The 144,179-nt window shown below is 39.0% G+C and overlaps 4 protein-coding genes, 1 non-coding gene and 1 pseudogene across 9 annotated transcripts in view; 4 read left to right on the top strand and 2 right to left on the bottom strand.

The window, feature by feature from the left end:
- The window catches only part of ZFX (zinc finger protein X-linked), a 56,022-nt gene extending 42,668 nt beyond the window's left edge, over window positions 1–13,354 (bottom strand). Inside the window, exon 1 of one of the 4 annotated variants that reach the window (XM_023249490.2) lies at window positions 13,234–13,354. The gene's annotated coding sequence lies outside the window, so the exon portion shown is untranslated. Of the gene's footprint in view, window positions 1–10,549; window positions 10,889–12,680; window positions 13,113–13,233 lie in introns of those variants that run through there. The other 3 variants (XM_023249493.2, XM_023249489.2, XM_004000365.6) reach the window with 3 other exon arrangements.
- LOC123383483 (formin-like protein 5) lies at window positions 11,788–12,648 on the top strand. Its single transcript, XM_045051097.1, has one exon. The coding sequence runs from the start codon at window positions 11,788–11,790 to the stop codon at window positions 12,646–12,648; it is 861 nt and encodes a 286-aa protein (XP_044907032.1).
- A 12,300-nt stretch (window positions 13,355–25,654) lies between the features above and the next one.
- On the top strand, window positions 25,655–25,756 carry LOC111558808. The gene has a single exon (XR_002739947.1). It is a non-coding gene; the product is annotated as a U6 spliceosomal RNA (small nuclear RNA).
- Window positions 25,757–33,882: 8,126 nt separating this feature from the next.
- On the top strand, window positions 33,883–33,977 carry LOC111558839 (annotated as a pseudogene).
- A 41,820-nt stretch (window positions 33,978–75,797) lies between these two features.
- EIF2S3 (eukaryotic translation initiation factor 2 subunit gamma) lies at window positions 75,798–93,906 on the bottom strand. Its single transcript, XM_004000364.5, has 12 exons — window positions 93,755–93,906; window positions 93,187–93,250; window positions 91,145–91,272; window positions 90,936–91,057; window positions 89,209–89,303; window positions 87,743–87,901; window positions 86,181–86,315; window positions 85,050–85,144; window positions 84,352–84,496; window positions 82,996–83,165; window positions 82,422–82,594; window positions 75,798–76,219 (listed from the first exon to the last, which is right to left on the bottom strand). The coding sequence occupies exons 1-12, from the start codon at window positions 93,821–93,823 to the stop codon at window positions 76,156–76,158; spliced, it is 1,419 nt and encodes a 472-aa protein (XP_004000413.1). The 5' UTR covers window positions 93,824–93,906; the 3' UTR covers window positions 75,798–76,155.
- A 12,595-nt stretch (window positions 93,907–106,501) lies between these two features.
- Window positions 106,502–142,428, top strand: KLHL15 (kelch like family member 15). Of its 2 annotated transcripts, XM_045050493.1 has the most exons (4): window positions 106,502–106,629; window positions 107,211–107,410; window positions 119,837–120,548; window positions 137,272–142,428. In XM_045050493.1, exons 3-4 carry the CDS (start codon window positions 119,844–119,846, stop codon window positions 138,379–138,381), a joined length of 1,815 nt encoding a protein of 604 aa, XP_044906428.1. In that variant the 5' UTR covers window positions 106,502–106,629; window positions 107,211–107,410; window positions 119,837–119,843; the 3' UTR covers window positions 138,382–142,428. The 2 variants fall into 2 exon arrangements, with proteins under 2 accessions (XP_044906428.1, XP_011289936.1); XM_011291634.4 differs by lacking the exon at window positions 106,502–106,629 and having other exon boundaries at window positions 106,935–107,410.
- Window positions 142,429–144,179: the final 1,751 nt, after the last annotated feature.

Genomic DNA, 144,179 nt, shown 5'->3' with positions numbered 1-144,179 from the left:
ACCCAGGCACCATCCCCCGCAAAGAATTTTTTAATAAAGGAGAGTTGTCTCTTACCCTTTCAAAAAGCTCTAGGTTTTCCCCAAAGCTATCTGAGCTATGCCAGGACAGAGGAGAAAAGCTTTCTTGATTCCTTTTACAAAATTTTACCATTTTTAAAACCCCTAACAAAAATAATGTAATCAAACTACAAATTTGATTAATTATGAATCCCAAGTGACTTGTTTGTAAATGTGATCCATCTTGTAAAAAATATGTATGCGCTCACTCATGCACATGCACCTTGACAAAGCATGGTTAGTCTAGAATTCAAAGACAGAGCCAAATAATGGCCTGAATTAACAAGTTAAAAAAGGAAAAACCTAATTTTCTCAACAGATGCCAAAAAGTTGAAATTCAACATCCATTTCTTTTGTTGTTATTTTGTTTTTGGTAGTATTCTCTCCAGGTTTCGACAGGGTAGAAATAATTTTAAACAATGAGTTAGGATGCCTTTTTTTGTCCCTTTTTAATTTCCCATACTCTGAGAACATCTATTTTTTTTACTTAAGGCTATTCAAATTGGAATAGAAAAACATTTTAACAGTTAAAAAATACAATAGGAATGAAATACAAATACATGCTACAACATGGATGATCCCTGGAAAGAATATGCTAAGTCAAAGAGGCCAAACACAAAAAAAACACATAATAAATGTCAAGAATAGGCAAATACATAAAAATGGAAAGTAGATTAGTGGTTGTCAGGGGTGGGGGGTGGGGGTAGTGATTGCTAATGGACACAAGGTTTCTTTTGGGGGTGATAAAACATCCTAAAATTAGTGGTGATGATTTCACACCTTTGAATTTAATAAAAACCACCCAACTGTACATTTTTAAAGGGTGAATCTTATAACAATTTTATAAATTATAAACAACAAAGAAGTATATGCAAATCTTAAACTAGTTCATGTTACAACATGTGTTTTTGGATAAGAGAATGATGTATCAATTTATACAAAAAGGCATGGATTAAAACTAAGGTAAAACACTAAAAGTATTTCTTCTAAAGTCAATTAAGACAAGGATACCCATTATCACTCTTATTAAGATTATATGGGAACTTACAGCCAATATGATTAGGTAAGATAATAAAATGCAAAATATAATTATTATTTGAAAGAATTAGACTTATTTATACATGATCTATCTAGGAAATCCAAAAGAATCAACTGAAAAATTACTATCAGTATGATTTCATAAACTGTGCTGGTAGAAAATTAATATACTTGAAGACAAAAGCTTTCCTACGTAACACATTTAAATCCCATTGATAAAAATACTTGAAAACTCTAAGTGGGGTTAAAAAACACAAATAGGGGCGCCTGGGTGGCTCAGTCTGTTAAGCGTCTGACTCCTGGTTTCCTCTCAGGTCATGATCTTGTAGTTCATGGCTTCGAGCCCGACAGCAGGCTCTGCACTGACAGTGCGAAGTCTGCTTAGGATTCTCTCCCTCTCTCTCTCTGCCCCTCCCCCACTCACACTCACTCTCTCAAAAAAAATAAAGAAGATGTTTCCATTTTAAAAAACACAGATAGGGGTGCCTGGGTGGCTCAATCGGTTAAGTGTCCGACTTCGGCTCAGGTCATGATCTCGCAGTTTGTGAGTTCGAGCCCCGCGTCGGGCTCTGTGCTGACAGCTCAGAGCCTGGAGCCTGCTTCAGATTCTGTGTCTCCCTCTCTCTCCTTTCCTCCCCCACTCACACTCTGTCTCTCTCTCTCAAAAATAAACATCAAAAAATTTTTAAAAATAAAATAAAATAAAAAATAAATTAAAAAACACAGATCTATAAAGAAACCAATCTTGCTCTTCAAATCCACAACTACATTGTCAGCTAATCTTTGACAAAACAGGAAAGGATATCCAATGGGAAAAAGATAGTCTTTTCAACAAATGGTGTTGAGAAAACTGGACAGCAACATGAAGAAGAATGAAACAGGACCACTTTCTTACGCCAAACCCAAAAAGAAATGCAAAATAGATACAAGACCTAAATGTGAGACCTGAAATCACAAAAATCCTAAAGGACAACACAGGCAGTAGTACCTCTTTGACATGGGCCACAGCAACTTCTTTCTAGATATGTCTTCTGAGGCAAGAGAAACAAAAGCAAAATTAAACTGTAGAGACTTCATCAAAATAAAAAGTTCTACATGGCAAAGGAAACAACCAGCAAAGCTAAAAGGCAACCCATGGAATGGGAGAAGATATCTGCAAGTGACAAACCTAATAAAGGATTAGTACCCATAATATATAAAAAACTTATACAACTCAACACCCAAAAAACAAATAACCCAATTTAAAAATGAGTAGAAGACATGAAGACACTTTTCCAAAGATGACGCACGGATAGCCAACAGACCCATGAAAAGATGCTCAACATCATTCATCACCAGGAAAATGCAAATCAACACCACAATGAGACAGCACCTCACACCTGTCAGAATGGCTAAAATCAATAACACAAGAAACAACAGGTACTGGTGATGACGTGGAGAAAGGGGAACACTCTTGCACTGTTGGTGGGAATGCAAACTGGTATAGCCACTCTGGAAAACAGTATGGAGGTTCCTCAAAAAGTTAAAAACAGAACTACCCTATGATCCAGCAATCACATTCGTGAGTACTTACCCGAATACGAAAATACTAATTCAAAGGGATACATGTATTCCCATGTTTACAGCAGCATTATCTACAATAACCAAATTATGCAAACAGCTCAAGTGTCCACTGACTGATGAATAAAGAAGATGTGAATATATATACAAGGGAATATTACTAAGTCATAGAAAAGAATGAAATCTTGACATTCGCAATGACATGAACAGAGCTAGAGAGTATATGCTGAGCAAATTAAGTCAGAGAAAGACAAATACCATATGATTTCATTCATATTTAAGAATTTAAGAAATGAAACAAATGGGGGGGTGGTGAGGCAAACAAGAAACAGACTCTTAACTATTAGACCAAACTAATGATTACCAAAGGGAAGGTGGGTGCAGGGGTGGGTTACACAGGTGATGGGGATTAAGGAGCACACTTGTTGTGATAAGCACTAGGTGTTGTATGGATTTGTATGGGAAATTACTGTATTATACACCTGAAATACTATATTCTATTATTTAACCAACTGGAATTTAAATAAAAACTTTTAAAAAATCTTGCTTTTCAGTATGATGAGTCAATAGTATCAATTTTCCCTTAATTAACCTCTACATTCAATCCAAATCCCAATACACTGTTGTTGTAAATCAGGTGACCTTATATATGTAGGTCTACTTTCAGACTATTCTATTCCACTGATCAATCTAGCTTTGTGCCCACTGTTTTAATCACTATAATTTTATAATAAACTTCGATACATAGTAGGGTATGTCTTCCAACTTTTTATTCAAGATTGTCTTTGCTATCCCTGGCCCTTAACATTTCCACATAAATTTGAGAACTGGTATATCCAAAAAAAAAAAAAGTCCTGTTGGTATTTTGATTGGCATTCCATCAAATCTCTATATATCATAACTGATGTCTTTATATAATATTGACACTTCTCATCCATAAACTCTGTTATTTCCCATTATTTTAATTCTTCATTAAGTTCTTAGTAAGGCATTTTGCTAAAGATCTTAGTAAAATTTTTATTTATTTATTTTTTTACAGTATTATTTATTTACTTTTGAGACAAAGAGAGAACACGAACAGGGGAGAGGCAGAGAGATACAGCAAGACAGAGAATCCCAACCAGGAGATTGACAGCACAGAGCCCAACGTGGGGCTCAAACTCACAAACCGTGAGATCACAACCTGAGCCGAAACCAAGAGTCAGACGCTTAACAGACTGAGCCACCCAGGTAGCCCAGTATGTTTTTATTTAAATTCCAGTTAACATACAGTGCAGTGTTAGTTTCAGGTGCACGATACAGTGATTCAACACTTCCATACAACACATGCTACTTCACCACAAGTGCACTCCTTAATCCCGATCATCTATTTAACCCATCCCCTCAGGTAACTATCAGTTTGTTCTCTACAGTTTAGAGTCTGTTTCTCGGTTTGCCTCTCTTTCTCTCTTTCCCCTTTGCTTATTTGTTTTGTTTCTTAAATTCCACTTATGAGTTAGATCATATGGTATCTGTCTTTGACGGACTTATTTCACTTAGCATAACACTCTCTAGCTCCATCCATGTCATTGCAAATGGCAAGATTTCATTCTCTTTTTTTACAGCTGAGTGATAGGTACTGGCTTTTAAATTCGATTTTCAAATTGTTTATTGTTAGTATAGACAAATACAATTAATTTTTGCATATCAATCAATGCTCCCCAATTATAATGCAGTAAAATCAAAAATGTCCCGCGATAAAACAGGGGAAAAAAGAATCCCATAAATTTGAAAACAAAGTTCTAAAAAATTCAGTGGGCAATAAGAAAATTATGAAAATCACAATATATTTAGAACTAAATAATAAAAATTAATTCACGTCAAAATCACAGCATCTGGTTATAGTTCAGAGGGAAATTTATAGTCTTAAAGGCATATAAGAGCACAGATTAAATATTAATGAGCTAAATCTTCAACTTAAAAATTTAAAATATCAGAATAAATGCAAATAAAACAGAGTGAAAGAAATATTAATCATATTGGCAGGAAGAGCAAGGATCAATAAAAGAACTATTTGGAAAGCCTTAATAATACAATCAAGTTACTGGTAGTACTGATCAGAAAGAAAAGAAATAAATGAAATCAATATTTTAAAGTCATTAGAGAAGCCTGTATTTTATACCAATATATTGGAAAATGTGTATTTTTCTGGAATATTGTTCATTCTGTATAAATAAACAAAAAAAAGAAAAGCCAAAATGACTTATCACCATGAAAGTATTACTATATTAAAAACCAAATCAGAAAAGACATCAATTAGACATGAGTTAGACATGAATTCTAACTTTCAAGAAACATAGTACCTCTATTAAATACAAGTTGTTTCAAAAAAATAATTCATCTTATCAAGTTAGCATAACCTTGTTATCAAAACAAAACAAAGACTACATCAAAATAGACAGGTACATGGCAATGACAAAGGGATGCCAATATCCAGGGAATCCAAAGACAGTTTAAAATAAGAAATCTATTAATGCAATTTATCACACCGACAGATGCGGCAAAAGCACTAAAAAAATCAACTCCTGTTCGTGACGAAAACTCTGAAATGATAAGAAGATAAACTAATAAATAATAACTAGCCCGTCCAAAAACAAATCAATACGGTATGGTATTTGATGATAAAATATTAGAAGCACTCCATTAAAGTACCTAGACAAGGATGCCTGCTATCAATGCTTCCATTCAACACTGTGCTAAAGGCATCGGTCAATGCAGTTCCAAGAAAAATAAAAAAAGAGACACGAGGCAGAAAAGTCATGGAAAAGAAGAAACAAAACCTTCATTATTCACATACAACTACTTAGAAAATATAAAAGAATTAGCAACTATTATTACTCACACATTTCAGTGAATCTAAAGATACTACCAACAAGAAGTTGCATCCTTGTTTTACATACAAAAAAACAAAAACAAAAACCCTGACAAACTGATGCCGTACTTTGTTATTTAGAATGTTCAATTTAGATTGAGGCCATTCTTTTAGACTTAGACGTATTTTATCAGATCCTGCACATACATAGAAAAGTAGAAGCAAAAAGAAATTGGTAGGGTATTCTTAAAACTTCACATTCAGGGTCCTACCACGGATTGCTCTTCTACTCAAAGCCAGTCAGTCTTTCTCAACAATATTGCCCTCTGTCAAAAAAGCGTTGGTGATACAGCACTTCTTAAAATGCTCCATTATTATCTATAGGATATTCCTTCCAGTCAGACATCCACTTCTCAATTTATTCTGCCTTCAGTTGTACTGTCTGGCATGAAATAACACCACAGGGTACACGCTCATTTAAGTGGGGACAAAATGAAGAGTCCTGACCAAGTATGTGCACGTGTAGGCAATAATAACTGCATCGGACGACTGCTTGAACAACAGTGTTTATATGGTGATCTACGTCTACTAAAAACCTATTTTGATTTCAGAAATGCTAAAATGTAGAGGGGAAAAGGGCATCTCATAATCTATAAAACATAGTAAGAGAGAAGATCAGCAAGGTTACATGATCAATACATTTAAGTCTGCAGTGTTCGCTATGCATTAGCAGTAACTAAATAAAAATATTAATTAGTAACAAAATCCTATTCACAATAAGAACTGTGTAGTATCTAGCAAAAAAAAAAAAAAAATCAAAAGTTGTGCAAGAGTTTTATGAAAATCACCAGACCATGCTCAGATTCAAATCATCCCATTTCCACTACTTAGCATATATGTATCTATATATTTACTCTACAAATTTGATGGAACTACAAAAATCCAACAGTTTTTCACAGACATTGACAAACGGACCCAAAAATAAACAAAGGAAAGAGCTTTAGAATTTCTGAAGAAAAAGAACCTATTATAAAGAAAAAAAAAAGATTTAGTTATAAAGCTATCATTATTAAATCAGAGTGGTAGAGTCAAACAGACCAATGAAATCAGAAGAGACCAACGAAAAACGGATGTGTCTACATGAGACTACAATAAATCTCAGGAGTTTCATTAGGAATCAGGGGGCAGAAAGGCTCAACGAATCCATATTAAAAAGATAAAATTAGATTCCTACATCACACAATAGAGAAAAAAAATTCCAGAAGAATTAAAGACCTAAATCTGAAAAACACAGCATGGGTATGACTTTAGGGTAAGGGAACAATTTCTTACAGATACCAAAAACATAAGCCATAAACGAAAAAAAACCTGAGAAGACTACCTTCACCTTAGGAAGTCCTACACAAACAAGCTAAAAAAAAAAAGCCACAGACTAGGAAATGGTATTTTCAGGATGTATAATTACAAATCATTAGTATTCAAAGTATAAAAAGACTATCCATCAACCAATGAGAAAAAGGAAACAATCCAATAGAAAAATGGACCAAAGATACGCACAAGCAAGTCACAGAATATTCAAATGCCCAATAAATATGGGGGGCAAAAAGCTCAGCCTCAATAGTAATCTAAGAAATGCAAAATGAAAACAGCAACGAGACACAATTTATACTCAACAGATTGGAAAAACTTGCAAAGGCTAATCTTTTGGCAGTAGTCTGGAGAAATACAGGCTCACACGCAGCTGGTGGGAGTGTCAGATGGAACACAATTTGATGATTAGGCAATTCCCAGTAAAGTTGACAAACGCACACTTTTGAATGTAGCAATTCTACATCTATAATCTCCAGAGAGAAGAACCCTGTATAAGGATGTTCACAGCAGCAATGTTTGAAACTGTACAAAACTACAAACATAAAGGCCCCTCCGTAAGAAAAGATAAATAAAGCACAGTGTATTTATACATTGAAATATATGAACCAGACTGATAGCTTTCAAACTTCTTGGTCTCAGGACCCTTTTTACACTCTTAAAAAATGAGGACCCCAAAGAGGTTTTCTTTATGTGGGTTCTATCTATAGATATTTACATTAGAGATTAAATCTTAAACATTTAAAAAATATTTATGAATTCATAAAAACTAACAAGCCAACGGTATATAAACATAACATTTAAAAATAGCTGTTTTTCAAAACAAAAAAATTAGTGAAGAGTAGCATTATTTTACATTTCTGCAAACCTCTTTAAAACAGGCTTAATAGAGAACAGCTGGATTCCCATAACTGCTTCTGTGTTCAACCTATTATGACATCATGTGTCGTGCAGCCTCTGTACAGCACTTGTGCAGTGCACACAAGAACGCAGCCAGAACAATCTCAAGGATCCCTGGGAATTCCTACAGCACACTTTGAGAACTGCTGAACTAGATCCACGTACAAAATGGATAAACCTCAAAAACGGTGTTAAGTGAAAAAAAATCCATGAAATGACACACACAGTATGATACCATTTATGTACAGTTAAAACACAAAAAGCTATACCTGATACTGGGTTTGGTACATATATATCGGGACAATCGTTACTTCAGGCAAAGAAAAGACAAGAATGGGATGGACACTCTTTAAATGGATCTGTGAGATTTTCTTTCTTCAAACAAACAAAAAAGTTATGAAGCAGATATGTAATAAAATATTTAAGATCTGTTAAATCTGAGTGACACTTGCTTTTCAGTAGTTCTGAAATTTTTCACAATTTAAACATTTTTAATATATTTTTTTAAATCCTAATGGCTGTATATCCACTCCCCAGCTAGTTTTCCTTAAAGTGTTTACACTTTAATAAATGTTACAAGATACCTGGATTTTTATAAAAAATTGTTTGGAAAAATAATCTGACAGGAATAAGAATAGACTGGCCATATTAACCGAACAGTTAAGGAGCGGGGGTTACCCAGCTCATGTGGCGTGCCTTAATATGTATACTCCTTGTGGTCAAGGGACACATAGACTAGATGCTTTAATACTTGAAAACTAATCAACTACAAAGCTTTCTGCACCCAATAACCAAGATAATTGTTTTTAGAGGCAATGACCATGTGCCAGGTACTGCTGGAGGAGAAGAATAAAAGAGAACCTATCTCTACATTCAGAGTTTAGGGAAAAAAATGACAAAAATATAAACACACAGTTAAAATATAATAGCATTAAGTAAATTTAATGCTAAATTAAAGATGTCCAAACTGCTATATGAGCTAGAGAAGAATGAGCCGGGAGAAACGACAGTGCAATTAACAAAAAGCAAGCTAGACAGCAAGACTTGTTTGAAGGACTCTGGGCTAAGAAAAAGAAAGAAACAGAAGATTTTCTATAAACAGTCTAGACATCTACAATATACCAGATAAATCTGGTTTCAGCCACGTTGAGACAATAACATACCTGGGTAGGAGATGGTCAGTAGGCAACTGGAAATGCTAGATGAGAAACACGGTAAAGAACACGGTAAAGAACACTGAAAACAGGGGCGAAGATTCAAGAAAAAGGACAGAGGATCGACCTTGAGGGAAATCCCAAAACAGAACACAGAGAGAGCACAGACAGAGAATTTCTGAAACAAAGAACACTTTTATTTGATACACCCGATGACATGCTGTGTAAGTTTCTCAATTTCGGAAATAGTGGATTTAGGAATAAGTGCGATGAATAGAAATAAAAGCAATGGTGAAAGGAACAAGAAGACAAGCGAGGTTTTTTAACATGAGCAAACCTAGGAATGTTTCTAAGGAGAGGGAAAGGCACCAGCAGAGTTAGAGGGCAATGATGCAAGCGAGCAGCAGAATCACGGAGAGCCCCGAGGACAGGCCTGAAGGAGGCCAATTCTTCCTGCAGCGAAAGAACGCGAGGAAAGCCTAGGTAGAGACAAGAGGAAGAGCATGCAGTGGAAAGGAAGGAAACTCAGATGCTTAGATCAGATTGTTGTCTATCTTTCTGGTTAAGTCAGAGATTAGATAATCTCTGCAGAGGCTGAGGGGTTTCAGGACGAGTTGAAGAGTTTAAGAATAAAAAAGAAAGTCTTGAATCGCGTGTGCACAAACACAAATAACACAAGTCGTCAGTGACAATTACGATCCCAGATGGGGTTAAAGAGGAAGCATTTACAAAGAGCAATGTGGACAAAATTTTTTTTGTAATGCTCTGCGGGCACGTTTTTAAAAAAGGAACCTTGCACCTATCTGAAATATACACATAAATTAAAGATTAACACCTCATTTACCCAAAATGGTTGGGTAATAAGGTATTACACCAGTTTTCCAATCATCAAGGTCTACCCTTTTAGGCAAAAACATTTAACAGTTTCCAATAGAAATCCTTCTGAACTACTTTATTATCTGTCTTCTTAACCATGCAACTTGAATCTCCTTAATCTTAACCATCCACTCATGCTGCTGTACTGTGTGCGCAGCTACACAATTTTCTCTTTTTTAGAGCTCTTCCACGTCTTTCCCAGCTGTCCAGACATAAAGCAACTGATTCTTCTAAGTTTATGTTTATCCTTACCACCTCAACAACCGCAGCCCACTTGCTTAGCAACTTGCTTCTTGTCGGGCTCCTACAACGCACTGTTTCTCCAACTTTTCTAAACCATGGCCCCTTATGATAAACACGAGAATCTTCAGTTCCCTCCCATCCTCTCACAGAGCATCACTGCTATGACCTCTTGCAGTCCAGGAAAAACGAAAAACTGAAATAACTTTCTAGTGAATACTTATGCTACCTACAGATTTATATCATAAAATTCTAGGAAACACATTCCGCACGTGTGCATCTAGGACAGTCAGATATTAATCAAAACATGAGAAGGCTTGGCTTAGCAAACAGTCCAAGTCCCATACCAACAAAAGGGTAGTTACTCTCACCAAGGGGAAGAACAGGGGTTGCAAAAGGCCATCTGAAGGCTGCTGCCTTTTTAGTAATCTTTCCTCTAACCTAACTTTTCAAACCGACTTCTTAAAAAAATTACCATGAGAATACTTACAGGTTCATTGCTTACCTTCGTCAAGAAACCCAGAGCACTAGTGCTGCAATTCTCAACCCCGGAGAATGTGAAAAGTTAGAAACCTCTCACTCTTGTTTACTACAGAAATTGTAACTCAGAGCAAGAAGTTATTTGGAGCGAGAAGTGAGGACAGAAAAGAGGAGCAGCTGTTTAGTACAAACGGATCAGTTAAAAAGTAGCAAAACTGGCTGGCTTAACTTCTGAAGTCCTGATAATCATTCAGGCAGTGAGAACAATGATCCACTTGCTACTCTCATTATTTCCCAACCTGGAAAACTTTTCCTAGTCCAGTGGAGCCGCTAAGTGAACACAAAGCCCAGCTCAGGTGTGTCACCACCCTACCTGAGGGCTTTCCTGCCTCCCCTGTCATATAAGCCCCTCCACCTGGCAAGCAAGTCCTTCCACCTTTTCTAGACGGGATTCCCACCCCCCCCCCACCTTCACCATCTACTCCTGCCAAAACATCCCCCTCCCCAAATTCTTGCTCTTTTGCGAAGAAACTTCACCCTTGAAATGCCCTTTCCCCACCCCCACCTGTGCCTAACAAAGTCCTACCCAACCTTAAGTAACCTCAAAACGTCACCTACTTGAGGAACCCTTTCCTCATGCTCCAAACGGAAACCCTGCCTTCCTCTGGAACCCCAGTAATCGGTTGTACCTTTTACGCCAGCACTTCAGTGCATTTCACCTCGTCCCATCCGCCTCTGAACCACCGTCTGCATTACAAGAACCTTTCTAATCTTTCTTATCACTCAGCAGCACAGCGCATCACTAACACTGGGTTCTGAGTTTACGGGGGAGTTGTGCAGTATGCAATCAAACGCCCTTTAACGGACGAGATGCCACTTAAAAATTTTCAAATTAAATAAACTAACACACAGGACAAGCACATGAACGATACTGCATCAAGAAAATTTTAAAAACCTGTGTCCTTCTCGCTCCTCAAAAAAAGTTCACACCAACAGATCACTAATTGCTTAGACGCCCCCTGTGAAGAAAGTTGTTTTCAAATAAGCAAGTTGCAAAGACTCCTTAAGAAACTTACTCCTCCGTTTTCGTGCTGTGCAATTTACACTTTTCCCCCTACTGGATAAAACAGTTGTGAGAACTCATTTCCTATCAAATTTTATCTTTATTTCTTTATTCAGATACTCGAGAAAACATTTGAGCGTTGGAAAACAACCGCATCGAGGGCACCATGATAGCCACGTATGACATGGAGTGAAAATAAAATGTCGTGGAGTTCCATTTGCCGTAGTGAGCCCAGATGCCTGGGCTGCCACCCGTCCCGACGGCCCCCCGGGTGGCTACAGGAGGAGAAAGGCGCGGGGCCAGGAACGCTGAGGGACGAGATGGCCGCCTGCGGCAGCTCAGTTAAAATGCAGCGGAAGCAGCAACCAGTCACGGGGCTGCGGCAGGCAGGGCAGCAAGGTGGCGCTGCCGCCGAGCGCCGAGAGCCTGAGCGCCCATCATGGCGGCAAGGGCAATGGCCGCTGTGGGGAGCGAGCACGCCCCCTCCGCGCGCACACGCTGCCGTGCCGGGCCTCGGGGGCCCGTCACCGGAGCCGCCGCCGCCGCCGCCGCCGCCCGCTCTCCGACCCCCCCTCACGGGCTGTAGCGGAATTTTCTCTTCAGACGCCGCCTTCAAGATGGCGGCTCCCCCTCCCGACAACCCCCTCAATCGTCCCCTGCAGCAGGCGCCGAGCCGCCGCCATCTTGTCCCCCGTCCCTCCCCCCCTCGCCGATATTTACATAGCGAAAATCGGCCCGGCCGGCCTGCGGCCTTCACCTCACGCCTGCAGCCTTCGCCTCCTTGCCAGGCCTCGCCCCCGCGCGGTGCCCCCGGCAGGCCGCGGCGCCGACCCAACGCCCCTCCGCCGCCTCCCGGGCCACCGGGCGACCCTCCCCCAACCTCCGCCCGTTCACGGAGCGCGCCTCCGCCGCCGCTCGGGGCAGCCGGGCTCCTCCCCGGGCCTAACTGCGGCCTCCTCGGGGCCTGCTCGGCGCCACGCGCCGCACCGCCCGGCCTAGCGCGGAAGGGCGCCTCGCGGGCCGCCGACCAGGCCGGGACCAGGCCGCTGCGCGCGCGCTAGGCCCCACGGCCGCGGCGGCGCCCGGAACTCACCGGACGGGCGTGCGGGCGGTCGGCGACGGTGGCGGGTGCTGCAGGCCGGCCTTTCTCTGGAGCACTGGGCCGGGCTCCGGCTGGTGGGGCGGGCGGAGGGAGGGAGGAGGGGCCGAGCTCGGAGCTGACAAAAAGCGGCCCAGCTCCCCGGCACGGGCCCGCCGTCAGCACGTCACGTCACCGCCCGGGAGAGAGACCCAGGAAAATGCGGAAGGGTAGATAGGCCCCCTCCTCCGCCCGGTGTGTCCCCCTGGCGCCCCGGGTCGGCGCCGCTCACGCTCCGCGACCGGGGAGCCCAGTGGCCTCGCTGCGGCGGGGTCTCCGGCGGCCGGAGTCTCCGTGACAGCGCCCCCCTTCTTTCCACCTCCTCCGCGCTCCCGCCCGCCGCCGCTACACACGCGCCGCTGCCGCCGCCTCGGCCGTAAAGCCTGCGCGGGGCCGCGGTCCGCCGACCCCGCCGAGAGGCAGGCGGCCCGCACCCGACCCGGCCAGGCCGCCCCCCACCATATCCCGCGGGCCTCGGCCGCCCCCCGGGCCCTCCCCGGGGACCTACCGCCTCTCCGCGCCCGTCTTGGCCGAGGCGCCTGGTCGAGTTGTTTGCAGGCCCTCAGACCCCCGCCCGCAGTAAATGTGTTTTCTTCATCCCTGTGGCTGGAGAAGATAAATTTAGCAACCCCCGCCGTCCCCTGCCTTCGCTTAAAAAAAAAAAAAAAAAAAAAAAAAAAAAAACCTCTTTGAAATAAAATGAAAATAGGCTTGCCAGTCTAAATGGGTGTGTGGGCACGAGGAGGGGGAGAAGGGTTATCTCCAGCTACTACCAAGCCGTCTATTTTTTTTTTTTTTAAACAAGCATTCAGTCAAAGGACCTAGCTGGTTTTATTAGTTTGCGGAAAAAAGGATGAGGAAAAGGGTTACCTTTTGAAACTGGTTCCGCACATTGCAATGAACAGGGATTTTTAATGTATATTTTCTATATATCTGTATTTCAGAGTTTGGGAGCCTATGAAGTATAAGTCTTGTGTAATTGTTTCATAAATAATGAGTTTTCCACAGCCTTAATATAGAGAGGTAGTAGAATTGGGTATGGATATTTTTTACAAACTACTTAAGCGCTTAAAGTTTAAAAAGATTTAGGAGAAAAAGAAAACTATATATTTGATTAAACAAGGGTTTATCAACTCCAAGAATGTCTATTTTGTGTTTTCATTAGTTTAAATTTTTATGCTCTTTCCATTCTGAACTTGGGACCCAAACTATGTTTACAAGTTACTAGTTAAACGTTAAACTGTAATCCTTACGTTAATCCAGAATGTGACATGTTTTCTTCAGTTCACTAAACGTTCGACAAAGAGATTTTTAAACAGTAAAGAACACAAAAGTTATCAAACAAATAGCATATTGGTGTGAAGTCTCTTTAAATACAGAGGCCATGTATTTTAGGTTCCTGTCATAACTTTCTAAAACTCCCACAATGCAAGTTGTCCATTCCCTCAGACATTTTACCATTATAAAATCCTTTCAAGAAGAAAAAACAAAGGTATAATAACAATAAATCTCTTGAGAACGTACTGGAAGGCAATTTTCCTCTCCAGGCTTTACCTTTGGTTTTTCTGAAGAGATAAAATATCCTTTCAAAAATGGTGAATGACAGCGTGTCTTCACCATTTATAGAAAATTGCATTAGGTTGTGATACAGACTGTATTCACAGAAAGATAAATAAAACTAATATTTTTTCAAGTAAAAAATGAGAAATATCTGTACACACTAATACGATTTCAAAAAAGGGTTGATAACCAGTGTTTAAGTACTTTCCAAGGGAGTCCATTAAATGCTATGGTATGTCAAGAATGGGGTCTCATCATCGTGAGAACAGCAGCATGAACACAAAAATCTAATGTCAGCATTCTTGTTAGTTCTTCCATAATCACCATCAAATACTTCTAAGAACACCAGTATAAAGCACTTCAGAAAAGAGTATCAAGGAGGGTAAATAAAAAAGAGGTTTCCTCCATTTAAAAGTCCAGAAGTAGTTTAGGTCTTCAGACTTTTCAAGAGCCCTTTCAAACATAAGACACTGTGAACTTTGATGGGAAACAAGGAAAGACTGCCCTAGTTCTATTAATTATAGTAGATAAAACTTTACTGCAGTACAGCAAATATTCTGTAGATGATTGTACAGATGAGCTCAACTCTTTTTGAGTTGTCAAAAAAGGGAAAGTAATTTGTGCTTCAAATCCATTTATGGAAGGCCATAAAGATGTGTATGATAAAAATCATTTTCCTAGAAATACGCTCAATATAAAGTGAAGGAGCAAAGAAGGTATAAGCAGCAGAGATCAGAAATTGTTCAATGTTACTATAACATATAAAATATAGTTTGTGGAAATGTTCACAAAAAGACCTGCAGGACACCTAAGATGACTGAAAGCATTTGGTAATCAAGCAGTGAGTGGTGAAGGACTTGACACCTTGCACTTGAATGACAGCCTATCTTGCACTGATACTTTTGTTCAATGTTTTGGTATTTGGGACCTATAGAATTCTGGACACAGGGAGTAAAAATACGTGGTGCTTGCCCTGGGGGAACTGCAAACAAGGAAGCTGTGTGTGGCAGAATAAAAACATTCTTAAGTGCTTTCATTTTCTCACTTAAATAAACACACAATAGAGGGAAATTTTATTTAGGTAGATGGAGAGCAGAATATTTCAAAGGCATATGCTGTGAATACAGAATAGATGGTTTCAATGCAGTCACATGGATTTTGGTTATGTGCTACAATTTATTTGTTCCTTCAGAGCTGTTAATGTATATCAGATAGTTAAAAGCATCTACTCAAGCAGTCACATGGATTTTGGTTATGTGCTACAATTTATTTGTTCCTTCAGAGCTGTTAATGTATATCAGATAGTTAAAAGCATCTACTCAAGGTTTTGACAGTGTTTTAATAACTTAACTAAAATCCCTGACATGTTTATAGGTCCTGGAGCCAAAAATAATACAAGGCCTTTCAATCACTTTTCCCAAGAAAGATTAGTCGAAAAGAAGCCATTAAAAAAAGAAGAACAAGAAGAAGAAAAGCTGTTGATTTTCACTCCACATCACTGACTGATAGAAATCCAAATGGGAAACAATAAATTATTGGCTTAGAAAATAGAGACCTTCTTGAATAAAGTTGTAGTAACTCGTTATTTTATATCCCAAAGGTTGAAAAATATTTACTTTCCCCTAGAGAGGCCCTGGTTTTATTGAACCAAGCATGCCCTATAAAAATGAACCATTTATCTGATACTTGATACTTAAGTCATACTTATCTTAACATGAGCAAGTTGCATCACGTTGGAATTCAGCTGGCTATAATTAATGTCAAGTAAGAATTTTTAATCTGAGCCTTTAAGCCACACACCCTCTCCAAGGGAAATAATTTTAAAATAAACAGTGACTGACAATTAGGTGATTTTCAAACAGTATTTTTTTCACACAAGTCATTAGTTGAATAAGACATTGTTTAATTACTGAAAGTCACCAATAGCCAAATTCTCATGGATTATAAATCACAGAACACTGCAAACAAATTAGCTCCACTACAAAGGTGAAAATCAATATGTGAGGCCCAGAAACAATGACCCGTCTGGTGCCCAGACTGGAGCCTCGATATACAATTTTCCACTAAAGGAACCAAGGCTTCTGGGAGAAATGACTGATTCCTGGGCTGAATCAGAAAAGTACAAAGTGAACCAGGAATATCTCCTCATAACAGAAAGCAAGGAAAGAAAATGTCAGAGCTTACTAGGGGTGTGTCAAAAGGTCTGGGGGGGCCAATTTAAAGAGGCTCTAGTTGGCTAAAGATGAAAATATTTGAATGTCAAAATAATAACTGCTATAGGGGCACCTGGGTGGCTCAGTTGGTTAAGCATCCAAATCTTGGTTTCGGCTCAGGCCATGATCTCACGGTTTGTGAGTTCCAGCCCCATGTCGGGCTCTGTGCTGACAGTGCAGAGCCTGCTTAGGATTCTCTTTCTCTCTCTTTCTCTCTCTCTCTCTCTCTCTCTGCCTTTCTCTCTCTCTCTCTCTCTCAAAGTAAATAAACTTTAAAAATTAAAAAAAAAAAGAATAACTGCTATGGAATGAAATACATCGAGTATGTTTGTGAGTTTATAATCAGACTTGAAAAATGATCAATTGCACAGCTTTGTGAATGTACTAGAAACTAGTGAACTATACAATTTAAAAGATTGAATTATATACCATGTGTATTATATTTTGAATTTTTAAAAATGATCACCTCTGGAGAGTGGTAGAGAACCAACTCATTGTTTTGCAAAAGTAAAGGGAAAGATGAAGCACTTATCCTAGATGAACTTTTCTCAGGCTAAACAAATAGCTGATAAAGGGAATTTTCTTTTAATAATTCTGCTAATATATGAAAAAGACTTGATGGAATTAGAATGTCACCATTTTGCAACCCCTAATGAATTAATGGATCTAGGCAATGACCATCAATGGCTGCTAACCAGAGTGACAACTAGACATATGCCTCATGACGAAAGTACACAAAGCCAGCACCTAAAAAAATCATACCTGAACCTGATCAACTCTTCAGTTCTAGTTGCCAATTTATAGGTAATACAGGGAACCGAGAAACATATCGATGAAACCTCAGGGATGCAATCAACAAAATTCAGATGGTGAGAAACACTAGAGGACCTGCTTTCTTCAACAAATAAATTATAGCAAAAAATTTAAGAGGAAACCAGTAATAGATAATAAAAGACTTAAAAGAAATTATTAATGGGGGCATCTGGGTGGCTCAGTCGGTAAAGTGCCCGACTTCCGCTCGGGTCATGATCGGGTTTGTGAGTTCGAGTCTCGCGGCAGGCTCTGTGCTGACAGCTCAGAGCCTGGAGCCTACTTCAGATTCTGTGTCTCCCCTCTCTCTGCCCCTCCCATGCTCACGCTGTGTCCATCTCTGTCTCGCAATAATAAATAAATGTTAAAAAAAAATTTTAATAAGAAAAATTATTAATGAAATGTACTGTATGAACTTTATTTCAATCTTGATTCAAACAAACGAGTGTAAAAAAATGATGAGACAATTAGAGAAATGTGAACACTGGATTATTGTCAATGTGAACTGGATATATACTGATATAAACAAATTACATTAGGTGCAATGATGATGTGATTATATCTTCAAAAGGGTCCTTACCTTTTAGAGATAAATTATCAAAATATTTACAGATAATATGATATGCTACTGAGGAAAGACCTATACTCTGAAAACTATAAAACACTGATAATAGAAACTGAAGATGTCACAAACAAATGGAAAGATATATTGTCCTTATGGACTGGCAGAATTAATACTGTTCAAAAGTCCATACTACCCAAAGCAATGGGTAGTATGGGATTCAATGCAAGCTCTACCAAAATACCAAAGCATTCTTCATGGAACTAGAACAAATAATCCTAAAATTCGTATAAAACTACAAAAGATTCTGAAGAGCCAAAGCAATTTTGAGAAAGAAGAACAAAGCTTCAAGTATCACAATCTCTGACTTCAAACTATACCACAAAGCTACAGTAATCAAAATCAAAACAGTACAGTACTGGCACAAAAAAAAGACACACAGATCAGTGGAACAGGAGAGAGAGCCCACAAATAAACCCATTCTTATAAGGTCAATTAACCTAAGACAAATGAGGCAAGCATATAAAATGAGGAAAAGAAAATCTCTTCAATAAACGGTGCTGGGGAAAATGAATAGCTACATGCAAAAGAATGAACTGGACCATATTTTTATGCCATACACAAAAATAAACTCACAATAGACCAAAGACTGGGGCGCCTGGGTAGCTCAGTTGGTTGAGCATCCGACTTTGGCTCAGGTCACGAACTCGTGGTTCATGAGTTCAAGCCCCACGTCAGGCACTGTGCTGACAGCTCAGAGGCCTGGAGCCTGCTTCGGATTCTGTGTCTCCCTCTCTCTCTCTGCCCTTCCGCTGCTCATGCTCTCTCTCTCCCTCCCTCAAAAAATAAACATTAAAAAAAATTTTTTTAATGGACCAAAGACCTAAACATGAGACCTAAAATGATAAAACTCCTAAAAGAAAATTTAGGCAAAAATCTCTTTCACATCAGCCTTCTCAAAATATTTATAGATATGTCTCCTGAGGCAAGGGAAGCAAAAGCAAAAATAAACTATTGGGACTACAACAAAATAAGATTTTGCACAGCAAAGAAAACCTTCAACAAAATAAAAAGGCAACAGAATGAAATATTTGCGAATGAAAATATTTGATATATCTGATAAAGAGTTAATATCAAAATATATAAAGAACTTATACAACTTAACACCAAAAAACAAACAAAAAGCAACCAAACAATGTGATTTAAAAAGGGGCAGAGAAACTGAGCACACATTTTTCCAAAGAAGACATACAGATGGCCAGCAGCCGCATGAAAAGATGCTTCACATCACTAATCATCAGAGAAATGCAAATTAAAACACAATGAGATACCTTATATCTGTCAGAATGGCTAGTATCAAAAAGACAAGAAACGACACATACTGGTGAGGATGTGGAGAGAAGGGAACCCTTTTGTGCCCCGTTGGTGGGAATGTGAATTAGTGCAACCACTGTGGCAAACAGTATGGAGGTTTCCCCAAAAATTAAAAATAGAAATACCATATGATCCAGTAATTCTACTTCTGGATATTTACCAAAAGAAAACAAAGACACTAATTTGCAAAGATATATGCACCTCTATATTTATTGCAGCATTATCTTCTTTAATTTTTAAAAAACATTTCCTTTATTAAAAAAAATTTTTAATGTTTATTTTTGAGAGAGAGAGAGAGAGAGAGAGAGACCACAAGCATGCATGAGCAGGGGAGGGGAGGGGCAGAGAGAGAGGGAGACAGAGGATCAGAAGTGAGCTCTGCTCTGATAGCACAGAGCCCAACACGGGGCTCAAACCCACGAACCCTGAGATCATGACCTGAGCCACAGTCAGACGCTTAACTGACTGAGCCAACAGGCGCCCCTATTTATTTTTTTAAGTAAGTTCTGTGCTTAACATGGGACTTGAACTCACGACCCCAAGATCAAGAGTCGCATGTTCCACCGACTGAGTCAGCCAGGCGTCCCTGCAACATTATTTATAATAGTCAAGAGATGGACTCAACCTAAGTGTCAATTGATAGATGAAAGGATGAAGAAGATGTGGGAATGGAATGGAATATTACGCAGCCATAAAAAAGAATGAGAGCTTACCACTGCAGCAACAAGGATGGACCTAGAGGCTATTGTGTTAAGTGAAATAAGTCAGAGAAAAATAAATACTGTATGATTTCATTTATATGTGCAATCTAAAAAAACAAAACAAATGAATAAATAAGCAATCAGAAAACAGAAAGAGACTCATAAATAACAGAGAACAAACTAGTAGTTGCCAGAGAGGAGGTGGGTGGGGGCATGGGTGTGATAGGTGAAGGAGATTAAGAGGTAAAACTTCCAGTTATAAAATAAGTCACAAAAATGAAAAGTACAGCATAGGGAATATAGTCAATAATCCTGTAATAACATGGAAAGGTGACAGATGGTGATTACACTTATTGTGGTGAGCATTTGATAATGTACAAACTTGTTGAATCACTATGTTGTACACCTAAAACTAATGTAATATTGTGTGCCAATTGTACTTCGATAAAATGATATGCATTATTCTCTTTGTGTATATACTTGAAATTTTCTGTAGTGAGTCAAAAAAAAAATATGGGGCGCCTGGGTGCCTCGGTTGGATAAGCATCCGACTTCGGCTCAGGTCATGATCTCACGGTTCGTGAGTTCGAGCCCCGCCTCGGGCTCTGTGCTGACAGCTCAGACCCTGGACCCTGCTTCAGATTCTGTGTCTCCCTCTCTCTCTGCCCCTCCCCTGCTCGAGCTCTGCCTCTATCTCAAAAATAAAATAAAGATTTAAAATTAATCGATTCATTAAAAAAAATAAACATACAAAGAAAAAATTACCTTCACATTTCAAAGAATCTTTGAAGCGGGGCAAGTATTACAGATATTTGTTGCTTCCCTTGTTGCTTTTCTGTGGACCTTATAACAGCACTTATTTTTAAAAACCATCAGCATAATTAAACAATGAAATCAACTAAACCACATATGATTAAGAAAACAGCCCTGGTTTTCAAACTTGCAAGCAGTATCTTGCTAAAGATGTGGGCTGCTGGCTCTCAATTCCTAGAAATTCTAATTTTTAGTAGGTACGGTATAGGGCTGAGGAATCTGCAGTTTAACCAGGAGCCTGGGTGATACATAGACAATTGGGCCACACACCAATATACTTTAAGAAACATTAGTACCTCTGGTAAATGCCTCTTTGCCCACATTTATAAGAGTTTTTCTTGGATTATAAAGAGGTAAAATTGCTGGATATGGCACCTTTTCAATATTACTATCCAAAATGAATGTACTAATACATATTGCTTCCAGTAGAAGGAGAGAATTCCCAATTCCCCGTTTCGTAGCCAACTCTTGATGTGCTCATACTTTCTAGTTTTTGCCAAGAACATAACTACCTTACAGAATGATCTTTCAGTTAGCAACATTTGCTAAAGCAGCTCTTGAAAAATCTGCCACATTTTGAACAAAGACTCCTTTTCAATGACATAATGACTTTTCACCCCAAAATTCGTTAACTAAATATGCTAAAATAAGTGATAATTCAACATTACAGTTTAAGGCAAAAATATTCTCACCAATTACAAGACATAAGAATTCCTCAGCAGAGAATCTCATATGGAACAAATTTGAATTGTGCTCTATGTTTACATGAACCACAAATGTTTTTTGCTTGTTTTTGAACACAGACATCAAGCAAATAGAAACAAACATCCCAAATTGAGAACAAAACAGGAAGAAGCAGCTGGCAGAAATGTGCAAAGTTTCATAACTCTTGAAAAGGTGAGGGGAGCTGAGGACACGGCAGGAATGTGACGGAGTAAAATTAAGGTTCCAATGAAGTGTGAATTGTGCACGTAAGACTCAGGCGATGGGCAACGGAGTCCCCAGTTTATAGTCATGAAACTTCACATGAAAATGCAGTAAGAAGTAGTCAGAGCCTGACATGATCTGGTCCGGTGAGGAGTTGGGAAGGTTTTCCCCGTAAAGAAAGACCCCGTGAGTAGCCAGAAAACAAACGGATTATGAATAAAAGGGTTACCGAGTCCCGTGCTCTGGAGCACAGCCTCTGCAACTTTAAGGCGCACACAACCCCCACCCCGCACCCCCCGCCCCAGCCCCCACCACCGGGGGCGTCGTGAACGTGCTGTTCCGCCGCAGCGGGGCCAGGACCTCCCGGAGGCTCTGCATTTCCAGCAAGCCCCTAGGCCGGGCCTCCGGGCTGAGCAGCGGGGGTTCCTGGGATCGCCCGCGCGGTCGGTGGCTCCTCGCGCTGACCGCTCAAGTGTGTCGCTGAGAAGTCGTGTGCCGCTGCCAGAAGGACAGTGGGCCGGGCGAGGGGCAGACACTCATTCCCTAAGCAGCCGGGCCGGGGGCGGCCGGTGCCTCGTAGGCCCTTCCAGGGCCTCAGGGCCCAGGAGGCTGGGAGGAAGCCCTCCGGAGATCAATACCGGCACCCACGTCCCCGCCCCCGGGAACTCAACGTTCGGAGGTGGGGAGAGATGGTAGAGACGGGGAACACAGACCATCGCCCACAGACAGGTGCTCACCGCTCCTAGCCAAGAGACGCAGTAACGAAAGCTCGCAGTAACGAAAGCTCGTCGGGGAACCCAGGTTTTCCTAAGCTTGGGGAAGATCTCTCTCTCTCTCTCTCTGTCTGTGCAGACTGAAAGAGCTCCCCGCACTTCGGGGAAAATCACCTACCCACGCACAGACACAGTTGGCAACAATCTGTAACCACAACTTGTAACTACAAAAAGCCCCACAACCACTGAGGCGGGAGGAAACCGTCGTTCGCTGAGGGCTCAGCCCGTGTTCTGCACGCTACTCGCGGCTCTACTGAATTCTCTCCCCTAAACCTCACGGCTTCCAACCAAGCCGCGCGCGGTGCCCGCCGTGACGTCGACTGGCCTCGGGAACCCTGAGCGAGTCTGGCGGGAGCCCTGTGCGCTCCAGCCGCCTCCGCTGTCCTCCAGCCCTTGCCGGAGCAGACGGGCGCCTCTGGGCTCCCCGAGGCCCAGTCACCCTGGACGAGAGTGTGTCTTCCGGTCTCGCCGCGGAACCGCTCGGTCGGTTGTCTCTGCCGCGTGCGTGCCCTCGGGTCGGTAGCGGAGGCCGACAGGCCGGAGTGAGATGACTGGCCAGAGGCTGAGGCCCCTACGGTTAGAAGCCCTGGCAGAACGAAAAGTGCAAAGGGCCCAAGGCGGGGAGGCCTAGGACTTGCCCCGCTTTACACACGATGGGGGCAAGGACTGCAGAGGTCAAGTAACTTGCCCAGAGTCACACATCCAGAGCTCTCCACCGCTAGGCTAGAAGGCAACAAAGTCACTTTGATGTCAGGCTTCTCTGCAACATCAGTCTTCGGAAGAAAATGGACCAACAGCTAGGGTTTTTAGAGAACAGGGTTATACCGGAGGATTCCTACGCGCGGCCAAATGGTCTTGCGCAGTAATGGCTGGCAAATACTAAGCACACGCTGGCAGGCACTCTTCTAAGTTTTAAGAGGGCCTCTGCACTACTACACCTGACCTACCAGAGGGGATGATGACACATGTTGCAAGAGGGTAACTGGGTAGGGATAGTGGCCTGTACCCTTCTTACCGTTCTTCTCTGGATATGGAACCTCTGCCCTGTGAGCAAGCTGGAGCAGGAGTGATCAGGTCCCAGGACTACGGCCAGCGGCGCATGCAATAGAACTTCTGTCCCACAGTGGAGGCTGGACAGGGGATGGAATCTCTCTAATTCTCCTTAAACCTACCTGGATATATAGGTTCTGCAACACCGTTGGAGGTGATGAGAGATGCTGATGGCCTGCCTTTCCTGGAGGGAAACCGTAGTCCTAGATTGGGAGCTGGGAGGAAATGGAGCCCCATCTTTTTGGCTGCATCTTACAAAAGTAGACATTCCATCACATTGATCTGGGAAGTAGGAAACAGTTTGTGGCACAAATGTCACAGACTCCCAATTAAGTAACAAGTTCATTGCTGAAGTTTTACTAGTAGTAGATTTTCTTGGATAAATATTTCTCTATTTGCCATATGTGCTTAGGACAATTCCAGAGACTTTAAATGGTTGAGTTTTTTAAACAATTTTCACCAGTTAAATGGTTGTTTCACTGGGGAAAGTGTCCACCAACCTCACCTCCCCGTTGTGGAAGTCTGGACCTCAATCAGGTTTTTTTTAAGGTGCAAAATAAGTTTATTTGATAGTATTATATAAACTCATGAGTCAAACACATTCCATGTGTGTCAATCCACTGCCGTTTTTAAATTTTATTTAAATTTTATTTTTTTTAATTTTTTTAATGTTTATTTTTGAGAGAGAGACAGAGAGAGAGGAGAGATGGAGTGTGATCAGGGGAGAAGGAGACAGAGAGGGAGACACAGAATCTGAAGCAGGCTCTAGGCTCTGAGCTGTCAGCACAGAGCCTGACACAGGGCTCAAACTCATGAACTGCAAGGTCATGACTTGAGCTGAAGTGAGATGCTTAACCAACTGAGCCACCCAGGCGCCCTTATTTTTATGAGAGAGAGAGAGAGAGAGAGAGAGAGAGAGAGAGCAAGCAGGGGAGAGGAGCAGAGGGAAAGAGAGAGAGAGAGAGATACAGAGAATTTTAAGCAGCTCTAAGCTCAGCGCAGAGCCTGACATGAGGCTCAATCCCACGACCCTGGGATCATGACCTGAGCTAAAATCAAAAGTTGGATGCTTGGGGCACCTAGGTGGCTCAGTTGGTTGAAAGTCCGATTTCAGCTCAGGTCATGATCTCGCAGTTTGTGAGTTTGAGCCCCACATCGGGCTCACTGCTATCAGCCTGTCGGCGCTGAGCCTGCTTCAGATCTTCTGTCCCCCTCTCTCTGCCCCTCCCCTGCTTGTGCTCTCCCCCCAAATAAATGAATATTTAAAAAAAAGAGTTGGATGCTCAACCAACTGAGCCACCCAGATGCCCCCCCCACACACACACTGCAATTACTTTTATTGATGCTCAAATTATCCTATGACTAGGGGGAACTTCTTTATTTTTTTTTTTAATTTTTTTTTCTATTTTTTTTCAATATATGAAGTTTATTGTCAAATTGGTTTCCATATAACACCCAGTGCTCATCCCAAAAGGTGCCCTCCTCAATACCCATCACCCACCCTCCCCTCCCTCCCACCCCCATCAACCCTCAGTTTGTTCTCAGTTTTTAAGAGTCTCTTATGCTTTGGCTCTCTCCCACTCTAACCTCTTTTTTTTTTCCTTCCCCTCCCCCATGGGTTCCTGTTAAGTTTCTCAGGATCCACATAAGAGTGAAACCATATGGTATCTGTCTTTCTCTGTATGGCTTATTTCACTTAGCATCACACTCTCCAGTTCCATCCATGTTGCTACAAAGGGCCATATTTCATTCTTTCTCGTTGCCACGTAGTACTCCATTGTGTGTATAAACCACAATTTCTTTATCCATTCATCAGTTGATGGACATTTAGGCTCTTTCCATAATTTGGCTATTGTTGAAAGTGCTGCTATAAACATTGGGGTACAAGTGCCCCTATGCATCAGCACTCCTGTATCCCTCGGGTAAATTCCTAGCAGTGCTATTGCTGGGTCATAGGGTAGATCTATTTTTAATTTTTTTGAGGAACCTCCACACTGTTTTCCAGAGTGGCTGCACCAATTTGCATTCCCACCAACAGTGCAAGAGGGTTCAGGGGGAACTTCTTTAAGTTGTCTCCTGAGTCCTTTTGATATGACCCTAACAGTTGTTGACAGCTTTCTTACTGTCAAAATACTGTGTACTTTCTGTTCACTTTGGCAGTACAAATACTAACATTGGAATGATACAGAGATAAACATGGCCCCTGTGCAATGATGACACACAAATTCATGAAGCATTCCATATTTTTTTTTTATTTTTTTAACGTTTATTTATTTTTGAGACAGAGAGACAGAGCATGAACAGGGGAGGGGCAGAGAGAGAGAGAGACACACAGAATCTGAAACAGGCTCCAGGCTCTGAGCTGTCAGCACAGAGCCCGACGCGGGGCTCGAACCCACAGACCATGAGATCATAACCTGAGCCGCAGTCGGACGCCCAACCAACCAAGCCACCCAGGCGCCCCAAGCATTCCATATTTTTACACACCATGATTTCAGTCATAAGTCGAACTTAAAAAACAAAACAAATGAACAAAGAAAAAAAGAGACAAGCCAAAACATGGACTTTTAACTATAGAGAACAAATTGATGGTTACTAGAGGGGAGGTGGCTGAGGGGATGGGTTAAATAGGTGAAGGGGATTAAGAATACACTTGTCTTGAGAGCACCTGGGTGCCCCAGTCACTTAAGCATCCAGCTCTGGATTTCGGCTGAGATCATGATCTCACTGAGCATCAGGCTCCGTGCTGGGTGTGGAGCCTGCTTGGGACTCTCCCTCTCTCCCCTTCCTCTCTCTCTCTCTCTCTCTCTCTCTCTCTCTCTCTCTCTCTCTCCCTCCCTCCCTCTGCTGCTCCCCAGCTCATGCACATGCTCACTCATGCACACACTCTTTCTCTCTCACGCACAAAAAAAGAGTACACTTATTTTGGTGAGCACTGAGTAATGTACAGAATTGTTGCATCACTATATTGTACACTTGAAACTAATATAACTGTATGTTAACTATACTGGAATTAAAATACAGTTCATACATACAGTTCAAAATACATACATACATACATACTGTGTACATTACCCACAGAATGCTTTTGAAAAACTGAAAAGTCACACTTACCAGTATCAAAAGGAGTATATATGGCTTCCAAAGAAATGAAGAAGATAAAAGCAAACACTCAAAAGGGAAAAAGAAATTTAAAATTCATAAAAAAAAATTTTTAAATAAGGAAACATTAAAAATAGCATAAATATATGACATTTATAATAAAAAATGTATTAGTGATCATGATAAATATAATAGAATCTACTCCCTTATTAAAAATTAAAATTCAGGGGCGCCTGGGTGGCTCAGTCAGTTAAGCATCCGACTTTGGGTCAGGTCATGATCTGACAGTTCATGAGTTCAAGCTTCACATCAGGCTCTGTGCTGACAGCTTGGAGCCTGAAGCCTGCTTCGGATTCTGTGTCTCCCTCTCTCTCTCTGCCCCTCCCCCACTTGCACTCTGTCTCTCTCTGAGTCTCAAAAGTAAATAAAATGTTTAAAAAATATTTTTTAATTAAGATTCATAGGGGTGGTTGGCAACTCAGTCAGTAGAGCATGTGACTGTTGATCTTGGGGTTGTAAGTTTGAGTCTCATGTTGGGTGTAGAGATTATTTAAAAGTAAAATCTTGGGGCACCTGGGTGGCTCAGTCGGTTAGGCATACAACTTCAGCTCAGGTCATGATCTCGCGGTACATGGGTTGGAGCCCCATGTCAGACTTTATGCTGACAGCTCAGAGCCTGGGGGCTGCTTCAGATTCTGTGTCTCCCTCTCTCTCTGCCCTTCCCCTGCTCTCATTCTGTCTCTCTCTCAAAAAATAAATAATAAACATTAAAAACAATTTTAAGTAAAATCTTAAAAAATAAAAAGATAAAAATAAATAAAAATTAGGATTCACAAATTGGATTAAGAATTCTATTTTATGTTATTTAAATGAAACACAAAATGAAACAAAAATAGTAATGTAAAGGAAGGGGAAATATATAAAAGAAATGCAAATTTAGAGGAATCAAAATGTACTTACAAAACAAATGTACTTACATTAGTACAATTTGACATTAAAGAAATGACCTTGAGGAGCGCATTCGTGGCTCAGCTGGTTAAGTGTCCAACTCTTGACACTTAACCAGTGTCAAGAGTTAACCATGATCTCGCAGTTCATGAGTCTGAGCCCCACACCGAGCTCTGCGCTGCCAGTGTGGAGCCTGCTTGGGATTCTGTCTCCTCTCTCTCTGCCCCTCTCCTGCTCATGCTCTCCTTCTTTCTCTAAAATAAATAAGCTTAAAAAAATAAAATAAAATGACACTGAAATTTATAAAGCCAAAATATGAAGAAGGATAGAGGCTCACTTAACAATATGATTAATAAGTCTCATTTTAATAGATTCCTGGAGAGAAACATGTATTGAATAGTAGATGATATACCATTTTTGTTTCCTAGTGCCCATGCAGCATTCGTAAAAACTTGAATATATAGCTGTACTAACAGTGGCATGTAAGCAGAGTTCAATTGCTAAAGAAGATTCACAGGACCCAAAGTGACAAGGCTTACAAATGTAAAAAGTTTATTACAGGGGAAGGACATGTTACAGCAAGAGCACAGAAGTCAGACTATACATCCCAGCATATGGCTCACAGCAGGGCCTGGTGAGGCCAGGTGCAGTCTCCTATGGTCTTCTTGTGGTCCTACCAAACTGCATTCATCTCGTATCTTCCCTGCCCCAACCCTAGAATCAGCCATTTCTTTAAGGAGCCCTGAATTCTTTTATCGGAGAATGGTATTTAGAAACAAAGATCTGGGGGCTAGGTGTGCTCATTGCTGCTGGCGTGTCACTGATTCCAGACCACTGCAGAAGCCAGAGCCAGAGCCAGAAAATGTATCTAAATATACTACCTTATGTATACATACATATCTATATTTCTGTATATTATCTACCAACTATAGTACATTTATGTACAGTTCTTTTTATTGTTGGTCTTCCATTCCCTGGTCAAAACACCATTTTTTCTTTTTTTTTTTTAATTGAAGTATAATTGACATACAACATTATATCAGTTACAGGTGTACAACATAATGATTTGATATTTGTATATACTGCAAAATGATCACCACAATAAATCCAGTTAACATCTGCCACACTACACACATTTCTTGTGATGAGAACTTTAAAGACTTCCTCTCAGTTATGTTCAAATATGCAATATGGTATTACTAACTCTAGTCACCATGCTGTACATTACATCCCCATGATTTCTGTATTTCATAACTGGAAAAGTTTGCACATTTTGACTCCTTTCACCCATTTTGCCCACACCTCACCCCTCTCCTCTGGTGGCCACCAATCTATTCTCTGTGTCCATAAACTTAAAAACAATTTTTCCAAGTTATTTAACTTTCCCACCTGCCTTCTTCAGTGAAGTTATGCCGTCCATTTTTTTGTTTTGTTTTTTAATTTATTTATTTTTTAATTTACATCCAAGTTAGCTAGCATATAGTGCAACAATGTTTTCAGGAGTAGATTCCTTAATGCCCCTGACCCATTTAGCCCAGCCCCCCTCCCACAACCCCTCCAGTAACCCTCAGTTTGTTCTCCATATTTAAGAGTCTCTTCTGTTTTGTCCCCCTCCCTGTTTTTATATTTTTGCTTCCCTTCCCTTATGTTCATCTGTTTTGTCTCTTAAAGTCCTCATATGAGTGAAGCCATATGATTTTTGTCTTTCTCTGACTAATTTCGCTTAGCATAATACCTTCCAGTTCCATCCACGTAGTCGCGAATGGTAAGATTGCATTCTTTTTGATTGCCGAGTAATATTCCATTGTATATATATACCACATCTTCTTTATCCATGCATCCATCGATAGACACTTGGGCTCTTGCCATACTTTGGTTATTGTTGATAGTGCTGCTCTAAACATGGGTGTGCATGTGCCCCTTCAAAACAGCACACCTGTATCCCTCGGATAAATACCTAGTAGTGCCATTGCTGGGTGGTAGGGTAGTTCTATTTTTATTTTTTTAAGGAACCTCCACACTGTTTTCCAGAGTGGCTGCACCAGTTTGCATTCCCACCAGCAAAAGAGATCTTCTTTATCCGCATCCTCGCCAACATCTGTTGTTGCCTGAGTTGTTAATTTAGCCAGTTGTATCTCATTGTGGTTATGATTTGTATTTCCCTGATGTTGAGTGATGTTGAGCATTTTTTCATGTGTCGGTTAGCCATCTGGATGTCTTCTTTGGAGAAGTGTCTATTCATGTCTTTTGCCCATTTCTTCACTGGATTATTTGTTTTTTGGATGTGGAGTTTGATAAGTTCTTTATAGATTTTGGATACGAACCCTTTATCTGATATGTCATTTGCAAATATCTTCTCCCATTCCATCAGTTGCCTTTTAGTTTTGCTGATTGTTTCCTTCACCGTGCAGAAGCTTTTTATTTTGGTGAGGTCCCAATAGTTCATTTTTGCTTTTGTTTCCCTTGCCTCTGGAGTTGTGTTGAGTGAGAAGTTGCTGTGGCCGAGGTCAAAGAGGTTTTTGCCGGCTTTCTCCCCGAGGATTTCGATGGCTTCCTGTCTTACTTTTAGGTCTTTCATCCATTTTGAGTTTATTTTTGTGTATGGTGTAAGACAGTGGTCCAGGTTTATTTTTCTGCATGTTGCTGTCCAGTGTTCCGAGCACCACTTGCTGAAAATACTGTCTTTATTCCATTGGATACTCTTTCCTGCTTTGTCGAAGATTAGTTGGCCATACGTTTGTGGGTCCATTTCTGGGTTCTCTATTCTGGTCCATTGATCTGAGTGTCTGTTTTTGTGCCAGTACCATATTGTCTTGATGATTACGGCTTTGTAATACAGCTTGAAGTCTGGTATGCCATCCACTTTTAATACAATCAGATTATTTTGTCAGACTCTGCATTTCATCCTAGGATCACTGACAGAATGGTTTTTAAAAATTTGCAAACAGTAAAGTTCATTCTTGGTGATGTAACATTCTATGTGTTTTTTTTTTTTAGTTTTCATTTATTCATTATTTTTTTTTTATTTATTTTGAAAGAGAGAGAGAGAGGAGGAAGGGTCAGTGAAAGAGGGAGAGAGAGAGAGAGAGAGAGAAAGGGAGAATCCCAAGCAGGCTCCGTGCTACCAGAGCAGAGCCCAGTGTGGGGCTTGACCTCATGAACTGTGAGATGGTGACCTGAGTGGAAATCAAGAGTCAAACACTTAACCGACTGAGTCAGCCAGGCGCCCCCATTCTATGGGTTTGTGACAACTGTAGAGTCATAGATCCTCCACCATGCTTGTACGACCCATTACATACTCACTCCTTCCCTCTTCCACAAACCCTGGCAATGACTGCTCTGCTTTCCATACTGTGGTAGACTGAATAATGACCTGAAAAAATACCCAAGCCCTAATCTCTGCAACCCACGAATGTTACGCCACATGGCAAAAGGGTCTTTACAGATGTGATTAAGTTAAGAATTCCGTGAGGGGGATATTATCCAGGTGAGTCCTAAATGTAATCACAAAGGTCCTTAAAAGAGAGCAGCAAGACTGACAAAGGAGTTAGGAGGAGACGTGAGAAAGGAGGCAAGGCGGCGGCGTGATGTGAGGAAGGAGTCGCAAGCTAAGTCATACAGGCAGCCGCCAGAAGCCAGAAAAGTCATGGAAGCGAATCCTCTCTTAGATCCTCCAGAAGGAGCCAGTCCTACAACACCTTGACCTTAGCCTAGTGAAACTGATTTTTGAGTTCTGGCCTCGAGAACTGTAAGCGAATAAATTTGTGTTGTTGTAAGCCACCAAGTCTGTGGTAATTTTTACAGCGGCAATAGGAAACTAATACATCTCCCTCTAGTTCTGCCTTTTCCACAATGTCTTATGAATGGCATTATACAATACTTGTGGATCTTAAAATCTGGCTTCCTACCCTTGGCAAAATGCATTTACAATTCATCCGTGTTTATGTTACATATATTTTACCACTAGGAAAAAAGATTCACTCATGTTGTTGAGTGAATCAATAGATCTTTCCTTCTTATCACAGCCTAGCATCCCATTGTATGCATGGACCAGTTTATCCATTCACCTGTTAAAGGACATCTGGTAGTTTCTGATGAATAAAGCTGCTACAAGCATTTGCATACAAGTTTTTGTGTGCACATAAATTTTCCATTAACTTGGCTATTAAAGAAAACTCATAGGTATGCATAGCTTTCAGGACGTGGGGTTGCAATATAAATATCATTACCAGGGAAACACATTATTAAGTAATACAAACAGAAAGAATTACAGGCTTTTTAAGGCCAAAGTTTCGTTCACAGAACAAGCCGTAAGTTCTGAGTTCCAGATGTGTTATAAGACTCCTTCATTAGTAATAACATTTTCAAGGACATATCAAGAAACCAGAAAATCTTATCCTGTTGCTGGGATTTCTTACACCAGCAGCTAGGACAGCCTGTGGTTTTCGAGACCAAATGCTGAAATTCCATTATTTCGAACTGAAAGAAATAAAGACAGACCTAGGAAGTTTAAAACTCACTACGGAAAGGAAAAGGGCAAAATAGAATTATAAACAATTGGAATATGAGCATGGAATGTTATCCATCCTACAGTGTGAATAGCAAAAACCGACAATATCTGAATTTCTGGTTGATTATATTGGCAATCCATTCACCCCTAGTCCTTAGCACTGTCGCCACGAAACTTTTTCAATTAATTTTATGAAGTCATTAAAACTTACTTGTTTTTTCCAACAGATGTGCAGTGACACCTCTGTCAGTGGACTTCTGCCAAACATAAAAGTAGCAAAATTTTTCCCTAAGGGACCAAAGCTACAGAAGAATAATTGCAAGTCGTAGCCCTCAATGCAAAATCAGGTACAAGTCACATACTAGCCAAAAGGCTTATAAAACTAACTGCAAAGTGCATAATAAGTACTAGTTGGGGGTTGAGATTTTTCTCCTATTTACAAGCGAACAAATTAGCCTGTTACCATTTCCTGGATGCTAGCAGCATGGCAAGCAGTATGAGCCTCATTAGCTTATTTGTGTGGGTTCCCCACTCCCCAGATCCCACAGGGGCCAGGCAGAGGAGCCCAAATAGACCCACTGTGTACATACTGTTAGTACTTTGGCATTGCAGCTGAGGAAAACTGGCCTTGGGGAGCTCACATCTTTTAAACCAAGCCCATTATTTGTTCAGAAGGAGATATCACCTCCTCCCTCCAGGCAGTTCCCTACAAAGGAAGCCCTGAGAAGCGGCTCCTGCAAGAGGGTCTGAGTCTCGCATTCCAGGCATGTAAAACGAGCACAAGCAGTGAGGCTCTGGGCTGTGACAGATAGTACATCGCAAAAATAGTGTGCCCAGAGAGAAAGGGCTGTGTATCCTTCCACTGGAAGTGGACAATAGGAGGTACGAGCAAAGTTTTGCTCCTAGGAAGAGTTTCCTTCACCCCTGTCTTTCAGGGGCTAGAATGCACCCACTTTTCAGCTGGTGCCAGCAAATGTGTGTAAACCGGGCCTGTGCTTTACCTGATAACCAGTCATAGAGAACTCTCTGCAAAGTCCTAAATGTGGGTTAAGGGAGAAGTAAATCAGGAGCAAGCGCCATGAGAGTTTAAAACACTTCTTCATGCAGTTTGCTTGTGCCTCCTGACCAGCTTGGACTCAATTGTGTTTATATAGCGCTACCATTTTCTTTATTTTTATTTTTTTTAATGTTTATTTTTGAGAAAGAGACAGAGTGCAAGTGGGAGAGGGGCAGAGAGAGAGAGGGAGACACAGAATCCAAAGCAGGCTCCGGGCTCTGAGCTCTCAGCACAGAGCCTGATGTGGGGCTCGAACTCACAAACCGCGCGATCATGACCTGAGCCCAAGTCGGACACGTAACTGACTGAGCCACCCAGGCGCCCCTAGCGCTACCATTTTCTAATGGAATACTGTTGTCACATCCAATTTTATGTTTCCATGGATCAGATGACACTCACTTTCTGATGGTCATTACAAGAGGCACACCTCACTCTCCTTTCACCTTCCAGATTTCCTGCCCGTGCTTTCCATTGAGTGAACCTACCCAGAAGCTGGAGGGCAAGGAAACCTATTGACACGGTCCCTTCCTACGGCACAGAGCAGGTAGAGAGGGTGGAGTGAATCTGGAAGGGAAAATGTAAGGTACCTAGCACAGCCCATAAATGGCATTGATGTCACTGGCGTGATTTTCTAAAACATTAAGCCATTCTTGGTAAAGCTCCAAACAAAACAACAGACACTCCTTTCAATTTACACAGTAGTTCCATTCCTGGAAAATTCCAGGGTATAAAACCATGCAAAAAATACTTCGAGTTATGCTCACTTCAGCAGCAATTTACTAAACTTGAGAAGACAGGCATGGCCCCTGCACTAGAATGACATGCAGGTTTGTAAAAGCCTTCCATATTTTTAAAAACACATTTCAGAAAGAGAAAAAAGTATGTTGAGTTTACGTGTAAAATGAGATCAGGTTTAAGTTCAGATAATGACAAATAAGTTTTTCATATACACGAATGTCTAGGGGGACATTTGAAAATTATGTAAGATGTAGGAAAATTCATCCTTGTAAGAAAGTCACATGCACTGAATGACATATGACATTCTTGGCTTCTGTCCAACTAACCAACAGAAGATCCCAGCCAGGGGATTCGTGTGAGTCACTGCAACAACCAAAGGAGCCCCACGTGTTTTCAAAGTAGACCCTTGTGTGGTACTGCCCCTAGTGAGACCCACTCTCCTAAGGTGAAACATTCATCCTGGCAGAATTTGAGTTTGATTCTTCATCCACTTAGCATCTGGAGGCAACACTCAATGGAAGAAATTACTTCTCAAATTATGGATTCTTGCTCAATCCAACATACACAAGTCTCTGATCCAAACTTGTGGGTCAGTTACCAAACACTTACTGCCATTTCTAGTGATGTATAATTGTGAATTTGAATTTTCTGATTTAGTATAAATACAAAGTAAGAAGATAACGGAATGTGAAGCTCAAACTTCACATGGAGCCAGATAAAAGTTTATAAATAACCACATTTCGTGTCATTTGATATCAAACTATAACATTTTTTCTACTTTTTTTTTAGTTTATTTTGAGAGAGAGAGAGAGAGAGAGACAGACAGAGACAGAGAGAACACAAGCCGGGGCGGGGGGGGGGGGGAGCAGAGAGAGAGAGAATCCCAAGCAGACTCTGTGCCATCAGCACAGAGCCATTTGCGTGACTTGATCTCGTGAATCGTGAGGTCATGACCTGAGCTGAAACCAAGGGTCAGACTGACTGAGCCACCCAGGTGCCCCACATTTTTCTACTTTTAACTAATATATTTTAAGTAATGCATCCACATTATATAAAAATACAAAAATATATAGGGGCACCTGATCTCATGGTTCATGACACGAGCCCAGTGTCGGGTTCTTTGCTGATGGTATGGAGCCTGCTTGGGATTTTCTCTCCCTCTCTCTCTCTCTCTCTCTCTCTCTCTCTGTGCCCCCCCCCATCACAGGAATTCATGTGAATGCTCTCTTTCTCTCTCTCTCTCAGAATAAATAAACTTAAAAAAATACAAAATATATAAAAAAAAAATTAAAAATAAAAACATCACATTCTGTGGTAGACAGAATAATAGCCCCCCTCAAAGATGTCCATGACCTAATCCCCGGAAACTGTGAATGTTATGGTAAAAGAGACTTTGCAGATGTGACTAAATTAAGGATCTTGAGATGGGCAGATTGTCCTGGATTATCCAAGTGGGCCCAATGTAACCACGAGTGTCCTTATAAAAGGGAAGCAGTAGGGCCAGAGGACAGAGAAGGTGACGTGATAATAAGAGAATATATTGGAGTGATGCAACCAGAACCAAGGAATGCAAGCAGCCTCAAGAAACAGAAAGATGTAAGCAATGGATTCATTCCTAGAGCTTCCAAAAGGAACCAGCCCTGCAGACACCTTGGTTTTAGTCTCATAAGCCTCTTTATACTTCTGACCTCCAAAACTGTAAAAGAAGAAATTTGTGTTCGTTTAGGCACTAGCTTTGTGGTAATTTGTTACAACAACAATGGGAAACTCATAAACGTTCACCACCCCCACCCCCCACCTTGTTAGCACCTTGGTACCTGGACTACTTCCAGATCTTTTCCTGTACCATTATATGTGTGCGTGTATGTGTGTGTGTGTACTTCTCACAAAATCGGATCACAGTCGGGTCACATGCTATTTTATAACTCACTTTGTAAATTTTTTTAAATGTTTTACTTATTTTTGAGAGAGAGAGAGAGAGAGAGACAGAGCACAAGTGGGGAAGGGGTAGAGAGACAGGGAGACACAGAATCCGAAAAGGCTGCAGGCTCTGAGCTGTCAGCACAGAGCCCGATGCGGGGCTCAAACCCACAAAACGTGAGATCATGACCTGAGTGGAAGTCGGACGCTTAACCCACTGAGTCACCCAGGCGCCCCATAGTACTTCATGGTTTAAAACTAATTTTTTTGTGTCAAAGTTTCTCTAATAAATTTTGGAATGGCGGTCAGTTAACAGAAGTTTAGGCAAAATTACCATACGAATTATTTGTTTCTTACTAACAATGTTTATTTACCCAAACAAGGCACATCTATGCTTTTAGAATGTTTTTTGAAAACAATGCAGTTTGATTCTTCATATTTTTTAAATGTTTATTTATTTATGAGAAAGAGAAGGCGGTGAGCCTGTGCGTGCACGTGTGAGCAGTGGAGGGACAGAGAGAGAGAGAGACACAGAGAATTCGAAGCAGTTCTGAGCTGTCAGCACAGAGCTCAAGGTGGGGCTCAAACTCACAAACCGCGAGATCATGACCTGAGCCAAAGTCGGATGCTTAACCGACTGAGCCACCCAGGTGCCCCTGATTATTCATATTTTCAAGAAACGTGTAAAATAGAATTCAAAGTCCAAGCTCTGGACAACCACTTATGATGAACAAATATGTCCCTAATCTAAGCCAATCACTCTTGTCTTTAATATCTAGTAACATATATTTAATTTTTAAAATTATACAAGTAAATCTGTATTTCTTTTATTTCTGGTAAAAAGTTAAATGCTGTTAAATGTCCACTGGAAGTAATGTTATGAATATTGATAAAAGAAAAAGTACTCAAGTTCATTTTGGTTTTGGGGGATTTTTTTTTTTGGATTTGTTTTGTTTTGTTGTTTGTTTTTGAGAGAGAGAGAGTGCAAGTGGGGGAGAGGGGCAAAGAGAGGGAGAATTCCAAGCAGGCTCCACGCTGAGTGTGGCTCAATCCCACAAACCTGGTGGGATCATGACCTGAGCCAAAATCAAGAGTCAGATGCTCAACCAATTGAGCCATCCAGGCACCCCACTTAGATTTACTTTGAATACTTGTCTATTACTTTCAGGTTTAGCATAAGATGCTGTAGAACAAATAATTCAGCCTGACAAAAGCCATTTCCCAAAAGTACTACTTCCAGTCATAATTTCTCTATTGAATGAGGCTTGACAGTAAATATTGTGAACTTTCTCACAACCACTCTGCACATGAATCATTAAGTATAACTATAATGTATCTTCTATAAGGTAGCAGGGCTGGCCTTACAGAAGCTTGAGGAATAATGGGTAGGTTCTTTGACCAAAAATATCATACCCACTAAAAAAGAAATTAAGTTATTTAAGTCAAAGACTTTTCTGGTACAGCTTCACATGTTCTTTAAAACTCTGTTCTGGGGTGCCTGGGTGGCTCAGTTGGTTAAGCGTCCGACTTCAGCTCAGGTCGCGATCTCGCGGTCTGTGAGTTCGAGCCCCGCGTCGGGCTCTGGGCTGATGGCTCAGAGCCTGGAGCCTGCTTCCCATTCTGTGTCTCCCTCTCTCTCTGCCACTCCCCCATTCATGCTCTGTCTCCCTCTCTCTCAAAAATAAATAAACGTTAAAAAAAATTAAAAAAAAATAAAACTCTGTTCTATGTCATGAAACTTTTTTCTGTATTAGTAATGCACTGAAGAGGCTGAAGGAATCTTGAAAAATGGGACTGGGTTTTATTTATTTTTCTGTCCTTGGGTCTAGTACAAAACCTGGCACATTTTTTTTTAACTTTTTTCTTTTTTTTTTTAAGTTTATTCATTTTTGAGAGAGAGAGAGAGTGCACACGTGAGCAGGGGAGGGACAGAGAGAGGGAGAGAGAGAATCCCAAGCAGGCTCTGGGCCACTAGCACAGAGCCTGATGTGGAGCTCAAACCCACAAACCGTGAGATCATGATCTGAGCTGAGATCAACAGTCAGACACTTAAGTGACTGAGCCACACAGGCACACTATAACACTTGGTCGAGACCCAACACAGAGGCAGCAGTTTGAAAAGCACGTGGGTTACACGTGAAGGTGATTTGTTGACTAACTTTAGGGCATGTGCTGGAGGGGCAAAGATCTTTAGGAGCTTTCTCTGGAAACGGAAGTTTTGGCAGGCACCATTTATCTTGTCCTCCTTCAGCCTAGCTAGCCAGATGCTTGTGGGGGTCAGTTCTGACAGTCTCTACCTACCTTGCTAGCACCTATTACCCCACTCTGGCATTCACCTATAGACCTGCCATGGCAGGTGCCTCTCCAAAGCAACTCCTACCCCACCACACCTGGTGGGCAGCTTCAGTTGGGACTGGCTTCCCCCCAAAGCAACTACCTCCCCGCTACACCTGGCAGGCAGCCCCAGTGGTATTGCATCCCTCCAAAGTGACTCCTGCCCCAGGAAGTGAGAGGGGGGGGAGCCAGCCCTGTCTGTCAGTGCAACCATAGCAGGTGTGGCCTGGTTCTGGAAACCAGGGGAGGCTGCACTACTTGGCACCACAGGATACCTTCTAAATAAGGCCACTACTTTCAAGAATAGGAGATGTAGCTGATCTACTTAATACATAGAAATAAACACAGAGAGTCAGACAAAATGAGGAGACAGAGAATATGTTGCAAACAAAAGAACAAGACAAAATCTCAGAAAAAGAACAAAACAAAATGGAGATAAGCAATCTACCTGATAAAGAGTTCCAAGTAAGGGTCATAAAGATACTCGCTGGACTTGACGGAAGACTGACAACTTCAACAAAGAGACAGAAAATATAAAACAGAACCAACCAAAGCTGAAGGATACAATAACTGAAATGAAAAATACACTACAAGGAATCAACAGCTTATTAGAGTATGCAGAGGAACAAATCAGTGATCTGGAAGACAAGGTAATGGAGAGCATCCAAGCTGAATAGCAAAAAGAAAAAGTAATTTCTTTTTTTTTTTTTTAATTTTTTTTCAACGTTTATTTATTTTTGGGACAGAGAGAGACAGAGCATGAACGGGGGAGGGGCAGAGAGAGAGGGAGACACAGAATCGGAAACAGGCTCCAGGCTCTGAGCCATCAGCCCAGAGCCTGACGCGGGGCTCGAACTCACGGACCGTGAGACCGTGACCTGGCTGAAGTCGGACGCTCAACCGACTGCGCCACCCAGGCGCCCCAAAGAAAAAGTAATTTCTAAACATCATGAGAAATGAAGGGATCTCTACAACACCATCACTTGTACTAACATTCACATTATACGGGCCCCAGAAGAAGAAGACAGAGAAAGGGGCATAAAACTTATATGAAGAAACAATAGCTGAAAACTTCCTTAACCTGGGAAACAAATCAGACATCCAGGTCCACAAAGCACAGAAAACCCCAAACAAGATGAACCCAAGGAGGTCCACACCAAGACACATAATGATTAAAATATCAAAAATTAAAGATAAAGAATTTCAAAAGCAGCAAGGGAAAAGCAAATAGTTATGTAAAAGAAAAACCCTATAGGGTTATCAGCTGATTTTTCAGCAAAATATTTTCAGGCTAAGAGGGAGGGGCATGATATATTCAAAGTCCTAAAAGGAAAAAACATACAACCAGCATGGTTGTCATTCAGAATTGAAGGAAAGATAGAGTTTCCTGATAAACAAAAGTTAAAGGAGTTTATCACCACTAAACCGGCCTTATAAGAAATGTTAGGAAAACAGTATGGAGGTTCCTCAAAAAACTAAAAATAGAACTATCCTACGACCCAGCAATGGCACTACTAGGCATTTATCCACGGGATTCAGGTGTGCTGATTCGAAGGGACACATGCACCCCCGTGTTTTAGCAGCACTATCCACAATAGCCAAAGTATGGAAAGAGCCCAAGGGTCCATCCATGGATGAATGGATAAAGAAGATGTGGTATATATGTATACAATGGAGTATTACTCGGCAATCAAAAAGAATGAAATCTTGCCATTTGCAACTACGTGGATGGAACTGGAGGGTATTATGCTAAGTGAAATTAGTCAGAGCAAGACAAAAATCATATGACTTCACTCATGGGAGGACTTTAAGAGACAAAACAGATGAACATAAGGGAAGGGAAACAAAAATAATATAAAAACAGAGGGGGGACAAAACAGAAGAGACTCCTAAATATGGAGAACAAACTGAGGGTTACTGGAGGGGTTATGGGAGGGGGGATGGGCTAAATGGGTAAGGGGCATTAAGGAATCTACTCCTGAAATCATTGTTTCACTATATGCTAACTAATTTGGATGTAAGTTTTAAAAAATTCAAAAGAAAATTAAAAAAAAAAAAAGAAACGTTAAAGCAGAAGAATCCATAACTAGAAGTGACAGACTGATAAAAGAACAAATTTAACTGGTAAAAGCAAATATATAGTAAAGGTAGTAGATCAACCAGTTATAAAGCTAATGTAAAGGTTAAAATACAAAAGAACTATTATCAATTCTATCTACAAAAATTAGTTAAGAGATACACAAAATATAAAGATATAAAATATGACATCATACACTTAAAGCATGGAGGGGAGAGTAAAAGTGTAGTGCTTTTAGAATGTGTTCAAACTTAAACAGCCATTCACTGAATAAAGACTGCTATATACATAGGATGTTATATATGAGCCTCATAGTAACCACAAATCAAAAACCTGTAATAGGTACACAAAACATAAAGAGAAAGGAATCCAAGTATAACACTAAAGAAAGTCACATAATCATAAGGGAAGTGAACAAGAGAAGAAGAAAGAAAATAGAGAAGAACTACAAAACAACCAGAAACAATTAACAAAGGGCAGTAAGTATAAACCTACCAGTAATGACTTTTAAATGTCAATGGACTAAATGCTGCAATCAAAAGACAGAGGATGATTGAATGGATAAAAACAACAGCAACAACAACAAACAAGACCCATCTATATACTGACTAAAAGAACCTCACTTCAGACCTAAAGAGACACACAGACTGAAAATGAAGGGATGGAAAAAAATATTCCAAGCAAGTTGAAGCAAAAAAAAAAAAAAAAAAAAAAAGGCTGGGGTAGTGATACTTAAATCAGGCAAGACAGACATTAAAACAGACTGTAACAAGAGACAAACAAGAGCATTACATAATGATAAAGGGATCAATCCAACAAGAGGATATAACAATTATAAATATCTATGTACCAACATAGGACCACCTATATACATAAAGCAAATATCAACAGACACAAAGAGAGAAACTGAGAGTAATATAATAATAGTGGGGACTTTAACACCCCATGATTTCATGGTTCATGGGTTCGAGCCCCATAACAGGCTCTGTGCTGACAGCTCAGAACGTGGTGCCTGCTTCAGATGCTTTGTCTCCCTTTCTCTCTGCCCCTCCCCTGCTCACACCCTGTCTCTCAAAAATAAATAAAAGTTAAAAAAAAGAAATAAAATGAAATAGAAAACAATTGTTTAAAAAACAATAGAAAAGATCCATGAAATTAACACCTGGTTCTTTGAAAAGATAAACAAAATAGATAAACCATCAGCCAAACTCCTCAAGAAAAAAGATATAGGGCTAAATAAATAAAATCAGAAAAGAAAGAGAAGTTACAACTGATTCCATAGAAATACAAAGGATTATAGCAGACTACTATGAAAAAGTATATGCTAACAAATTGAACAGCCTAGAAGAAAGGGATGAATCTCTACAAACATACAATCTTCCAAGACTGAATCAGGAAGACATAGAAAATCTGAACAGACTGATTACTAGTAACAAAATTGAACCAATAATCAGAAAACTCCCAACAAATAAAAGTTCAGGACCAGATGGATTCACAGGTTAATTCTACCAAATATTTAAAGAAGAGTTAATACCTATCCTTCTCAAAATTTCTAAAAACAGAAGGAGGAGGAATGCTTCCAAATTCATTCTATGAGGCCACCATTACCCTGATAGCCAAACCAGACAAAGACAATACAAAAAAAGAAAAAGAAAAAGAAAAATATAGATGAATACGTCTAATAAACATAAATGCAAATATCCTCAACAAATTATTAGCAAACCAAATTCAACAATACATTAAAGGAATCATTCATTATGATCAAGTGGAGTTTATTCCAGGATGCAAGGATGGCTCAATATCCACAAATCAATCAACCTGATATACCACATTAACAAAATGAAGTATAAAAATCATATTATCATCACAATAGATGAAGAAAAAGCATTTGACAAAATGGAACATCCATTCATGATAAAAACTCTCAACAAAGTAGGTTTAGAAGGAACATGCCTAAACAAAATAAAGGCCATATATGACAAACTCATAGCTAATATCATACTCAATGATGAAAAGCAAAAAGCTTTACTTCTAAAATCAGGAAGAAGACAAGGCTGCCCACTGTCCTCACTTTGATTTAACAGAGTACTAGAAATCCTAGCCACAGAAATCAGACAAGAAAAAGAAAAGAAAGGCATCCAAAATGGTAAAGTAAAACTATCACTATTTGAAAATGACACGATACTATCTACAGAAAACACTAAAGACTCCACTAAAAAAAAAATACGAGAACTAATTAAATGAATTCAATGGAGGTGCAGGATACAAAATTAACATACAGAAATCTGTTGCAGGGGTGCCTGGGTGGTTCAGTTGATTGAGCATCTGACTCTTAATTTTGGCTCAAGTCATGATCCCAGGGTTGTGGGATCGAGCCGTCTGCTGGGCTCCATGCTGAGTGTGGAGCCTGCTTAAGATTCTCTGTCTCTCCCTCTACCCCCTCCCCCACTCTCTATCTCAAAAAAAAGAAAGAAAGAAATTTGTTGCATTTCTATACACTGATAACAAACTAGAAGAAGAGAAATTAAGAAAACAATTCCATTTACAATTGTATCAAAAAGAATAAAATACCTAGGAATGAAGTTAACCAAAGAGGTGAAAGATTTGTACAGTGAAAGCTGTAAGATACTAATGAAAGAAATTGAAGATGACAAAAATGGAACGATAAACCATGCTGATGGATTAGAAGAATTAATATTGTTAAAATGTCCATATTACCCAAAGCAATCTACAAACTGAAGGCAATCCCTACCAAAATACCATAGTATTTTTCATAGAACTAGAACAAATAATCCTAAAATTTGTATGAAACCACAAAAGACTGTGGATAGCCAAAGAAATCTTGGGAAAGAAGAACAAAGCTGGAAGTATCACAATCTCAGGATCAAACTATACTACAAAGCTATAGTAATCAAAATGGTATGGGTACTGGCACAAAAACAGACACATAGATCAATAGAACAGGAGAGCCCAGAAATAAACCCATACTTACAAGGTTAATTAATCTGCGACAAAGGAGGCAAACATAAAATGGGGAAAAGACAATCTTTAATAAATGATGTAGAAAACTGTACAGCTATGTGCAAAAGAATAAAACTGGGCCACTCTTTTACACCATACATAAAAATAAACTCAAAACGGATTAAAGACCTAAATGTGAGCTCTGAAACCACAAAAACTCTTAAAAGGCAGTAAACTCTTGTGTATCAGCCTTAGCAATACTTTTTTGAATCTGTCTCTGCAAGCAAGGGGAATAAAAACAAAAATAAGGAGTGCCTGGGTGGCTCAGTCAGTTTAGTGTTCGACTTCAGCTCAGTTCATGATCTCACAGTTTGGGGGTTCAAGCCCCACATTGGGCCTCTGTGCTGTCATCCCAGAGCCTGGAGCCTGCTCTTAATTCTGTATCTTCCCTCTCTTTCTGCCCCTTCCCCTCTCACACTCTCTCTTTCAAAAATAAACATTAAAAAAAAAAAAAGGAAAAATAAACCACTGTGACTACATCAAACCAAAAAACTTTTTTTTAATGTTTATTTATTTTTGAGACAATGCGAGAGACAGAGTGCAAACGGCAGAGGAGCAGACAGAGGGAGACACAGAATCCGAAGCAGGCTCCAGGCTCCTAGCCGTCAGCACAGAGCCCGACACAAGGCTCGAACTCACGAACCGCGAGATCATGACCTGAGCTGAAGTCGGGCATTCAACCGACTGAGCCACCCAGGTGCCCCCAAACTAAAAAACTTTTTAAAAAGGATTTTAAAACACTTTTTAAAGTAATATCTACACTCAACATGGGACTCAACTAACCACACCAGGATCAAGACTTGCATGCTTGGGGCACCTGGGTGGCTCAGTTGGTTGAGCACCCAACTGTTGATTTTAGTTCAGGTCATGATCTTGTAGTTGTGAGATTGAGCCCTGTGTTGGGCTCCACACTGAGCATGGAGCCTGCTTAAGATCTCCTCTCTCCCTTTGCTCCTGTACCCTACTCACACATACTCTCCCTCTCTCTTAAAAAACAAACAACAAAAAAGAGTTGCATGCTGTACCGACTGAGCCAGCCAGGCACTCCAAACTAAAAAACTTTGGCACAGTGAATGAAACCATGAACAAAATGAAAAGGCAACCAACTGAATGGGAGAAGATATTTATAAATGATGTATCTGATAAGGGGTTAATATCCAAAATATATAAAGAACTTTAATACCAAAAACACAAAAAATGGGCAGAACACATGGATAGATACTTTCCCAAAGAAGACATACAGAGAGCCAACAAACACATGAAAAGATGCTCAACATCACCAATCATCAGGGAAATGCAAATCAAAACCAAAATGAGATATCACTTCACACCACTCAGAATGGCTAGAATCAAAAAGAAAAGAAATAATAAGTGTTGTGAAAACGTGGAGAAAAGGAACTTCCATCCACTCTTGGTGGGAATGTAAATTGGTGCAACCACTGTGACAAACAGTGTGGAGTTTCCTTAAAAAATTAAAAACAGAAATACCAGGGGCACCTGGGTGGCTCAGTCAGTTAAGCGTCCGACTTTGGCTCAGGTCATGATCTCACGGTCCGTTAGTTCGAGCTCTGCGTCAGGCTCTGTGCTGACAGCTCAGGGCCTGGAGCCTGCTTTGGATTCTGTGTCTCCTTCTTTCTCTGCCCCTTCCCCACTCGCACTCTGTCTCTCCCTCTCTCTCAAAAATAAATAGAAACATAAAAAAAAAAAAAGAAATAGAAATACCATACAATTCAGTAATTCCACTTCTGGGTGTTTACCCAAAGAAAACACTAACAAAGAAAATGTACCCTTGTGTTTATTGCAGCATTATTTATAATAGCCAAGATATGGAAGCAACTTTAGTGTCCATCAATAGATGAATAAAGAAGATGTAGTATATATATGCTATGGAATATTACCTAGCCATAAAAGGGAATGAAAACTTGCCATTCACCACAACATGGATGACCTAGAAGGTATTATGCTAAGTGAAGCCAGTCAGACAGAAAGACAAATAGTATGACTTCACCTATATCTGAAATCTAAAAACCAAAGCGAATGAAGAAACAAAACCAAAAACAGCTTCATAAATACAAACTGTTGATTGCCAAAGGGGAGGGTGTGGGAGGATGAAATAGTGAAGGGGACTAAGAGGCACAAACTTCTGGGGCGCCTGGGTGGCTCAGTCGGTTAAGTGTCCGACTTCAGCTCAGGTCACGACTCGCGGTCCGCAAGTTCGAGCCCCGCGTCAGGCTCTGGGCTGATGGCTTGGAGCCTGGAGCCTGCTTCCGATTCTGTGTCTCCCTCTCTCTCTGCCCCACCCCCGTTCATGCTCTGTCTCTCTCTGTCTCAAAAATAAATAAACGTTAAAAAGAATTATTAAAAAAAAAAGAGGCACAAACTTCCAATTATCAAATAAATAAGTCATGGAGATGAAAAGTATATCATGGGAAATACGGTCAATAATAGTGTAATAACTTAGTATGGCAACAGATGGCAACTATACTTATTGTGGTGAGCATTGCATAATGTATGTAATTGTCAAATCAGGATGTTGTACACTTGAAACATTTATATAATACTGTATGTCAACTGTACTTCTATTAAAAATAAAAAATAATAGTGATAATAACTTTTTAAGTTTATTTATTTATTTTGAGAGACAGAGAACCAGTGGGGAAGGGGCAGAGAGAGAGGGGGACAGAGGATTTGTAGCAGGCTCTGCACTGACAGGAGCGAGCCTGATGTGAGATCATGACCGTGAGAAACTTAACCAACTGAGCCACCCAGGCACGCCAGTAATTATTTTTAAAACTTCAATGCAATAGATATTAATGGGCTATAAACCCAGAATGAGGATTATGTGGACTGTAGGTACAACTCCTATTTAAATTTTGGACTCCATCTCACTTTATCTATAAAAAGGGGAGCACTCTACACGCCAGATCTCACAATCCAGCCAGCCTTTGGCCAAACAGCAACCTCAGTCAAAATAGACTGAAGTAACAGGGACAATACTGCCCTCTAGGGAACATTTTGGAAGCTTGTGGGTACTTTTTTGGACACAGCTTGAGTGAAACCTGCAAAACATCAATGATAAAGGGATTCTTAAAAGCCACAAGAGAAAAAAGGCATTATCACTAAGAAATGAAAATTAGACTGTCACCATACTTTACACCACTTAACAACTGATACCAGAAGACAGTGGAATAATATTTTCAATTTTTTTTAACGTTTATTTATTTTTGGGACAGAGAGAGATAGAGCATTAACAGGGGAGGGTCAGAGAGAGAGGGAGACACAGAATCTGAAACAGCCTCCAGGTTCTGAGCTGTCAGCACGGAGCCTGACGCAGGGCTCAAACTCACGGACCGCGAGATCACGACCTGAGCCGAAGTTGGACACTTAACCGACTGTGCCACCCAGGTGCCCCTGGAATAATATTTCTAAAGAAAAATTATTAGCAACATAGGATTTATACTTAGGTTAAATTATCATTCTACAGTAAAAACAAAATAGAGACATTTACAGAAAGAGAAGTAGTTTACCTCTCACAGACTCTCACTAAAACAAATACAGTGTTTAAAAATTTTTAATTCCAGTATAATTAACATACACTGTTATATTAGTTTCAGGTGTACAAATAGTGATTCAACAATTCTGTGCATTACTCAGAGTTCATCTTAAGTGTACTCTTAATCCCCTTCACCTATTTCACCCATCCCCCCCCCCCTTCCCTCTGGTAACCATCAGTTTGTTCTCTATAGTTAAGAATCTGCTTTTTGGTTTCTTTTTTTCTTGGTTTGTCTTGTTTCTTAAATTCTACATATGAATGAAATCATATAGTATTTGTCTTTCTCTGACTGACCTATTTTGCAAGCATTATACTCTATAGAAAAGAAATGTAATTATCAAGAAAGATAGCACCCCTATTTCCCAGCCTCGGTGAAAGAGTTGAAGCCTAACTTTGATAAGCACCAATTAGCAAGTACAGCTGGCCTAATCACATAGACCAACCTCCCCCACTAATGTCCAGCACTTTTCACTAGCTCACCTCAATGCCTACACTTTAGAGGTGAGTTCAATCTCTCTCCCTCATTGCAATAGTTTTGAATAGTCTTTCTTGCCTTTTTAACTCATCCGGTGCAATTTTTCTTTTACAAAAATCTTGAAAAATGTTGCTGTTAGAATGAGTATATTTGAAGAAGGCAAATGTTCTACAAATTATGCAGCTGTAGTTTATGCTAATATTGGAGAATCTCCCTCCCTCCATTTAGGGCAATGTAGAACAATGGCACCGTGCAATAATTAGCAACTCCTATAGTCTCAAGTTGGGAACTCCCTAAAGGTTTGACCAGGGATCTGGCTAGAATTTATACTTCTGACCTCAAAGAATGAACTAAAAAAGGGGGAAAATGTATATAACTGGGGCAAGTGGAGAGCAAATTCTGCAAAGGACTTTGAGTCTGTAAATGGAAACTGTTTCAAAAGTTGGTTTCTTCCAGAAACTCAAACTTCTTTCTTGCTATTGGTATCAATACTAACAACCTGTATTCTAATCACATCTTTCATGTATGTGGTAAAAAGCTAGTCTCCAATCCTATCTTGGCTTCCCACATAACTCAGGGTCCGATCTTAATCTTCCTCTCTCTTACATTAGAAACCCTCAAAAACATTTCTCCTAGGGATGCCTGGGTGGCTAAATCAGTTAACCATCTGACTCTTGATTTTGGCTCAAGTCATGATCTCACGGTTCGTGGGTTCGAGCCCGGTATCAGGCTATGTGCTGACAGCACAGAGCCTGCTTGGGATTCTCTCTCTCCCTCTCTCTCTCTCTCTCTCTCTGCCCTTCTCTCACTCACATGTGCGCTCTCTCTCTCTCTCTCTCTCTCAAAAATACATAAACTTAAAAAAAAAAACATTTCTCCTATCAAATAGGAATGGACACAAGCAAAGATAGTGTTGTCTTGTTCACAGTACCTAGCAAATGAAACAGATTTAATGAACATTAGCTGAACAAATGAATGAATTCCAAAGTTGAATGTTTTCAAAAAATGTTAAAAAATCAAAGAAATACTGTGGATGTACTGGTTTCTGGTGCCAGCTAAGATCAAGTAAGACCACTACAGTCTCTTCTCTCCAACTTATAACAACTAAAGTCTCTGGAAAAAACACAACAAGCAGTTATCTCAGAATCTGAAAAGTGTGTAAAAGCAGGTGGATTGGGAAGGGAAGTAAAAATGTGATGTGACTTGTCCAGGGGTGAGTTACCCATACATTTGTATCTACTTTCTCTCCTAATATTGATCAGGGAAATCTCCAGCAGAGTTGCTATAGGAAACACAAGGAGAAAAACTCCAAGGAACCCCATATTTCTGGTCAGAGGAATGAAAAAAATAGGCCCCTGAAAGCTGGAAAGTGTCACAAAGAAGAGAGAGCTGGAGAAAAGGATCCTTTAATTCTGTGTATGAACCAGTATACATCCCCGGCTCACCTCTGAGCTCATTATGCATGGGATAGACCCAAAGCAATATAGCAAAGACTCTGAGAACTGAACTATGATATAAAACACCACTCAAACTAACCCCTAAGTAGACCAGATGTAGGATAAGCCCAAAGTATCAGAGCAAAGGCTTTGAAAACTGAACTGACATTTCAGTAGGTTCCAACCACACAGTGAGCTAGAATTTGTAGTTAGAACCTAACCAGGTTGATTGCCTGCTTTAAAAAGAAATCACATCCACTGGAGGACTTTATAACACGACCCATATTCTTGCAACATAAGATTCAAAATATCCAGTATACAATCCAAAATTACTTGACATACAAAGAATCAAGAAAAAGTAATTCCCAAGGGAAAAGACATTCAACAGATGGCCAAACTCAAGATGACTCAGCTACTGAAATTTACAGAGTTCAAGGCTGTTATAATTATGCCCTGTGAGGTAAACACACCCTTTAAATAAATGAGAAAAGATAGTTGTCAGCAGAGTAAAAAGAAACTACAAAAAAATAACCAAATGGAAATTTTAGAGGATAAAATGACAGTATATTAAATAAAAAATTCACTAGATGAAGTCAACAGCAGAAGTATATATGTGATGTGTGTGTATAATATACAGAAAGTCATCATTTTATATGATATATAGCTATATATACCAGGATTATGTGGACTGCAGGCACAATTCTTACTTTAAAATTTTGGAATCCACGTCATTTTGTCTTTAAAGAGGAGACTAGCCTAACCTTAAAGATCATGAGAGGCTGGAGATCTACAGCCCAGATCTCACTACCCAGCCACTCTCTGGCCAAACAGCAACCTTAATGAAGAGATGACAATAGTCTCTGAAGTGCTATGGGTGTAAAAGAAACAACACCGCCCTCTAGGGAGCATTTTGGAAGTTTGTGTGTGCCTCTTGGGGACAAAGACTTTTGGGGACACATTAGAGCGAAACTGCAAAATACCAGTGATAAAGAGAATATATATGCAGAGAGAGAGAGAGAGAGAGAGAGAGAGAGAGAGAGAATGGGAGAGATTCTAAAGATTTGCATAATGTGATTGTAGGGGTTGGAAAATTCAAAATCCTTCTCAGGGCAGGCCAGCAGCCTGGAAACCCAGGGAAAAATTGATTGTTGCAGTCTTGAGTCCAAAGGTAATTTGGAAGCAGACTTCTTTCTTCCTTAGGGCAGGTCAATCTTTTTTCTTAAGCCCTATGACTGACTCAACAAGGCACAACCACATTATGGAGGATAATCTGCTTTACTCAAAGTCTACTAATTTAAATGTTAATCACATCTAAAAAACACCTTCACAGCAATATATAGACCAGTGTTTGACCAAACAGTAGGTATCATAACTTAGCCAAGTTGACACATAAAATTAACCATCACAGGGGCACCTGGGCGGTTCAGTCAGTTAGGCATAGGACTCTTCATCTCAGCTCAGGTCATGATCTCATGGTTCGTGGGATCAAGCCCCGCGTCGGGCTCTGTGATGATGGTGCAGAGCCTGTTTGAGATTCTCTCTCTCCCTCTCTCTGCCTTTCCCCCACTTGCTCTCTCTCTCAAAATAAATAAATAAACATTAAAAAAAATAAAATTTACCATCACAGATGACAGGGAAAAGAGATTGTGAGCTTGAAGATAGGTCAAGAGAAATTATTCAATCTAAAGAAAAGAAAGAAGAGTGAACAAATTTAACAGAACCTCAGGCCTGAGAAAAACTATCAAAGAATCAACCATTTGCACCACTGGAGTCCCAGGACAGCAGAAAGAAATTAGCACAGAAAAAAATATTTGAAGAAATAATGGCTGAAATTTTCCAAAATTTGGAGAAGGATATGTCTATATAGTCAAGATCAGCAAACCGAAAACAAGATAAACTCACCAATGAGAAAAATTTGTTCATTCTTCTCAGTTACATATAAAGCAATAATTAAAAATAACCAGATATAAGTGACAGTCTCAACAAATTTCAAAAAAATCAATAATAACAACAGACCTTACTCTCTAATAGAAAAGAAGAATAAAAAGATGTTTTTAAAAGATAAATGTTCAGTCAATTATACTTCAGTAAAGCTGAAAAAATGTGTAGAACAATAAAATGCTACTAATGTCTTATGAGTTTAAGAGCAAATCATGATTTTGTAAAGGATTCTTAGATAGGATACCAAAAGCACCAGCAACAAAAGAAAACAGACATATTGGACTTCATCAAAATGAAAAACTCCTGTGCTTCAAAGGACATCATCAAGAAAATGCACAGGCAGAAAAAAAAAGAAAATGCACAGAAAACCCAAAGAATGGGATTTGCCAAACACAAGCCTGATAAGGGATGTGTATTTAGAGCATATAAAGAATTCTTACAACACAATAATAGAAAGACAACCCAATATTAAAAATGAGTCAAGGATCTGAATAGACATTTCTCCAAAGAAGAGGTACAAATAGCCAATAAGCACATTAAAAAACGTTCAACACCATTAACCAACAGGGAAATGCAAATCAAAACAATAATGAGATACCACTTCACACACACTTGGATGGCTAAAATCAAAAAGTCATAATAAGCAACAGGAGCTGTCATCACTGGTGAAAATGCAAAATGTACAGCCACTTTGGAAGACAGTTTGGCAGTTTCATAAAAAACTAAACGTATTTTCTTACCATACGATCCAGCAATCATCGTCCTTAGTATTTACTCAAATGAATTGAAAACTCACGTCCACAGAAAAATCTGCACACGGATGATGTTTGTAACAGCTTTATTCAAAACTTCCAGAATTGGAAACAATCAAGCTGTTTTTTCAGATAAACAAACAGTGATACATTCATACAATGAAATATTATTCAGTGATAAAAAGAAATGAGTTATCAAGCCAGAAAGATATTGAGGAACTTTAAATGCATATTGCTGAGTGAAAGAAGCCCACCTGAAAAAGCTACGTATTGTATGATTGCAACTATATGACATTCTGGAAAAGGCAAAACAATGGAGACAGTGAAAAGAACAGTGGTGGCCAGGGGTTTAAGGGGAAGGAGAAAGGGAGCTATGAGTAGGTAGAGCAAGGGGATTTGGGGGGCAGTGAAACTATCTTGTACGATAGTGTAATGGTGAATATATGTAATTATACAATTATCAAACCCCAGAGAATGTACAACACAAGGAGCGAATCCTAATGTAAATCATGAACTTTAGTTTAAAAAAAAAACTGTTGTAAACAATGTCAAGTAAAAAAGAATATAGCCAAAGGAGAAAATAATAATAACAACAGGTGTTGGTGGGATGTGGAGAAACAGGAACCCTAACATATGGGAATTAAAATGATGCAGCCACTTTGAAACACAGTCTGGCATTTCTTCAAATGATTAAATATAAAGTCACCATCCAAACCCAGTAATTCTCCTCCTAGGTGTATACTGAAGAGAAATGAAAACAGATGTCCACACAAAAACTTGCACACAAATGTTTACAGCAGTATTATTCATAATAACCAAAAGGTAGAAACCCAAATGCCCATCATTGGACAAATGAATAAACAAGATGTGGTATATCCATACAATATAATATTATTCAGCAATGAAGAGGAATGGAATACTAATAGATGCTACAACATGGATGAACCTTGAGAACACCATGCTAAATAAAAGAAGCCAAGTATAAAATGCCACATATCGTATGGTTCGATATATATTAAATGTCTAAAATAGCCAAATCCATAGAGAGAAAGTAGATTAATTGTTGCCAGGGGCTGGGATTGGAAATAACTGCCTAATGGGTACAGATGGGGGTTTCAGGTTTTGGAATTAGATAGGGGTGATGGTTCCACAACATTGTGAATATACTAAAACCCACTGAATCATGTACTTTATTTTTTTTAAGTTATTTATTTATTTTGAGAAAGATAGAGCACAAGCAGGAGAGGGCCAGAGGGAGGGAGGGGAGAGACAGAGAATCCCAAGTTGGGCTCTGCACTGACAGGGTGGAACCCGACACGGGGCTGGATGTGGGGCTCCAACCCACCATGAACTGAACCTGAGCCAAAATTAAGAGTTGGACACTTAACCAACTGCACCACCCAGGCACCCCTGAATCATGTATTTTAAATGGGGGAGTTTAATAATATGTGAATTATATCTCAATAAAAAATGACACCCTGAGTTTTAAGAAACAGGATGGATCCAGCAGCTGCTCCTGGAAAAAGGGATTGATTTTTTTTTTTTAAGTTGCAAAAAGAAAAATAGGAAAGGCTGAAAATAAATGAGTTATATACTCATTTCAGGACCCTAGGGTGAAAAAGGTAAACCCAAAAGAAGTAGAAAGACAGGTATAAAAATGGAAGAGTAGAAATTAGTGATAGAAAACAAAACAAAACAGGAATCGACGAAACCAAATGTTGTTCTCTGAAAAAACTACCAAAACAGAAAAAATTCCAGTAAGTCTGATCTCCAGAAACATAAGGAGAAAAAAGACAGTGAGAAAGAGAGAAAAAGAGAGGGAGGGAGAACAATATTAGGAACAGAAAAGGAAATATAATAAACAATAAGGGCAGAAATTTTTAGTAACATATGAGAATACTATGAACAACTTTATTCCAGTACATATGAAAACTAAGAACACATGGAAAGATTTTGAGAGAAATATAAATTACCAAAATAGAAACTGATAATCAAATGTTGCTCCTGATAAAAAACAAAAACAAAAACAAAAACATTATGCCCATGGTCTTACTAAAAAGCTTTACCAAATCTTCCAAAAAAAAGATAATCTCTCTATATTAAACAATATATCTCAAGAAACAGAAGAAGTATAAAAGTTACTCAGCCCATTTTATGAGCTAATATAAACTTCATAACAAACTCACAAAACAGTAAAAGAAAGTAACATTTCAGATCAATCTCACTTATTAATATGCATGCAAATCTTCTAAATAACAACCCTAAGCAGTGTATTAAAATAAATAGTGTGACATAATCAAGTAGAACTTTTGAAAAATGCATCAGGAAGAGTTCAACATTAGAAAATCTAGTAATATAATATTTTATAAAGGAAAAAAATATAATCATCACACAAGATACAGAAAAGACAATGCACATTTATTCATTATTTAAAACAAAACAAAAATAAAACTCCTAAGATAATTAGAACTAAAGGGAAACTTCCCTAACCTTGAAAAAAATATCCATTAAGAAAAAAAAAGCCAACTACACAGAGGCAAGACTTTCAAGGAAGGTGGAAGGCAAATTATGTCCCCAAAAAGTAACTATAAAGTTGACAAAAACAATTATTTCAATGTTCTAGAAATCAACGGAGGCGGGGAAAGGGAGGATGGGAGAGAGAAGGAGAACACAAACTACCACTATCAGGAAGGAAACAGGAAATATCACTAGAGACCCTGTAGACATAGAAAGGATAATAAGGGAACACTGCAAACACATGAAAACTCGACAACTAAGATGAAATGCACCACTTACTCAAAAAACACAAACTACCACAATGCACCCAATGTGAAATACATAATTTGAATAGCCCTATAGCTCTTAAGGTGTTTGAATTTTTAATCTCAAAAAAAAAAAAAAAAAAAAACCCAAAAAGAAATCTCCAGGTCCAGATGGCTTTCACTTTTAAAGAAGAATGAACAATTATATACAAACTTTCCCAGAAAACAGACAGGGAACACTTCCCAATTCATTTTGAAGCTAACATTTCCCTGACCAAAACCACAGAGACAATACAAAAAATGAAAACTACAGCCAATTTCCCTCATCAATGCAGATGTAAGATCCTTAATAAAAATCAGCAGTATATAAAAAGAATTATATGGGTTCTAGGATCCAGAATATATATTTGAAAAAAAGTCTACAACTCAATAACAAAAAGGCAAACGATATACTTTAAAAATGAACAAAGGACTTACATAGACCTTTCTCCAAAGAAGATATATGCATGGCCAACAAACACATGAAAAGATGCTCAACATCATTAATCATTAGGGACTTGTAAACCAAAACTACAATGAGATTCCACTTTATTTTTTTTTTTTTATTTTTTTTTTCAACGTTTATTTATTTTTGGGACAGAGAGAGACAGAGCATGAACGGGGGAGGGGCAGAGAGAGAGGGAGACACAGAATCGGAAACAGGCTCCAGGCTCTGAGCCATCAGCCCAGAGCCCCACGCGGGGCTCCAACTCCCGAACCGCGAGATCGTGACCTGGCTAAAGTCGGACGCTTAACCGACTGCGCCACCCAGGCGCCCCTGAGATTCCACTTTATACCCACTTGGATGGCCATAATAACAACAGCAACAAAAGGTAAAATGTAAGTATTGATGAGGATATGAAGAAACTGGACCCCTCATACATTCCTGGTGGGAATGTAAAACGGCAGGGCCACTTTGGAAAAGAGTTTGGCAGTTCCTCAAAAAGTTAAAACACTGAATTACCATTTGACCCACCAATTCCACTTCTAGGTATATACCCAAAAGAATTGAAAACAAGTGTTTAAACCAAAACCTGTTTGTTCATAACACCACTATTCACAATAGCCAAAAGATGGAAACAACCCAAATGTCCACCAACAGATGAATGCATAAACAAAATATGGCATATTATTCAGTCACAGAAAGAAGTACTGACAACTGCTATGACATGGATGAACCTTGAAAACATTATTCTAAGTGAAAGAAACCAGACACAAAAGGCCACATATTGTATAATTCCATTTATATGAAATATGCAGAATTGGCAAATCCAAAGAAACAAAAAGCAGATTAGTGGTTGACAGGAGCTGAGGGAAATGGGAATGTGGAATGATTGCTTAATGAGTATGAGGTTTCCTTTTGGGGTGATGAAAATGTTCTGATGATGGTTGCACAACACTGTGAATGCACTTAATGACAATTAATTGTACATTTTCAAAAGGCTAAAATGGTAAATTATATGCTATGTGTGTTTTACCACAATAATTTAAAAAAAAAATTTTTTTAATATTTATTTAATTTTGAGAGAGACAGAGCAGGAGTTGGGGAGGGGCAGAGAGAGAGAGGGAGACACAGAACCTGAAGTAAGCTCCAGGCTCTGAGATGTCAGCACAGAGTCCGACATGGGGCTTGAACCCATGATGTGCAAGATCATGACCTGAGCCAAAGTAGGACGTTCAACCAACTGAGCCACCCAGGCGCCCCCACAATTTTTTTTTAAAAAGAGAATCATACACCATCACCAAATGAGGTTTATTCTCTGGATACAAACCTAGGTCAACATTCAAAACTCACATCTACAAGCTAAAGAAGAAAAAAAATCACATAATCATATCAATTGATTCAGATAAAGCATTTGACAAAATTCAATACCCATTCCCAATAAAATTTCTCCAAAAAATAGGGGTAAAAGTTTACTTCAGCTTGATTTTTAGCATCTACCAAAAAAACCTTACAGCCAACGTTATACTTTTTGATGAAAGACTACTTTCCTCCTAAAAACAGGAATAAGGCAAGGATGCTTGCTCTCATCACCTTACTCAACATAGTGTTGGAAGTCATAGCCAATGCAAAAAGGAAAAAAAGGAAATTAAAGGCCTCTTGATTGGAAAAATAAAATAGAACTGCCTTTATTTGTGAATGAAATGAATGTGTATGTAAAAAATCTATGAAAGAACTCCTAGAACCAATAAGTGAGTTCAGCAAGATTGCAGGATACAAGATAAACATATAAAATCAACTGTATGAACACAAGGACACAAAATTTTAAAATACAATACCATTTACAATCAGTCAAAAAAATGAAATATTTAAGTGTAAATCTAATAAAACATGGATAGGACTTGTAGGCTGAAAACCACAAAATAATGATTAAAGAAATACAAGAATGTCTAAATAAATAAAGAGATATTCTGTGTTCATTAACTGGAAGACTCACCATAAAAACATATCAAGCTCCTCCAATTCATGCACAGGTTTAATGAAATTTCTATCAAATCATAGCAATACTGTTTTACAGATATAGAGAAGCTTATCGTAAAATTTATATGGAAAGAAAAAGGAACTAGATTAGCTAAATGAATTTTGGAAAAAAAAAAGAATAAGGTGGAAGGAATCACTTTACCTGAGTTCATGATTTATTATATAGCTACAGTAATCCAGATTATATGATAGTTGCAGAGAAAACTATTTAGATCAATGAACAGATGAGAGAACCCAGAAGCAGACCCACAATAAATATGCCCAACTGACTTTTGACAAAGGTGCAAAAAGTAATTCAATGGAGGAAGGAAAGCCCTTTTGTCAAATAGTGCTGGATCAATTGAACATTCATAGGCCAAAAAATGGATCCCAACCTAAACCTCACAATTTATACAAAAATCAACTCAAAATCGATTGTGGACTTAAATGTAAAACATAAACTATAAAATTTTTAGAAGGAAAACAGGAGAAAATCGTCAGGATAAAGAGCCAGGTGAAGCATTCTTTTTTTTTTTTTTTTTTTTTCAGGCGAAGTATTTTTAGACTTAACACCAAAAGCACCATTCAGGGAAAAATGGGTAAGTTGGACTTCACCAAAATATAAACTTCATCTAGGTGAAAGACCTTATTTGGAAGATGAAAAGTCAAGCTAGAGACTGGGAGAAAATATCTGTAAATCACATTGATCTGACAAAGGATTAGTATCTCTAAACTCAACTGTAAAAAAGCAAATAATCCATTACAACATGAGGAGAAGATATGAACAAACATTTCACCAAAGAGGATATACAGATAGCAAACAAGCCCATGAACAGATGTTTAGGTATCATTAACCATTAAAACCACAATGAGGTATCACTACACATCTATCAGCATGGCTAAAATAAAAAATAGTGACAACATCAAATACTGGTGAGGATATGGAAAAACTGGATACCACTTGCTGGTAAGAATGTAAAATTAGTATAGCCATTCTGGAAAATAGTTTGGCAGTTTCTTGAAAAACTAAACATGTAATGACCACACTACTCAGCATTTGCACTCTTAGGCATTTATTCTGAAAAACTAAAAACTTAAGTTCACACAAAGACCCGTACATGAATGTTTACAGCAACTTTAATTGTAATAAGTGATAACCGGAAACAACCCAAATGTCCTTCAATGGGTAAATGGTTAAACGAACTATGGTACATCCATACCAAGGAATACTATTTAGTAATAAAAAAGAATGAACTATTGAGCTACTGTTACACACAACTTGGATGAATCTCCAGAGAATTACACTGAGTAAAAAAACAAACAAACAAACAAAAAACTAACCCCAAAAAGTATGATTCTGTTTATATAACATTCTTGAAATGACAAAATTATGGAAATGGAGAGCAGGTTAGTGGTTTCCAGGGGTTAAGGACTGAGGGGAAGGTGGGGGTGAGGGGAACAGGAGGAACCAGGTGTAGCCAAATGAGGGCAACACAAGGGATCCCTGGTGATGGACAAGTCCTGTATCTTGACTGTGTCAATGTCAGTATACTGGTTGTGACACGCTACTATAGTTTTTAAGATGTTACCACCAGGGGACACTGTGTAAAGGGTACATGGGATTTCTCTGTGTCATTTCTTAGAATAGCATGTGAATTCACAATGATCTCATAATAAGAAGTGTAATTTTAAATTTTTTTTTTGAACGTTTATTTATTTTTGGGACAGAGAGAGACAGAGCATGAACGGGGGAGGGGCAGAGAGAGAGGGAGACACAGAATCGGAAACAGGCTCCAGGCTCTGAGCCATCAGCCCAGAGCCTGACGCGGGGCTCGAACTCACGGACCGCGAGATCGTGACCTGGCTGAAGTCGGACGCTTAACCGACTGCGCCACCCAGGCGCCCCAAGAAGTGTAATTTTAAAAACAGGATGGGATACAGAGAAAATGGTGCTTAGAGGGAAATTTGTAGCTTTAAATATCTATATAAGAAAAGAATATATAAAATAAATAACCTACCCTTCTACTTTAAGAAACTAAAAAAGAAGAGCAAACTGTATCCAAGGAAAGTAAAGGAAATAATAAATATTAGAGCTGAAACCAATGGAACAGAAAACAGAAAAACAATGGAGAAAATCAAAGAAACTAAAACTTGGTTCTTTGAAAAGATCAATAAAACTAACAAGCCTTTAGCTAGATTGACCACACACACAAAAAAGAAGATACAAAAGCCAAAATCAGGAATGAACAAAAAGACATTACTACCCACTCTACAGAAATTAAAAGAATTAAAAGGGATTATGTGAATAATTTTATGCCCATACATTAGACATCTTAGATGAAATGGAAAAATTCCTGAAAAGACACAAATAATAAAAATCAGCCCAATAAGCAACAGAAAATCTGAATATATCTATAACAAGAAATTGAACTAGTAATTTAAAATCTTCCCCAAAAGAACAACCCAGGTACAGGTGGCTTCATTGGTAAACTGGTAAATTCTATCAAATACTTAAAGAAATATTACCAAACCTTCACAAACTCTTTCAGAAAATAAAGGAAGATAGAACACTGCCCAATTATTTCTATGAGACTAGTATTACCTCATACCAATACCAGACAAAGCCAACACAAGAAAACTAAAAATCAATATTCTTCATTAACAAAAACACAGGAATCTTTAACAAAGTATAAACCAACTAAATTAAAAAATATATTAAAAAGGATCATACACTATGATTTATCCTGGGGATACAAGGTTGATGTGACATCCAAAAATCAATTAATGTAATATACTGTGTTTACATAGAATAAATAAAAAACCCATGCTCATCTCAATAGACACAGAAAAAAATGTTTCACAAAATTCAACACCCACCCATGATAAAAACTCTCAACAAACAAGGAACCAAAGGGAACTTCCTCAACCTAAAAATCCCAGGGTTAACATACTTCATAGTCGATAGACTGAATAGTTTCTCTCTTAAAATTAAGAACAAAACAAAGATGTCTGCTACTGCCACTTATAATCAACATTGTTTTCGAGGTTTTATTCAGTACAATAAATAATGAAAAAGTTAAAGGCAACCAAATTGGAAAGGAAGGTGTAAAACTGTCTTTATTTGCAGGTGACACGATCTTATATAGAAACAATCCCAAGGAATTCGCACACAAAAAAAAATGACTAGAAGCAATAAACGAGTTTATCAAGGCCACAGGACATAAAAGCAATACATGAAAATCAACTATATTTTTACATGTGAACCAAAAATCCAAAAATGAAATTAAGAAAACAATTCTATTCACAATAGCATCGAAAATAACTAGTTAGGAATAAATTTAACAAAAGAAGTACAAGGTGTGTACACTGAAAACTAACAAAACATTACTGAAAGAAATTAAAGAAAATATAAATAAATGGAGGGACATTACATATTTATGAATTAGAAGAATCAATATTGTCAAGATAGTAATTCCCTCCAAACTAGATCTATAAATTTAATGCAATCCCTATCAAAATTTCAGTAGGCTTTTTTGGAGAAATTGACAAGCTGAACCTAAAACTTCTGTGGAAATTCAAAGGACTTAGAATAGTCAAAAAAATTTGGGGGGAAAAAAACAAAGTTGGGGGATTTGTATTATCCAACTTAAAAACTTACTATAAAGCCACAGTAATCTAAACAGTGTGGCATATAGATTAATAGGAAAGAATTCATGAAATTAACCTTCACACCTATGTCAATTTATTTTTGATAAAAGTGCCAAGACAATCCAGTGGAGAAAGGGTAGTCTTTTCAACAAATGGTTAGGCCTTTACCTACACTATTAAAAAATTAACTCAAAAAATACAACTTAATACCCCCCCAAACAAATAATCCAGTTCAAAAATGGGCAGAAAACATGAAAAGACATTTCTTCAAAGAAGACATACAGATGGTCAACAGACACATGAAAAGATGCTCAACATCATTCATCAGTAGGGAAATGCAAACCCAAACCACAATAAGACATCACCTAACATCTGTCAGAATGGTTAAAATCAAAAACACAAGAAACAACAAGTGTTGATGAACATGTGGAGAAAAAGGAGCCCTCTTGCACTGTATGTGGAAATGCAAACTGGTGCAGCCACTGTGGAAAAGAGTATGGAGCTTCCTCAAAAAGTTAAAAATAGAATTACTCCACAATACAGTAATTACACTACAGGGTAGTTACCTAATAAATACAAAAACACCAATTTAAAGGGATACATGCACCCTTATGCTTATTGTACCATTATTTACAATAGTCAAATTATGGAAGCAGCCCAAGTTGTCCATCCATAGATGAATGGATAAAGAAGATGCGGTGGGCTAGGTGGGGCCATGATGGTGGAGAAGCATGGAAATTTTTTGCTTCGCTCATCCCTGAAATGCAGCTAGATCAACACCAAACCATCTTGCACACCTAGAAAACTGATCTGAGGATTAGCACAACAATATGCATAACTTGAACCACAGACCTTGGCAGGTATATGGCGTGGAGAGGTGAACTGGGAGCGAGAAGCCATGGAGGGGAGGGAGCTGTTTTTGCTTGTGGAGAGAGGACAGAGATGGGGGAGAGTATAGGAAAAGCACTCCTTCCTGAAAGCAGCTGGAGAGAAAGAGAAAGAGTGGAAACACCTATAAGGGAATTAACAAGAAAGGGAGAGAGAAGAGGGTTTGGATACCATTAAGATGTTATGAACAGAGGAGCACAGAGTCTGAAACTCTGCAGCTCAATACCTGGCAGAGCTCTAGTGGGAAGGGTGAATCCCCAGAAGCAGACATTGAGGTCCAAGGGGTCCTCAGGCCACATGGGGAGAGGTGGTTTCCCTGCTAGGAGGACATTTGGTAGAGGCTGTGCAGCCTCCGCACAGGCAAAGGTCCCAGCAGACCCCAGAGAATAGCCACATTTGCTGGTGTTGGAACAAGGACGTTAAGGGGCAGTGAATCCTGGCGCCAGATGTGTGTTGTGATTTACCATAATCCTTGAAACACTGCTGCTACACCATTGTGTGAACTTTTTCTGGAATGGGCTGGCATCCAGCAGCAGTCTCTGGGCATCGGCAGCAGCACGGTCTCCCAAACATTCCTGGGGGCGGGTCGGCACCGGCCATTGCTTGGCAAGACTCTCCCCCGAGGGTTTGGCCAGGTCAAAGCCATAGGGCCCTCAGAAATGAGGGGTTTGGAAACACAGCCCCATCTGAGCCTGGCAGGCTGACAGCTTGGTCGCAGATGGTGTAAAAGTGGGGAGTGGATGGAAGCCGGAGACAAAGGAGGGGTGCCTGATTGCCAGTCAGCAAGAGCTCAGAGTTCTGATACTAGAGACTGGATAGCTGGGTGAAGCCATTTTCACTTCTCCCACACATGCACATACACGCACGTGCCACAACGATCCACCCCAGTAAGCTAAGCAGTGCCATCTAGTGGAGAACAGAGCTGTTACACCAAGACCAGTACAACTGCACCAACCATGCTCTAGAGTCCCTTCATCTGCTTAGTTTGCGGACTATAAAGTTCTTCATAGTTTGACTTCCAGGAGAAAGTGGATGTAATTTCAATCATATTTCATTCAATTTGCTGGCCCATTTATTCAGTTTTTCTTTCTTTTTCTTTTCTTATTCTTGAATACAGAAAGAGAAAAAAATTATTTTCTTTTCCGATTTTATAAAAAAGATTTTTCTTTAATTTTTTCTACCATATTTTTACTTTTTTTGTAAATTTTTAAAATTCTATTTCACTTACATCATTAATTTTATTCTATTTTACTGTATTAACTTTTTTAAATTTTCAAACATTTTCCTTTTTTTTTCTTTCCCTTTTTTCTCTAGTCTATCAAGCTTATTTCAACAACCAGAGCAAAACACGCCTAAGATCTATTATCTTTTATTTTATTTTTTTGTGTTAATTTTTAAATTTTTATTTTATTAATTCTTTTTCTTCCTCCAAAATGATGAAGGAAATCACCCCAAAAGAAAGAACAGGAAGAAATGACAGCCAGGGACTTAATCAACACAGATATAAGCAAGATGTCTGAACCAGAATTTAGAATCACAATAATAAGAATACTAGCTGGGATTGAAAACAAGAATCCCTTTTGCAGAGATCAAAGAAGTAAAATCTAGTCAGGACAAAATTAAAAATGTTATAACTGAGGGGCGCCTGGGTGGCGCAGTCGGTTGAGCGTCCGACTTCAGCCAGGTCACGATCTCGCGGTCCGGGAGTTCGAGCCCCGCGTCGGGCTCTGGGCTGATGGCTCAGAGCCTGGAGCCTGTTTCCGATTCTGTGTCTCCCTCTCTCTCTGCCCCTCCCCCGTTCATGCTCTGTCTCTCTCTGTCCCAAAAATAAATAAAAAACGTTGAAAAAAAATTAAAAAATGTTATAACTTAGATGCAATCTTGAATGAATGCCATGGTGGCAAGGGCGAATGAAGTAGAGCAGTGAATAAGTGATATAGAAGACAAACTTATGGAGAATAATGAAGCAGAAAAAAAGAGGGACACTAAGGCAAAAGACCACGATATAAGAATTAGAGAAGTCAGTGACTCATTAAAAAGGAATAATATCCGAATCACAGGGGTCCCAGAAGATGAAGAGAGAAAGGGGAAGAAGGTTTATGTGAACAAATCATAGCGGAAAACTTTCCTAAGCTGGGAAAAGACACTGACATCAAAATCCAGGAAGCACAGAACTCCCATTAGATTCAACAAAAACTGACCATGAACAAGGCATATCACAGTCAAATTCACAAAATACTCAGGCAAGGAGAGAATCATGAAAGCAGCAAGGGAAAAAAAAGTCCTGAACCAGCAAGGAAAGACAGATCAGGTTCACAGCAGACCTATCCACAGAAACTTGGCAGGCCAGAAAGGAGTGGCAGGATATATTCAATGTGCTGAATTGGAAAAATATGCAGCCAACAATTCTTTATCCAGCAAGAGGGAGAGATCAAAAGTGTCTCAGACAAACCAAAACTAAAGGAGTTTGTGACCACTAAACCAGCACTGCAAGAAATTTTAAGGGGACTCTTTGAGGGGACAAAAGAAGAAACAAAATAAAACAAGACCACCAAAAGCAACAAAGACTAGAAAGGACCAGAGAACACCACCAGAAACTCCAACTCTACAGGCAACACAATGGCAACAGATTCATACTTTTCAGTACTCACTCTAAATGTCAATGGACTAAATGTTCCAATCAAAAGACACAGAGTAGGGGCGCCTGGGTGGCTCAGTCAGTTGAACATCCAACTTCAGCTCAGGTCATGATCTCACGGTTTGTGAGTTTGAGCCCTGCATCAGGCTCTGTGCTGACAGCCCAGAGCCTGGAGCCTACTTCCGATTCTGTGTCTCCCTCTCTCTCTGTCCCTCTCCCCTTCACGCTCTGTCTCTTTCTCTCAAAATAAACATTAAAAAAAAAAAAAGACACAGGGTAACAGAATGAATAAGAACACAAGATCCATCCATATGCTGTTTACAAAAGAACCATTTTAGACCTAAAGACACCTTCAGATTTAAAGTAAGGGGATGGAGAACCATCTATCATGCTAATGGTCACCAAAAGAAAGTCGGAGAAGCCATACTTATACCAGACAATCTAGATTTTAAAATAGGGACTGTAACAAGAGATGAAGAAGGGCATTATATCATAATTAAGGGGTCTCTCCACCGAGAAGATCTAACAATTGTAAATATTTATGCCCCAAATGTGATAACACCCAAATATGTAAATCAATTAATCACAAACATATAGAAACTCATTGATAATAATACCATAATAGTAAGGGACTTCAACACCCCAATTTTGGCAATGGACAGATCATCTAAACAGAAAATCAACAAGGAAACACTGACTTTGAATGACACACTGAACCAGATGAACTTAACAGATATATTCAGAACATTTCATCCTAAAGCAGAATACACATTCTTCTCGAGTACACACAGAACATTCTCCAGAATAGATCACATACTGGGACACAGATCAGCCCTCAATATGTACAAAAATTGAGACCATACTGTGCATATTTTCGGGTCACAACGCTATGAAACTCAAAGTCAACCACAAGAAAAAATTTGGAAAGACAACAAATACTTGGAGACTAAAGAACATCCTACTAAAGAATGAATGTACTAAGAAGTTAAAGAGGAAATTAAAAAGTACATGGAAGCCAATGAAAATGATAACACCACAGCCCAAAACCTCTGGGATGCAGCAAAGGTGGTCATAAGAGGGAAGTATATAGCAATTCATGCCTTCCTAAAGAAGGAAGAAAGGTCTCAGATACACAACCTAACCTTATGCCTTAAACAGCTGGAAAGAGAACAGCAAACAAAACCCAAAACCAGCAGAAGATGGGAAATAATAGAGATTAGAGCAGAAATCAATTCTATTGAAATAAAAAAAAAAAAAACTAGAACAGATCAATGAAAGCAGGAACTGGTTCTTTGAAAGAATTAACAAAACTGATAAACCCCTTAGCCAGTTTGATCAAAAAGAAAAAGGAAAGGACCCAAATAAATAAAATCAAGAATGAAAGAGGAAAGATCACAACCAACACAGCAGAAATAAAAACAATAATAAGATAATATTATGAGCAAATAGATGCCAATAAATTGGGCAATCTGGAAGAAATGGACAAATTCCTAGAAACATACACACTACCAAAACTGAAACAAGAAGAAATAGAAAATTTGAACAGAGCTATAACCAGTAAAGAAATCAAATTAGTAGTAAAATATCTCCCAACAAACAAGAGTCCAGGGTCGGATGGCTTTCCAGGGGAATTCTATCAAACATTTAAAGAAGAGTTAACACCTATGCTTTTGAAGCTGTTCAAAAAAATAGAAATGGGAGGAAAACTTCCAAACTCATTCTATGAAGCCAGCATTACCTTGATTCCAAAACCAGACAAAGACCCCACTAAAAAGAAGAACTACAGACCCATTTCCCTGATGAACATGGATGCAAAAAATCCTCAAGAAACAAGGTACTAGCCAACTGGATCCAACAATACATTAAAAGAATTATTCACCACAACCGAGTGGGATTTTTACCTGGGATGCAGGGCTGGTTCAATATCCACAAAACAATCATTGTGATAATTACATCAATAAAAGAAAGGACAAGAACCACATGATTCTCTCAATAGATGCAGAGAAAGCATTTGACAAAATACAGCATCCTTTCTTGATAAAAACCCTCAAGAAAGTAGGGATAGAAGGATCATACCTCAAGATCATGAAAGCCATATATGAAAGAAAGACTTACCGCTAAGATCAACCTCAATGGGGAAAAACTGAGAGCTTTCCCACTAAGGTCACACACATGACAGGTAGAAACAAGACTACCAAACAAGAAGGAAGTCAAACTTTAACTCTTCGCAGATGACATGATACTTATATGGAAAACCCAAAAGATTACACCAAAAAAACTGCTAGAACTGATCCATGAATTCAGCAAAGTCGCAGGATATAAAATCAATGTACAGAAATCAGTTGCATTTCTATACACCAATAATGAAGTAACAGAAAGAGAAATCAAGAAATCGATCCCATTTACAATTGCATCAAAAACCATAAAATGCCTAGGAATAAATCTAACCAGAGAGGTGAAAAATCTATACACTGAAAACTACAGAAAGCTTACAAAAGCAATTGAAGAAGACACAAGAAAATGGAAAAACATTCCATGCTCATGGGTTGGAAGAATATTGTTAAAATGTCGATACTACCCAAAGCAATCTACGTATTCAATGCAATCCCCATCAAAATAACACCAGGATTTTTCACAGAGATAGAAAAAAAATCCTAAAATTTGTATAGAACCAGAAAAAACCCTGAATAGCCAAAGCAATCCTGAAAAAGAAAACCAAAGCTGGAGGCATCACAATCCCAGAATTCAAGATGTATTACAAAGCTGTAATCATCAAGACAGTTTGGCACTGGCACAAAAACAGACACTTAAATCAATGGAACAGAATAGAAAACCCAGAAATGGACCCACAAACGTATGGCCAACTAATCTTTTGACAAAGCAGGAAAGAATATCCAATGGAATAAAGACAGTCTCTTCAGCAAGCGGTGCTGAGAAAACTGGACAGCAACATGCAGAAAAGTGAACCCGGACCACTTTCTTACACAATACACAAAAATAAACTCAAAATGGATGAAAGACCTAAACATAAGACAGGAAGCCATCAAAAAATCCTAGGGAAGAAAACAGGTAACAACTTCTTTGACCTTGGCCACAGCAACTTCTTACTCAATAGTCTCTGGAGGCAAGGGAAACAAAAACAAAAATGAACTATTGGGACCTTATCAAGAAAAAAGCTTTTGCAAAGTGAAGGAAACAATCAGCAAAACTAAAAGGCAACTGATGGAATGGGAGAAGATATTTGCAAATGACATATCAGATAAAGGGTTAGTATCCAAAATCTATAAAGAACTTACCAAACTCCATACCCAAAAAACAAATAATCCAGTGAAGAAATGGGCAAAAGACATGAATAGACACTTTTCCAAAGAAGACATCCAGATGGCTAACAGACACATGAAAAAATGCTCAACATCAGTCATCATCAGGGAAATACAAATTAAAACCACAATGAGATACCACCTCATACCAGTCAGAATGGCTAACATTAACAACTCAGGTAACAACAGATGTTGGTGATGATGAGGAGAAAGAGGATCTCTTTTGCACTCCTGGTGGGAATACAAAACATAAGGGAAGGGAAACAAAAATAATAGAAAAACATGGAGAGACGAAAAACATAAGAGACTCTTAAATACAGGGAACAAACTGAGGGTTGTTGGAGGGGCTGTGGGTGGGGGATGGGCTAAATGGGTAAGGGACATTAAGGAAGACACTTGGCTGGATGAGCCCTGGGTGTTATACAAAGGGGATGAATCACTGGAATCTACTCCCAAAATCACTTTTGCACTATATGCTTACTTGGATGTAAATTTAAAAATAAAAAAATAAAAATAAATAAAATAAAAAGAAGTTGTGGTACACACACACAGACACACACACACACAGACAGAGGAATATTATTCAGCTATAAAAAAAGAATGCAATTTTGCCATTTGCAACAACATGGATGGAGCTAGAGGTAAAATGTCACGCAAAATAACTCAGAGAAAGACAAATACCATATGATTTCACTCATGTGGAATTTACAAATAAATGAGAAAAAGGAAAAGTGAAAGAGAGAGACAAACCAAGAAACAGACTCTTAACTATAGAGAACAAACTGATGGTTACAAGAGGGGAGATGTGGGGGGGGGGGAATGCGTGAAACAGGTGAAGGGGATTAAAGGAGGGCACTTGGGATGAGCACTGGGTGATGTTGTGGAATTGCTGAATCACTATACTGTACACCTGAAACTAATGTTACACTGTATGTTAACCGCACTGGAATTAAAATTTAAAAACTTAAAATAAAATTTCTTGGAATAAAAAAGATTAACTCAAAATAGATCATAGATGTGAATGCAGGAGCTAAAACTATAAAACTTCTAGAAGAAAACAAAGGAGAAAATCTTTGTAACCTTGGGGCAGGCAAAGAGTTCTGAGACAGAATACCAAAAGCGTAATCCATAATATATATATATATATATATATATATATATATATATATATATATGTATATATGTATATATATGTATATATATATATATATATATATATAAATTGGACTTCATCATAATTAAAAACTGCACTTCAAACGATACCATTAAGAAAGTAAAAGACAAGCCACAGAACAGAAGAAAATATTTGAAAATCATATATCTGATAAGAGACTTGTACTGAGGATATATAAAGAATTGCTACAACTCATAACAAAATAACCCAGTTTTCAAACGGGCAAGAAATCTGAATACCATTTCACCAAAGAAATATTAATGTTAATAAATACATGAAAAGATGCTCAACGTCATTAGTCATTAGGAAAATGCAAATGAAAACAAGATAGCACGATATATCCACTAAATTGGCTGTAATAAAAACAAAGAGACAATGCAAAGTTTTGAGAAGGATGTGGAAAAAGTGGAACCCTCATACATTGCTGATGGGAATATAAAACGGTGCTTTGGGGAAACAGTTTAACAGGTTCTTAAAAACTGGAACATAGGCTTACCATACAACCTAACATTCATCCCACTCCTAGGAATCTACTCAAGAGAATGAAAGAAATGAAATGAAGAGAAAGAAATGAAAACATGTGTCCTTGAATGCTAATGTTCACTGCAGCATTATTCTTAATAGCCAAAAAGAGGAAACAATCCAAATGTCCATCAACTGGTGAATGGATAAACAAAATGTACTGTCTTTACAGTGGAATGTTATTCAGCAATAAAAAGAAACAAACTACTGATACATGCTACAAAATAGATGAATCTCAAAAACACCCTATATGGAAGAATTCAGATGCCAAAAGACTACATATTGTAGGCATGAGGGAATTTTCTGGAGTGACGGAAATGTTCTAGATCTTATCTGGGCCATAGATACATTGGTGTATAAAATAACCAAAACTCATCAAACTGAATACTCAAGATTTGGGCAATTTATTGAATATAGATTATGTCTAAATAAATTAATAAAACCTTGTTTGATTCTGCTATAAAAGTCCCAAGTGGGAAATGTCTGGTCTTCAATATTTTAGAAATGAGAAAAGCTGAAAGAAAATTAATGAAGTACTTAGTAAAAAATAGGACAATCAATCCAAAGAAAGTAAAAGAAAGAAAGTAACAAAGGTAAGAAATCAATGAAATAAAAACAAGAGACTAAAAAAGCCAAAAAATGGTCTTTGGCAAAAAGAAAAACAGGCCATGAATCATGATAGTAGTTGACCAGAAAGTTAAAGACAAAAGATTCTTGAATTAGTGCAAGAGATTGTTGAATGAGTTTGAGAATGCAAACCACTGGACTGATGGGTTTTGTTGTATTTTTACAATCCTTTGGAGAAGGTTGAAGATGATTCTCAAGGGATGAAGGTCTCGTTTAAGTTTGAGCTACACATTTTCAGTACCTTGCCATCACTAAAATGTGTTCCTGTTTGGTGAAACTCCTGCTGTGACATTCTTGAGATACATATTATCTATGAAAGATTTATTGTTAACTCTTTTGGAATGTGATACTGAAAGTTATGAATCCTGCTACATTTTTATGCTTGTTGAGAGAATTACCCACTGTACGCTTGTAGTAGAAAATCATATTTATTAGGAAGTATTTATTGTAGGAATATAGATTGTATAAATATACCAGTCCGACAGTGATACACTTTGATGTATAATTTCACTACTGTGCGAGTGGCATGAATCCAGAGACTGGCCCTGGCTTTCTCCCTATCAACTTGTCAGAGAAAACAAACTTGTGATTCTAACAGAGTCAAAGCTAACACTGACATAGAGCTTGTTCCTTTGACACTGTTCTTTTTGCTAAGATGAACAACCAATAATGCATTTTGAATTCTCAAAGCACTATAAGTTAAAGACATGATTTCCTCTCAGGGTTTTCATAAAACACTTTTGGGACCAATATTTTCACCTTTAATTTTAAACAGGGCTGAATCAAAAGGTGGATTATGGTTTTATTTCATAATAGAATAAATATACCACAAAATGTACTTAATCATTCCCTTCTAACATTTAGGTGTCTTACAATTGTTGCTATAACAAACAATGCTGGAATAAACATCCTATGTAGATCTTTGTGAACATGAGAAAATATTTGTTTATGAGGCTTTCCCAGATAAAGAATTCTGGGTCAAAGGGTGAGATATTTTAAATCTTGACAGATATGATCAAACTGGGGGCGCCAGGACGGCTCAGTTGGTGAAGCATCCAACTTTGGCTCAGGTCATGATCTCACGGTTTGTGAGTTCAAGCCCCGCAGCGGGGTCTGTGCTGACAGCTCAGAGCCTGCAGCCTGCTTCAGATTTTGTCTCCCTCTCTCACTACCCCTCCCCCGCTCATGCTCTCTCTCCTTCAAAAATAAACATTAAAAAAATAAAAATATAATTAAACTGCCCTCTTCAAAGAACATTCCAGTTTCTACTTTTCACCAACAATATATCCTCACCAACACTGACTGGTATAAATCTTTTCGATTTTTGCCAATTTTTTTTTTTTTAGTATAGTTGACACAATTTTTGCCAATTTTAATGAGTGAAAAAGAATCACGTTGTTTGCACATTTCTTTTTTTTTTAATTTTTTTTCAATGTTTTTTATTTACTTTTGGGACAGAGAGAGACAGAGCATGAACGGGGGAGGGGCAGAGAGAGAGGGAGACACAAGATCGGAAACAGGCTCCAGGCTCCGAGCCATCAGCCCAGAGCCCGACGCGGGGCTCGAACTCCCGGACCGCGAGATCGTGACCTGGCTGAAGTCAGACGCCTAACCGACTGCGCCACCCAGGCGCCCCTGCACATTTCTTTTTACTAGATAGACTCAGCACTTTACAAATCTGTGTTGGGTATATGTATTTCTTGTATAAATAGCCCAGACATATTTGCAACATGGATTTTCCCTGTTGCCAGAAACTGAAGTCAGACATGTTCAATAGTGGTGTTCTATCCCCCAGAATGCAGTGTTATTTCCCTAATGCCCGATATTTGTAAACATTCCATTACATTTTTTAAAGTTTATTTATTTATTTTGAGAGAGAGAGCGTGGGCAAGGGAGAGACAAAGAGAGAGAGAGAATCCCAAGCAGGCTCTGCACTGTCAGTGCAGAACCTGACGTGGGGCCCAAACCCACAACCTGTGAGATCACGACCTGAGCCAAAAACAAGAGTTGGACACCAAACTAACTAAGCTACCCAGGCGCCCCTGTGAACATTCCCTTAAATGAAAGCATTAAGTATTTGTATAAGTGCTTCCTGAACAGTGATACAATCCCTAAGTATAAAAGCACAATCGCCCAGGACAAAACTCATTATTCTCTGATCCAGCAAGACCTGGCCTTTAAGAAAGTCACTGGCAGAGGAGCACCTGGGTGGCTCAGTAGGTTGATCGTCCAGCTTCAGCTCAGAGCATGATCTCATGGCTCGTGAGTTCAAGCCCTGCGTATGGCTCTGTGCTGACATCTCAGAGCCTGGAGCCTCCTTCAGATTCTGTATCTCCCTCTCTCTGCCCTTTCCCTACTTGCACTCTGTCTCTCTCTCTCTCTCTCTCAAAAATAATAAATGAGCATTAAAAAAATTTTTAAAGAGAAAGTCACTGGCAGCAGTACAGCCCCTTCCTGTTAAGTCTGAGGCACAGAGAAAATTCCATGGAGTAGATGCCACATTGGCTCCTACCTGTGGGACTTGACTGCCACTAACTTCAGTCTTCACCCAAGTCAAATCAGTGTGCTCATGAATCAACACGACCTCTCTTCCTGCCAGTCTTTAGCTCAACTAAAGGGACACAATAAATATTTTGTCCCATTTCTATTTTTGTATCTTACCAATTTGTTCTAGATATATATTAATCTTTCACAGGTCATTTAAGTTTTAAATATTTTCTCTCAATCTATTAGCTTTTACATCTTATCTTTGGCCCTGCTCTGAATTTTTAGACGTTAGATCTGCCAAATTCTCCTTCATGGTTTTTGGGTTTGTTTTGCATTCCTCATACAAATTATTAAAATAAACTTTTTTCTTTATTCCTAATTTTGTCTCATTAAAATGAAACCTTAGATAAGATTTTAAATACAAGACCTTTTATCTCCAAATGCCTAGCCATTTGGACTAAAAATATCTTTCCTTTTCCTGACATAAAACGTGACCTATAGCATGTATTACTAAAATTTTATGTGGTTGTAAAGTTTATTCCAATGGTGTATTTCTGCATCACTACCACTTATTTTTATTTTATTTTATTTTTTGGAGAGAGAGAGCTCAAGTGGGGGAGTGGGACAGAGGGAGAGAGAGAATCCTAATCCTGACGCAGGGCTCAATCTGATGACCGCGAGATCATAACCTGAGTCAAAATCCAGAGTTGGATGCTCAACCGACTGAGCCACCAGGTGCCCCAGTATCACATTTCTGATATTGTGGCTTTATAAAGTTCTAAAACATGGTAAGTCAATTCTCCTATAATTATTCTTTTCCTAAAGTTTATTTACCATTCTTGCGAATTTACTTTTCCAAATCTTTATCAGCTGGACAAGTTCTTTAAAGTCTCACTGAAATTTTTATTCAGATTGCCCTGAATTTACAACGAAAAATGGCAGCCATCTATACAATATTGAGTATTTGCGTACAAGAATATTGCCTATTTTCTCATTATTCCTATCTCCTTTTTTGTCCTTCAGCAAATGTTTCACTCATATAGATCTTGCAGTCTTGTTAAATTTACACCTGGATAGTTTATACCCATTGCATTTTCTGATCTGTATGTATGTGGGGTGGAGGGCTTTAAGCTAATTAGTAAACTATTTAATAAACTAGTAATTTTCGCATGCTTATCTTTTAACTCTCTCACCTCACTGAACTGTCTGCGCAGTTCCTGTTTTTCAATTTCTGGGTTGTATTTCTAAACAATCTTATACCTTGTAAGTAATGTTCTGTTGCTCCCATTCCCAATATCTGTATCTCATTTGCTAAGCCTCAGAAAACACTGTCGTAGAACTGAAGTGTTAGCTGGCATTCTTGACTTGTTCCAGACCTTAATGAGAAGAATATACAGAAAAAATAATGTGAATTCCAGTGTCATGCCACTGGTAACTGCTTCCCACCCTGAACTTCATCCTAGTTATTTCATTAACCTTACAACTCCGTGTTTTTACCCAACCAAAACTTTTTACCCCACTTATGGCATTATGGAGGATGTTACTGTACTCCAATATTTCATCATTCAAAACCATGATTCTGATAGTGCTCTACTAAAAAGTACACTGTATCAAGTTAATAGTTTCCTTCTCTATCTTACCTACATTTAAAAAGTTATTGTGGATTGTATTAAATACATCTTCAAGGTATGCTTTTCTCTTTCAATCTCTTTAACATCCAAGTGTACCCAAGAACGCATTATTCTTTTAATATATTGCTGGACTTAACTTACTAATATTTTAGTATGGATTTTATAACTTGGGTGAGAATAAACTCTAGTGGTTTTTATTTTTGGTAGTATTCTCTCCAGGTTTGGACAGCAGGGACATTACTTTGAATTATGAGGTCTCCTTTCTTGTCTTTTCATTTCCCATATTCTTAAACAAAAATGACCTATTCTGTGAAATTTGACAAAACATATATTGAGTGTGTGGAAACTTTTGCAGAGGTAATTTTTTAACAATTCAAGTTAATTGATTATAAGTATTTTAAGGGTATCTGCTTCATTTTCAATAACTTATAAAAATTTTGTTAATTCTAGAAAAGCATCTATTTCACTGAAAGCTTCAGAATATTAAATTTTTCTAGAAATGAGATTTCAGATGTTTTAGGAGTACAGTTATATGCACTCTTGTTAGAAGAAAATTCTTTTTCCTCTGCAAAGCCCAAACACACACATCATCTTTGGAGGTTACAAAGAGTGAAATCATGAGAACCTTCTAGGTCAGTCTGGAAATCACATGATGTCACAGCGAGATTGCCCTCAAATCCCCCATTTCTGTGAGACTAGCTTTACAACTTATCATACATCATTCTCTTACAAAAAGGTTAATAGGGTTGTGCTGAGAACAGACTGCAATGGGGCAAGTGTGGAAGTAGGAAGGAGTTACAGGGCTATTGTAGGTGAAAGCTAAGGGTGGCTTCAACTAAGTTGTTAACAGTGGAGTGGATGAGAACTAGTCAGACTCTGAAAACTGCTTGACAGGTGAGCCAACAGGATTTACACACACAATGTGCTTTCATCTGCAACACTGCGTTACAAGCAGATTCTCAACCAGGTATAGCTTTTGGTAAGAATCTATGCACTGACTTCAAGTTTCAAGAAAATCAGGTCAGGCCCACTGTTTTTTATTTGTCTATCTTTGTACACTAAGCACAGTGCTTTGCACATTTGTTGAAAATTCATGCAGATGACCAATTGTGCTTTCAATTGTGACACGATATTAAGATAAATTTAGTCAACTATTGAAGCTTTGGGTCTTATGCTATTTCAGAACTTCTGGTGAAAGGGGCTTATACAACACATAGGGACATTCTAAATATAAAACATACGTCTGGATTAGAACCTTGCTTTATTTAAGTGTCCTTCAGGCTACAACACAACCCTTCCAAGTCAATCAAGTATGTAACATTATATCCTTCTTCAAAACCTGTAATTCACAGTCATAGCTTCTCAATTTCTACAAGGCAATTTCAATGCCTAAAAAGGCATAATATTATCACTGTGGCATCAAGTCCCGTGTTAAGTACAAATTTAAGAAAAGCAAACTAGAGACTATTATCAGCAAAACTCAGTCAATTCTGTTATTTGATACACCTACTTCTCAACTCTAAACTTGTTTCTTAACACTGGTGGGGGGTGGGGGGAGGAGTTAAAAATATCAGTGCCAGGGCTCTACCCCTAGTGAATTAAATCAGAATCTCTGCAGGCCAACTTTTTTTTTTTTTTTTTTTAAAGGTTCTCCAGCAAATCTAATGTCAGCCAGAGTTGGGAGCTACTGCTCTAGGAGAATCTTAGAGACAAAAAAATAAAAATAAAAAAGCACAGCACAGGGAAAGTGCCAGAACATGGAGAATGACATCTTGAAAGGTCCAATGGTTACTAATACTAGACTCTACATTACAGCCTGATTGATCAGTTAAGAAAAAACAAAATAAGACTTAGAAAGATCTGTTACTCATCTAGAATCATCCAGTGTAACAGCATTTTGCAATGGGGGAAAGCTAGAGGGTTTCAGGTAATAAGCAATGCAGAAACAACTGCAGGGCATCAGGGAGAGGATGAGAAGCGGCTCTAGTTTCCTGTGTTCCAGTTAAGGAAACGAGGAAGGGGATGGAAAGGTGCGTCCAGGAGAATGGGCTCCTATGATCTAAAGGGTAATGTTTTATTAATTTCCTTTTCACTCACAGTTTCAAACATAAAGCAACATTAAATATGGGGCAAAGGAAAGCTGGTTTCCAAGAATTTGTGCCTTCAAGTTTTTACTTGGTATAGCAGTTCTTCAAGCCTGGAACTATTCAAAGATGAATCATGCAAAATAAGAAGAAAACCTTTATTTCAAACAGGTTTCTTGGTATGTGTGCTACAGCAAAGGCTGGTTGTAGCAATTTCATTTCAAACCTGCGATCATGTATAAATTAGACATTATTTGGGAATGATTAATTTCTGCTAAAATGTAGATTCAATCCAACATTATGCCAATTTTTACATTTATTGTAGATCCTAATTTAGCAGTAGAGGTTAAATTTTCATGACCAAAAAATGAGAATAACCTTAGAGCTGCCACTAAGGTAATGAGCTGTGAAATTAATTTCCCAGTACTGCTATGAAAATATACCCCTAGGTTGTAAAGACAAATTCTGATTCCATCCAAATGTATTATTTAACCGGAATTCTTCAGTCATCATCTACTGTTGGCTTGATCGTCACTCCTCTTCTTATTTGGCCCCAGCCAATTAAACTGCAAAAAACAAAATTTTTAAATCATGAATTTTACACCTCTTTCATTATCATTACCACACAATCATATGACGTAAGTGGTTTTACTTGCCTATCTGCTATGAATGTTTCCAAAACCTGCGCTCCATTAAGAAAGCTCACACTATCTTCGTAGATTCTCAGGCTCACAAAGATGGGCTCCAGCGATAATAAATGACCAAAAAAAGCAAACAAAAAGTTGCTACTACAAATATGCTTGTCTTTATTCTATCCCTAGAATAAAGGGATGCACTAATCCCTCCAGAACCACCAGTCTAGTCCACCAAAGTATTCATGCTGATACACAATCTACCACAGCCTGATTTTCTAAAATATCTCATTCTCTATCCTTTCCTCATTGAAAAATGCTTTTTTACTATTCACAGCACTCGACAGATCACAAAGGATTTAGCATGACCTTGGCTGGTAAAGAAAACTTAGAGAGGAAGCAGAATATATAGTCTGGTAGCAGATTACTCTCAGTAGCAGAGGAACCTCTGCTCCCTTTTGGTGTTTTCTCTAATCAATGAGTAGGCTGCATTGCTACCTCAGCAATAGCTTCTAGAACAAAACCCATCTCATGGGGTAAAACCACAATTCTAAAGAATGTAAATCATTCAGATGTTCTCATTTATTTATTTATTTAAAAAAAAATTTTTTTTAAAGTTTTTTATTTATTTTTGGGACAGAGAGAGACAGAGCATGAACGGGGGAGGGGCAGAGAGAGAGGGAGACACAGAATCGGAAACAGGCTCCAGGCTCCGAGCCATCAGCCCAGAGCCTGACGCGGGGTTCGAACTCATGAACCGCGAGATCGTGACCTGGCTGAAGTCGGATGCTTAACCGACTGCGCCACCCAGGCGCCCCTGGATGCTCTCATTTAAAAATATTAACACACTTGCTAAATTAAATTTGATTTTTAAATACTTTTATTATTGAAGTATAGTTGGTATACAATATTGTATCAGTTTCAGGTATACAATATAGCGATTGGACAATTCTCTGTATTACTCAATGCTTACCATTAAGTGTACTCCCCATCTGGTGCCACACAACATTCTATTATTGACCATGCTCCTTCAATTGTTACTTTTCATCTCCAGGACTTACTTATTTTATGTGCTGGAGCCTGCTTTGGATTCTGTGTCTCCCTCTCTGCCCTTTCCCAACTTTGCCTCTCAAAAAATGAGTAACATTTAAAAGTAATATTTGTCTTTCTCTTATTTAACTTAGTGTAATAGCCTCTAGCTCCATCCATTTTGCCACAAATGACAAGATTTAAATATTTTTTGGGCTGAGTAATATTCTGTTGTGTACATATACCACATCTACTTTATCCAGTCATCTATGGATGGACACTTGGCTACTGTAAATAACACTGCAATGAACATAGGGGTGTACCTTTTCAAATTAGTGTTTTCATTTTTGGGGGGGTAAATACCCAGTAGTGGAATTACTGGTATTTTTAAATTTTTGATGAACTTCCATAATGTTTTCCACGGTATCTGCCACCAACTTACATTCCCACAAACATGCATGAAGGTTCCCTTTCCTCCACATCCTTGCCAAACACTTGTCTTTTTCATACTAGCCATTCTGAGTAATGTAAGGTGATATCTCATTGTGGTTTTGATTTGCATCTCCTTGATGATGAGTGATATTGAACATTCTTCAGGTGTTTGTTGATAATCGGTATGCCTTTGGAAAAATGTCTATTCAGATGCCCATTTTTTACTTGAATTGTTTGGGGTTTTTCAGTGTTGAGTTGTACAAGTTCTTCATATATTTTGAATATTAACCCTTCATTGGAGCTATCATTTGCAAATACCTTCTCCCAATCAGTAGGTTGTCTTTTCATTTTGTTGATGATTTCTTTTATTGTGCAAAAGCTTTCTATTTTGGTATAGTCCCAATAGTTTATTTTTGCTTCTGCTTCCCTTGCCTGAGGAGACATACCATAAATATGTTGCTAAGGCTAATATCAAAGGTTAGTATGTTTTAAGTTTTGTGGTTTCGGGTCTTTAATCCATTTTGAATTTATCTTTGTATTATTTAACCGTAAAAAAGTGGTCCAGTTTCATTCTTTTGTGTGTAGTTGTTCAGTTATCCCACCACAATTTATTGAAGAGACCCTTTCTTCCGCACTGTGTATTCTTGCCTTCTCTGTCATAGATTAATTTACCACTTAAGTGAGGGTTTATTTCTTGGCTATCTTGTTCCATTCGTCTATGTGTCTATTTTTGTGCCAGTACCATACTGTTTTGATTACTACAGCTTTGCAGTATAGCTTGGAATCTGGAATTGTGATATCTCCAGCTTTATACTTCTTTCTCAAGACTACTCTGGCTATTCGGAATTTTTTGTGGCTCCATACAAATCTTCGGATTGTGTGTTCTAGTTCTATGAAAAATGATATGGTATTTTTTTAATTTATTTTGAGAAAGCGAGAGCGAGCATACAAGCAAGGGAGGGAGGAAGAGAGAGAGAATCCAAAGGAGGCTCTGTGCTAACAGCCCTACACAGATGGGGCTTGATCCCATGAACTGTGAGATTATGACCTGAGTCAAAATCAAGAGTCAGACGCTTAACCGACTGAGCCACCCAGGCAACCCAATGCTATGGTATTTTGATAGGAATTGCACTGAATCTGTAGATTGCTTTGGACAGTATCGACATTTTAATAGTAATTCTTCCAATCCAAGGAAGGGAAGCCTGGGTTGCTCAGTCGGTTAAGTGTCCGACTGGGGCTCAGGTCATGATCTCAAGGTTCCTGGGTTTGAGCCCCGTGTCGGGCTCTGTGCTGACAGCTCAGAGCCTAGAGCCTGCTTCAGATTCTTTGTCTCCCTCTCTCTCTGCCCCTCCCGCAGTCACACATGGTCTCTCTCTCCTTCAAAAATAAGCACAGGGGCACACGGTTAGCTCAGTTGATTAAGTGCCCGACTTGGGCTCAGGTCATGATCTCAGTTTGTGAGTTCAAGTCACGTATCGGGTTCTGTGCTGACAGCTCAGAGCCTGGAGCCTGCTTCAGATTCTGTGTCTCCCTCTCTCTCTGCCCCTCCCCTGCTGTCTCTGTCTCTCAAAAATAAACATTAAAAAATAAATAAACGTTAAATTTTTTTCTGTAAATAGTAATTTTTCCAATTCATAAGCATGGTATATCTTTCCATTTATTTGTGTTGTCTTCACTTTCTCTCACCAAAGTCTTACAGTTTTCAGAGTATAGGTCTTCCTTGGTTAAATTTATTCCCAGGTATTTTATTCTTTTTGGGGCAATGTAAATAGGATTTTAATGTTTATTTATTTTTGAGAGACAGAGACACAGAGTGAACAGGGGAGGGCAGAGAGATGGGGACAGAGAATGTGAAGCAAGCTCCAAGTTCTGAGCTGTCAGCACAGAGCCCGATGTGGGGCTCGAACATATGAGATGTGAGATCATGACCTGAGAAGTCGGATGCTTAACCAACGGACACACCCAGGTGCCCCTAAATTTTTTTTTCAACGTTTATTTATTTTTGAGAGAGAGAGACAGAGTGCAAGCAGGGGAGGGGCAGAGAGAGAGGGAGACACAGAATCTGAAGCAGGCTCCAGGCTCTGAGCCATCAGCACAGAGCCTGAGGTGGGGTTCGAACCCACAAACCATGAAATCATGACTGAGCCGAAGTCAGACATTTAACTGACTGAGCCACCTAGGCGCCCCCATTTGTTACTAGTTTTAACAGTTTTCTGGTGGAGTCTTGCTAATTTTTAAGCAAAATCTAAAGTTTCATTTGGACAGAAATCTCTTAAAGGATTAGTGGGCAGACACAAAAAAAATCCTTTTATTTTAAATCTATTCTGATCTAGGAATTGTACCATTCTGAGACTAATACACTCCATGCTGTGAGTTTTTCAAAGTTTACTATTTAAGCCTATTTTAAAATACCCTGGAAATCAGTATGTCTATAATAGCAAATAGTATAATCATACCAAAGAATAAAATCAAATGACATAAATCACCACAAAGCAGGATTATTTACTTAAAATTCAACCAAAAGTTAAACTCTGTCTCAATTAGAGAATAATGATTCAGATCGATTTTCTGAACAATAAGTGATGAGAAACCTTCATGGGGCACGGTATCAGGAAAGCCTTAATAAGGGAAGTAAGCACTGAGGAAAAAACAGGCAGCCAAAGATATGAATAATTATGACAACAATGAGGACACAGAACAATGTAATTTAGAGGGTTTATATGAGACAAAGAAGGAAGAAACATAAAATGCATTGAAGTAGGCTTCCAGAAAGGGCCTGAATATCATAAAGTAATGAGAAGCTACTGAAAATTATTGAACATGTCATAATAAAGATGTTTTAGGAAGATTAATTTTGACCGAATTCTTAACTAACAAAGGAAGAGGTAAATTAGGAATCTTTGGCAGTAACTTTTAGGTGTGAAAGAATGGCTATAGGGATATAATGAGGTCACAAAGAATAGGAAGGGTAGTTGCAGTAACTAACCAGGTAACTAAAAGCAAAGAGAAGTCTAAGATGTGTTGTGTTTCCTAGCTCTATCCACTCAAAAGACCTAGAAGGAATAGCACCCTAGGAACAATGTACACACCTGGCACCTACATCTTCATTTCTAAATACCATTTCCCACTAAAAGAAACCAGGCTTGGAAAAACGGCCAATTCTAAAACTGGAGCATGGGAGGTATGAGAGGAGTTTGGAACATTTTGTGCCAGAAAGTAAGGAACTATTAAAAAAAAAAAAAAAAAAAAGGTGGGGATGTATCAAAAGGACACAGGAGCCAGCCTCAAGAGTCTCTACTGGATGAATCCTGAACAATTTGGGTATCAAAATAAATAAGGACAGTAATGAATCATAACCTACTGAATAAAATAGGACTCCACGAATCTAAATTATAACTACTTAAGTAAATAATATGGAAGAATAATAAATGAGAAGTGGCAGGTTTGGAGGAGGGATGTCATCATTTTAATAACATGATCAAGTTCAATTCAGACAAGAATCATCAGTGGATGAAGAGAAGACTAATCACATAGTCTCAACTAGTCTTCCCATAAAATGAGGTGCATAGGTAAAAAGAGTAACTATAGGGGCGCCTAGGTAGCTAGGTTGGATGAGTGTCTGACTTTGGCTCAGGTCATGATCTCACGGTTCGTGGGTTCGAGCCCCATGTTGGGCTCTGTGCTAACAGCTTGGAACCTGGAGCCTGCTTCAGATTCTGTGTCTTCCTCTCTCTCTCTCTCTGCCCCTCCCCCACTCACACTCTGTCAAAAATAATTATTTTTTAAAAAGTTAAAAAAAAAAAGAGTAACTATATAGAAAATTGGAACAAAACCTTACTTGCATAATCAAAATTAACCTTAACAAGGAGGAGCAATCAGATCTCATGTGCCTCTGGCTATGATTCCCTGAGGAGGCATCACCAACTATATCAAGTATTCCAGCCAAGAGTACATAACCTGAATCTCATCTTAAGAAGTTTCAGATAAAGTGAGGAAGAGTTTAAAAACCAGCTTATATTCTTCAAAATAGTCTATGTCAAGTAAGACAAAGAAAAGCTGAGAAAGTTTCAGATTAGAGATCAAAGAGACATGATAACTAATACAATGCATGAGCCTAGAATGAAGGGACTAGAGGACATTATTGGGAAAAGCCGTATAACTGGATTAGTGACTGGAGATTTCAGTAATTTATCAATGCTAACTTCTTGAGGCAATTATATAAGAGAATGTCCATGTTTTTAGGAAATATACACCAACTGTTAAGAGATCAAGAGGTATGATACATACAACCTGCTCGTCAAACAGTTGAGCAAAAAGTATATACATATAGAAGAGTACTTACACGCATATGTAAAAATAAACGGTGTATCTGGGAAAAGGGAATACAGGAAGTTATGTGCAATTCTTGCAATTTTCTTAAGTTTGAAATTATCTCCAAATAAAATGTTTTAAAAAGCCAAAGATAAGAGAGACACTGAATCTAAATTCACCGGTTTCTTTCATAGGTTGTGTGTATCACAGATCAGGGCTAGAGATAAAGATTTCAAAGCCATCCAAAAGAAGAGCTGAGCTACTGCCTCAGTAACTGTTATGTTCAAGGTAAAGTGTGCACATACACCACCAAGAACTTAAGGGAATTGACTTTTTTATTAGTGACAGAGGCTAATAAACTTACCGCCAGTGTTTCTCAACTCTTCGGCTAAGAGCAATTTTTTCTCCTACTTCTGTGCACACAGGATTAGTCAGAACGATTTTGCCCAAATCGGCCTTAACTGCACTAACTCTTCCTCCTGTCGACAGGGATCCTATGTTCACCATGAGCACTTCATTCTTAGACAGCTTTTGCACCTAGGGAAGTAAATCGGGGAAAAATAAGCCCTAAAATCAAGAAAATGCTTTCCAAAAAGGAATGCTTATTCTCCTACATCCTTGCCAACAAGAGATGTCAGCAACTGTCCATCTCTGCTGACTTAACCTAAGACTTTAAAAATCAAAATCATACGGATAGTAACAGTTCCATGTCATTGACATATGGGACATACATTTTTGCTTGGGTTTTTTTTGGCTTTTTTACTTTAAACTGATGACCATATCTAAGTTCTCAATAAATGACTTTCTGAAAGTAGAAAATCAAATTTACTCACATTTTCTTTTTCTTAATCCCATGTTAACTGTCAAAGAGTGAACCTCAAAACTGGTCTTAACATCACTGCCACTTTTCTGAAACAGGAATTACAGAGAGCACTTACCTTTGCTGCTTTCTTGTCTCCTTCAGTGCGTACACCTAGAAGCCGTCTAAGTAGGAAATAGGAGATTTCCAATTCTGTGAAGATCTCTGGTAAAGCTCCAACTGCACCAAGTACCTGTCCCACCATTCTGTCAGCTCGGCACAAAGTGGGGTCAATTTTTGTTCCTACTCCTGATATAAAACAAGATACATAAAGTCCAACTTTTTATTTCCCATTAAGCTGTCTACCCAAAACTTAGTCAAACAAGTAAAGCAAACACCTGTACGTTTTAACACACATTTACACTTCCACACTCATGTAATAGCTACATAGGTATGACAAAATATGTCTTATCTGAAGAAAGAAGCATAAACCTACGGATTCGTTGGGCCTTTGGGAACAGTCATTTGATTTAAATTCTAAACAAAGGACAGAGATGATAGCCTAACTCAAAAGTAAGTGTGACTACACTTAATAAAGAATAAGAAGATACAAAATTCATAATGAGTAATTTATAGAATATTTGCCTGCCAATTCTCCCCTGGAGGGCTAATCAAAAGAAAAAAAAAAAAAAAACTTCATGACTTCATTATCTGATTCCTAGGATCCACTTCAAAATACTTTAGCTGTGTATGAGGAGAGGGAAGAAGATATAAAGATGAAGCAAGATAAAGTATTGACAACTGTTCAAGCTGGGTGGTGGCTACATGAGCATTATCATTAAATTATATACAATAAACTATTACAAGATAGAATAAAAAAATGAACTATATACCTAAAGACCAGAGAACCAAAAGACAAACTCCTTCTTTATCCAACAATTTCTTCTTTAATCCAAAGGCATAATAAGTCTAATTCTTACTAAATCTTATCTTTTTCTGGGTATCTGGTAATAACAGTAAGTTGTAAGGGACCAGGAAATCCATAAATCATCTCAGTAATTCCTATATAATCAGAGTTATTTTTTTAGTCTCACCTCATAGTAAATATGATCTGACATGATTCAAGTGACATTTGTGGGTAACTTTCCATTTGCAAAACACACACAAAAACAACCACTCTCTACCGCCATAACTGCGTAGACAAAAAAGTATACTTAGGTATTTTAACACTGGGTCATAAAACTTACTTTATTGCTAAAGGCATTCCTTTATATACTAAACCAAAATGTATTCTTCTTTATGCTTAAAATAATTTTTATCAACACATGAAACCATCTTATGAACTAAAATCGACAGCTTAACCACACAAACATTCCCCCAACCCAATCATTTAAAATACCCAATTAAAAATCTACAATACACCTTTTTGGGTACTCCTTTTCCCACGAAAAATACCACAAATTAAAAATGTAAGGTTAAGAAAAGAAATCCTTACCAATAAGACCTCCTGGAGCAGCATACTGAAGATCATTATGCTCCGCAAAAAGTGACACGATTTTCGAAAAGATTGGTTTACACATGAGTTTTCCTTCGCTATCTTTGGAAACAATACCAGGTCTGACTTCTATCTCTTGGCCCACCTGTAAACATGTAAGTTTGTAATTAGAATCACTCTGGGATGACACAATTACCACTTACATATCAAAAGTCCTAACAGGAAGACCCCGTAACTGAAAAGGCAATTCTTTTTCTATGTCAAAGACTGCTATTAAAAAACAAAACAAAACAAAACAAAAAACAGACATAGAGTTTGAAAACCAGAACCATTCATCCAACTGTTGCTAACTACATACCACACACACCTCTCTCCATACTCAGAAAATAGTACTTTGTTTGGAGTATCCATACTATCCACCTTATGATTAAAACAAGAGAAAAAACAGGGGCTCCTGGACAGCTCAATCAGTTAAGCATCTGACTCTGGACTTCGGCTCAAGTCATGATCTCATGATTCATGAGACTGAGCCCACATCAGGCTCTGCGATGACAGCATGGAGCCTGCTTGGGATTCTCTCTCCCTCTCTCTCTGCCCTTCCCCTACTCGAGATCTCAGTATCTCTCTCTCAAAATAAACATTAAAAAAAAAGACAAGGGAAAAACAAACAAAACAAAGACAGTAAAAATCCAGTTCACCTTTAATACTCCTTTTAGAATACTACCACCAGCTACACCACCCTTAAGGTCATCAACTTCACAGCCAGGTTTGTTGACATCAAAGGACCTAATAACTAAAAGAAAACAAAACAAATTAAAGCCAATTCTGCTCGTTTTAACTTTAAAGGAAATGTTCTTTTCTAAGTTAACTTCTAAAATAGCAGCCACAGGGATGCCTGGGTGGCTCAGTCAGTTAAGCCACCGACTTTAGCTTAGGTCAGGATCTCACCATATGTGAGTTCAAGCCCCGCCTCCGGCTCTGTGCTGACAGCTCAGAGCCTGGAGCCTGCTTTGGATTCTGTCTCCCTTTCTCTGCCCCTCCCCCATTCGCACTCTGCCTCTCTTTCTCAAAAATAAATAAATCTTAAAGAAAAAAAATTTAAAAATAAAACAGCAGCCACATAATTCTTATATACACAGGGGTGACTTTATGCAAAATTTATTATTATTACTCCTACATTTATTGCAGCCTTACTTATGATGAAAAAAGGGGAAATAAGTTAAAAGTTAATTGATAGGGGGCATATTATGGTACATCCATACTATGGAATATCACGCAGTTATTAAAAAAAACAATATTTGAGGAGCTCCTGGGCAGCTCCGTCAGTTAAGCGTCCAACTCTTGATTCTGGCTCAGGTTCTGGGATCCCACGGCTCATGGAATCTAGTTCCATGTTGGGCTCTGTGCTGACAACGCAGAGCCTGCTTGGGATTCTCTCTCCCCCTCTCTGCTCCTCCCCACTCACGCTCATACTCTCTCTCAAAATAAACTTAAAAAAATTTTTTTATAAGGATGGTAATTTATTATCATCTCTGTAGAAAGAGAAAGTATTAATAAACACCCTTAGAGGAAAATCACTAATGTGAAAAAGATCAAATTAAGAGTTAAAGACAGGGGTGCCTGGGTGGCTGAGTCAGTTAAAGTGTCCGACTTCGGCTCAGTTCATGATCTCACGGTTCATGGGTTCGAGCTTCATGTGGGGATCTGTGCTGACAGCTCAGAGCCTGGAGCCTGCTTCCGATTCTGTGTCTCCCTCTCTGCCTCGCCCTCTTCCGCTGCTCATGCTCTGTCTCTCTAAAATGAATATAAAGACAAATACTGTCACTTACCAATGAGTCGGGGTTCTGAAGTAAAGTCTCTTGGGGGTACTGGAATTTTCTTCACTATGTACTCACAGACAACTTCAATATTGTATTTCAGCTGAGCGGAAATTGGAATAATAGGAGCTCCTTCTGCTACTGTACCTATAGGAAATTCAGATTAAGATTGTTTAGTTTAACAGAACTTCATCTATGTTACATGAAACACTTAAGATGGCTCAAACAAATGCCTAAACATCCCCCCACAAATGCCAGCAATAGGATAAAAGTGATAATTCTGTTTAGAAAGGTGGCAGTATTGTTTGTTCTATTCCTGAAAATGAACACTAGTTCCTTTACAGAAAAAAACTGCTAAAATATATTAACATATATATTTAATATACTAAAAGTGATAACACTGTCTAAAGGAATAAAATACTAACACTCCTGGGAAAGAGCACTTTACTAGTTGAAAGATTTCTAATAATATGTAATTAACCTCCCAATAAATGTCAAAGTAAAATTACAGACTCGGTGCTAATCAAAGACTACTGGCTCATAAAATATTTCCTCCTTATTAATTATATGTCAAACAGGCTGGGCAAAGAAATGGACCAAACATAATTAGATTTTAATCAAAAGGACTTATTCTTTTTCATAACAACAGAACTGAGTTCACAGGAACTCAACCTTTCCACCAACAAGGCTAAGAGAGAATTGTCAACAACATGCATCATGTCTGCTGTGAAATGAAAAACACCATGCTGTTAGAGAAATAGACACTGTAAAGACTAAATAAATCATTGTCAGTTCCAATGATCAAAGTAACTACCTGGTAAGAATAAACAGTATAAGACCTAAGTATAAAAAAAAATGCTTTTGTTCTTTAAAGTGAGTTATTATTTTTTTTAAATCTGATAGTTTCCAGGATACAAACTTCAGCTCTAACTTTCAGTCAGCAGAAATATACTTTGGTTTATCCTTCCAATTGTAAAATAAAAAATCACTGGGATGCAATGTACAGCATGGGGAATATAGTCAGTAATAATGTAAGAACTGTGCGTGATGACAGTTGGTGACTCCACTTACTACGTGGAGCATTGCATAATGTATAAAATTGTAGAAACTGTTGAATCACTATGTTGTACACTTGAAACTAACGTAATAGGAGGTCAACTATACTTCAATAAAATTTTCAGGGGCGCCTGGGTGACGCAGTCAGCTAAGCATCCAACTTCGGCTCAGGTCATGATCTCATGGTTCATAAGTTCGAGCCCCACATGAGGCTCTCTACTGTCAGCACAGAGTCTGCTTCAGATCCTCTCCTTTTCTCTCTGCCCCTCTCCCGTGCTCACTCGCTTGCTCTCTCTCAAAAAGAAACATTAAAACCAAGTTTCTTAAATTCAGAAACAAAGATTTCACTAGTTGTGTTAGGTGGCTAACAAATACTAGGGAGAGAAAGAAGGCTTAAAATCCATAAATGTATTCTATTTCAGATAGTCTATTATAGTAAAAGGTAATTTAACATCTGTATCTGGACTATATACGTGTCTAAACAATTCACAGATTTATTAAGTATCACGGCTTCTTACCTTGTACAAATGCAAGGATCTGTTCATACTGCTCTTTAGCCTGACTTTCTTTTACCAAATCAATTTTATTTTGTAGAATCAAAATATGCTTCAGTTTCATGATTTCTATGGCAGCCAGGTGTTCAGATGTCTGAGGTTGAGGACAAGACTCATTACCAGCTAGATGACAAAGAATCAGAAAGATGCCATGAGAATCAGCTGGAAATATTAAGACCAGGCAAATCCACAGGAACAGAAAGCAGATAAATGGTTGCCAGGAGGGCAACCCCTAGAGGGAGGGATACGGTACACAGTGACTGCTTAACGGGCATGTGGTTTTCCTTTTGGGGCAATGAAAATATTCTGGAACTAGAAGATGGTGATGCTCGTCTAACACTGTGAATGTACTTAATGTCACTGAGTTGTACAGTTTAAACAGCTAAAATGGTAAATTTTATTTTATGTCTATTTTACTACCAAAAAAATTTTTGCCTGGCATCTAATAAAGAAAATTTGTCCAGGTCTTATCCTTACTCAAGGCAAAAGTCCTGACTATTATTGCCAGGCGTCCACCTTTTGCCCTTGCTTCACTCTCTGTGCTTGCATTCATTACAGCCTCCAAATCATTTGGCTCTCATCCCTGATCCTAAGCAAGAAGCTTGGAATCAACAAGTTTGGCATTTAGGGTCTGCCCTTAGCTTTTGTTCAAGGGTAAGTCATAGCCCTCTGGCTCTATTCAGTCTTAGAGATGTTTTGGCCCAGTCCAGCTCCTGAGGGGCAGAGAGTAATTCAGAAGGGAAGACGCTTATTACATTCTGTGAATTTCAACTACCATCAAAGGGTACTCTCTAACAAAGGGAGGGAAGAACACTAAACGTGAAGATAACCAACAGTGTATCACATAGAAATGAGCACGTTTTGTTGTGCACTCCACTGATCATTTTCCCTAAGCAGTGATGTTCAGGTGTCCTGTACTGTATATACATGGCATGCTTTTAAAAATTATGTTCCATATCAATGAAATCTCTTAAGAGCTCACATAAGAAACCCTAGCTTTGAAAACCCCCATGAGGTCTACACTTTAGCACTTATTAGGAGATCTGCATCTAAATAAAACCACTATGTGTCAATGTTGCAGTGGACGACACACAGACCAAAAAAAAAAAAAAAAAAAAAAAAAGCACATTTATAACTAAATTTAAAACTAAAATAAGAAATCATTTCATGTGATCTAGACGGGGAAAAATGCACTATCGACTTTTTCAAAATATATACTACTGTAAGGATTCACCTGTCAGCCCCAGATCTTGTTTACTATCGTGTGACAGCTGGTAGGCAGGGATGGCATCCTAGTTGACATGTTACCTCCCGTCAGGTGTCACCCTTAGGTAATGGAAATGGCCCTTAATGGCCTTGGTTCTCGTTTCAATATCCCACCCTGGATTCGTTCCACACTGATCTGTCCAAGGCAGCTTTGATGTATTTACCTATCAGCAGAAGGGCTGCATCCATCACTGCTGCACCGTTCAGCATAGTCGCCATCAAAATATCGTGGCCGGGGCAATCAACAAAGGACACGTGTCTAATAATTAAGAAGTAACAATAAGTCCTAAGATCAATCCGTATTTCCGCAGAAATTCCCAAATCCAATCAAAAGGAATAGGGTATAGAGTATGGCACAGAGTATATGCTGGAAATGTCATTGATTTGAAAGCTAAAACAGTGTTAACAGAACAGGCACTGCCATCTGAAAGAGAATAACTTGCCAAAAATTCCTCTAGCACCTTGAAAAGCTGGAACTGCCAATGTGAAGTAGAGACAGCAGTACTATTTTAATAAAACTATACTACTCATTCAGAATCACTATTTCCAAAAAGTGTATGCTCACGATGACATGATCTCAGAGGTTAGCCGACTAAGGCCCTTAGGCCAAACCTGGCCCATACCCACTCAAGCACATATTATTTGTATTTGCTTTCATAACACAAGAGCAGAGATGAGCAGCCTCTTCACAGAGAACCTATGGTCTGCAAAGCTGTAAATATTTACAATTTGGCCATTTATAAAAAAACGTGATCTCTTGGGGCGCCTGGGTGGCGCAGTCGGTTAAGCGTCCGACTTCAGCCAGGTCACGATCTCGCGGTCCGTGAGTTCGAGCCCCGCGTCGGGCTCTGGGCTGATGGCTCGGAGCCTGGAGCCTGTTTCCGATTCTGTGTCTCCCTCTCTCTGCCCCTCCCCTGTTCATGCTCTGTCTCTCTCTGTCCCAAAAATAAATAAAAAACATTGAAAAAAAAAATTTTTAAAAAACGTGATCTCTGATCAAGGACCAGAACTAGGGTAAGGCCAAGGGAGGAATCTGCCTCAGGTGCAAAGTTTAAGACGGTGCCAAAAAAACTCACTAATCAAAATAAATAATATTTAAATTTAAGATTGTTAAAACAAAATTAATGCAAAAAAATCCATGATGAGCAAAGTATCAAAATTAACTAATAATGCCACAATGAGCCAAAAACAGTGATAATGAAGAGAAAAAAATCTGTAATTGTCTAATTTAAACAAACAGCATTCTATTTATTAAGATTTCTTTGCATTAATTTCAAAAAGCACTGTCTCAAAATACTATTTACCCTGATTACTGAGGTGTTTGGGGGGATATTCCCCCTTATATTTGGGGCCCAAAGCAAGAGCCTCACTCTCATCTCTCCTTAGTTCCAGCTTTGCCCCAATCTAAAATTTCCTTGTGGGCCATTCCCAATCCCACATTAACACCACTAGGCAAAAGTCTGTATCCTCTGATAAAAAAACTAGCATATGAATCATATTCAGAAAACAGATGGGTAACAAGACCATGTAATTAAGAGAGGTAATTAAATATTGCTTTGTTCATCCACTATCTAAAAAACAGAAACAACATTGTTTAAAAGAAATTTAGGAAGCCTGGCAAAAAGCATCCCCTAAATCCAAACAGCTGTGTTTCCACCTGCTTGCGTGATACCTTTCCTTTGAAGAATTTGCACTCAAGTATCTAAATGGAGGTTGAAATACTTGACTTTTCAAATTACTGTCATTATAGACAACGGAAACAATAAAAAATATAAAAACAAAAACATTCAGCAGTTTCATTATTTAATATCTCAGTTAAATACTTCAAAAAGGATAATCAGAAGACAACAGAATATGACATATAAAGTGTTTTTAGCATGAAAGAGCTCACCTGACTAATTTGAAGTTCCCTTTGGTCCCTGGAATGTCTGTAGGAAACTCATCGGGCGTACTACTGCCACAGGATCTATAACATTCTGGCCGAGGACAACTTGGGTCATCAAGTTTATAAATCTAAAAGTTCCAACAAAAAAAAGATTCAAATTTGTTACGTGCACATTCAACAAAATTGTTTCTAGTTCCACAGTATACATAGCTCACCTTAGCATTAGCATATCCAAGCTTGATCGTAATATTTCTTTCTAGTTCATTTTTGAACCTGACAGTGTGAACTCCAGAAATAGCTTTTACAACTGTGGATTTCCCATGAGCTACATGACCAATTGTACCTACAGACAAAGTACAAGAAATTAATTCATATGCATTCAATTATACCAAATACTTTTTCAAAATAGCATCAGAGGAGAAAACCCAAAGCTGTAACTCCCTATAAATATCAATGTAAAACCAACTGTGACTTCAGTTTTTCCTCCTTCATATTCTTTTCTACCCAAACCTTATGCTGATACAGGTCTGAAATGAACCTTCCATGTAAAGACAATCTTGTTCAAAAACTACAGTCAGTATAGTAAAAGCTATTCATCTTATGTTTCTAATCACATGAAAGACTGCCTTCATCTGAAATAAACACTCTGGGAATGCAAGCTGGTGCAGCCACTGTGGAAAACAGTATGAAAGTTCCTCAAAAAACTAAAAATAGCACTACCCTATGACCCAGCAATTGCACTACTAGGCATTTATCCACGGGATACAGGTGTGCTGTTTCAAAGGGACACATGCACCCCCGTGTTTATAGCAGCACTATCAATAATAGCCAAAGTACAGAAAGAGCCCAAATGTCTATCGATGGATGAATGGATAAAGATGTGCTATATATACACAATGGAGTATTACTCGGCAATCAAAAAGAATGAAATTTTGCCATTTGCAACTACGTGGATAGAACTGGAGGGTATTACGCTAAGTGAAATTAGTCAGAGCAAGACAAAAATCATATGACTTCACTCATATGAGGACTTTAAGACACAAAACAGATGAACCTAAGGGAAGGGAAACAAAAATAATATAAAAACAGGGAGGGGGACAAAACAGAAGAGACTCATAAATATGGAGAACAAACTGAGGGTTATGGGAGGGATTGTGGGAGGGCGGATAGGATATGGGTAAGGGGCACTAAGGAATCTACTCCTGAAATCATTGTTTCACTATATGCTAACTAATTTGGATATAAATTTTAAAAATAAATAAATAAAATTAAGACTTAAAAAAATTAGGTTAAATACAAAAATAAACACTCAACAAGAACATAAAATTCTATATACTAAGAAACTTTCCAGTATATCCAGAGTGAAGTAAACAGGTATGAAACAACCTGAAACAACCAAAAAGAATCCATGAAAACAAGCAAACCACCCAGGTTTAATTATAGTAATGCTAGCAAGGGTAACATATATCTTATAATTTCTTAATAACCTGATGGTAGAGCTTTACTTTCAACTAGATTTAATTGTGCTGTTTGTACAGGCTGTCAGATACTCTAACTTGACAGTCAACATACCTTCTCCTCTAAAGTTCTAGATGGCAATGGGCAGGGAGAGAAACTACTTAATAACAGCTTATATACCAAATAAAATTTTTAAAAATTCTGCCCTTGCAATAACCCTGTGTGGCAAATACCACCACATTTTCAACTCCTCTGATACATACGACTACATATTGCCTTATGCTACTACACTTTTTATATGTATCTTCTCACCTAGTCTGTAAACTAGGCAGGAACAATATGTGCTTCCCACAAAATCTGACAGGTGCTTTGCTCATAAGGGCTCAAAGTCTATTTCTTGAAAGTCTGTGTCCTCATATAATTCAGGTAATCACACAAAGGAAGAGGTTAAAAAATTACTTGTCGAGATCAAACAAGTCAGGTCACGAAGAGACTAAGGCTTTGTTTATTTATTTTGAGAAAGAGAGCACGTGCGAGTGGGGGAGGGGCAGAGAGAGCGAGAGCTAGAGAGAGAGAGAGAGAGAGAGAGAGAGAGAGAGAGAAGAAGAAGGAGGAGGAGGAGGAGGAGGAGGAGGAGGAGGAGGGGAGAGAATCCCAGGCAGGCTCTGCACTGTCAGCACAGAGCCTGATGCGGGGCTGGAACCCACAAACTGCTAGATCATGACCTGAGCCGAAGTCAAGAGTCTGATGCTTAACCACAGAGCCACCCAAGCACCCCACCAAGTTACTCTTATCTTACCTATATTAATCGTGGCTTGTCTGCTGATAACTTCGTGTGAAAGTGGCGTCAACTTGCTAACATCCTACAACCAAACATTTTTATTTTAAGTCGCTGTACATAAGACCAATCACAACTTTCCTTTGATTTTACATTTGCTCCACAGAGCTTCCAAAGCGCTTTTCCTGAAAAAGCAATCTTCTGTCCTGACGGCTGGGATGCCCTAAGAGTCCTTCATCGTTAGAGAAGACAACTCCACTCACTATGGGAAATGTGAAGGCCCGAGGCCCCCCAAACTTGACAGTATTAGGGCTAAGGACTATGTAGATACTCCCTCCCCAGACCGTCAGAAGCAAAAGCCTTAGTGACATTTAACACCATCACTTTCCAGCCGTACACCCCCATGCACAGCTCGCAGACTTGCCGCGGTACAGCCGGCGGCGCGAGCTCAGCTTAGGGCGACCGACTCCAAGGCTCCCTCCTAATGCATGCTCCCGACATCCCGGCACTGCCTGATCTCAACGCCTCCCGGGAGGCTCTGTCACTCACTTCTGAGCTCCCTCCGTATCCCTGCAGCACGAAACCTTACCAAAGTGGCGAGATCCTGGCGAGAAAGATGCGGCTGCCCCAGAGTCACGCCAGCCTCGCCCCCCGCCATCTTGCTCCGAGAGGAAGGAAGTCGCACCAGTGCCTGCCTGACCAAGCGCAGGTCCCCTTGTAAGGGGCGGGGAAGCGGAGGCGGGAAGGCCGACTAAGGCCCACGCCTGGGAAAGGAGGCTGGCCAGTGCCGCCGGAGCCTCGCTGCTTGGACTTCTCTCCGCTTGGGTTTACACAGTGCCTGCCGAGCGACTGACTATAAACCAGGAGGCAAAGTTTCGGAATCTATTCGTCGCAGACCTGATACATATTTGTGCAGGCAACGCTGAGGGCAGCCCCATAATAAGACACCCCCGCCCCCCTTGCTAGGCGGGTGATGTAACCGCCGCGCGCGCTGGCGAGGAAGAAGCCATTTCCGGTTCCCGGGGGGGGAGGGCCGGAAGAGTTTCCCGGAGCCTGGGAATGTTCTTTGGGGTGTGGGGACAGACAGTGGGGCTGTCCTTCTTTACCGATTTCCATAATTTAATAAGGCGAGATCGGCTGGGGGTGCGGCTCTCCTGTGACGGCCACGCTGGCCACATTTACGGCCCCACGCGTCACCTGGTGGGTGGGGGGGGAGGGCGCCCTCGCGCGGAGGTTTGGTGAAATGGTCATGGCACAGGGATGGCAAGAGCAAAGTCCCTAACTTGTTCTCACAGGTTTCTAGGGCCTGGGAGGCGGTCCGTGGTGGCTGTAAACTGCACAGCATTGTAAGGGCGCCCAAAGAGGTTATTTTTTTAAGCTCATACAGGAAAACCCACTTGCTTAATGGAAAGATTACCACTAAATCGGTGTTTTGAAATTTAAAGACTTTTGGGAGTTTCCTTTTTTTTTTTATGGTGTATCAAAAAGTCGAGTAATTGTTTACCTCCTTTCATGTCTACACTTTACAAGTTTTCCGTCATGAACAGGTGTTCATGTTTAGCCAGCAAAAAATTTAAGGAGAGGTGAATAAGAATCTAGATTACCTGTGTTCATTGAATACTTACGATGAAAAGGAATATATGCATTCTATCACATACGTTTTAGGTACAACAGTTTACCTAAAATGGGAAGTTCTATTTCAATAAATGTATTCATTGGTTAAGTGATGGTAGAGACTACAATGTATTATGTTTGAATGGAGGAATTTAGTTCCTACATTTAGGAACTCACACATTTGTAAGTTTATAAATTTAGAATTTCTCTTACATTCTGAAGTTACATCAGCCAATTAAGAAAACCCATTGAGGTGATAAAAATGTAGAAATATTGAATCACTATGTTGTACACCTAAACTCATTATTATATGCCAACTATACTTCAGTAAAAAACGTTGAACTAGGGGTGATGGTTGCACAACTTTGTGAATATACTAAAAACCAGTGAATTGTATGGCTTAAAAGGGGTGAATCTTATGGTATGTGAATGAAAAATAAAATTCATTGATAATAAATATAATATGCTTCATTGTCAGAAACTTGCACTGGAAGTAGAAATGTCACAAAAAAATAATATTCATAAAAAATTACAGTACAGTTAAATATTGGCAATGACTCAACAAGTATTAACTTTATTTAACCTTCACAACAATCTGACAACGTAAATGGTATTATTCCCACTTTACAAGTGAGCAAACTGAGTCCACAAAAGATTAGATAACGGGCCACAATCCCACAGTTTATAACTAACAGAGCTGGAATTCATAGGCAATTACGAGTATGCTCTTTTTAAAAAATCACCTTTGAGGGGTGCCTGGGTGGCTTAGTCCGTTGAGCATCCAACTTCAGCTCATGTCGTGATCTCATGGTTCGTGGGTTCGAACCCCACGTTGGACTCTATGCTGACAGCTCGGAGCATGGAGTCTCCTTCAGATTCTGTGTCTCCCGCCCTCTGCCCCACCCCCGTTCGACTCTCTCTGTCTCTGTCTCTCTCTCAAAAATAAAAGAATCAGCTTTGAGATAAAATTTGCATACTATGAAATTCACTCATCTGAAGTATACAATTCAATGGTTTTTAGTAAATTTACAGAGCTGTGCAACCACAACCCAGATTTTTTAATTTTCCGCCACCCCAAAGAAATCCCTCGTATCTATTTACAGTCAATCCCCATTTCCATCTCTGGCTGCCGGCAGCCACTAATGGGCTTTGTCTCTACAGACAACTTCTGGACATTTCATATAAATGAAATCATACAATATGCAGTCTTTCGCATCTGGCTTGTTCGCTAGGCATAGTGGTTTTGAGGTTCTTCCACGTTGTTCATTCCTTTTTATTCCTGAATAAATTCCATGGTATGGACATAGCACATCTTGTCAATCCCTTCACCAGGTGATGGATATTTGGGTTGTTTGCATTTTGGGCTATTTTGAATAATACCATGAACATATGTGTACAAGTTTTTGTTGGGAATAATGCTCATATGAACGTTTCTGTACACGTTTTTATGAAAACATGTTTTTATTTCTCTTGGCAAAGATCTAGTTGTGCAATTGCTGAGTCCTACGGTAAATCTATGTTTAACATTTTGTGGAGCAGCCAAACTTTCTTCTAAGATAGCTGCACCATTTTATGTTCTTATCAGCAGTGTGTGAGGGCTCCAGTTTCTCCACATCCTCAACAATACTTGATACTGTCTCTTGTTTTTAGACATTCTAGTAGGTGCGGTTTTCATTTGTATTTCTCTAATAACTAATGAGGCTGAGCATCTTTTCATGTACTTATTAGCCATTCATATTTCTTCTTTGGTAAAATAGCTATTCCCATCCATTCTTAAGTTGGGTTGCTTATTTTATTATTGAATTGCGAGAGTTCTTTATATATTCTGGATACAAGTCTGTCTCAGATACATGATTTGCAAGCGTTTTCTTCCAATCTGTTGCTTGTCTTTTCATTTTCTTAATGGTATCTCTGCAGAGCAAAAGTTTTTAACTTTAAGTCCAATTTGTTTCTTCTTCCATGAATCATTCAGTGGGTATCATTATTTAAGAACACTTTACCTAACTCAAGTTCACAAAGATTTACTCCTAGGTTTTCTTCTTAAAGGTTAACAGTTTTAGCTCTTATATTTAGCTTATGATATATTTTGAATTAACTTTTGTGTATAGTGTGAGGGAAGGCTTTAACTCCATCTTTTTACACGTGGATATGCAATTGTCCCAGCACTATTTCCCTTCCCTATTGAATTGCCTTAGCATCTTTGTAGAAAATCAATTGACCATCAATTGACCATATTTTTGGACTCTCAACACCTTTCCATTGATCTACATGTCCAAACTTAAGCCAGTACCACACTGTCTTGATTTCTGTAGTTTCACAGTACATTTTGAAATTGGAAAGTATTAAGACTTCTAACTATGTTATTTTTCAAAGCTGTTTTGGCCCTTCTAGAGCTTTTGCACTTCCATATACATTTCAGAAACAGCCTGTCAATTTCTGCCAAGAAGAAGAAGAAGAAGAGAAAAAGAAAAAAGAAAAACAAAGAGCCTGCTGGGTTTTCGATATGGATTGCTTTGAATATGTAGACCAATTTAGGGAGACTCACCATCTTGACGATATTGAGACTTCAATATCACAGGGCTATCCTGCCTCACCTATACTTAGCATTAAATCAATGCCCCTCACCCAAACAGTGCTGCTCTCTTCTCAAGTCCCTGGGAAGCATGAAGCTCAGCCGTGCTTCGGCCTGAGCCCTGTTGCTCACGTAATGCTTTCCCAGCTTCTCCTTCAGCTCCCACCGCCCTGCGCTGTGGCGGCCCGAACTGACTTACCTAAAGTCCCTCTCTGCCCTGTATCGACAAAGACAGTTTGTCCGGAGAGAGCTATGCGATTACTGTTTTTTTTTTCTTTTTTTAAGAACTTCGTTTTAGAACCAATAAATAACCTCAGAGCCTGGCTTCAATCCCGTCTCTATCCTTAACCACACTCAAACCCTAAAGCTGTGCTTCTGGCAACAGTAATTACTGAAGGCGGGTTTTTTTCACTTCTTTCATTGCGCAAACACCATGTAGCAGCTCTTCATGGCTCCTGCTCACCTCAACTCTGGCGCTCACACTTAGGATGTGTGTGTGTGTGTGTGTGTGTGTGTGTGTGTGTGTGTGTGTGCACATCTACTGAAATGCTGTGCTTATGAATATGTGGCTTGTACCTTGAGGCTTCTATAGTATTGCTTTTCATTGGCTCATAAAGAACATAAAAATGATTAACTTTGGAGGGAATTTGTTCTTTCTAGCATTTTCATTTACAAGGAGGCATTGTCTACATTGTGTTCCCAAGTAGATAAATTTCATTAAAATGATGACATTCATTTAATCTTTTATAGATAGTGGAATTAAAACAACTTACAATAAATACTTTTCTATCTGGCTTGCCATACCACACTCTTTTACCCTTATCTCGCTCGCTACTCCTCAGGCTCCTTGACAGTTCTCCATCTTTTCCTGGATGACTCCCTACTATTGGTATGCCCCAGGGCCCAGTCCTAGTTCTACTTCTTTCAGCCCCTTGGTAATCCCATAAACACTTCATGAAAATGTGGCTTGCAATGTTGAGGCTTCCGAAGCATAGGGTTATTTTTCATTATTTCAGAAGGAGCACAAAAATGATGAACTTTTTAAACACTTGTTCTTTTTGACATTTTCATTTAAAAATTTTTTAAAGTTTATTTAGAGAGAGAGAGCGAACGAGCAGGGGAGGGGCAGAGAGAGAGAGGGAGACAGCATCCCAAGCTGGCTCCGCGCTGTCAGTGCAGAACCCGACTCTGGGCTTGACCTCTTGAACCCTGAGGTCCTGACCTGAGCCAAAACCAAGAGTCGGAAGCTTAACGGACTGAACCATCCAGGCACCCCTGACATTTTCATTTTCAAGGGGACATTGTCTACATTGTATTTCAAGGTAAATATATTCAGTTAAAACAGCAACATTTGGGCCACCTGCGTGGTTCAGTTGGTTAAGCGTCTGACTTCAGCTCAGGTCATGATATCACAGGTCATGAGTTCGAGTCCCACATCACATGGGACTCTCTGCTGTCAGCACAGAGCCCGCTTCAGATCCCCTGTCTCTCTCTCTCTCTCTCTCTCTCTCTCTCTCTCTCTCTCTCTCTCTCTCCCTCTCTCTCTCTGCCCCTCCCACACTCACGGTCTCTCTCAAAAATAAACATTAAAAAAATTAAAAGAAAACAAAATGGCAATGTTCACTGCACCTTTTATTGATGGTGAACATTGAGCAACTTCTACTAGTCTCTCCAGCTTGTAGCATACCATACTCCGGTCTCCTACACCTGCTCCCTGTTCTGTGGACGGCTCCCAGCCCTTGGTGTGCCCCCTTCTCTTTTCACGCCCACTCATTTCAAACCTGCTCCTCTTGAGGTCTTCCCCATGTCAGGAAATGCCAATTCCATCCTTCCAGTCATTCGGGATGGAAACCTAGGTGACTTCCTCATCTCCTCTCTTTCCTTTATCGCTACATCCAGGAAATCCAGTTGGCTCTACCTTCAGAATATTTGCTGAGTCTTGCCACTTCCCACAGTGTCTCCTTTAGCTTCTATTTCATTGTTAGATGAGTCTCCTTACCCCAGGTCCCTGCTTACATGTTCATCCACTTTAATTGTTTAATAGCCTAACTTTTTATTTATTTGTGCGTGCATATTATATTTCCAGTGGTTTTCTTTTCTTCCAATGTTACTGACATACAGCACTGTAGAAGTTTCAGGCATACAGCGTAATGACTTGACTTAAATATATTGTGAAACGATTACAATAAGTTAACATCCATCATCTCGTACAGATAGAAGAGGAAAAAAACGTTTTTCCTTGTGATAAGAACTTTTAGGATTTTAATCTCTTAGCAACTTTCAAATATCCCGTACAGTAGTGTTAACTATAGTCACCATGTTGTCCGTTACATTTAGGCCTGAATTCTATCATTTACACGAGCAGCCTTAGTGTTAGTGGTAGTGCTCCTCTTCTCAAGAGCTGCCAATGGTTCCCAATTTCTCAAAGGCCAAGGCCTTACAATGGTCTAAAAAGCTTTACACAGTCTGGTCCTTCACCTCCTTCAAGTCAAAGCTCAAAAGCAACCTCCTGCGTTGATTATCCCAGTTAAAACTGGAACACTCTTACTAATCTTTTACCCTGCTCTGTTATTTCCCATAGCACTCATCACATTCTAATCGGCCACAAAATTTGCTTATTTATTTTGTTTACTATCTGATTTATGTAATCTTTGAGATGGCAAGGCTTTTTATATGTTTTGGTCTCTGACAGATTCCCCAATGCTTAGAACAGGACGTGACACACAGTAGGTGTTCATACATACCGACGGCATGAATAAGTAAATTAGCATAGTAGATTAGGATAAATTAGATTACTATTAGATTACTATAGCAAATAATTTACGGAATTAAGTAGGAGTAAAAATGCAAGATCATTTAATATGTTCATCAGTATGACAGCATGGTACAGTGGAAAAAGCATGGCGTGAGAGGCCACACAGGAGGGGAGAAGCCTTTACTGCCTCGGTCTATACGCAGCAGCCTTGGTGGTTCTTTTCCCTCTCCCCTTCTTGTGTACTATGCTGTCATCCTACAGAATTATCAGCGGTTCTCTAAATAAAGCTGCCTTGCTGTCTCTTCTAGGCCTGGAACGCCCTGCGCTGTGGGGGATCCTTTACTCTCTTCCCTTTCCCCTCTATTCTTCCCTTTGCCCTGAATTTAGAAATTACTGCCTCGGGGCACCTGGGTGGCTCAGTCGGTTAAGGGTCTGACTTCAGCTCAGGTCATGATCTCATGGTTCGTGGGTTCGAGCCTCATGTCGGGTTCTGTGCTGACAGCTCGGAGCCTGGAGCCTGCTTCGGATTCTGTGTCTCCCTCGCTCTCTGCCCCTCCCCCAGTCACACTCTGTCTGTCTCTCTCTCTCTAAAAAATAAACATTAAAAAAAAATTTTTAAAGAAAGAAATTACTGCCTCTGAGACTTGTTAGACCTTCTCAAGCCCGAATTGCACCCCCCTACCTTTGTGCTGACTCACATAGCACCCCATGTTGTCTAAACCTGTCACCATGTATTGGGGACTCTGAGACCAAACCTGAATGTTTTTAAACACTTGTTAGCTGGCCACAAGCACAAAACAGTTATTCTCACAACTGCCAGCAGAGAATTGCTTGCTAGGGCTTTAAGGATGGAAGTGAAATATGAAGAAGCATTTGGTTCCAGAATCACATTGTTGAGTCCTCTTGGCCATACAGAGATAAGCCAGGTTATCAATTCATTTTCATTGAGGTAACTCCCCACATTGGTGAAATAACAAAACATAAATACAGTAAAACCTTAGTTTGCAACCATAACCCGTTCCGGAAACATGCTTATAATCCAAAGCACTTGTATATCAAAGCAAATTTCCTCCTAACAAATAATGGAAATTCAGATGATTCATTCCACAACCCAAAAATATTCATTTAAAATGATTACAATCCTGTAATACAATACAAAATAATAAAGAAAATGCAAAATAAAGAATTTTTTAATGTTTACTTATTTTTTAGAGAGAGACACACAGACTGCGAGCAGGGGAGGGGCAGAGAGCAAGGGAGACACAGAATCTGAAGCAGGCTCCAGGCTCTGAGCTATCAGCACAGAGCCTGACGCAGGGGTTGAACTCACAAACCGTGAGATCATGACCTGAGTCGAAGTCAGATGCTTAACCAACTGAGTCACCCAGGCGCCCCAAGAAAACACAAAATATAAAGAAAAACAAATTAACCTGCACTTACCTTTGAAAACTTTCGTGGCTGGTGTGAGGGCAACAAGAGAGAGGAGGGTTATTGTGTAGGATGACTTTCACTGTCACTAACAGATGTTGACTACAGTACAATGTGAATTAACTTGTCATAGACTGTATTTAATGCAACTGGCGATAAGGCAGCAGAGGAAAGGGTCCCTCTCTGCAGGAAGCCTGACCTAGAATGAAGCAAAGCATTCTTAGGCTTACTCTTGTCTGGAAAAGCAAAGGACTGTCCATCAGTGCTTTGAAGTGACAGAAAACACCTAGTGCCAGTTGTGGGCACCTTCCAACGTTCTGAAAAATTACTGATTTCTGCCAGACACCGTGGCCAAACACCAAACACCGCATCCGAGCATGGGAGATGATCATCCACAATCCCGCAGTGAGAAAGAGAGAGAGAGAGAGAGAGAGAGAGAGAGAGAGAGAGAACATTGGCTCAATTGTGATCTTGTGACATTTGGCTTCATGTACTACTTGTATTGCAAGACATCGCTCGTTTATCAAGTTAAAATTTATTAGAAATGTTTGCTTGTGGGAGCGCCTGGGTGGCTCAGTCGGTTGAGCATTCAACTCAGGTCATGATCTCACCGCTCCTGAGTTCGAGCCCCGCGTGGGGCTCTGTGCTGACAGCTCAGAGCCTGGAGCCTGTTTCGGATTCTGTGTCTCCATCGCTCTCTGCCCCTCCCCCACTCACGCTCTGTCTTTCTCTCTCTCTCTCAAAAATAAATACACATTAAAAATTTTTTAAATAAATAAAAGCTATTAAAAAAGAGAAATGTTTGCTCATCCTGTGGAACACTCGCAAAACAAGTTACTTACAAGGAGTGATGTCTTGCAATATGAGTAGTACGTGATGCCAAACATCACATAATCACAACTGAGCCAATGGTTCTTGAAATTCACTTTGATACACAAGTGCTTTGGATTATAAGCATGTTTCCCAGAAGGATTATGCTCACAAACCAAGGTTTTACTGTATTTCTTTTTTTTTCTAAAATTTTTTAATGTTTATTTTTGAGAGAGAGATACAGAGTATGAGCAAAGGAAGGGCAGAGAGAGAGAGAGGGATACACAGAATCCAAAGCAGGCTCCAGGATCTGAGCTGTCAGCACAGAGCCCGATGCAGGGCTGGAACTCGGGAACGCAAGATCATGACCTAGGCCGAAGTCAGACGCTTAATCAATTGGACCACCCAGGCACCCCGGTTTTACTATATTTCAGATACACTGTCTCATGGGGGAAGTGCCCTTTTGAGGGTTTTTGTGTGTGTGTGCCCACATTCCTTTTGGACGTTTAGGGACCTGATACTCTCCTAGCTGAGCCCAAGGCGTGGATTTAAGGACTCATGAGATTGGGGAAGAGAGGAGATGGGACAAGCCCTTTTTTTTTCTTTTTTTTAAAGTCGATTATAATCAATTTACACTTTTTTCAAATGCTTATTTATTTTTGAGAGACAGAGCGCGAGCAAGAGAGGGGCAGAGAGAGAGGGAGACACGGAACCCAAAGCAGGCTTCAGGCTCTGAGCTGTCAACACAAAACCCAATGTGGGGCTCGAACCCACGGACCGTGAGATCATGACCTGAACTGAAGTCAGACACTTAGCCAAATGAGCCATCCAGGGGCTCCTCTTTTTTTTTTTTTTTAATGTTTATTTATTTTTGACAGAGAGACAGAGCATGAGCAGGGGAGGGGCAGAGAGAGAGGGAGACACAGAATCCGAAGCAGGCTCCAGGCTCCGAGCTGTCAGCACAGAGCCAGACATGGGGCTCGAAACCACATGCCGTGAGATCATGACCTTAGCTGAAGTAGGACCAACTGAGCTACCCAGGCGCCCCAGGACAAACCCTTTGATATGCTTAGGAGAGGGTTCCCACCTAATGATTACAATTCTGACTTACAGATGGCGAGAGAAGACATCCCTGTTTAGGGATCTCTAGAAGTCATGTCTTATTTAAAGCGACTGAAGTTTCCTTGTGATGGCTTTAGGTTTTTGCTTTGCTAGAGAATTGGAGGGAGAGTCAAGTTTGTGAGGCAGGAAGTACACAGAAAGAGCTGGAGAAATGTGGAGATGTGATGACAGACCAGAAAGCTAGAGACAGATAATAGGACAGAAGCTATGAGGAGCCATTCCAAGCAACAGGTGACCAGCAACAACCAAGGTATGTAGGCATTAGCCAGGAAGCCTCCAACATTCACGAAGACACGGATTTCCTGTCACTCATGCAACATAAAGTCTCAAGTTATTCTACTGGGTTGTAAAAACAACAAAGTTGAAAGGCTGGAAAATTTGGGGACTCTCAGATTGCATTAAAAAAAATGCTTAGGAGCACCTGGGTGGCTCAGTCAGTTAAGCGTCTGACTCTTGATTTTGGCTCAGGTTGCGATCTCTCAGATGGTGAGATCGAGCCCGGAGTTGGGCTTGGGATTCTCTCTCTCTGCCCCTCCCTGGCTTGCATGTGCACGCTCTCTTTCTCAAAAGAAATAAACTTTAGAAAAATATTATTATTGTAGTAATCTCTATACCCAATATGAGGCTCGAACCCACAACCCCAAGATCAAGAGTAGCATGCTTTTCCGACCGAATCACCCAGGCACTGCTCAGATTGCATTTTGAAGGTTCTGTCTGCAATAGGGACCAGAAAAAAAATATTTAGGACAACAGCTACCAACCTGTTGGAATGTGTCAGTGTACAGGTCTTGGTGTGTACCAGCGGAAGTTGGTACTGATTTGGGAGGATGCTGGTGCATCCTGAGGGACTGAGATGGACTGGACCCCAACAAGATGCCTTAAAAACCATCAACAGCTATAAAGCGCCTGTCCAAACAGTTTTCAAGAGGAAAGGGAATGCATATGTAACTTTATTAGAGTTCACTGAAAATACAACTCTTTGATTCCCAGAGATTAAAGTGGGAGCTAGTTACATGAAAAGTGACTACCTTATCACAGACGCTAGGCTTCTGAAAAGCCAAAAACAAAAACAAAAACAAAAACAAAACAAACAAAAAAAAGCAGGCAAGGAAAGGTTATAGAGTATCCTAAATCCTCACAACCCCCTTCCTTGGAACTTCCTTCCAACTCTACCACCATTCTTAGACCGAAGCCTCTAACATGCCTCGGGACATTTCAGACTGCAAGGTAGCAGATTTGAGGAGTATCCTGTAATACTTATGTTAGAGGGCTAGGAAAAGACAGCCTCCCTTTTCCCAGTGGGACTCTACCAGTGTGAAAAGATGCCCTCAAGGTATTTGGGAGCTCCCATTACTTTCCAGTAATTGGTGGGAAAAGTAATTGAATACAGGAATTACCTAGAGGAGTTAGTATAAATGATGTGGTTTTACTTTGCTTGGTGTCAGAGAAGCAGAATGCTCCTTACAGCACTAGACCCATCTATACCCTTTTTTTTCTTAAATGAAAGTGAGGGAGGTATCATAGATCACATATAACTTTTTTTTTTTTTTGAGGAATGGACTCTACATAGTAAATATAAAGATTGGTGAAAAGACACAGCACACAGAAACAGTATTTTTAAAAAAGACGTTTTGGATGTAACAGAATGTCATATATGAGGCCACATCATGCCATAAGGGGTGTAATGATCACAGTGGTTCATGACATTACTCACTGTAGGTATATATACCAGCTACACACAACACAGACACATTTCAATTCCTGCTTGAATCAAGAACGTAAGTCTCTCTCTGTACAGGTCAGTGCTACACTATGTATACCTCAAAATGTATGTTTGTTGGCTAATACACAAGAATCAAAATTCACCCATTTTAAACGTTCAAGAATAATGTATGAAAACGCAAATGTTCAAAGTTGAATGTATGTCATTTTAAAGTATATTTTATGGCTTACAGTTTTTTAAAGCTTGTTTTATAGTTTAAATCAGAAAAAGTAAGCTTATTTCCCTATTTCCTTAGGATTCAGGTGATTCTCTATTTTTTCCCACGAACTAGTCTACTTCAGCAAAAAAGTACACCGTGTGCTATCTTGGCCTCTTGGGAAACATGACATGTTCAAGTTTGCTAGAAAGAGATAATGATCGCTTTTAGCCACACACCTCACTGTAAATTCATGGGGATATTGGTGTAGAGAGAAAATGGCGGCGGGGGGTGGAGGGGGGTTAGGGTAGGAGATCCTCAGTTTTAGATTAGAAATGGGCACTGGATGACTTAATTTAAGGTTAGTTGTAGAACCACTGGCCTCCAGCTGTGTATTTCTGTCATTTACATTTTTCTCACAAAGAGGTTTCACAATAATAAATTTACAAAACAGGCTTTAGTATGGTTCTACATTCTTAAATCAAGTAAGGCGATATATTTAAAAAACATTAGCTCAAATTCTACAGCTGATTTATTTAAAAAGAACAACCACCCCAAAAATCACTGCTCTCTGAATGTTCGTTCTTGCCATCTTATTTTGACGCAAATAGAACAGCGTTTTTAGATCCGACATTTCTGTGGGGCAGACATGCCGTTTTCTATGAATTTTCCCACCTCTGGGAAATGCATTCCCGAAAGAGTAATTGCTGTGCAATAAGCCAAGTGGAACTATGACGCAATAATCTCCTGCAAGTTGCTTTACAAAAATGATGTCATTTGGCGCAGAAGTAGTCAATTTTATAAAACAGGTAGGTAGGGCAAGGCTTCCTCCACGTCGTCGCAGACGCCCCCACCCCCACCGTGGTATTCAAGATGCAAAAAGACATTTTCCGGGCGCCCCAACCCTCAACTTTGTCGAGGGTGGGCGCACCCGCAGTAGCTTGAGACCACCGCTCATGCAGACTAAGCGAGACCGCTGCGAGGGGATAAGCACCACCCGGCGTTCCCAGCCCCGACGGCGACGCCACGAGGGAAACCGCGTCGAGCCGAGGCCGCAGTGCAGCGCCCGGCCGCCTTCTTCTCTCGGTGGGGCCCGCCGGCGTGGCCGGCTTGAACGTGGGGCCCCGCGGGCGTGGGACAGCCCTGCCCCCACCCCGCTCCCACACCCGCTCCCGCTCCCCCGGCGCCGGAAGTGACGCGCGCTGGCTGAAAGATGGCGGCATTGGCGCTCGACCAGGGGGAAGGTAAACACCCTCCGGGCCGTGGCCCGCGCGCGGGCCCCCTCGAGGCGCCGATGGGGGACGAGGGCGCCTCCGAGGCCTGTTTTCCAACTATTGCCTTCCCACCCTTCGACCTCCCTACCCGCGTGGCAGGCTTCCGCGTTGCGACGACGGCGCATGGAGCCCCCTGCCGGCGGGCCCCGCCTCCCTGGGCCGGCCCCGGGCGGCTCCCGCGGCCCGCAGGGGGCGCGCGGCCCGGAGCGGCCCCTGGCTCGTGGCCCCGCACGCTCCGCCCCTTGCCCGCCCCTTTCCCGCCTTCCTCCACCCCCGGCGTGGGTGATCCTGAGGCTCGGCGCGCTTCGGGGCAGAAGCCCGGAGACGCCGTCGTCGACGCCGCTGCCACCCGTGCTTCTGCTGCTGCCCGCAGCCCCCCAGCCCCTTTCCCCGCCCGTGGCCCCGAGTCGGCCCTCCAGCCGAGCCCCGCCGGGCGCCGCGAGGCCCCTGGCGTTGGCAAGGCCGGGCCCGGCCCCGACGCCGCGCCGCCTTGCGCCTTGTGCCGAGCCCGACTGTCTCGACTCGCGACTCAGCGCTGTCTTCTTTCCCAGGACTGGTTCCGAGGGGGCCGCAGGCGCGCAGACTCGCCCCCCGCCGGAGCGCCCCGGCCCGGCCCGGGAGCGGCCCCTTGTAGAGGTTCGAGGAGCCTGCCGAGTGCCATCCCGGGGCCCGACCGCCCACCGCCTGGCCCGCCGGCCCGCTTCTTCCTGATGCAGACTGCCGTCCACTAGAGGCTGGACAGACCCCCGAGGTGCGTAGCCGCCCCTGGCCCTCCGGCCTGCAGGAGCCCGGGCTTCGTCCGCGTCCCCGCGCTCGGCACCGATTTGGTAGCCTTTTCTGCACAGACCCGAGTCAAACATTTGGTAGACGCCGGGAACTAATTTGTCTTTGAGTTTACTTAAATTGTTTGAAATCTAATTTTTTTCAGGGAGGGGGGGAGAAGGAAGAAGCATAATTCAGCCATTTTTTGCAGCACACAGCTGCAGGTACCATGATTATTTTCTCCCTAACCCGTTCCTTCCCTTTAAAAATTCTGTTTATGGCTGGAATAGAAGTATGCGAAATGCGAGGCATAAAACGTGGAATCAGAAGGTCTGGGTTCGACTGGGTGACGCTGAGAAAATCGCTTACCGATCCTCGGTTTCTTATCTATGAAATCTAGTCGGTAATAGCCACATCACAGGGTAGTGAGGACTATATGAGGTCATATATATGAAAATAACCTATAGCTGTAAAGTGTTGTAAAAATGCAAAGCAATTTTTTAAGTAACCCTTGCCAGAGTGGTTAACGTTGTAGTGGCTAACTGTTGCTGCCTCTTTTTTTTTTTTTTTTCTGTATTATAAGAGTAAGCAATAAGTACGGAATAGCAAAGCAGTGCTGTGAATCGACCAGATATATAATAGTCACGTTGCTTGGCCTTCTTCCTACGAAATGCTAACTGCTTATTTAAATAACGGTATTCTTTAATTCAAATTTAACGTTACTGTAGTGCTTTGCTTTTCATTTTTCTAGGCCGCTTATGCCCGTTTTCTTACTCGGAATATTTATTTAACACTTTGTGTTTAGTCTTCTGTGTTTTCCGAATTTAAATTTATTTTTGTTGATCTGATTAAATTGTAACTTAGAAAATGCTTTTAAGGTATATTCTTTAATTTTAATGCTGTTTTTCATATCTAGGGAACAGGATGCCTGGATATCTCTACTAATTTGAAAATTATTTTTGAAGAGCTCACAAATGCATTCAGATTTCTGTAATTCTTAACAGATCTAGAAATGTGTAGAAATTTTCAACTTTTTGGCAATGTACTAGTATTTGTGTAATTTAATTTTCTTTTTAAGTCATCACAACACTTAGTAGGTGCTTAAAACCAGTTTTTCAGTGGTAAAGGGTGTTAATTTGCGCTCTATTGCTGATTTAACTTGGGAGAAATAATAGAATAGTAAATATTTGTGGTTTGGACTTATTTGTCAGATTTTATAATACATATGTGTAAAAACAGATCAGTATGGAGTAATTCTTACTGGGTACATCAAAAATGTACCATGTAGTATGTTTTGGCTTAAAAATGGTCCACAAAAAGTGAAAGAGAAGCATTTTTCTTAGTATATTGTTATTTTTAGCCAACAAATGGTTTTCTGAGACTTTTTATTTTATAATCTAATCCCGGTTGTTTTTTAGAGTATGCTTTTGTGTTTTGTAAAAAGATTGAGTAATATAAGTGGGTAGGATTAAATTAGGTGGTAGAGCCTCTTGTAATGTGCTAGGCTTTTATACATCGGACTTCTCGTTTGTCCTAAAGAAAAAATTTTGGTAAATCATTGCTTTATTGGGAATTTCAAGGTTTGACCTTCTCTCTGCCTTGATTTGGGTTATCTGGGGCAAAAATCTTGGAACCAGGGCTGGCTTGGCCTTCATGGGTGTTCAGAAGGGCCCCGAAGTTGGTGTAATAATCTGCACATAAAACTGGCATTGTACAATATAAAGGTGAATGATGAAACTCATGCTAATTTAAATTTTTAATTTTTCTTTACTTAGAACGCGTTAAACAGCAAATAAAAAAACACCAATAAGTCGAGAGATACCTCAGAAGAAAGGAGAAAACTTTTTATTTTAGTACCTTTAACGACACTTTTTTCCAGCTTTTGGATAAGGGGGTCCGAATTTTCATTTCACTTGCGTCCCAAAAATTAGCTGGTCTGCTGTCAGCTCGCCCTTCACTTTGTAAATATTTTAAGAGTAAATAACGTTAACTGTAAGGAGAATTAATATTTAGTTTGAGAGGTTGGATTAATTTATTAGCGTATATTTTCTCTGAACTGGCATGCAGTAGTTTGTGTGGGGTTTTTTATTGAAAAGAAATTAAGAGTCACTGGTGAAGCCTTGTAGGATACTGATTAAACATAGAGGCTCTGAAGTGGGACGGACCCCAACTCCACCGCTTAAGGATCAGGGCCTCGGGCAGGTTTCTTAACCTCTGTGAGCTTTGATTTTTCTCATTTTTAAATCAGGGGTGGTTACAGAACATGGATTGTTATGTGGTAAATGAACGGATAAATTTATCTGTTCATCCAACAAATATTTATTAAGCACTTATTATGTGCCAAGCGCTGTTATTTCTAGGTTGTGAGGGATACAACAGTCAAAGCAAAACCAGAAAAAAGAAAAACAACCCAAACAGTAAACTAAACAAGGAAGAGAGGCTCTATCTCAATTTTAATATACTATAGAGAAAAATTAAGCAGAAAAGTAAAGTGAGGATTTCTGGCAGTGGGTTTTGTTTTTTTGTTTGTTTGTCTTTAATTTTAAAGATGGGGTTTGGGGAAGGCCTCGCTGAGATGACACTGGAGTAAAGGCCTGAAGGGAGCCCTATATATCTGGAGATATAGTGATCCAGGTAGAGGGAACAGCAAGTGTAGAAGTCTTAGGATGGGTGTATGGCTGGTTTTCAGGAAATAGCAAAAGAGGCCAGTGTATCTGGGGCAAGGGGTACAAGGGGGAGAATAATAGGAGATAATACTATTATTGCTATTTTAAGAATCATTGGAGGGGCTCTTGTGGTTCATTTTTGCTGTGGGTATATGTTGTATTGCCGCTGGTACAAAAGTGGAAGGCCTTTTCAGAATTAGAAATTTTAACTTTGGAAGAAATTAGAAAAGGGGAGGTATTTCCTCAGATACTCTGTTTTTAATATAAGGCCTTTAAAGCTCATCTGGCTGAATCATTGAAGCAAATAAGAACAGATAGAAAATTTATTCTTTGTCTCTGATAAAATCATTGAATTTAGTTAATGATTCTACATCATTTAAAGATTTGCAGGAAATCTGTATCAGGACATCAAGATCCCTTCCAAAAGATTTAGTTTGTTTGTATAATTCTTGTAGAGAACTAAAATGTTAACACTATAATATTGATGTTTTCTTGTTAGGATATAACTTAGAAGATTTGGAGTTTTATTCCCCAGTAGAGGCTTTTCCTAGAATTCTCACTGGATCCAATCTCTAAAGGCTAGGGAAGCTGTTTTCCATGACATCACTCTTGGACTACTACTGCTTGTAGTGAGAAATAGGCAGAGCATTAAATGAAAATCTTCTGATGAAAAAATAGCATTGAAGCAGGAGTGGTTTTTTTTTTTTTCTTATAAGTTTTCTTGTGGTATAGAATGATTAAATGCTAAACATACCTGAAAAGTGAAGTAATTTGGATAATAGGTGCCAACCTGGCTGGAGGACCCAGAGCCTTCCTAAAAGCTCAGTTAAATGGTCATTTGCAGTTTGGTACTGAGTTGTAAGAACATTTAGATAGATAAGAAAGAATTTCCAGTATTAAGTAAATTAAAGTTATGTTGCCTTGCCTCCCGTATTAAACTGAGTTGTCTCTCAATTTGAATAGTGTATCCAAGAATAAAATGACTGCTAATATAGGATGTTTTTACATTTTTCTTGCCTTTTAGATTGAGAAGTTAACCACTTTGAGATTGCTGAACTTAAAATTTCTTTTTTATAAGTTAACAGAAATTGTGAGAAACTCCATGATTCTATTTTTGTCTGTAGTAAGCCTTGCATTTTCTTTTCAGTGTGCGAGTATGGGATTTTCTGCATTAGGCATCAGCTTTGGTAAGCCACCAGTTTGAGGAAGAAGGTAGTATGAAATAATTTAAATTTTTCGTTGAAAACAAGTGTATCAGGCTTTGAGAATCTAGCTTTTGTTCCGAATGACTTAAGATTTTGTATGAATTTTCAAGGAGCTTTGGGAGGAACGTGAAAGCAGTAAATTATTGCTTAAGGCATAAACATGGAGGTTGATTTTGAAATACCTTCTATTTAATTGCCTAAAATTTTGCCTTGAGATTGGAATGGCAGCCTTCTAACTGAGAAGGAAGCATTTAATTTCTTTGCGTTTAATTTCCTGTCCAATTTTACCCCCATCAGACTTCTTTCTTTACTGGTCACTAGAGAGTTTGAACTGTTAAAAATTTCTGTGATATAAATAGCAGTAATAGTCTTCCAGGGCAGAGGTAGGAAGAATATGTTTTGTGCATGTGTGTGTTGTCATCGATCTCTTATACTGTCAGGAGCACTCAAACCTTTTGGTCTCAGGACCTCATTATTCTCTTAAATATTTGGAGGACCCTTAAGAGCTTCTGTTAATGTGGGTTGTATCTATTTATATTTACCAAAATAGAAATTAAAACAGGGAAATTAAAAAAAATATTTGTACATACAGTTTATTTAAAAAACCCATTACAGGTTAATCTGAATAACATTTTTTTAATGAAAATTAACTGTCTTCCAAAACCATACTAAACTTGGTGAGAAGAGTGGCATCATTTTGCAGATCTGATTAATGTCTGACTTAATGAAAGACAGTGGGCTTCCTATCGGCTTCTGCATTCAGTCTGTTACCATATCACACGTGTAGCCTCTGGAAAACAGAGAATGAAAGTTCTGGAAAAGACAAACAACTTTTAAAATTATGACTCTGAAAATAGTTTTGACTTGGTGGATTTCTTTTAGGGGACTAGGACCTCATTTATCTCTGGACTGTACTTTGAAAATCACTATACTAATCATTCTTAGGTGTAGAAAATACGAAGGTTTCTCTTTAATCAGTGCCAAGTTTATGAAACAAGACAAACTCTTCAGTATTTTTTTCCTAGTGAAGTAATTATGTCTTGTCATTTAGTTTTAAGTTGGTTCCCCTTTTGAAAAAAAAAAAACCTGCCATTTGAAATTCTGAAGGCCAAGTGTAGAATATATATATATATATATATACATATATATATATACATATATACACATGTGAGTTTATAAACCATGATTTCCTTTAATCTGATGATCTGTTTTGAAAAGTGAGGATACAGAGTTTCTGTGCATGGAACATCTTGTAAGTCAGTAAATACCTCTTCTCAAAGCCCCTTAATGGATTTTTTTCGCCAGACCTCATTGATTTATAGTCCTTATTTGAGTTTAGTTTTACAGAGATTCATTCTTAAAACTATTTATTCCATGAATTGCTATAATTTTAAAGAAAATTCTTATGCATAAGATTTTGTGTGGTTTTTTTTGTATCCTTATAATTTTCTCTTTGTAGGTATTATTTTTTTTATTTGCTTACATGGGTGTTTTGTGTTTTTATCTTAAGCCTCACTTTTTTTTCTTTTCTTTGTAGCTTCCAGGGTATGGATTGTGAACAAGTTGGTTTTGTTTCACATGTTCCTTTGTAAGTTTGGTTGTTTGATGCCTTAAACATGGATGTTGTAGCTCTGTGCTGCCCAATAGAATATAACACAAGACACATGTAATTTAAAATTTTTTACAGCCACAGTTTTTTTTAAAAGTAAAAAACAGGTGAGGTTACTTTTAGTGTATTTTATTTAACCCATTATATCTAAAGTATTATTTCAACGTGATTAGTACAAAAAATTGTGTAAAGAGATAATTTACAGGGTTTTCTTGTACTAAATCTTCAAAAATCTGGCATTCATTTTATACTGAGAGCACATCTCAATTTGGATGAGCTACATTTCAAGTGCTCTATAGCCCCATGGCTAGTGGCTTATATATTGAACAGCACAGATATAGAGAGTAGCTACCCTGGTTAGGGCAGAAAAACTTGAAAAGCCCATAAAAGCTAGAAAATTATACTTGTGTGTTGAGAAATAGTAGAAAATAATGCCATTGTAAAATGAAGTCCAGTATTTTGACTACCAGTAAGAGATCTCCTGATCTCTTAGGAATTTTCATTTTAATAAACTTTAGGGAGATGTGGGGTCTGTAGAGGTGATTTTGAGAGGTACCAAGTTCCTATGGTTTTTGTTTTTTTTTTTGGATGGTAAAGGAGCATTAGGCAAGAGCTGAACAATGGAAGCCATCATTGATTGACCTCTGGTGGATGCCTTGCTCTGGGCTAGGCATTGAAGTGACTTTATTTAATCACTACCCCAATTCAATAATAAGGTGGTGGTGATGATAATTCCTAATGTATGAATGGAAACTGAGGTCAGGAAGTTAACTACATTTCGCCAGGTCATGCAGGTGGTGAGTACTAGAAAGCACTCTAATTTCAAAAGTTTTGCTCTAACAAAACACATTTTTTTTGTAAATTAAATTCTAGTTTTAACCCTATTTCTAACTAGTTGTATGACCTTGAAAAATTTCACCCATAGACCTTAGTTTCTTTATCAAGTTAGAGTTGGCCTGGCTCCTAAGAGACTTCACTGATAAGACAGGTTGGGGTTCTAAGGAAGTGCTGTTGCTAGGGAGAAGGGTTCTCTAGAGACAGCTGGACTTGTTTGTTTGTTTGTGATCTCTACGTGCTCTGTGGGACTTGAACTCACAACCCAGAGATCCAGTCGCATGCTCTACTGAGTGAGCCACCTAGGCTCCCTGAGGCAACTGGACTTTTAAAGTGGCCGTTTGACTCTCTTGGTTCCACTAGCACCAACTGAAGGGACCTAATAATGAGCCCTAACATTATGGTGTACTTCAGGGCCATATACTGTCTTTACACGTATTAACTAAGTCTGTACGTGTATTAACTCATGCAGTCCTCACAGCAACCTGTGAGGAAGGTTCTGTTGATACTGGTGCCTGCTTTTTACAAGTGAGGACATTAGAGCACAGAGAGGCTCAATATCTTGCCCCAAGGTCTCAAAGCTAGGAAGAAGTTAGAACCAGGATTCAAAACAGGCATATGACTCCACACCTGTGCTTTTAACTCAACTATTTCCATTTAGAGATTAAATGTTGGTCAGTTAATCACAGTATTTTATTGTTTTCTCCTTATAAAAATACAAAATACTGCTGTTGCTCTAAAGCTATTAGTTATTAGTCTTATTGATAGATGCACCAAACTTTTTCATGTAGAAAAGAAGTTACTGATAAGTCCCAGCTATCACAAATTAGTTTTAGAAATCAATTTAGATCAAGTAAACTTCACAAATGCATTGCTAAGGCTTGAAAAATAGCTACAGGTTATTTAGCCTGCACACCTACGTAAGTGCATTATACCTCTGTAAAGTCTTATAAAAAGTAGAAGAATAAATGAGAAATTTTCTGACTAAAAATTTTGAGGTCATCATGGTGAATGTTCTCAATTTTACAGATGCAGAGATAAGACCAAGAAGGTTTGAGTAACTTAAAGTATAGCAGGTTCTGTTCTAAAACCATATTAGTTAGGGACCATGGTTATGTGAAGGGAAAACACACCTATAGTAGTAAAATAGGAATTTGTTCCAAGCATGGAAGGATTTCTCTTAGAACCCAAGGGCAGGAATAGAGCTGAGCCTAGAAACTGGAAAAATGAAGGTGTTAGGGAGCACTCCCTGTCCTCTTGTCTTGGCTTTATCCTTCTTTCTCAGTTCACTGGCTTTCTCTGATATTCGGCCCACATGGCAGGCAGAAGTTGGTGCCTACAGCTGCTCTTTGACATGTTCCAGTTCCAGTCATACACAGTCAGTGCACGTCTCTCTCTTTTTCCTTTTTCTAAATTCTTGACAAGAGAGTGTTCTCTTGATTCATATTTCCCACCCCAGTCTGACCGTATGTGACTGGACAGGATCACAGAGTGAAGCCTGCCTGCTTGGAGTCCCCCTTGGTGTGCTGGATCCCAGAGGAGTATGGGTGCTGTCCTTATATTTTTTAGGGTCTTTTGACTCACAGTTTACCATTCTCCTTTTTTTTTTTTTTTTGTCTTTGCCCTATGATGTTTCTACCATAGTAAGTACCTGGAACCTAGATTGCTTTTTTTTTTTTTTTTTTTTTTTTTTTTTATTTTTAGAAATCACATAGTTTCTCCTTTTATTTTTATTTTAAAAAACTGTACTTTTTAGGGGCGCCTGGGTGGCTCAGTCGGTTAAGCATCCAACTTCGGCTCAGGTCATGATCCCGGGGTTTGTGAGTTCGAGCCCTGTGTCAGGCTCTGTGCTGATAGCTTGGAGCCTGGAACCTGCTTCAGATTCTGTGTCTCCTTCTGCCCCCCCCCCCACTCGCGCTCTGTCTCTCTCTGTCTCTCAATAATAAATGTTAAAAAACTTTTTTAATTGTACTTTTTAAAATTCAAGTATAATTAACAGTCTTATGTTTCATGTGTACAGTATAATGATTCAACAATTTTATGCATTTCTCAGTGCTCATCAGGAGAAGTGTACTCTTAATTCTCTTTATTTTCACCCATTCCCCCCGCCACCTTCCCTTCTGGCAATCACCAGTTTGTTCTCTGTATTAAGAGTCTGTTTTTTGTCTTTCTTTCCTTGTTCATTTGTTTTTTAAGTTCTACATATGCGTGAAATCATATGGTATTTGTCTTTGACTTATTTCACTTAGCAGTATACCCTCTAGGCCCGTCCCATGTTGTTGGAGATGGCAAGATCTCATTCTTCTTTTTAATGGCTGAGTAATGTTCTATAGTATGTGTATGTATGTACATACACATACACGTGTTCTTTATCCACTTATCGATCAGTGGACACTTGGGTTGCTTCCATATCTTGGTTACTACAGATTAGTACAGTCACTGTGGAAAGCAGTATGGAGGTTCCTCAAATAACTAAAAATAGAATTACCATATGACCCAGTTATTCCACTTCTTGGTATTTACTCAAAGACGAAAACATGAATTCAAAAAGATATATGCCCCTCTATGTTTATTGCAGCATAGTATCTCCTTTTAAAAATTTCCTTCAGATGAAACCTTTTCCAGAAAGGTGAATAATAGTTGTTGGAGACCTTATCAGATAGTGATAACTGTTGAATAGAGAGTGTTACTTTGACAGGAAGTGAAATATATGGTATTCTAGGCATTGTGAAAATAACAGATGAATAAAACACAAAGCAGTCTACTCTCACGTATACAAACCCTGAGGTCGAGTCTTCTATTACTAAATCTCCATTAAATGTGACCAGTGTCTTGACAAGTCACAGTGATAATTGGTGTCTATAATGATCCTGAGAAAGATAATGAAATATCAGACATTTCATCTCATCTAATTTATTGTATTTTTAAGTTCCAGTTATTTTGAAAACTGGTCATTAGTGTGATATGGGTAGTCCGCTATTAAGCATAATGTTTGATTATTCAGATACCACGCCGTGTGATGTTCCTTTTGTTCCCAGTGCGCATTTGTGTATGTATGCCTCATATCACTTGGAAGATTCTAAGCTCATTAATTTTACCTTTAAAAATAATTCAGGAAAAAACCCCTCATATCTTACTTTAATCTTGAATGTGTTAGTAAAGTTGTTTTGCCAAGAATTACTTGTAGCATCTAAATTATTTTATATCTGTTTTCCACATGATAGACAAACCTCTTGTGTTCTGCCTTCAAAGTGAAAATAGAGCTTTTGGAACAATGGAGTACTAATAAAAAACTTGATAGTAATTTCACTGTGTGCATACTTTGCTGTCTTAGGTAAGTGATTGTATATATATAATTTCATCAGTAAGACTTGCAGGTAAGTTAGGGACAAATTGAGTGAGAGAGTCACCTAGACTGCCTCTTGGAAGGTGAGGAATATGGAAGAAAGAACTGGTTGGGAGAAGGTCATATTATGATTACTTTTAGACATGATGTTTTTGAGATCCCAGTGGGACACAAGAAGAAATGTTTAGCATCCATTCACTATTTGGACAGAGATAGTCAAGGTTTTGGTAAAGGTAGGTGTTAGAAGAAACCATGGGTTTAGATGAGATTATTGAAGGAGATACGGTGTTAAGATGAAAAGAGAAAAGGTCCGAGAACAGAATTCTGGGGAACACCAGTGTTTAAGGAACAGCTCAAGAAAAATGAGGCCAGGGAGGAGATTGAGAAATAAACAGCCCAGGAATAGGAAGAGAATCAGGGAAGTAATTTCATGAAACTGAGCCAAGGGAGTAAGTCATGTTGCGGAAGGATTCTGCAAAATAGGGACTAGTCTATAACCATTGGACTTGGCAATTAGTTTTTCTTAATACTTTTAAAAATGAATTTTCAAAACAATCATATACTTTTGCTGCAGATAGATTAGAAAACAGAGGTCAGCAAAAGGGAAAAAATTAGAACTTCTTGATACTCTGCCATCCCGAGGTAACATTTTGGCATATTATTCTTTCAGACTTTTGTCTTGCTGATTAACAAAGGTGTTTTTTTTTTTAAGATGACTTCAGACGGGGGTAACTACTGAAACAATGGGTTAATACATCAAGAAGTTAAATATGGGGTGTCACAGATAACATTGATGAAACAAAAATACGGTGATAGTCTGCTCACAAGATTGGATAAGTAGAGCTGTTGGCATGTCCACAGAAGATGCCTTTCACTCTCAGTATCAGAGGCTTCTTCCAAATCCAGGGTGCAGAGGGGATTCCTGAAAGGCACATTCCCCCATGCCTAACATAATGCCTGGCACACAGAAGTACTCTTTTAGCAAGTAAAGAAGGAGGTTTTGGTAATAGAGTGGGGAGATTGGAAAGGAAAGAACTTGGGAGATTGTGTCCAACACCAGAAGACCTAAGCTGGAGAAGGATACAGGTAAAGTTTGGAAATGATAGACCAAGTGAAAAGGGAGGCGAAGATTAAGCAGAGTGAAGAGTTGACAGTTAAGATTTTAGATGGGGACCAGTTATGGATTGTGTTGACATCTAGCAGGTACAGGAATAAGATTTTAAAATGGAGTAAAGAGGGAGGCCGAAGCAGTTGAGGTGGTCAGGGAAATTTGACTCTTCAGGTTTTGGATGAGTGGTCTTATGTGAACATCGAAGAGGTGGAGAACATGAGTCTTAGCCAGGTGCCAAAGTTGTTGGCAAACGTGCATGAGAGAGTGATCGATCTGGATGTGTGTATGTGACAAGTGACAAGAAGCAATAGAAGATGAATTTTTATCTGAGCAAAAGGCCGTGTTTTAGAAAAAGGACAGTAGAAAGCTAAAAAGGAGCCTTAGAAAGTAGGTTTATAAGCTATAGAGGAGTATGTTTTCATATTTAAATCAGACTGCGGGAAAAACTTTGTGACCAGCAGGAGGCTGTAGGGGAGTTTGTTTTCACTGAAGCAAGATTCCACAGGGCACAGTGGAAAGGGTAGGGAGGGAATTCGGGAACGGAGGAGGCCCCAAGCTGTGTGAGGTGGAGAGGAGAGGATAGATGGCTGGCGGGCAGGGTATGAGGGAGGGTGCTTGTGTGAAAAGGAGAAAATTGCTTTGCTTCATAAACAGTCTAATAGACTGAATTAGTTGATTCTGCTTCGGAGATCTAATTATCAGTCCACTGTCTCGGCTTCATTTCTCGGATATGCAAAAATGTGGTTTAATTCCCTTTAAAAATTATATATTTATATTTTAAATATATAAGCAATGTGTGATCATTGGTTTTTTTAGGATAAGGTTAATGAGGTAAGTAAAAAAGAAAAGGTAAACTTCAACATTTCTTGAAATCCCATTACCCAGGGTCATCGTTTTGGTATATATTCCTCCAGGTTTTTTCTCATCTAAACATACATGTGTGTATTTAATTTTGAAAAATGCACCAAGTAAACTGTAGTTGTGTGCTTTTTTGTTTTTTCACATAACAGTACCTAATATCCTTTGTCAGAGTAGGTATATTGCTGCCATCATTTTTAGTTGTTAAAGCTATCCATTATAGAACTGCATGCACCATATTTATTTAATAATCTCTTGTTGGGCTTTTGAATACTTTCCAGTTTTTTTTTTATTGTAAGTAAGGCTAGAAAGAAAATCTTGTGTGTGTACAATTTGGCGTATTTATCTCATTATTTCCTTTGGGTAAGTTTCTAAGAGTGTTCAAGGTCAACTGTGGTACTTTTTGGTTTGGTTTCTTTCTTGTTTTTTCTCATAATTTAGCGTTTGGCTGAGAAATTCTTTTTGTGTTGAAAATCTGGGAACATATTAAAATATATTTGGTGAACGGTGTAAAATCAGTGGGATAGGCATATATTGTTTGTAAGTTAACAATTTACCATTGTTTGATAGATATGTGATCATTTAGATATATTTTTCCCAGGTAGGGAAGCCAAAACATTATCCTGCAAACCTTTAGGTTGTCTTCTCCCAAAGGGCTTGTACATTTATGATTTAGGCAGTGGAATTGAGATGATTATGAAAAATTGTTTAAGCTCTTAAGTTAATAATGTCTTCAGAATGCATGGAAATGATTAACACAGTTTTCTTTGATTACCTTTCTTCCAGGTGATTCATGGCAGGGGACGTGGAAGGATTCTGTTCCTCCATCCATGACACCAGTGTCTCTGCTGGGTTCAGAGCACTGTATGAGGAGGGATTGCTTCTTGATGTCACTCTGGTTATTGAAGATCATCAGTTCCAGGCCCATAAAGCACTCTTGGCCACCCAGAGTGATTACTTCAGAATTATGTTTACTGCAGACATGAGGGAGCGAGATCAGGACAAAATTCATTTAAAAGGTTTAACTGCTACTGGTTTCAGCCACGTGCTTCAATTTATGTACTATGGAACTATAGAACTGAGTATGAATACTGTTCATGAGATCCTTCAGGCTGCCATGTATGTTCAACTTATAGAAGTGGTGAAGTTCTGCTGCTCTTTTCTGTTAGCCAAAATCTGCTTAGAAAATTGTGCAGAAATTATGAGACTCTTAGATGATTTTGGTGTTAACATCGAGGGAGTCAGGGAGAAGTTGGACGCCTTTCTGCTAGACAACTTTGTGCCACTCATGTCCAGGCCTGACTTCCTGTCTTATCTTAGCTTTGAGAAGCTCATGTCTTATTTGGATAATGATCATCTGAGCAGGTTCCCAGAGATAGAGCTGTACGAGGCTGTGCAGTCTTGGCTGCGGCATGATAGAAGACGCTGGAGACATACCGATACCATCATACAGAACATCAGGTTTTGTTTGATGACCCCATCCAGTGTTTTTGAGAAGGTTAGTGCATTTGAAAGCAATAGATAGGACTCATATAGGTGACATTCCCAGGCTTGGTCAGGAGCTAAAAAGAGAATGAATAGTTTATAAGAATAGTTTATGTGTAAGAAGTCTGATTTGTTGTAGCTTGTGCATTTAGGTTTTTAAAAACACATATTGTGGGTGAAAGATGAACCAGGTAGGTAGTAGAGTAGTTTGTTTTAAGTTGAAGCATAATTACGTAATGCAAAATATTTCAGGTTTGCTTTAGCTCTTCTTTCTTTTCACAAAGTAATTACATCTGAACTGCATCAGGCTAGCTCTGTTTTTAAAAATTAATTTAAGTGATACATGCTGAAATTAGAGTTGAGAGGAGTTTTGTAGTTCTGAATGATGCGCATTAATGCACTTTGGTATTCCTCTAAAACGTAGTGAGTAAACATAAAATAGCTCTTGAAAACCAGTAGGCCCTAGTGGTGATTCTTCCCTACCCATACCTAGTTGATTTTCTTCCCTGCTCTTCAGTAGTTCTGTTTTTCCCATTTCACTGTGAATACTAACTAAATTTAACCATGAAAACATGTTTATGTCTAAACCATTGTTTTGGCATTTCTAACTAAATAGGCCATCAGTCATCTATCTACATTGATCAAACATCCCTGTGCACATTTTACCATGTAACAGTTCTCTCTTAAAAATAGTCTTTCTTCAAAACAGCCTTGCCCTTTTTGCATGTAAGCATATTTCATTTTTATGTCAGAGTCTCACTTGTGATCCTTTCTTGCGGAAAGGAGAGAAAGCGGTTTCAGTAATTGCTGAACTTAATTGGTTTCTAATCACATGGTTACCTCTGGGGGTCTGTTTACCCTCTTGCATCTTCTTTCTAGAAAGCACACTTAAAGCTTTGGTCGACACCCTTCATGTTAAATAGTTACTCAGATTTAGTTACCAGGCCTGACAATAAAAACATAATATTTGCAAAGGAGGGTTGTTTGCACCATTTGAAAAATAAACAAATTTGCGCCTACAAATAACACTCAGCAGCCTGGCATGTTTCCCCTCCCCCCCCCCCCGAAATGTTGTGAAATGTCATTAACTTACACTTTTAGTAGAGAATTCAATTTTATGGGATTTTATCTTTATTCTCAAAATGTACTGATCTAACAGAAATAATTGAAGCTAAGAATACATTTCTTAATCACTTTTTGTTGGGTAATAACCAGTCCCAACATCAACTATATAAATCATTTGTGTCTGATTCGATTTTTTTTCCTTACTATTGTTTTTATTGCTCTCTTTCCCTGGGGAATCCTGTTTTGTCTTTATACATTAAATGCAAATGCTTTCCCACTACTAAAAGAAACAAAAACCCTCCCAACTTCAGTCCAGATGGAAGTACTGGTGAACAAGAAAATAAAATTTTCCTCTCGTGGTGCAATATGATGGATAATTTTTAGCAGTAAGTGATTTTTAAGTGCTAGAGCAGAGCCTTTTTATATTCTAATCACCAGCTCAAGATGGTCAATAGTGATTGGCTGAGATGAAAGTTAATACCGTCAGGTAGTTTTGTAAATTATATGAAACATTACTTGTACCTTCTGATGGATTTTGTTTGCTTATGTAGTATAAGAGGTGGTTATTAACCATTGGCCAGGTATGGAGCATCTCATCAGAATAAAAATGTTAGGGCTTCCTACTTGAGTTAATTTCTTAGGAAAACTTCATAAAGCCCTGGCTACAAAGAAATCTTACAGTTCTTTGTTATATAGTGTAAGTCTTTCACTTTTATTTTAATAATACTGGTGAGATAATTAGAAGGTAGGTGTCCGTGATTCTTACCTTTGCGATATGAGAGTTAATGTTTATCAAAGCAATCTGTGGCTTTCTATTTTATTTTAATTCCAGTAGAGTTAACATACAGTGTTATATTTGTTTCAGTAGGCCTGTATGGCTATCTAGATTTTGAGAACCACTAAGTTAGGCAATTTTTTTTTAAGTTAGGCAAATTTTTGAGAGCTTATCTCTAGAAATAAAAATTCATAAACCAAACTAAAATGGAAAATTGGGTTGGGAAATAAGAATTTGAACTATTTTATACCATACTATTTTGAGCTCCCTTGAAAATAGGGCCCATCTATTTTTCCATAGTATGCTGCAGGTCTCACACAAAGCCATTTTAATATCCATTATATATGCATGGTGCCAGAAAGGGCACAGAAATAAAGACGTGTTACATCTGCGCTGGTCCTTTTTTAGTATGAGAATCTACATGGGGAAAAGTGTAGGCAGTTTTGATTTGTGGTTTTATCCTATTTGCTGAAATTTAGAAAAGTGGAATATTGATACGCACTTCTTATTTTTAGCTTTAAATTTTTAAACACTTATTATGAGACTTTCTAAACATAAAAAAAAAGTCTGAGGGGCACCTGGGTGACTTCGTCATTTGAGCGTCTGATTTTTGATTTTGGCTCAAGTCATGATCCCAGGGTTATGGGATCCAGCCCTGAACTGAGTGTGGAGCCTGCTTAAAATCCCCCCACCCCTCCCTTTGTCTCCCTCTGTCTCTGCCTGTCTCTCTGTGTCTCTCCCTCTGCCTCTCTCCTCCACTAGCTCCCTCTCTCTCTTTCTCTCTCTCTCTCAAAAATAAAAAGGGCCGAAAGAATAGTGAAATGATCACCCATAAACATCCTGTAGGTCAATATTTTTATCATCTTGCCACATTGGCTTTAGGTATGTGAAACCATTTCAAAGAAAGTTGTAGATACTATGACACTTCATCCCTAACTACTGGAGCAAGCAGCTGATCTCCCAAGAGTAAGGAAATTGTCCTACATAATCATAATACATACCATTATTGCAGTTAACAATCATTCCTTAATGTCATGTAATATCCACTTCGTTTTCTGGTTTTCTCACTTCTCCCCCAAATGTCTTTTATAGCTACTTTTTAAGGATTTAATCAAGGTTCATACAGCATATTTGATTGTTATGTCTCTGTTTTCATCTAGAATTTCTCCTTATGATGAGGATGTTCAAACACAGAAAAAGTTGGAAGAGTAGTATAATGGATGTCTAGCTGTCATCTAGATTCAAGAACTGTTAACATTTTACCATATTTGTCTAGATTTTTTCTTTGCTGAACCTTCAAAAATAAGTTGCAAACATCATAATGCCTTATCTCTAAAAACTTACATGCCTCTTGTATGAATAAGGACTTTATCCTACCCAAGTTCATTGCCATTCCATCTAGGTAAATTAACAATAAGACCTTAATATCATCTAATAGCTAGTCCGTATTCAAATCTTCCCTTTTCTCAAAATGCCCTAGAATCCAGTCATTATTTATGCATTGCTTTTGGTTTTCATGTATGTCTAATCTTAACCTAAAACAGTCCCCCACTTTTTTTTTTTACATTTATTTATTTTTGAGAGAGAGAGAGAGAGAGAGAGACAGAGAGACAGAGCACAATTGGGGGAAGGGCAGAGAGAGGAGACACAGAATCCGAAGCAGGCTCCAGACTCTGAGCTGTCAGCACAGAGCCTGATGCGGGGCTTGAACTCACAAACTGAGATCATGACCCGAGCCAAAGTTGGATGCTTCACTGACTGAGCCACCCAGGCGCCCCAGTCCCCTACTTTTTAAAAAGAAAGATCAGATCACTGATTGCCTTAGTGTATCCCACATTGTGGATTTATCATCTTATTTCTTTGTGTTAGTGTTAACTTATATTTCCTCTTTTCTTTATGTGTCCCTGTTAACACATCTCCTTTTCAGTGTTGTGATTTTTCAGTAACGGTTGCAGGAAAATCTTGTTGTAATGCTGAAGAAGTCTTGGAAAAACTACTTAGTAACTCTGATCAAACTTAGAATTTACCTTTTTTTTTTCTTTTTTTTTTTTTTTATATATTAGGAGGTCAGGTAGCCCAATCCTCTGACTAAAATAGTCACAAATTTTATTCACACTATTCCATTAGATTTCTTTTAGATTGATGAAATTTCCCTCCTTTTAAAAAAATTTAAATCTAAGTTAGTTAACATAGTGTAATAACGATTTCAGGAATAGAATTTAGTGATTGATCACTTACACATAACACCCAGTGCTGATTCCAATATGTGTCCTCCTTAATGCCCATCACCCATTTAGCCCATTCCCCCTACCCAACACCCTGCCAGCAAAATTGTTCTTTGTATTTAAGAGTCTCTTATGGTTTTTCTCCCTCTCTGTTTTGATCTTATTTTTGCTTCCCTTACGTTCATCTGTTTTGTACCTTAAATTCCACATGAGTGAAATCATCTGTCTCTGACTTAATTCGCTTAGCATAATACACTCTAGTTCCATCCATATCGTTGCAAATGGCAAGATTTCATTCTTTTTGATCACTGAGTTATATTCCATTGTATATGTATACCACATCTTTATCCATTCATTCATCGATGGACATTTGGACTCTTTCCATACTTTGGCTTTTGTCAGTAGTGCTGCTATAAAATCTCCCTTTTAAAAAAATTTAAAACCTTTCCATTCAATTTACTGGGATTAAAACTAGCTGAAGTGTCAAAAGATTACTCTTACTGATAAAAACTTTAGTGTATATCTATGACTCTAGAACTGCGCTGTTCAATATGGCCACTGCTTGCGGCTATTGAATACTCGAAATGTGGCAAATCTGAATGGAGATTTCAAAAATTAAGATGACATAGGATGTAAATGACCCGTTACTAATTTTAATATTGATTACAATTTGAAATGATATTTTGGATATATTGGGCTAAATAAAATACATTATTAAATGTTTTTTACTTTTTTTTTGTTTATTTTTGAGAGAGAAAGCAGGGAAGGGGCAGAGAGAGACGGAGACACAGAATCTGAAGCAGGTTCCAGGCTCTGAGCTGTCAGTACACAGCCTGATGCGGGGCTTGAACCCACAAGCTGTGAGATCCTGACCTGAACCGAAGTCAGATGCTTAACTGACTGAGCCACCCAGGTGCCCCAATGTTTTTTACTTTTTTAAATGTACAGAAAATGTAAAATTAATCATTGGCTCACATTTGTGGCTTTTTCTGTTGCACAGCGCTGCTCTAGAAGTTCAAGGAGTGAGTTGTTCATTAGAAACTCTGAATCTGCATACAATAAGCAGCTTTTCTCACATATTAAACCCTTCTCCTGGTTTCTCAGCCATTAGAAATGTTCTGTACAGTTTAGTATTAAATGAACTTACCTACCGAACTATTCTGTAGAGTGGCTGATGAAGACAACTTGAGTATAGCATCTTTTTGTCAGGATCCTTACCCTGGCCTCACGAAAATTAAAAGCTAGTGAGCAAAGCTTGGTGAAAGGAACCTGTGGAGATTTTAAGTCTTCCTTTGGAAATAACAAACAGATCTGAGCAGAGGCTTCCTAGTATGGAAAGGGGATGTTCTGCCTCTCCCCAAGGAATAGCCCTCCTTCATTCCAGGGACCTGAATCATGCTCCGTAGCTATGCTGAAATCTTTAGGTTTATTCTTCTACAATATCTTTCCCCTTAGTCCTCTACTGGATTTTCTCCCCAGCTGAAAACTTTCGTACTGTGTACTCTGTGGGAGCATCACCAAAGAGATCAAGACTTCCAAATTTCGTCCTGGAATTCCTTAGAAGCAGTGATTCTCCTTATTTGAACACCTTATGTGTGTCAGGTCGCGCGTGCGCTAAGCGCTCTCCGCGTGGGTAGAATCTATAGGTTATCTCCGTTTTATAGATAAGAAAACAGGCTCAGAAAGGTTAGGAATCTTATCCCATGATGAATGACTGAGTGAAACCCAGGTCTGCTTGCTTCCCACTCCAAGGGCTTCCTATTACAGCTGCTGGAGCAGGGAGGGAGAGGCCCCTGAGGTGCAGAAGCACGCACTTGTCTCTGTGGCCCAGCTGGGGTCATTTAGAAGTTGCTGTCTAGAGTCATGAAAATTCCAACGTGTTTGCATCAACAAAATACAGCCTGAGAAGTGTAATGGCACTGAAAAAAGTACAGGGTGTGGGAAAACCTTCAGATGTGAAAGCACAATTCTGGGCATGGCAGTGTATAAGAAAGCTGAAAATAAATATCAGAATCTTGTCCTTTTAACATAGTTGTTGAAGAGTTCTTATGATCCCTTTTATCTGTAGTGGATTCTCAATTTTAAAACTAGACTTCAGTTTCAGTTTTTACTCCTACAAATGTCTGCGGCATGTTTTTTTACTAGCTCCGAGGGTCTTTGCATCTTTAACAGAGATAAGACGTAGCATTTGTCATTTGGAATTTCAGTGATGTGAAGATTTAAATAGTTTACACTTTGCTCTCTTTGGTCCTTTGGTTTTTAAAAAACAATTACTGCCTTACTGAAAACATTGTATGAGGCAAATCTATATTTAGCAAAGTGCATATTATACTTGACTTTTTTGTATGGGAAAGATCTTTTCAGCAAAATTGTTAAATTATTCATTAAAATACCCATATGTTGATTCTTTAGTACAGTGATATTTTAACATTTTGAACCCAGGGTCAGTATGATAAATATGTATATGGTAGGAGCTTACCAATGATCCCCTTAGAAATTGTATCAATCATAAAATCTTCCAATTTTTCACAAGGAAAGAAAATATTTTAAATCCTATAAAGATTTACAAAGCAAATTTGTTTGGCTTATAATTAGGCTTTTACAGTTGATTTTTCATTGGCTGTTTACTACGGAAGCAGATTATATACATGTATTCTGCTTTATTCCAAATGTTTTTATAAACTAGCTCATGATATTCAGACTCCCTACTGTGCTTTTTTCCTGATCTATTAAATGTAATTCATCATCTTCCCCCCAAATTTGGATGTATGTAACTTTTAAAGAGCAAAGTTTATGTTTTAATGAGAAAAAAGCTCTTTTACTGAGAATATATTTCGATTTAACAAATCATATCTGCATTTTATGAAAGCTTGTTATAAGAATAAAACTTTGAGGTAATTTTGGTAGTCTGCTGAAAAAAGACAACTTCATTACTAGTGAAAAGTAATCCTAGGATCAGAATAAAAAATGCTTCAGAAGAGCTTTCCAATACTTTTTTTAAAAAATATCTTTTACTTAAAGTACAGAATTTGTGGCTTTAAAAGCTACATCTTAAAATGGGGATAAGTGATCTTGTACTCACCTTGAAACGGATAGAATTCAAGGATCACAAATTAAGTGTCCAAGTATACCTTGGACACTTAAGAATACTAGTAGCTCTCAGAATTGGTCTTCACAAAGTGTTCCAAATATTTGCGCTATTAGCATAGTTGATTTAGATAGCATTAACAGTGGACTATATGACGCATGAGGAAATCAATTGCTCTTAATGTCCTGTTTGGATGGTGTGATATTTTGGTTAATTGAGGTGCAGACCACTTGTAATGACGTTGTATGGATAAGGACGCATCTGTTTAAAGTGCAGGTGCTGTATACCCTTTAGAATTTCTTTACTTAGGAGCTGTGACACGTTTTGACTGATCTAGCATTTGAGCAATCCAAAATTTCTGTCTAGCAACAAGACCATTAACTGTAGTGTTAATTACAGTTTAGCGGAAAACTCAAAAAAAGTTTAATTATTTCTAATGACTTCAGCTATAGCCAGACAAATCTAGAGGAAAGAACAGAAGTTTCCTTCTGACCCTCACGGAAGTACATGAGAAACACAAGCAGTGCTGTATTTGACAGTACAAATATTTCTTACAAAGACAGTAACCTAGATTTCAAATGTGAAATTTGGTTACAGTTCTTAATGGGTTTGAGTTGTTTTTGAAAAAGTTTAAAACCCCCTTGATACATTAAATAGTCCTTATACAGCTATAAACTTGAAATTGCTTAACAATCAACTCACTTGCCCCTTGGAGTGAAAGCACGGAGATGACCAGGTTCTCTGTTGGAAATTAGGTCAATAGGTTAAGCGGACTTTCACCGTTCACTTAATGTCTTTTTTACATCCATCTCTTTTACCAGCCCCTCCTCCCCCAGCCCTGTGGACTTGGATGATTGTAATTAACACATGCACAGTTCTTTCAAAATCACCCAAGGTGTTTTTCTTCTCTCAACTCTTCTGCCTTTTATATATAGAAGTAGAGTGCTCTTGTTTTCTATCTTTGACTTGGATTCATCCCAGGTTTACAGGTTCGTGGAGGGTACAGTAATCCAGGATGTTGACTGCTGTTAGATCCCCTGGGAGAGAGACTGTCCGTAGAGGGTGTATTAAGCAGGCCAGAACCTACTGAAAATGGTAGTTCACAAATTTAGTCTTACTTGCTGATTTTCCTTTTAAGTAAAATGGAGATGAAAACAAAAGTCTAGAATTGGAAATTAACTGTGGAGTGAAAGGGAAGGAGGAGATGGAGTGGAGACAGCTGTTTTCTTATAAAAGGAGAAAAGTGTTTTAATGAACGAGGGAACAAGGAGGGAGAGAAACCAAATGAGAAGCCGAAATCAAAAAAGATCAGAGAAGTCAGAAAATGGAGACAAGGTTAGAAGCAGGAAAGGAACAAGAGCAAATACTAAGATTGTGGGCTTTAAAGTTTTAATTCTCTAATATTTACTCAAAATGTTACATGAGTCATAGGTAAGCCTTGCTCATTCAGAAGTTAATTGTAGGATTAAACCTTTTATTTGGCTTTCCTTCTCTTTTAGCATATTTTTCAATAAAATTAAAACATTTACACAGTTGAGAATATTTCATAAGTAGGAAAAAGTCCTCCTAAGTTGTGAATTGTAGAATACAGTTGTACTATCTAAATATTAGTATAACCAGATAATAAGATGGTCCTAAGGCTTTCTAGAAATTACATAAATTTTTACCTTTTAGGCTTGTGCACGCTTATTTAATTTCTAGTGATGTTCAATGACTACTGCACTGGAATTGGAAGCAAATTAGACTTTGAGCATATTTATTTTTTGAGTTACATATTTTTCATCCTAGGAAAGTTGAAGGGATAGAGGACTAACCAAATTGTGCTGAATCTCTTATTAGATTATTGTCTTGAGGAGGGTCTTCTCCCTCACCCCGTTTATGCTGGTCACTTGGCTTTTGAAGTTCTGTTCGATAATTTAGATTGTTGCCTGCTTGAAGAAGAGAGGATAGGTAAATCCTTACTAAAATTTGTCTTTACTGTTTGGTGTTTGACTGCAATTACAGTATTACTGAGAGGATTTGTACTTAGCAGGAACTGATTTTTGTTTCTTATAGCTTTATCCTTGGTCATTAACTCAGTTTTTCAGGACAAAGGGATTAATTAAAGGTAGCTTGCACCTAGCTTTTTGTAATTTTAACATAAATAAGTATGAGCTTCAGTTCTGAGCATGAATTTATAAATAGACTTCTCATACCAAGGTGGATGCTTTTGTAATATGGCACATAAAGACTGCTCCACATTTTGCTGAATATCAGAAATAATACTAGATGTAGCTGTGGTTCCCAAAGGTATCATTCGTTTTAGTAACTGCTTTATTTCTGGATATTTCGTTTGAGCAGATTGGATCATAGAGAAGGGATGATAAAACTGATAGCTAGGACTCTGTCTTCCTTCCACATGATCCCTTATACTCATCATTCTGAAAATTAGGGTATCATTTTTGGATGTAGGAAGGGCCAGAGGTGTCTTCATGCAACTGACTCCTATTGTAAGGAGAAAATGTCTAAACTAGAGGCTTGTCCATGGTCACACAGTGACTTAGGGACGGCATCAAGCCCAAGACCTAGGATCTTTAGTTCAGGGATTATTTCAGTCCCCAGTGGCACCTCCAACCCCCACTGATGGATAAGCTAATAAAAGACGGGGTTTTTTTGTTTTTTGTGAGAGTTTTTGTGTGTGTGTGGTTTTTTTTGTTTGGTTTTGGTTTAGTAGAAGTATATTGGGCATTTAAAAACATTTTGAAAGGTTAAATAGCTGTTAATATCTTAAATTGGCTAAAGTCCTAAAATAATTTTAGATTGTAGCCAGTTTTTTTTTAAGTGACCTCTACACCCAGTGTAGTGCTCAGACTTAAAACCCCAAGATCAAGAGTCACATGCTCTACCAGCTGAGCCAGTCAGGCACCCCAGACTAGCCAGTTTTAGTAGATTTTTTTAAATTGCAGATTTTTAATCACGTGAAGTTATGTAGTAATAAGCTCTGTAGAAATGCTTGTTTTAGTTATATTGCCAATTTCACTTTAATTCCTTAAAAAAATTTTTTTTAGTGTTTATTTATTTTTGAGAGAGACAGAGTGCAAGCTGGGGAGGGGTAGAGAGAGGGAGACACAGAATCTGAAGCAGGCTCCAGGCTCTGAGCTGTCAGGACAGAGCCCAACGTGGGGCTCAAACTCCCAAACCATGAGATCGTGACCTGAGCTGAAGTCGGACGTTTAACCAACTGAGCCACCCAGGTGCCCCAGTTTCACTTTAATTCTTAAAATTAAGAATGATCTATACGAATTACCTTTAAAATTAAAAAATTGAATGAATGGATTATGTAACGTTTTGACAGCAACGGGAGAAACCTGGAATATTTGCCCAGTGGTAATGGCTAGCTCCTGTGTGTTCCACTTAACACACATTTCCAGGAGCCTCATTCAGAATTAATAGTACCTCACATTTTCTCCTGTACATGCATGTGTGTACACAGTTACATGAAACTAAAGATCAGAGGAAATGGCCAATTTAAATTTTCAGATCACTGTTTTTAGGAGGTATCATACTTTTATTTTTTATGCAGCATAAGACAAAATGCTTTTCATAATAAAATTTTTAAGTATCAAGAAAAGCGATAATGAATATATTCTTTCTAAGTGTTAAAACAAGACTGCTTTTTTAATCCTGTGAAAGGGTAAGGAAAGTAGTTCTTCAGAACATGAAAGAAATGTCATTTTTTTTTCCCATATCTTTCTTTTGGAAGTAACTGATCTAGAGATAAACTGTTATGTGAGCGAATGATGGGAGAAATGCTTTCTCTATGAAAAGATGAGCCACATGTTTCTTTTTTGATAGCTTTCTTCATTAATGTATTTAAATGATTCCATTCACATAGAAGGTTTTAGCCCTATGCTTTTTGTTTTAAAGCAGAGTATATCTGTAATTACTTTGTCCAGGATTATCAGAGAGGCATTAATTCCCCATTTCTATAATGAAAGAAGAAACTAATTATGCTTATTGATATTGTGTAGTTGTAGAGGAAAATTGTAGTTCTGGGAAAAGAGCAAGGTAGATCTAGAACTTCTAGCTGTGGCAGAGAGTAGGAGCTAAATTTCTTAGGTTAGAAGACATTTTATGGTATAACCAACTATCTCAGAGGCACAACTTCCATTTTTGGAGGCTTACGGTTAGAACAAGCTGGATAAAGGTATGTGGCTATGATAAGGACTTTTAACATAGAGTTGAAGTAACTGTTTAAACTCTTTGGAACCCTGGTTTCAAAGGAACACAATAGAATGAATGGAGAAGGGGACAAAGGGACCGAAACGCTGGGTAGGAAACAGACAGGAAAATGACTTTAAGAAGCACTTAAGCTGGTTCAGGTTGATGGGATTTGCAAGAGACTGGGGTTGGAAGGTGGAGGGCTGTCACAGGCCATTGTGCCTAGTCCTCATGTGACACCAGAACCCTCTCCAGCACTCCTGACAGGCAGTCACACATGGACTACCTGAAGTGACAGGATTGCTCACTGACTCCGGAGGTAAACAGTCCTGACTTGGGGCAAATATGTACCCATACCCTTTTTACTGTAGTCCTTGTGAAAAAGCCAAATACAGACCTGTATAGATCCTGAAAAGGGGCAAGTCCCCCAAAAGTTCACTGGTAACCATATGTTGTATGTGTATACATGTTTTCCTCTGAATACACTACCAGCTGTTCAAAGCAGGCCACTTTTATTTTTTGAGAATATTGTATATATTCTTCAGTTATCATTTGACACTTTGAACATCTGTGTTAGTGCATGTGGATTAACTTCATTCTCTTCATGACTGCATATGGTAAAGTCTGCATACCACAGTTTATCCAACTGATGTCATTGATATTTGAGTTGTTCCTGGTTTCTGTGCTCTTTTACTAATGTGATGGACATCCATTATCTTGGTAGGTCTAATTACAAAGCTTTTCTCTTTGTTGGTCTAAAATCTTCCTCCAAACTTCCACTTACTGGTCCTGAAAATGGTTGCCATCTTTCTCCTGAGTCTTCTCTTGAACGTAAACATTGCTGATCACTTTTACCATTCTTCCTATGGTTTAGATCCCTTCGCTGTCTTCAGACTGTGGTCCACTTTGTATTGTCTAAATTGTAGCGATGGAACTAAACGCTCTGAGCTGTGGTTTCATCTGATGGAGAGGGTGGGATTGTCTAATTTAATTAGGTCCATGATATGACTCTGCTCTATCACATTGTACTGAGGATAGTCAGTTACAGCTTTACATTTAGAGTTCATGGATCGTTGGAGCATTTGATAAAAGCCGTGGACTTCCCACCATCTAGCCTTACCCCCGGAATGCATTAACACAATTATTGCTACAATTGCAAGTGGTTCATGGATCCCTGGTACTTCTCTTTATGATTAGACTTACTGATTACTTTGCCAAAGCCATAGGTTCTCTCATTGTCTACCGGTTCTGTTACATCCTCGGACATTAAACTGGAAATGTCAAGTTTTGGCATCATTTGGTGAGTCTGCTGCCTCCCAGTGTGTAGCACTTTCTTATTTGCAAGTGGTACTTTTTAACAATTCAGGATCAGCCTCTGGCTAACTAGTCTAGTTTGGAAGTCTGGCTTCTAGTCGTTTTCCATTCTTCATGATTCCGCACAGATTACGGAAAGCAGTTAAGCAACCTTATATGTGAAGCCTCTCAGGATCCCAGAATGTGATCTTGAGATGAAATGACTTGAACTTAGTGACAATATCTAGTTTTTCTTTCTTTTTTTTTTTTTCCTTAGCCATCTTGGATTTAAGTTTCTTCGTCATTGTGTTTGATCTTCAGATTGGACAGAATAAAACATTGTTAGCCGAGAATGGAAATAAAATAGAAGACTATTTGTCTTTGCTAATATTACATTAACCACCCCATCCGGGAGGGGCTTCACTTTTGCGTCTACTTCTTTTTACTTTAACCTCCAAGATGCCACTTAATTTAATACCTGGCAGTTTGCTAAGTCACAGTTCATCCTGAGGCGTTAGCCTTGTTCACAGTATTCTTACAGCTCCATCTCACCCTTTGTAATACTTGTTTTATGTGCCTGTGTTGTTTTTTTTTTTTCGGTTTTTTTTTTGGCCATCTGTTGTAAGTGGTTTTTTAACATCTGAATTCCAGAAAGCTCTCTGTGCAGCACATCAGATTTTTTAGATACTTTCCCCTTTTCTTCCCCTCATCAGTGTGTTTTGCAATTATGCAGTCAGCATTATGCTTTTGAGAGCCTCCAAGCCTTCTTGAGCTTCTTTACACAGTTTCCGATCTTGGAATTGGTCCTAATTTTCCTTTAAAACACTTGAAATCTGCCTGTCCAATATGTGCAGTGTTCCCCTTCCTTTTTCCATCTCCAAGTGACATGGCTGCTTTTGGGAAAGCTTCCTTCTCTTTGCATCTTACCAGTCAGGTTTTACTGGGGAGGATTAGGTCCCGAGTAAGTTTGACTCATTACTCCTCTCGTTTCTAAAAGACTGAATTTTTACACAGACCAAAAACACACCATCAGATGCATTGACTTAAGCTGACAGACACTTCCACAGATGTCCACTGGTGAGTAATAATAGCTAATAACTGCTATTATTTGTTGTACACTGCCACATGACAGGCACCGTAGTAAGTCTTTTTCACTTGGATTATCACGCTTATCTCCTACCTTAGGGTTATGAGGCATAGGTGCTATTGTTATTTCAATGATACAGATGAGGAAACGGCTGTAAGGATGTTGAGTTACTTGCCCAAGATCCCACAGCTTGTTGAATGTGAGTCGGATATTTTCTAAATTGGATTCTTAGTTGTCATACCGGGCTGCTTGACGTGGTGCTTAATTACAGTGCTAGACCGGATTCTGTTACTTCAAAACCTGTGTAGCTCTCAGGCCACTGGCTGTGCACAGTAGGCACTTAAATACTTAATTTGAGGTTTATGTTTCTTGTTGATTTCCAGGGTATTGCCTTTTAGTCTTGCACATATGAGAAAGATGAGAAAAATGGGCGAGGTACACTATTAGGCAATTCATAGTAGAAATGAATGGAAAATGAAAAGATACGTATTTTTACTAAGCAAATATATTTTTGATGGTTTTAGGAGACCCATTTTTTTTAATGGCAAGATTCTTCTTGTTTATAAATATGATACATTAAAAACAAAGAATGCAAAGATGTTTGTGAAGTTTTAGAGACAATCACTATTAACACAGCAAACGTACACAAAATCTTCTTTAATTGGGATACCAGTTTACTATTGCTTTTTAAAAACTGAATATATTGTGAACATCATTGCATATTGATAAATACTCCGTGAAAATGGCTTTACAGGTTTCCATTGTTTCTCATAAGAGATTGAGGCTCGTTTCATTTTCTTTATTCTTCTATATGTGAAGTGAAAGTAGTAGAGAATGCGAGTTCATCTCATATTTTTATCATATTATTACTCTCTTTATTGAAATTACTTGTTTACCATTATTCATTATTTGCTGTGATTTCTTCCACACTTAATATTTTGCTAGGAAGAATTGGGTTGGATGCCCAGTCATTTGTGATCCATATGATTGATTCTTTAAGAACCATTATATTATCTTTTCTTTGAGAAGGGTCATTAGGCTAATTCATTAAATATGTTAAGTGTTCTAAGAATTGAGTTTGTCATTTAAAGAGTTTTCTAAAGACTAAAGGAAGCTGTGCTGTAACCTATTGGAAATTGATCTTCGGAGCAAGACTGTCCTGGTTCAAGGTTCAGATCCCAGCTCTCCTGGTTTTAGTCATGTAAACAATTTGGGCAAGTCACTTAAGATTCTAAGCCTCAGTTTTTTCATCAGGAAAACAGGGATGATTATTAGTCTCTCGCAGGAGGAATAATTTAGCTTGAGATGTTGCACATAAGGCCCCCAGTGAAGTAATGATGTCCGTTTGTTCTCTTTTATGTAGTAAGACCAGGAATTCTCTGCTGGCCTGGTTAAATCCACCAAAGGACCCCTTCTCAGAATAATGATTTTAAATCCATAAAATTAACTGCTTGGGATCACAAAGGAAGCCAATCCTATTGAAATGCAGTTAACAAAATACTTAAAAACACATTTGCGGTGCTTTCTGTTTCAAACTTTTTGGACCAAGGTGGGGCGTGAATGAGAAAACTAGGGAGGAGGAAGGAAAAAGGAGAGGAAGGAAAGAAAGCTCCTAAACATTTATGTGTAGTTCTGGCTCCCTCCCACACAGCCACGCTGGGTTCCCTGTACACTCCTAGACATCTCCGCCTCAGCATCCTCCCACCAGTATAGATTGATCACCAGTGAAGTGGAATGCCTCTCCAGAGTCCCTTAGTGATCCTGCTCTCACGAGCGCCTCAAGTCTAAATCCTCAGATCAGTTCGAGTCATCGCCTTTGCTCCCTGTCTCTACTTCACATCAGTCATGCTCTTCTGCCCATCTTCTGTCTACAATAGCTGATTTTCCCCTTGAAGTTGAAGATTCTTGTCTCATTCTTGTCACTAGGATACAAGCTTTTTCTTCACGGATTCCAGCTTCCTACCTCTTCCATGAGGTAACCCGTGAGTGTTTTGGGCCAGTTTGGTGTATGTTCCATGTCCTAAGTTCCACAGAACTCCCATATTACACCCTCATTCCCAACTGTCAACTGCCTTGTTTATTTACTTATTGGCAACTGTTATCTATTTTCATTTCCCCAGACACAGATTCTAAGTTCTTTGAGGAAAGAGACCCCATCTTAACATTTTTATGTCCCTATAGAACTTAGCACAGTACTTAAAAGTGCTTAATAAGATCTTGATAATCATCACAATGAGGTAGTTCCAGCTCCAAGAAAAAGAACAAAAAAGTTGGGGCACCAGGTGGCTCAGTTGGTTGAGCATCTCACTTTGGCTCAGGTCATGATCTCATGTTTGTGAGCTCAAGCCCTGCATTGGGCTCTCTGCTGTCAGCGCAGAGCCCTCTTTGGATCCTCTGTCTGTCTGTCTCTCTGCCCCTTGCCCTCTCTCTCTCAGAAATAAATAAATGTTTTTTTTAAAAAAAAGGAAAAAAACTTGACCTTTCCTTGTCAACTGGGTTATGATTGTAGGAGTTGATGATATCAAACCAATTCTTTATATCAAAAACTTGAGAATTTTGTATATATTTAAATTTTTACTAACTCACTAACTTGATTGCCCAAGTTTTTCAGTCATGGCTGTTCTTACAGTGTTCCTCGTGGTTAAGAAAACCATGGCCATGATTTCCTCTACTGTGAAACCTCTGTTTGTCCTCATAGCCACCACTTGTATCCCAGGGCCTGACATACAGTAGATGAATGATTAGTACATTTTGTTAGAGGAATGTAGCCTTGTGCCTGGAAAATAAATATTTACATTAAAAGGCTTGGGGATGTGCATAGATTATTATGAAAACAAATATGATAAAACTTTGCTTAAAAAATAGTATGTGATCTTAACAGGAGAAACAGTTTTAGCAAAAAGTAAGCCTCAAATCATACACTAATCATCTTAGTTGGCTTTGATATCTTGTTTGCCATTGATGTTCTTTCTTTTGGTTAAATTCTTTTACTTGTATTCTTAGGTTAAGACATCCGAATTTTATAGATACTCCCGACAGCTGCGCTATGAAGTTGACCAAGCACTGAATTACTTTCAGAACATTCACCAGCAGCCTTTGTTGGACATGAAGTCAAGCCGCATCCGTTCTGCCAAACCCCAAACTACAGTATTCCGAGGCATGATTGGACATAGCATGGTTAACAGTAAAATTCTTCTCTTAAAGAAACCAAGAGTCTGGTGGGAACTGGAGGGCCCACAAGTTCCTCTGCGCCCGGATTGCCTTGCTATCGTCAATAACTTTGTGTTCTTGTTGGGCGGGGAAGAACTGGGCCCAGATGGCGAATTCCATGCTTCTTCCAAAGTGTTCAGGTATGACCCCAGGCAAAACTCTTGGCTCCGGATGGCAGACATGTCTGTGCCACGTTCAGAGTTTGCAGTTGGTGTCATTGGAAAGTTTATTTACGCTGTGGCAGGCAGAACCAGAGATGAGACTTTCTATTCAACTGAGAGGTATGACATCACCAATGATAAATGGGAATTTGTGGATCCTTATCCAGTTAACAAATACGGACATGAAGGGACAGTGCTCAATAACAAGTTGTTCATCACCGGTGGAATCACCTCGTCTTCCACCTCCAAACAGGTGTGTGTGTTTGACCCCAGTAAAGAAGGGACCATAGAACAGCGGACCAGGAGAACTCAAGTGGTTACCAACTGTTGGGAGAATAAGAGCAAAATGAATTACGCAAGATGCTTTCACAAGATGATTTCTTACAACGGCAAGCTTTATGTCTTCGGTGGCGTCTGTGTGATCTTGAGAGCCTCTTTTGAGTCTCAGGGATGCCCTTCCACAGAAGTGTACAACCCAGAGACTGATCAGTGGACCATTTTGGCATCCATGCCAATTGGCAGAAGTGGTCATGGTGTGACTGTGCTGGACAAACAGATAATGGTTCTCGGAGGCCTTTGCTACAATGGTCATTACAGCGATTCCATTCTCACTTTTGATCCAGAAGAAAACAAGTGGAAGGAAGACGAGTACCCGCGGATGCCCTGCAAGCTAGATGGTTTACAAGTATGCAACCTGCATTTTCCGGAATATATACTGGACGAGGTCAGACGTTGCAACTAATGACATCTTTCTCCCTTTAAATAAGCCAAACAAAAAATTTGTTTGTGACAGAGTAGTTAATTAAAAAACATAAAGAAAAACCTCACCAGTTTTACTATCAAAGCCATTGGTCTAATATCGTAAAAAATTCTTCATTCTGTGCTAGCATCCTTTTTTTTTTTTCTTTTTAGTGGCCTCAAACTCATGCAATAAGTTAATTCGAAGCGCTAGCTCTTGAAACTACTTCCAGAAGCAGTTTAATAGAGTGATCCACTTATCTGGGAAGTTGATTTTATGCTTTAAACATTTCTTTCAGATGTCAGCGTAGGAGTCATGCCTCTTCTAAGAGAAGACCTGATAAGTGTCACTGGATGTAATTTCGGTTCCTATCTCAATCTGAAATCTTTTGGAACATTTATTTCAGTGTATTTCAGTCTGTTTGACCTTTTGGTTTTATTATTTACGTTAAAACTCTTGACCTTTTTGCATGGCTTTTTGCTGAAAATGCAAAAATATAAATTTTCTACAAAGTTAACTTTTTTATATTCAAAACACTATTTCTAAGCTGCCTTCTCTTCTCTGCATTGTGTTAGCGAAAGCATACCCATACTTGCGTACATCTTAGGAACGTACAAGGCACATCTCCTTTTATGCGTGGTTAGGATTCTATATTTTTAAGCTAGTGCACTTGCACACACGGTTTGCCATACTTGTTGAATTTTAGATGTAACGTCTTTTCATGTACTAACATTTTTAGAAAGTTAAAATAACTGGAGTCCTCATTTGGTATCAAAGTAGCCTATCTTCAGTCCATACTGATTCAGTAATATTTGAGCTCCTTGTATTCCTGAAACATGTATGGATTTCTGAAAACTAACATTTTGTATTTTATTTTCAAAAGTAAACGTTTAGTGTTCCTTATCAACGTATGTCTTCTTTTTGAAAATGTTTTTCTTTGCAGTCTGTTTAACGTTACCCTGTTTTTAGTGAGAATCGGAGTGGTATATGCAGTCCTGGCCCTGCAGCGTGCAAGCACTTTTAAAGAGAATTTAGGTAATACCAGACTCCTAAATAAAGGCCCCCTAAAAGTAAGTGCAACTCCCGTTCTTTACATTCAAGAAGGCTGCTGCATCTGTTGTTGAATGGAAAGTAGCATCTCGTGGAAAATTTGAGTTCATTTTTGACTTAGAGGTAAGAAATAGAATTACAGTCTTACTGGTTATATCTACTTGTTTATTTAGTACAAAATATTTAGTGGCACTGGGGATGTAAGCCCTCAGCCTTTGTTTTATTTACTGAAAGCTACTAGCATGAAGGATAGTAACCTCAAAATTCAGAATGCATCAAAGTTAACTGTTTAAAAGCATTTATAAAAGTGTTGTAGGATTAGCTGTGCACCTTTCAAGTCTTTCAACTCGAAGGAAAATCATGTAGTTGACAAAATTAAGCAAGAATAACCAGGGAGTGGATCATTCAAATTGATGCCATTTTCTCTTGAGTAGAGTCTATATCTGATACAGACTAGATCTACACTGGCAAAACTTGCCAGAGCTTAGGATATTGGTGCAATATTGCAATGCCTTCTTCTATGGCTGTTGTATAAATTTTCTAGTTTCACTTTTTTGGTTTTGTTTTTTGTTTTTTATTTTTTGTTTTCGTTTTTTTTGTTTTTTGTTTTTTTTTTGTTTTTTGTTTTTTTTTTTGCTGCTGCCACCACTGAACACAAAATGGAAGAGTGAAGTCATGATCTTGTTTCCCATGGTAATATGGGTAAAAGTCTTTTTCTACCTTTTAAAAATCATTTTTAATCATTTTATTTTTGAAAACTAGGAATTAGAGTAGCCATTTAATTCTTTTTCTAATATATTAGTTGGTTTAGTGCTTTGTGTGCTTTCTTGCTTTAAAGAAAATAATGATAATGTCTTCATTATTTTCCTCATTGTTGTCTTTTGCTGGAAAAGACCGAGACAGGGTACCCCTATCAGGCTTTTACACTTTTACACACCAGTGGTGGTTCTTGTTAATTGCTTAGATATGACTTCATAGTCCTAGTTAGTGTAAGATCTGGGCAAACTGTTGACTATTCTTGGTCTATCATTCTAAAGACACAAGACCAAGATCACAGTTCGTGTTTTGGAAAATTTGTGAAATCCTAACTTGAACTAACTGTGGGTTCAGCTTCACACGTGAGTCATGTCTGACCTGATGTTAGCTGTAGTCAGTTTTGAGCTTTAAGAATAGTTGGTATTGCTTGGGTTCTGAATGTATGAGAAAATTCATCCGTTTATATGTAGTGCTAATATAGGTTATTTTAAATCCACGATTAACCTACATTCCCTTTTAAAATTACGGTTTCATTGCTGAAAGAGATTTATTTTTGTTATACTAAACTATGGAAAATTTTTCCATAGAATTTTTTTCACGTTTATTTTTTGTGTGCTTCATTTGGAACCATTTTTTGTTTAGATACATTGTATGTGCTCAAGGTAGTGGTTTTTAAAAATTCAGTAAGAGATTGGAAACTACAGTGTAACTGTTGTGATCTTTGTGTGTTAATTTTCACTTTACATTTTAAACACCAGACTTGACAAAAATAGCTGATCTTCAGTAATTGCATCTTAATTAGAAATGTTTGTTCTGTTCCCTATCTTTGACCTTGAATTTCAGTTTTGACTTTAATCTGCTTAAAGAAAATCCTTGCACTACAGCCATTTCACAAAATTCAAGATTCTCACTTTGAAGGTTTTGTATTGGAAGAAGTACTACTGGTTTTTATAAAAGCAAAGCGTAATTAATAGAATTACTAGCTTTTCTTGAGACAACATTCTCTGTGTCCTCATTGCTCTGCTCTGTGTGTGCGTGTTACTCTAATTTGTGAAATATTGACTGAGCCCTTCACTTATCTTTTCTAAAGCAGCACCTTTGGACACCTCATTCTGGGAAGCCTGCTCGAGTCATAGTAAAGGACACACACATTTGTGTGGGGAGAAGTGGTAAAAATGGAGAGTTTTGTCTTAATTACATGAAACTAAGCTTTAAAATATTTTATAACAAATTATTTGAGCTGCATAACCTAAACATGTCAAACGTTCAGTGGGACTATTTTTATATATGTATATGTGGTTGTAGGTCATAACATTTCAGTTTATAATATAAATCGATATTTCAGTTTATAAGCTATCTCTCAGAAAAGACTAGCTCTTTTGAGAATACATAATTTAAAGTTTTAGACTGAAGTAAAACACAACATAGATAATAGTGTAAATTAGCTGTAACTGAGGGCTATATGGCAGTAAAACTGCCAGTGCCATTTTTCTTGTTTGCCTACTATACGTTTTTGATTTTTTTTTTTGTACTCAACATTTTTAGGGATCATACGTTTATTCAATCAGATTAGAGTTGGTTTGGGAATAAATATCTTCTAAAAGAGATTTATCTTCAAAATGAAAGTCCTGAGAAATTAGTTTATCGAGAGTTTATAAAGTCAAATATTCAATAGACACAGACCAGAATAGGTAAGCTCATGCAGTCCTACCCTTGCAGTACATACACCCGTGTGACTTCACTGGTACACGGGCGACGCTGAGAGAATGCCCTCAGCGTGGTTTGTTCCCCCTTCATAATCTGGGATTTTCTTTTTTTACATCTTTGGGAACAGCTACATTAAAAACCTTATTAATCAGTATATCAGTAAGGGTTAGGTGTTTGCTTTCTGAAGGAATGTTCCAGTGAGATAGTCGGAGAGGTTATTTTCTACCTAACTTGTATATGCCCTGTACCTCTTGGGCATACTTTGTCTATAGAAAAATATTTTGACCTTTAGGTACATTTTGGGCCAGTAGTCAAATAATCCTAAGGCCGATTTAAAAATCTTAGAATAATTTAAGGTTTGCCTTTTATACCTGTTTTGAAAGCCTTTACATTTTTGTCAGGTAATTTTTCCCAAGCCGTGAATATAATCTATTCAAACATGTTTATGCTATCCATTCTGTTTTTAAATTGAAAAAAAATGTTAAAAGTGTTTATGAAGAAAAGTTTAAATAAAATATTTTTAATCTTTAAAATCTATTTATTTCTTATTATTTGCTATCTTTATGCAACCCATCACTTTCCAAGTCACTCATGACCTGATTAACAGCATACATTTTGTTTCCCTTCGGCGTGCCAAGGAAGTACCATAAAGACGTGATTTCTCCCACTGCTGTCAGTCACAGATTCAAATGAGTGCATTAGAGTGAAATTATTTACACTTACATGCAATGGAAATTTTATAACGAAGCCAAGTAATTAAAGTTCCACTAACACAGAGTTTTGCAGAATGGAAATACGGAATTGAGAAAGAGCATTTACAAGCCATAAGCCTTAGTGTGGTGATTTTTCGGTTTCCTTTAGCATTTATTTCTGAACTTAGTGGCGAGGCAGAAATGAAGCTGCTGCGTCACAAGCGCTTGGATATCCATAGGCTCCTCCTCTGTGCCTTCTTTAAAATGGACGCCTGAGAAAGGATTCCCTGGGCCCTGGCCTCAAGCCACCTTCCCAGCCTCTTTCTGTCGCTTCGCCCACTTCATTCTGTTGTGATCTTTGTTAGTTTCCAGCTTCTGATTACCTGCCTCCTTTCCCCTTCCCTGCTTGCAAAATCCACTTTCCACCCCAACTCCAATGCTCTCCTCCCTTCCTGAAACCTGTGTTCTCTCTTCCATTGAATTAATTGCCTCTTCAACACTCAGCATATTTGTAGCTCTTGATTTCATTTTGCATAATAGGTGGGTATAATTCTCCACGACTACATCATAGTTCCCTTGGATGAAAGGACCTTCTTGTTTTCCTCTTTGTACCCTCATATCAAGCGTGGTACTTTTTGTGCACAAGTAGGCACTGAGCTAGATGTTGCAGCACGTAACACATTCCGTAAGTTACAGGCAGATGCTATAGGCGTTCAGAAGAGGAAGATAGAGTTCCCCACGGTTTTGTCTGCTTCTCAGTCTACACATTCCCTGCCCGATTGCACCACACCTGTGGCTCCCGCAGCTTTTATTCTGAGTTCTGACGCCTGTCAAATCTGTGTACGTCTCAACCCAGAGTTCCAACCGTCTCCTTAACGTCTCGCACGTGTTTTATCGGAATTTCAAACCGAACAAGTGCTAGCCTGAATATATTCTCTCCTTCCCAAATACTTGCCCCTCATCCCGAGTTCCCTCTGTTATGTGGCTGGACCATTGTTGAAGTTGGAAACCTGGGAGTGGTCTACCACTGCCTCTCTCCCCTGCCCCCTCCCCCCCACCATCTTGGTTCATCTAGCCCTCACAAAATTTCACCTCTCAGCTGCCCCTCTCCGTCTGTACTGCCCTTGTTCAGATCCTCATTATTCTTGCTGGCCTCCTGTAGCTTGCTTTCTGATCTACCTCCGCAGTCCGTTTTTTACACTGCTGCCAGAGGGATCTTTCAGAAGGTAAATCATCCTGAGGTTCAACAGCCTTTCATAATCTCCCTTCACTCTGAGAGTAAGAGCCAAACTCCCTAGCTAGCCTGCCACACAGAGCCCTTCATCTCTTGCTACCTTTGTACCTGTTCCGTCTCTTATACCCCATACTCTAGCTAGGCAAACTACTTGGAGCTCCCTGAATATACCATGTTTTCTCCAGCCTCTTGGCCTTTGCACATGCTCCTCCCCTCTTCCTTGCCCGGCTAAGCCTTCCTTGGTCTTCAAGAACCAGCCTGGACATCATGGCCTTTGTCAAGTCTTCTTTGACACCTTGGGCCGGGTTAACTGTGCCGTTGGTCTTACCACAACACCTTGCGGATGCCTGCATGCCGCCACC

Source organism: Felis catus, chromosome X, assembly GCF_018350175.1.
Source record: "Felis catus isolate Fca126 chromosome X, F.catus_Fca126_mat1.0, whole genome shotgun sequence".
Lineage (NCBI taxonomy): Eukaryota > Metazoa > Chordata > Mammalia > Carnivora > Felidae > Felis > Felis catus.
This window is presented reverse-complemented; position numbering and strand designations above follow the sequence as displayed.

What these genes read in the sequence shown, in the direction of transcription:
- LOC123383483 (XM_045051097.1), top strand. Translation starts at nt 11,788, where the DNA reads ATGTCGTGGAGTTCCATTTGCCGTAGTGAGCCCAGATGCCTGGGCTGC.
- EIF2S3 (XM_004000364.5), bottom strand. Translation starts at nt 93,823, where the DNA reads ATGGCGGGGGGCGAGGCTGGCGTGACTCTGGGGCAGCCGCATCTTTCT. An exon ending in TTCTAAAAGGAGTATTAAAG is followed by an intron (nt 84,497 to 85,049) that starts GTGAACTGGATT and finishes ACATGTTTACAG; the next exon opens with GTGGGCCAAGAGATAGAAGT. An exon ending in TGCTCCAGGAGGTCTTATTG is followed by an intron (nt 83,166 to 84,351) that starts GTAAGGATTTCT and finishes GTTTTATATCAG; the next exon opens with GAGTAGGAACAAAAATTGAC.
- KLHL15 (XM_045050493.1), top strand. Translation starts at nt 119,844, where the DNA reads ATGGCAGGGGACGTGGAAGGATTCTGTTCCTCCATCCATGACACCAGT. An exon ending in CATCCAGTGTTTTTGAGAAG is followed by an intron (nt 120,549 to 137,271) that starts GTTAGTGCATTT and finishes TTGTATTCTTAG; the next exon opens with GTTAAGACATCCGAATTTTA.